General features: G+C 41.9%; 2 protein-coding genes across 10 annotated transcripts; both read left to right on the top strand.

Moving 5' to 3' along the window:
• Positions 1 to 10,657: 10,657 nt before the first annotated feature.
• LOC116323479 (multivesicular body subunit 12B-like) lies at positions 10,658 to 44,079 on the top strand. 6 transcript variants are annotated; one of them, XM_031743824.2, is made up of 10 exons: positions 10,658 to 10,786; positions 12,219 to 12,320; positions 18,831 to 18,926; positions 20,731 to 20,821; positions 21,875 to 22,004; positions 22,138 to 22,248; positions 28,382 to 28,437; positions 39,167 to 39,225; positions 39,642 to 39,701; positions 43,276 to 44,079. In XM_031743824.2, exons 2-10 carry the CDS (start codon positions 12,228 to 12,230, stop codon positions 43,315 to 43,317), a joined length of 738 nt encoding a protein of 245 aa, XP_031599684.1. In that variant the 5' UTR covers positions 10,658 to 10,786; positions 12,219 to 12,227; the 3' UTR covers positions 43,318 to 44,079. The 6 variants fall into 6 exon arrangements, with proteins under 6 accessions (XP_031599684.1, XP_039476205.1, XP_031599699.1 ...); XM_031743832.2 differs by having other exon boundaries at positions 10,665 to 10,713; XM_039620270.1 differs by having other exon boundaries at positions 10,666 to 10,767.
• A 6,887-nt stretch (positions 44,080 to 50,966) lies between these two features.
• lmx1bb (LIM homeobox transcription factor 1, beta b) lies at positions 50,967 to 102,212 on the top strand. Of its 4 annotated transcripts, none has more exons than XM_039620286.1 (11): positions 50,967 to 51,118; positions 54,094 to 54,237; positions 54,996 to 55,791; positions 55,980 to 56,222; positions 56,716 to 56,902; positions 95,239 to 95,471; positions 97,825 to 98,000; positions 98,514 to 98,591; positions 98,970 to 99,036; positions 99,742 to 99,903; positions 101,053 to 102,212. In XM_039620286.1, the coding sequence occupies exons 4-11, from the start codon at positions 56,084 to 56,086 to the stop codon at positions 101,208 to 101,210; spliced, it is 1,200 nt and encodes a 399-aa protein (XP_039476220.1). In that variant the 5' UTR covers positions 50,967 to 51,118; positions 54,094 to 54,237; positions 54,996 to 55,791; positions 55,980 to 56,083; the 3' UTR covers positions 101,211 to 102,212. The 4 variants fall into 4 exon arrangements, with proteins under 4 accessions (XP_039476220.1, XP_039476221.1, XP_039476219.1 ...); XM_039620287.1 differs by having other exon boundaries at positions 54,174 to 54,237; XM_039620285.1 differs by lacking the exon at positions 50,967 to 51,118 and adding an exon at positions 53,351 to 53,933.
• The last annotated feature ends 3,647 nt before the right edge of the window (positions 102,213 to 105,859 follow it).

A 105,859-nucleotide genomic window follows, 5' to 3' on the forward strand; every position in this document is an offset into this window, starting at 1 on the left:
TCTATCATATCTGGTGATCAGTAGTCCCAACATACGTAAGTCTCCAACAACAATGTGAAAGTCACATATACCCCCTTGCCATCATCGCAGGTGCTCGTGGCATTTTTTTCTACCTTTTTTGCCTCGCTTGGGTAAGATGATAATCCAAGCCTAGTCCACTGACAGACTGCAACATGATTCACTTGGACAGTGACTGACTGCACATCCAATTTGTTTCAACTCCAGAGCAGCAGCTTATTATCTGAAATGCATGAGATGTCTGTGCATGAGAGGCGTGATCAGCTGGGGCATGCGCCGGGGCTGCTGGGAAAGTAATCAATAAGGGATTGTCTCTTGTAGTTTAGGCCGACACATTATGACAGAGCTGAAAATTAAACAGGCAGATATTAATAATAATGGAAATCAGAAGCTCATGGGTGAGAATGGGGGGAGGGGTGAAACTCAAAATACTGTATGGATCGTGTTTGGTAGAGGGTGCTTGGGCTTAGAGCTCTGAGTTGCTGTTTTTTTTCTGAAAATATGTGAAATGTAAGAGAGAAGGCAACAGTAGTGGCATGGTGCATGCATCTCGAAAGTCATCTTACATAAGCAGTGCTACTGACACTTTCAATCTTAACGCTTCTTTTTTAACCTATTAGAAACATTTCAATTACCACAGTTATCTTAACAGTTTATATCTGTGCTTATTTTATGGTGTTTCAAGTGGACCTGAGGGAAATGTTTAAAGCTTATGTAAGTTTGGCATATACAGTACTGTGCAAAAGTCTTGAGCCACTTTTTACTTTACTCAGAAAATGGGAAACAGGTGCAATATGTACAAACATACATTTAAATACAGAATACAAGGCAAAAAATGTTTTTTTGAACAATTCTAATGAACTTTAACATCAATATTTGATATGCCCATCTTTGTTTTTCATCACAGCCCGAAGTCTCTGAAGCAAGCTTTCTTGTAAATTCTTTTCGTAGTCTTCAGGATTGTGTTCCATTGTGCTTTTTTCTATCCAGGTATGGTTTGTGTGTGCGTGTTTAAGATCATTGTCATACTAAAAACAGAAGCCATTGCCAGTCAGATCTGACCTGGTCAGCTGACCTGGTATAAGCTAGTACTAGAGGCTGAGAGTACTATCTTCATTCATAATTCCATGAATTTTAATAAGAGCCACAACACCATTGCTTAAAGTGAGCCGCCCCTACTGTTTAACAGGTGGCAGTGTTTAACACTCACTGTTAAACATCTTTCCTGAACTCCATGCGTATGATGATTTAGCAAAAGTTTACAATTTGACCCATTTTGCCACTGATTTTGAGTCCAGTTCATGTGTAATTTGGGATACCAAAGCCTCCCCCTGTCACTCTTCCTTCAGAATGGCTTCTTGACAGCTACACATCAATCAACAGCATTTGAATAAACAGTAGATGACTCGGCTAAAGGGCCTTTGCTGGATTTTTCTCAGGGACATGATCTTCCCATATTGTTCATCTGCAGTAGATATATTTTTTCCCACCACTTCTTCTTTCGTCATCCACTTGTCCAGATTCCTCCAACTTTTTAAGGACACACTGTACACCATTCTGAGACATGCCAAGTTTTCAACTAATAGATCTTTGGGAATCACCTTGTTGGTGCAAAAACACCATTTTACGCCTGTCAAACTGTGTTATCTTTGGCATTTTTCATAGATCCACTTAACGAAATGGGAGCAAATTATGTGTTTTGTGACAGGCTGCTACTAACAAAGTGCTTAAAGATACAATTTAAACATTTCTTCTTTGTTAAGTTGTATATTATCTGTAGACATAACACCGGCTCGTCTTGAGTTGGATTTTTAAAAGTGTTTTATGGCCAAACAAACAAAACAAAAACATTTCTCTGAAAATTGCACAATACTATAATTGATCCATAGAACTAAGTTGAGATTGATGCTCACAGCAAGCAACAGCTAACATTACTCAAGAGAATACATTGAATGACAGAGTCTGAATCCCCTTCATGCACAAGGTCTTATTTCATATAAATCTTGTCTACTCCATGTACAGTTTTACTGAAGAAAAAATGGATATGACACAGATAATGAGCATGCAGATGTGATTAAAACCTTTGATTATTGAAACGACAAAACAAAAAAGTACCTCACTGCATGATGTAAAAGGGGTCATGAGCAATAAACACACAAATAAACCGAGGCATATAAAGAGAGATTCCCCTGCCTTGTCAATTAGGCATGGCAATCTATTTCTATTGTTTAAGCAACAAACGTGCCATCCTGGATGGGGGAGGGGTTGGGGGGGCGGGGGGGTTAACAAACAGCATTACAGGCCATTACAGATGCAGTGTCATTGATTATTTATACCCTTATAAAATGCCTGGCTCCCTAGTGGACCAGACTTGCTTGGCTAGCTTTGATAAAATGTTCCCTCTAAATCACCAGACCAGGGCAAACAACGCATTCAAATACATAAGAGAGTTGAGCGACAAAGTCCTGCGTGTGTAATAGATATGAAGATCACTGTATAGAGAACAGGAAATATTGTGAGAGCTAAAGCCTACTACATCTTATTAAACTAATAACTCTTTGTGGGTTTTGTTCTCCAGCTCTTGTCTGTTATATGTGTGATTTGTTTAATTTTAGATCGCATAACCTCTCTCTTGTTGAAAAAAATACACAAAGGACAGTAGATCACATTCCTTCTGGAGATTTGGTGACACTGGATGTTTTGCATTAGTTAGCAGTGGAACAGATGGCTGCTGCTAGCTGAGCTCACGAGGAAGTCAGCACTTTTTTGAACTTTCATGTTGTAGGTGTCTGCATTGGAGCAGGACCTTCTTCAACCAGTCACCTCACCATGGGAATAGTCCCTCTAAGATATTAATGGTCGCCCTTGCAGAGACGACCACCTCAGCACAAAGCCCACCGGGATGCAGCATCGCAAATGGCACACCTTGCAAAGCCACGCTCCTTAATGACACCAGTCTGACATTGTGGAGCCTTCAGAAACTAACTGGATAACATATATCAACCTCTTACTCAACTAAATCACCTGTGTAGCAATTTGACACAATGTCCTCTAAGTAGTTGCTGTTAGTGGCCGTATTCAGACACTCATGAATATCCTTTAATCGCAAAAGTTAAAGGTCAAAATGCCAGATGTCCTACAGCACGGCGCATAGGAAAACATGCAAGAAATACACAACAGGCTCATAGTGACAAACATGTGCCAAATGAATTGCAAACAGGTAAAGTAAGTCCATATTGGACACACTTCCCAGAGCATGGAAAGTATGAAAGAGAGGACAACATCTTGTATCATCTATCTTCCTTAAATGCTGAAGCCGTGACAAAGTGGATAGAGAAATTATGATAAATGATAAGACACATTTAGTCAATATCTGTAATTCTCTTTCTTCACTCTGCTTTGTTTTTATCCTCACATAGTGTCGTTAGAAAGACACCTCTTCATTCAAATTGCACTTTGAAGGCCAGATTGTGATCAAATTGAAATGGACACACGTGTTAATATCAATATCGCCATCTAGGAGATAGATTGTTGAGGGCTCTTTTTGTGAATTTATATCTTATTTACACTGCGAGGGAGATGCAAACTGTAATGTAGGGCTTTGTCGTCAAGAGCAAAGCAGAAAATCTCTCCCTCGCCGTTCAATTCAAGTACAGGAAACTACGTCGCACCCATTAGCCATTTCTGAAACAATCACTGGAGCTCTAATCAACCATGGAAAATCTTGGTCAAATAAAATCATACCTGCTCTTCAACCAGTCATTAACTAAATCTACCATATAATGTGTGGTGCACTGTACATGAGTGCAGCATATTCATGGAAACCTAAATGGACATAGACATTTAGACATATGACAAAAGGTTTGATGCGTATTACATGATTTTATGTGGTTATGTGATGTGAGGAAATGGTAACGACAGAGCTGACCTGCATCAACCTGTTTATATTTATATGATTTCTAGAAGTAGAACTACTTTATATCACATATAACACTTGGACTGATATAATGGCCAGTGAACCTCTGAGCATCCAAGTTGGTCTCAGTGTAGCTGCTACTACCAGCAAAAGCTGGAGACACTGAAGCTATAAAAAAATAGTTTTGCAGTATATATGGATTCTCCTTTTGCGTTGCGAGATGTGCATCAGCAGTTTGTGTGGTGTGTGGTGGCTGTGCTGTGTTTGTACTGGGTCAGTGCAGCGTCATGTGTGATGCTAGGCTCCACTTTGGCTTGCATGATGCAGATTGCACATAACGTACATATACGGTCATAACTTGACACAGGTTGTAAGGCACTGGCCTTTTGGCTTGCACGTTTCTGCTGCACATCCTCAACCCTCCTCTTTTCAAATATCTAGTTTCTTTTGTGACAACAGAGGTTTTTGTCACCAACTAGGTCAGTTTTGAGTTGGTGTGTGTCAGGCGGCGGTTTCTATCTTGCATAATTTTATCAGGGGTGGGCATCCAGAACACTTTGTAACACAACTGAGCTGGCCTAAGAACAACGTCTTTGGTATCTGGGTGTCATCTGTTCTAATCACATGTCCATCTCAGCAAAACTGGGCTTTCATAGTCATCCCCTCAGCGCCGGTGATCCCACATCTTGCAAGCACTTCAGTGTTTGGAATCTTATCCTGCCATTTGATCTTACACAATGATCTCAGGGAGCATAGATGAAAGGCTTCTGGCTGTTTTATGTGTCTTTGATAAAGGGTCCAAGTCTCACAGACATAAAGGAGAGATGGCAGAACTACTGCTTCATATATATTGCAATATGCCAATTCTGATGTATTGACAATCAAAGCCAAAGTGTTGAATCCAAAAACGATTGGAGCCTCCAGTGCATATAGTAAAAAATCAGTCATTGTGCAGTTATTTACAGAGGCCTACAGATTCTTAAACAGTCATGTTGCCAAGATCAACATTTTTTTTTATGGTTATAAACAAAAAGGTTAGATGTACTGATAAGTCCCTAGAAGAGTTTTCAGCTCTCTCGTGGAGGGGACTGGTAGCCAGAGAAGTTTATGAAGGATGGGAGTATTATCGTGATGGTGCCACACTGTCATTAGGATAATGACAGTGTGGCACTGCTCTGAATACACCGGAATTTCTAAACTCTTGGCAGGAGTCGCAAAACCAAGTATTGCAGCAGTAAAGCCATGCCCATTTACCTCAGAAAAAACTTCAACCGTTATATTTGCATTTTTTAAACAGAATTTTGTACTGGAGACACAGATACAGCGAAAGCTTTAACATGTCATACTAGAAAAAAACACAGATCTATCAATAACAACACTAGTAATTTTTTAATGAAATGTTACATTGCACATATTAGCTTGCCAGTAAAAACGGTTTTCAGTACCTGTAATTTCACAGCTTGGTGACCACTCTGCTGGTTGTCCTGTGTAGCCTATGGCCAAGAGTGCTTAATGCTGGCAATAAACTGAGTGGGATATGCATCAGTATGAACAGCCGAGGGAACTGAGAGCATGACAGGAAGATGAGTGAAAAGTACCATGCAACACAACGTGACATTCCCTCTGAGGTGAAAGACGTGACAGTAGCTCATAATGTATGATGTCTTGTTAAGCTACACACAAGCTACGCACACATCCACCTAACGCAACTATTCAAAAATTCATAAATAATTTCAATTTCTACAGAAGATACCTGAGGAACATCTAATTATGTAGCTGAGAAATGAATGAAGGATGTAGTAATGGGGTGGACTGCGATGCACTGAAACACCTTGTTACAAACTGGATGGTTTCCTGCATTATATCAGTCAAACTGCTGCAGGGATGCACGACAGCACCGGGTACCTGACTGTCCAAGGTGCCTAGCCTCTCTGCGTGCTTTCACAAAGTGAGAGAATCAGAAGGAAAAGGACAACGGCGGGGCTGAGAGCAAAGGACGAGGGGATCGTACTGCCCAAAAAATATTTGCAGACTGGATACTGAACACCGTTGTTGAGGTTACTATTTATCTCATGCCAGCCAAGTTGGCACGCACATCTGGCGCTGGGTACTTAGTGCAATTATTTATGATTTCCTCCAAGATTTAAAAGCTCTTCGCCCGGCCTTGTAATGCAGTAACTGATTGCACTGCTAATGTAATTAAGGGGAGATTATGATGTCCACGTGGCACACCAGATGGTGGCATTCACAGCGATGGGGGAAGGCACAACTGGCACACCACTGCACAAGGGCAGTGAGGCGCAGTCAGTCGGAGCAGTCCAGACTCCCCACCAGACGGAGGAAAGTGTATGTGTGTGCGTGCGTGTGTGTGTGCGTTTGTGTGTATGTATGCGTGCATGCATTAGTGGTCTGCATGCACAGATGCATGTGCGTGTATGGGTGCATTTAATGATAAGTTGAGCAATAAAGTGTAAGCTGATAGAGATAAGCAAATGTAATATACTACAGAAGCAATTACTTACAGTAGGACGGTCACATAAGATACATGCACAGGTATAAATACACAAATGAAACGTAGAGGCCATATATGAAACAACCACTGGTTGATTTTGGAAGTTGTGTACAACCCCATCTCCAAAAAAGTTGGAAAATGTGTAAGATGTAAATTACAGAATCTAACGATGTGTGAATTATTTAAACTCTGAAGCACGTGTAATTGAAAAAAAAGTGTTTCCGTCTTGAAATATATATACTGCACGCTCATTTAGAACCTGATCCCAGCAGCACGATTTAAAAAAGGAGACGTGGTATGTTAAGCTATTCTACCTTTCTATGATCATAGTTTGCCAAATGCTGCAGGTTGGCCCGTTTGACTCTTTTATCGATGTATTTGGTTGTAACACCTGCAGAATATAGTTTGGTATTATCTTTGCTGAAAAACATTCCTGAAGAAGACGTTATCTAACTCATAACATATGTATATATTGTTCAGCATTAATGATGCCTACACAGCTGTGTGCACTAATGCACAGCTATGCTGTCATAAATGCTGGCTTTTTAACGGTATAACAATCATTTCCTGAAATAATTTCAGCCAGACAGGACAGCGCGCTACTGTATTTTGTCTAATTCCATCTTAAATGAGCTCATGATGCAGACTTAACTTGCATTTATGGGTTAAGTGTTAAACTCTGCTTGCTCTGGTCTGTCGAGCTGGTGCACTGATTTCCACAACAGAACTGTATCAGGTGGAGCTGGAGGTGGCAGAGTTGAAGATGTTGAAATTTTCATTGGACGTAACCAGGAGGGACAGGATTAGAAATTATTACAGTGAGACAGTTCAGGTTGAGCAGCTTGGAGACAAAGTTAGAGGGGCAAAGCTGAGATGGTTTGGACATTTAAGACAAGCAGTGCAACTCTTAGACAAAGGACATTAGAGATGGAGCTCCCAGGCAGGAGGAAAAGAGAAGGTCTATGGATTTAGTGAGAGAAGACATGCAGAAGGTGTGTCTGACATGAGGAGGATACAAGAAGATAGGGTGAGATGAAGACAGCAGATCCCTAAAGAGGAAGATGAAGGAGACTGAATAAGAGCCTGAGGATCATTGCAATTTAACATTGGTTTTTAGCTTTGCCCCTGAAGTACAAGGATATCTCTGGATTCTCTGATTCTTATAATGATACTAGATTCTTAATATCATTAACATTATGATAATGTTAGATTTAATCTTTTTCAATTTTCCTTGGACTAACGCTATTCCTAAATTGTTGGAATACTTGAAACAGTGGTTAAAAGAGTGGCGAACCCCTCCCTGTCTTTACTTGTGGAAGACTCAGCCTCTCTGTTTATACCCAGTCACGTTACAGTTAATTAACCTAATTTGCAGTGAAAGGTTCACCAGATGTTTGTTCTAGGATTAGATAACTTTTATGTGCTGTTAAAAAACAAAACATGTGGCAGATATTGATTTCAAACTAAAACAGTTTCGATATTAAACTTATTAAATATGCTTTCTTTGTATTATTTGAGTTAAGATTTGAAAGGATTTCCAAATGAATGCCTTCTGTTTTTACTGAGATACAGCAAACTTTGTCGGAAATAGCGCCGCGTTATCAAGCAGTATTTTAAGAAGTCTCCTCTTTTTATGGATGATTTGTTTTAAACTGCAAACATGAAGAATTAGTGAGTGAATCTGACAGTTCATACATTTTCAACTTGTGCAATTCAGTGCTTTGGCCAAGAAAACAGATGGCATAAATGGAAAATTAAATCACATTTGGAGAAGCCATCATGTTTCGGGAGGTTTTTTTCCAGCCAGGGCAGCAATGAGACTCGACCAAACTGACCTTTAATTAGAGAGAAGCATGATATCATGGAGCCATGCGAGGCTGTATTCTATGGGGACGCTCAGGGTAGGCTTCCTAAAGCTTGTTATTATAAGCTATTCAGGATGTGTAGAAAATCAAGAAGGAGGGGGTTGTTATGAGACCTGCAGATTTCTACATAGCCCATAATGGGCTCATGCGGGTGACGGGGACGTTGGGGTGCAGTAGATTTCCCAAGTTGAGATAGGATATTATTACTCTCGGGGTGGCAACACAGAAATCTCCATCTCTGGTCCCTAGTCTAGTGTCAGCAAATTACTGAACACAGTGAATGACCTTTACACGTGGAAAAGAAAACCTTTGCTGTTTTTTTTTTCCTTTAATCATTCAGGTGCAAAGTTATTCACCAAGGTATAATTTTAGTTCAGGGGCTCTTCTTTCATCCACTGATTACCACTCACGACTACAAGATTGTTACTAGAATGTGTGTGTGTGTGTGTGTGTGTGCGTGTGTGTGATATTTTGCTCATGATAAGATGATCCAGTATTTATGGGGTCAACTTTAAAGTGAGATGTGTCATAAAGTATACATGAAACAAAGCGTGAACAGAGAAATCACAGTTTTAATGAACCTTTTCAAAATGCCAGCTGTAATGCTATGCGTCCTACACTGGCTGCTCCCCCACAGAAATCTGCCACAGCCATCATTCATCTTACCCCACTACCCTCAGCATGCAATGTGCCACACATTAAAACACTGTAAAAGCTGATGGTTTTCACAGTTAGCATGTGTTGCTGCTATCTCCAGACTCTCAATGAGTGTTTCATCACCTATTCCATAATTAGACCATTACTTTAGCAGGTGCACCTCTTCGCAGCTGGAGCATGTGTTGTTGTTTTGGTTTTTTTTCCCCCTCTCGTCTACTCTTTTCTCCCCACCAACACCTGAGATTTTATTTTATCAACTTCAGCATCACCGCAAATCTCTGCCCAAAATGAGCGCGTTTCAGTAGGTTGTCAACACCTTGATGTGATAGCATGTGCTGGTGCGTGTGAGGTGGGTGGTGGTGATGATACGGGGTGTTACAGGGGCTTACAAAGTAGGAAAATCTTCTTCCACTGTGTAAATTTCCTCACCGGAATTAATTGCAGCTCCAATTGACATACAATGAGCCACAGTTATCAGTGCTGTGCTGTATGACGTGAAGAACATTGTTTGCAGCATGTCAGGATCTTTACACTTATTTTATTCTGTCAGCCACAGGCTATGCAAGACAAACTATTCTCTCCCATCATTACAAACTCAAATGATGACTTAAAGGAGTAAAATCAGATAATCAGATATATTTGGAGGATCATGAAAGATGTTTTGCGAATTATTACAGTTGTCATCGCACTGAAACAAAATGTAAAAGGCAGACATTTTATTTTCTGTAGGTCTTTTATGTTCATTAAATGTTAATATACTGGATAGTGAGACAATCGACATCAGAAAAGATTTTAAAAAAGGGCTATAAAGGCAAGCGGTAATATTCTTATCTTAAACCCAGGCATGGTTTCTGCATCCTTGGTTAAAATCAACCACAAGAATGGAGGTGTTAAAATGTTTTTTTGTTACATGGGGTGTCACTTTCCTCTGAAAGTCACCCCCTCTTCATAAGAAGGAAAACCGATCGCCAATAAATACATCTCACTGCGTGTGACATTCGGCCAGCATATGGCACCATGTCACAGAGCAGGGCAACAAGTCTTTGATTTGAATACAGTACATTAGGATAATAGTCGCAGAATGAAATAATTTATTTGATTGGTATGGTGGGGGCAGAAATAATAAACTCGATGATGGGAAAGCGTCTGTCGCCTGCTGGTGTTTTGGACAGTCTACAAAGAGGCTTTCAAGTTTTGCACTCAGAGACATGCACATCCTAATGCTACAGCTAAGTCAATACACTGGGCTTGGTCTTACTTTCATCTGATTACAGAAACGACATGTGACGATTAGAGAGACAACCAACTGCCGGGAGGCGTGACCTGTAGATATATCCATGTAATGATAGCCATGTAGTGAAGCACAACCTTAATTTAGTTACAACAGCTAAATTGGATCACGTAGGTTATTGCTAAAAAATACACCCTGGCATTGCAGGCCTTGAAATTCTTTGCATACTTTGTTCTTAATGTAAGTTTTTTTTTTTAAACAACTGATATCTAAGCCGTTTGTTGAATAAAATGTCGCATTTTGTTATTTTTTTTATCGTTTAATTTATTTATCTATAAATAAAACAATAAATCACAGAAAAAAAAAAAATCTTGGAAGACATCACCCAAATATTGGACTGCAGTTAATAATTTCTTCCCTTGAATACCAGGAAGTATTTCCTTCCTACATGTTGGTGTGTAAAGTCCAAAGTTCACAAAGTGGTAGTGATAACCGGGGGGAGACGTTTTAGCAGGTAAAAAAAGGACTCTGGGTTTAGCTTCTGTGTCAGCTCACCGTTGAGTTTGTGGTGGGTTTCAAGTCTCCAGGTAATTTGTAAGACTGCTATATTGCAGGCGTTAGCGTTTTATAACACAAGATGCATGTTGGACGTTAACTAGAGCTGTGTTTGCGTCACACCACTCTCGGTAAAGCAGTTGTAACTGGGCACTTGTAAATAAGCACTTTCGAGATGGATACAGGATAAAGCTAAAACTCTTTAAACCCTAGAAAAACCAATAAGTATGCTAGCTAAACCTGCGAACATTTTGCATATTGCTAACCTGTCAGGTCACAGGTGACAATCTTCAATAATTCTTATGTTAAGAACCATATTTAGAAACATTATGCTCATAAAATTATGACTGTCAGATACAGCATAAACCGCATTAGCGTCTTAATTTTACGAGCACAATGTTTCTAAATATGGTTCTTAACATAAGAATTATTGAAGATTGTCACCTGTGACCTGACAGGTTAGCAATATGCAAAATGTTCGAAGGTACACGTTTAAATAATTTGTAAGATTACAATAAAAATAATAATAATAGTACAATTTTATCACCTTGTCTACATTCGGGTGTGTCTCTTGAATAATAATAATTCTCCATATAACTTAAAACGACAAAGTGGCTCTTCAGTACTATTTAAGACTATATACTATCTTGGATTTCATGGTGATTTTTGTCTTTGGAAATGAAATAGCTTGCAATGGTTTCTCTTTTTTTAAATTAATCTGCCTGGATAAGTTCTCCAGGCCTTGTTTTTGTGCCGGAAAAACAAAGCTCATTTTAAACAAATGAATGTTACAAAGAGATTCTTCAATCTATTAGCTAATTTGCTATCCTGTTTCATTTGAATAAGTACAGCTATCTAGCATTTGTTAAAGAGACAGCTGTTTTCTGGAGTAAAACCCCTAATTTGATCAGCTTAATTGCAATAGATTTTCTAAATATCAAGATTGAATGCAGCAACTTTGTCAGTTAGTACAAGAATGTTTTAAACCTAATCTAATAAAATTGCGCAAGGGAACCTTTTGTAAAGCCACTTACCCTGTAAGAGGCTTGCATACCCATTAGGAAAAAATTCCCTTAGACAGGAATAGATAGCAATTGATTGGGACTTCCTTGAAAATATGTGATCACTCCCCCTAATTTGTGATTTGGTGAAGTCATTGGGTAGTCTCCAAATGCTGTTTTGTCACTGGTCTCACTTGTCATTTGATCCTGGATTAGGCGGACACTTTTTCTTCTAGATCCTAATAAGCCTCATCAAGAAGTCAATATTGTGGCCATTTTAGCCAAGAAATTCTGTGTGCATCCTCTGTGTAATGACTGCCAGAGGTGAAACACACACACACACACACACACACACACACACACACGCATATATATATGTGTGTGTTTGTGTTTCACCTCTGCAGAAAGAACTGTTGATACCAATTGTACCAATTGTAATGATACTTTTCTGCTTTTCTAACAGAGTTTCGACATGTCTGAAGTCAGCAGCCAGCTTCCCATAGATCCCATCACTGCAGTTGGAGTAGTGTCTTCACCCAGCAAGGCCCCTGATGGCTACTATGTTGTGAGTACAAACATCCTGAGCATAGGTTTTATATATAAAAGACTGGCGTACACCATGAAATCACCATTTGCATTCTGGAGGTTCAGTGTTAGCATTTTGCCTGCCACCATGATGTAAACAATACATGGATGAGAGGGTGGCTTGTTATCAGCTTATGCCGGCAAGCCTGGTTATTAAGCTGTATCCATAGTTTTCAGGTGTCCAGATATTCACTAATTAGTTCTAAGTAAAGAAGTCATTCACCAAAAACGGGCTACTTTTATGGCTGTTCATATAATGTGGGTGGGTGGCCGGGTGGCGTGGACACCTAAATTTGTGAACATAATAACTCGAGAGCAAGGTGACTCATATTTCACATTTCATTACATCGACCTCAAGGTCAAAATATCCCATTTGTAATTTTTTTGAACTATAGGCACCTGCATGTGCGTTTGCTAAAACAGGCTGTGAGGAAGTCTGCACTTTATTTTATTTCTTTTAAAAATCACAGGTTCAGTAAAAAAGCACTTTTTTGCCCTGATGATGCGTTTAACATTTTAAAGTGTTTTTGTGATAGGACCAGAATCCAAATTGTTAATCAGTGATTGTTGTCATAATTGGAGATCTAATAAGATTTATTTTGCTTTCTGTACTGGGTTGTACATGTAACAGTTGAAAATGATTGTGTAGCATAATGCACACCCAGGCTGTTGGCACCCTTTCAAGGTGTTTTTGTAAGATCTGCTAGATGACTTATTCATAAAGTTTACTTTGATGATTAGACGGATTGCCATCGTTGGTTGCCACCAGTGTTGTAGACACACCAGAGGCAAAGGCTTAATGATGTTTGGTTGATCCCCATATAATTTAACTTTGTCCTCATGTTTTCTTTATATTCAAGTCTCACAGCGTCTTCACCATTAACAGAAATGTGAAGTAGTGCAGGGTGGGCTGCTTAATTAGATTTTTTTTGGTGTAACTTAGTTTAAAGGGTAAAAAAAGAGAAGATAGTGCACAAGTTTATCAAAGCACAAAACAAGCTCAAGGGCAGATCTCTCTTCCTCTTCCCTTCTTCCTATTCAAGGTTCTTTTGTTTTCATTAGGCCCCCAAAGCCTCCTTCTTCCCCCAGTTTTTATCTCTTCCTGCTCCACCCAACACACTCAGCTTGTTCCTATTGAGCAGATGACGGTGGGTTGGCATCAGAAAGGAGCCATCGGCACGGAAACTACGTACACACCACACAGTAACAAACACAGGGAAATCAGATTTCATTCTCTACCCGTCCACTGCACCATTACGCTGTGTGTGCAAACACTGTGTATGTTCCAGAGGGTGGAAGACGAGAAGTGCAAAATTAAAAACTAATATTTTTAAAATAAATATAAATCTGATTTCACTCTGTTTTTGCAGAAAATACTGTTACTGCATGAAAACATGCTAGTAGAACTAACTGGCCAAAGTTAGTTGGTTGCCACTTTAGTTTTAAATGGTAATGTTAGCATCTGAGCTACTTTGGGCTGCTCTCTTGTGACAAAGGGTCACAATAGTGGGTAATTCTGCATGTTGGATTTGGCGGGCTTTTATACCAGATGCCTTTCCTGTCTTTAATGACCTTTTGCTTACCAAGCAAATGTGTAAATTGCTACACTTGGAGCCATAGCTTAATGCTATTGATCTGTTGCAAGGGTATCATAAAACCTAATCACGATGTGTATGCTCCAATCAGCCTCAGCTGCTCTGTGTGTTGAAATGGTCAGCTACCAGAATGAACTAAGGTGGTGTTTAGCAACATGGCAATTGCTAAATATGAGACATTTGATATTGTTAACATTAAATGCACTGTTGTAAGCTTTTGGCATGCTGTTATTAGCATGTAGTTTATGTAAAGTATTGCTGTGCCTATGTACAGCTTCCCGAATGTGCCATAGGTTGGTTGTCGATTCCTAGGACCAGATTGAGTTGTGTCAACTTATCAGTGCTTAGCTGCACAGATGTTGCTAGTAGATTCTTCTAACCTACCTCATAGCTGCGCTTTGTGACTTACGTTAGTCACTAAACTGGCTGTGGTTGGTTTTATGCGTTAGTGTGTTGTTAGTGGATCACCCACAAACTTTGGCTGCCTAATAAATCTGATGACTTTCTCTATTTGAGATGGTAGCTTCTGATAGAGTAAGATACTTGTTTGTAGAAAAGAAGGACTGCAGTAAAACCTTTAAGAGGGTTTTATTGCAGACATTTAATTCCGTCTGCATTAGTTCTTCTTTATAAAGTCAAATTTAAAAAGTTATGATTCAAGGTTAGAGCATAAAGAATAAAAAGTTAAGTGCAAGTCATCCTCCAAGATAAGATTCAAGGTCTTTCAGACTCATAAGATCTATTTCAAATGCGTTTGTCCCATCTTCAAGAATATCTTTTCGAACATCACTATGTGGTCTTTCATCTGCAGACTTGAAATACAAACAAAAATATCTGCAGTTGGTATCAGTGTACTAATGCACCACGGAGGAGGGAAAGTCTCAGGATATTAGCTGTATTGATTTTTTTTCCTTTCATATAAGAAATCTTTTCAAATACCTCCTTAATACGGACTGTTCACCATACTTTCCATATACTTTATAAAGCAGATCAAAGAGCTGATTAACTCTTTTGCTCTCTGATACCGTACGCTCACATCTCTGAACTTGAGCAGGTTGTTCCAACACGAGAGAGCGCAGGCCCAGATCAAACACTGTTCCACTGGGATCAGGAGCTTTGCTAAAGCACCAGCAGCCACCTAACATCAAACGCACTGAGTAGACTCTTGCTCACTCATGCTCTGTTCATGGGTTGCAAAGGGGCTATGGCAGCTAGCTTCTTCCGCCCTGCTTTCAGCTAAACTAATTGCTCGCACGCTTTAGCACCCACTTTAACACACACTCTGAATCTCAACAAGAAATTCAAGTAGATTTCAAAGTAACTGTGACTTTAGTTCTGTCATAAACTATTTTTGTGCTTGTCAAACGCCTGCAAAGTTCAAAGGTCATCTAGAAAAGTTATTCTCTGTCCAAAATGTCTTGTTAGGAAAACAGGGTTTCTTGCATAGCTTTTCTACATCCCTGCACATTTGCATAATGGCCACCTAGTGGCTAGTTGAACACAGCCTCAAGCAAACAATATGCAGCTGCCCCACATCATTATGATGTACTTGTTAATGCTCCTCCTCTATCTGTAAATTATTTCAGCCATGAACAAAACGTTTAGGCATTGTAAAAAAGAGTGAATACGTCTTATCCATCCTCTTATCCTTATCAAGGTGATGGGCGGCTGGAGCCCATCTCAGCTGTCATAGGGCGAATCTATTGCAGGGCTAACACTTAGAGACAACCATTCATACTCACATTCACACCTATGGGCAATTTTAGAATAATCAATTAACCTAACCCCACTAACTGCATGTCTTTGGATTGTGGGAGGAAGCCGGCGTACCCAGAGAGTACTCCACACTCCACACTGAAAGGCCATGGCCAGATAGTGGAGTCACACTCAGGACCTTGTTGCTGTGAGGCACCAGTGTTAACTGTTTTCCTATTATTCTGTGAATAATAGGAAAGTCCTTTGCATTAGCAAATTACTGGGTGTATGACATAGACAGTAATGATGGACATCGCTTCCAACTGAAATATTGGACTGTGTATTGGAACATGTCTATACAAAATATGTCTGTTTTGTAAATCTTGGTCAAACTGTTTCAGAGAGGATTATCTGGGGTTCACCCATTGAACCATGATTGGCTAACAACTTGTTACTGACAAGTCATTAGCCAATGGGTGGCTTCATAGTCAGACCCGCCCCCTCTCATACTTCCTGCTTGTTGCATTGCACCTGAAAGTTGTATCTCAAGGCTTCATAATGGGACTTAAGAAACCGATGGATGATGCCACTGTAGTTTTACTTTACTTTATGCTTTTGTGTCCCCAAAGAGGAAATTTGTTGTTGTCTCCAAGCTCAAGCTGCCAGCAGAACTGGAATACTGAAGGACAATAAGTATAAGTGTAAAATTGGAAATGCAAACCAATAAACAAGGACTGGGTGTGGGTCATTATGTTTTCATGTCACTCAGCTGGATTTTCATTAGCCTACCCTGATATATATTTAACACACACACACACACACACACACACACACACACACACACACACACACACACACACACACACACACACACACAAGGGGATTTAAGGGGCAGAAACTCTACCAAGGCAAATACTGTATTCAGCTGTTTTGAAGAAAGTGATTTTTCTTTAAAATGGCCTAAATTTAAAGGGCACCCATGTGTACCCATGTGCTCCACTTCTCAACTAAGTTTCATTCAGGTTTTCTTGGTAGTTTTTTTCCATGGTCCTAATGACAAACAGAACAGCAAACATAGCTTATAAAAGCCTTTATCAGAGAAATACATTGTAATGATGGAAATAATTTCGGTGTTGTATGAGAGTACTGTGCATACTCACACACATATTTTAAGTACTTGATCTACTCCTCATTTAGTCTGTCCAGCTGTCACGGGTCTCTTAATAAGGTGGGCCTCAAAGCAACAGGAAGTTAATCTTTATTTTTAATCATTAAAATGTGTGCGCTTTTACGCTATTTTACAGACCCCCCCAAATAAAGTTAAAAACCTGTAAATAGCCACAGTGTGTGTGTTTTTTTTTAATATATTGTCAGAAGCTGATTTATTTTTAAAATAAGATTTGAAATACTTCTCAGCTTCTGTGTTTTTCTTTGTTTCCCTGTGCCTCGCATATTTTCTCTTCACCTGGTTTTACTCTCCAGAGAGTTTTGATTTTATGCCTTTATATCTGTATTCACAGCTGTGTCTCTCAGTGCTTCATAGCATCTTGCTGCTTATGTCTGTCTCCAGAGATGCTTCATAGGAATATTCAATACCCCCTAAAGACTTGTTTCATCGGTGGGCTTTCAGATCACTGCAAGCATAAGCTTTTAAGAAGCAGTAGTTGAATCTGACATTGCATTTTAAATCAAATGACACGACCATATTTCAATATCAGAGGTGTGATATCTCTTATCAGACAGGTGACATTCTTCTCATTGAAGTCTGTGTAATGACGGAGCCATACAGTGGCACTCGTGTATGTATTAGACAAGATCCACTACAAGTTTACACATGCTTTTGCTGCCGTGGCTCAGCGGTTGGCGTTTCAAATTCAAGCTGCGTCGCGTTCTTGCTGCCGGCGGCTGTGGCAGGATGATGCCTGAGGTGCCTCCTCAGAGGACCGTGCCCTCGTTACTCCTCAACTTGACTTTGGGTTTCACAAAGCGAGCCCTTTGTTTACGCTGACAGGATGCGCTGGCTACTGACCTGGAAAAAGGTGGCCAAGACGGGTTGTCTTGTAAGGAAGTGAGGGAGGCTGGTGATGTATTGGCTCCTTCTGGGACCTTTCATGGAACTGCTGTGGAGAAGCCCTGCAATCCCTCTCTCTGCTCATCTTCTCCTCTTTCTCTCTCCTCATCCTACTATCTGTCTCTGTTCCCCACTCTAGCCTCTGCTCTCATCCCATCTAGTCAGTGGTGGTTTTGCATGAATCTCCCCATACCATGTCCCCCCCCCCCCCTCAACCAGTCACTGGGGTCATTCATCATTATTGTCAAGGGGGTAATGTGTGTGGGTGGGTGCAGAGATCTATGACTTCTTCATTTGAATGAACCTCATTAGATTGACTCTTCTTTGTAAAGGATCCCTTTAGAAAATAACTCTGGCAGTTATTTAGGTTATTCTCACATGATAGCCAATGGAACATGACGCTTCAGCCAAGCATGTTTGCTCGAACGATGGAAGAGTCTCCGTGATGCAGTCTGCAGGTTATATTTTGCTTTATCACTCTGCCCTGCATACCTAAATTTACATAGCAATGCAGTATAGGACCTTGAGCTTGACTTGTGGTACCCACATGCTGTCAATTTGATGCAATCTCTCTTTTTTTTACTGACTCTACTGCTCGTTTACAACTATGAATGAGCCTGTTGTACAAGGGCAAGCGGTTCGGGTCTTTGAAATCAGACTTTAAATTCTTTGTAATTTATTTTTAGAAAAAGCTGTCTCCTTAAATAAAGTAAAACTACTCGTGGTGTGTGCGCAGTGTCTCAGTCTCAGTTTACCCGCGTCTTCACTCTGGATACAGAAGGTTTATTTTTAAAAAAAAAGATATATTCCACATTTACCATAAATATATTCCCTGCTTTCCCACGTTGAAGTTTGCCTCCCTTATTAGAGCAGATCCTTGTCAGGGCATCTTTAATCAGCCCAGTCCCAAGAGATGATATTTTTAGCCACCTTTTTGGAGGCTAAGACTCCTTTACCCACGCAGAGCACTAATGAGATGGAGCAGTAGTGTAGGCAAACGTTAATTAAGGCTAGTATGCAAAGGAAGAGGCATAAAGCAGCACGCTCATGGCATACATACATTAACTTTATCCCACCTCCTGCATGTTTTCTCTCTCCTTGTTTTTTTTTCCCTATTTTTTCCACGTAGGTTGCACAAACAACAGATGGCTCTGACGCCGACCTGAGGAAGGTCGGCTTATTCAAATCCAAGGTCACTCGCTACCTCTGTTTCACCAGGAAAACTGTAAGCGTGAATGTAAACTTCTCCCTTTTCCTATGCGCTCTGCACTAGCTCCTCATCTGCTGCACCTTCCTTTTTGATTGTTGTATGCCAATGGTTATTAGCTCACTTTTTGCTGCCAGAATATCTTAATAGGCCTTGCGTTTGTATGATTCAAAGTCCCGCTTTAAAAAAGCCAGGACTGGTAGTGCAGTTTTAAAGTTTTAGATAAAATGGATATGCATGCATATTCTGGATGGATAATACCTGGAAGAGGTATTTTTCATGTTGGTGGCCCTCGAAGATATTATTTATGTTTATTCATGAAATACCAATGAGCTGTATTTTAACTATTCCAATTTATCTGATCAGCAGCAGCCATGGTTACCAAACCTTATGTATATATAACATTTGAATCAGAAAATGCCTCCTATTTATGCAAGAGCTATAGGATATATATATATTCACAGAGAGAGAGCTCCTGATTTGAGTAGCCAAGACTCCTCTGTGGCTGAAATGATCTTTGCATTGTATTTCTCATAATGCTGTCGGGTCATTTTTTTGACTCCTCTCCTGCCTGCAGCCTACAGCTGATGTGTTTCTGCTTGGCTGTCAGCTGCTCTGTGGCCATAAATACACCTGCTTACATTGCCAGGATAATCAACCTGTCTAACCTCAGCACATACAGCTTACTATTGGCCGTCTATTAATTAAGTTTCCGTGGGCTGCAGGTGGACGGTGCAGGCAGTAAACAAAACCTGCATTTTTGTTATTACTTTGCATCAGCTCAATTTTAGGACTTAATCGAGTCCGATTCTTTTTCAGCATCCCCCTTAAAGTCGGGCAACCTGGCAGCGGCTGCCTCGTGCCTGAGCTCAATCTGGCCCTCGGTTTAGTATATAGCATACAAATGGCCTTCCCCTAGTTCCTGTATATTATCTTAAAATGCGTGTCCACATTGTTTTGAAGACTTTGACGCAAATAAAACATGACAGAGCCATCAACAAAGGCTATTTTGTCTGCCAGTCAATGGAGCTCCCACTGTAATTGTCTATGACAAAAACAGATTCTGTAGAATTAGCCCCTGTATTATGTGGGGAGAAGTAAATAGTTTGTGATTTATCATACTCTAGGTTGAAGGTAGATAGCCCCCTTTGTCAGGTTGCGAAGGAAAAATTCTCCCCGGAAAAAAAAGGGGGGGAAACACTAAAAAAAAAGGTTTCATGCATAGTAATAACATTCATCCATATTCCTCCTTACGTCAGTGTAAAAACTATGAATAAAAAATGTCTCTAATGGTAATGACTGTCGGGCAACAGTGGCAGTGGAATCCAGGCTTTTCGGACGCATCAAGTCACGCCTGGCTCGCCCCACTCTCTACTGCCGCTGTGTATTATTGCAATTTATTATGGCAAAAAATGAAAATGTAATGGGAGACAGGGAAGAGTCATGCTTGAAAATGTCAGCTACACAGTCCGTGATTATTTTTAACTAGTCCCATTCTGTTGATCAGACTGCCTGCTCTGTCTCCCATCACCCCATAGCTTCTCGCCAAAAGGTTGAGAATGATTACAAGTTCACACATGCATTCTCTCACTCCAGAAAAAGCTATTAGAGAGTAATTACGTGAGCTATTTTGTCAACCATTCTCTTTAGAGACTTCTTGAGCTTTTAGTAAATCATTGAGTCTATTATCTCTACATTTTCCTCCCTGAGCGCCCAAAAAAATGACTAACCTTTTTCTCATTCTTGCTCTCTGTCCTTTCCAAAGTTGCATTTGCATATATTATTTTTAAAAGTTGCTGCCTCCGCGCTGTCGTTCGTGCAGGGGCCCGATGTTGTCGTGGACATGAAGCTGACTGATATTAAAGACGCCCTGCCAGCGTCGTTCACACCTGTGCAAGAAACAATGGACAGAAGTAGGTAAACAGTCAATACCGACCACAGGCTCGCTCCCTTCCTCTTGCTTGTGTTTTTTTCCCCCACCACTCTCAGACCAGCTTATGCCGAGGTCCTCAGGGGCAGCTTTGCTTGAGATAGTGAATGTTTTATGGGTGCAGGTTAGCTTAATTTATGGCAGGCTGTGGGAATAAAATAAACATTTTGCCCTGGAGGTACAAGAGAAGAGAATCATGAGTCATTGTTTATCTCAGCTGGAGCTGTGCTTTTCTTTATGAGGGCCTTATTTATGTATTTATTTGGGGAGAGGACGAGTGGATGGGGGTTATCTAATATTAATGAAATGCATTCCCCAATGCTTTAGTGCTTTTTGAGTGCTACGTATTTCCCCCTCACTATCCACGCCGTGGAAATGTAATAATATTTTGGTGTGGGGAGTGAGGACAGCTTGTTTATTATTTTTATTATCATTGCATTTACACTGCACTTTCTAGTGTTGCTGGGGAAATAAATGAGCAAGGCACAGATGCAATATAGGGAAAGCATGGCAATGTGTTTTTTTTTTCTTTTTTCTTTTTGCCAGAATGAAGAAAAGAGATTATGTTTTGTTTGGCTATGTTGTAATTTAATGTTTTATTACTTTATGTGAATCCATGTTTAATGTATACATGTGACATTATGTATGAGTTTCTATCTAGAATATTGAGTTTAAATCCCCGTTGTGCTCTAAAGCTGATGGAGGATTCACTTAGTTCTGTCATTTTACCTACTAAAGCGATAAAAATGATAATAACACATGTGAATTTTGTGGCTTTCCAGTGTCCACTCATTTCCCCTTTGAGCACAGCAAGTCACCCACAAACTGATATTAGCTCATCTTTTATTCGGAGGATGGTAATGACTAAATAGCAAAGCATAAATGGGATTTGTGAATATATATTTTTTCCTAGAGGCTCAAACTGTCGACAGATTTTTTTTTCCCTTTTCTTTAGCCCCAAACTCGGGAGAAAACAGAACTGAAAATACAACTAACAATTCCTTTCTGACATCCTCATATGTACTTGACTCATCAGAGGAAGCTGCCATGAGGAAGAGGAGGCTCTGTGTGAAAATGAGCCCTCGTGAGGATGCGAAGACAGCTGTATGTGACATCCAGATCACGGCAAAGTCCAAGACCCATCTTGTTAACTACACCTGTGTAGGGTGAGCTATTTGACAGCGGGAATGAATGAAATCGTGAAGTTTTGTAACTTTTCTTTTCGTCGCAATCATTTTGTCATTTGCAGGTAAAACTGCTAACCAAGCTGTTGTGTGGCTTTTTTTCATTCGTACACAGCGAATTAAACAACATGGGAATATGGTATCGGTTGGGAGATGTTCGCCAGCATCAGTCATCGAGAGTCACGTCCGGCAGGGTCGAAAGCGACGCCCGACCCAGCACAGTGAGGTAACGCCCTGCCACGATATTCAGCTGTGCGTCTCGGGTTTTAACTTTTCCTCCTTGCCTTACTTTTCATTTCCTGTGCTTGTGAGCTTTTGTTACGCTCCTGTGCCTCTTGTACGCCAACAAAGACACGAGCAATTGATCACTCCTGGGCAATCTGCTGTAAAGGTTGCTGCTGGACAACAAGGTAGCGAGGGTGAACTGGATAGACGGGGCTAACTAGACAGGAACCCCTGAACAAGAACAGAAGTTCAATGAGGGCTAAACTCCTGCTATTTGTGTAGTGTCCCAGGAGGCAGAGCGAGGTCGCTCCTCCGACTGCGGTGACAGGAGGGTTGTAGTTTACAGACAAAAAAAGGACGAGATGTAGCCCGGAGAGGGAGCGACAGCTGCAGAGGAAGGGAGAGCACCAAGATCTCCTCCACCCTGGAATTCGTGTGTCCCCGCCTCTGCTCATGCTGCTCCGGCTTCCTCTGCCTCGGGCCTCCGAGTGAACGGAGCAAACCTTTGTACTGTGTCCAGAGCAAACAGCTCAATTATTTATCGCAATGAAGAGCTGGGGATTTCCACAGCAAATTGTAAATAAACAATCGAGACTCCTTTAGTGTGGCGGTGCTGTGGAGGGTGACGCTTGGCACGGCGATCTGACGTCTTTGCCAGCTTGAGGTGCTACGTTCTGCCATCCTGTGCCGGGCTGAGTAAAAGCCACTTAAAAGCTCCAGCAGGCCATAGCGGTGGAAGCCACCAGCAGGAGTATTCAAAACAGAGCTTCTGTTCGCCGTGGCCGTGCAGTGGGGTGAGAACAATTAAAACTGGACAGCTGTGGATTCAAAACCCCAGGTTCAGACCGCGTGGAGTTTTGTGAATCGTCCATATTTTGGAAGCCGATGGTCAATAATCTTTGATGTGATGAAGTTAGATGGAGTGCTCAGGCCCACGTGCACCTTCACAGCCCTCTTGCCGGTAATCCTCAGTTCTTTTGAAGCCCACTTTCAAGTTGGTGAGGCACAGAGGTTGGAATAAATTGCACCTCGAAGCGACTCACACACCCACTGCCCCCCCTTACTCTTGATGCCTGCTGAGATCACAGGCCGCTGTTTTTGTGTTAACATTAAAATTCATTCCACAGTCAGACTCTTCTTTTGAGAGTATTTCCATCCGTAATGCACCGACGCATAAGGATGAAACTGTGGGCAATTTATACAGTGGCAGTTCTTACATGTACTTCAGACAGCCATACATAGAGCCATAAATAGTTCTGTAATTTTTTTTTTTAAGTCACAGATAAGATAGTTTGACACAGTGATTTATAAACAGCTTCTCAACAAGCACCGATTCCCTGAAGAAGTACAGTAACACAGTGTAACTGTCTGTGCAGTGTTACCCCACTATACTTTATTCATATTCAGCAAGAGAAAATTCTCTCCTTCACGCCTCCTTCGGGCTATCTATTACAACTTTATGGCCGTTGGAGAATAGCACCTCTTAAATTTAAGTGCTCTTTACAGTCAGTGGAAAAGATGTTTTAAATACAGTCAATAATGTGTAAATTTTTAATGACCCTTATAATTTTGAAAGCTGCAGTGATCCCTCTCAAATGTTACGTTGCCTCGGGCGGCGAGAGCTCGTTAGGGTTGTATACAAACGTAAACCGCAAATCAGGTTTTTTCGGCAGCAACAGAGCTGCAGTAACTGCAGAGCGTTGCATCATTACGGGACACGCGCAGTTACTGCGTCGAGGCCAAGGTGTTATATTTAAATTGCTTTTGTATCGTTTTTGTCAGCTGTAAAACGCAGGGGCTGAGAAGTTTCGGTTTCGCTTTAAGAGTCCGAAATTGAATTTGCAAAAATCTTAAAACACTTTGGCTTTTCTTTCGTGGGCACTAATGCTCGTTATAAGTGGTTTCTGTGTGAAATAATGAGCCTGGTGAGGGCTTTTTTTTGGCGTGACTCAGAGGTTCAGTCAGCGCCATCAGACCTATTTTAACCACTCACAGTATAGGCAAATTTATATTAGAATTATGGCTTCAAGTAATTATTTACCTTATTGATTATTGTAATGAGTCTCTTTAATAATTAATAATTATTAAAGGAAACAGCCATGAAAACCTGCCTCACCCTGTGTGACTGGGACTGAAATTATGCTTTGGATTTCTGGCTTGTTTGCTGTGTCCAGGTGGCATTAAATTCATACATTGTGATAAAAATTGTTATTGACTACTGTGAAGTGCTACAGATAACAAAAAAAGAAATGCTTTTCCATCATATTTCAGGTTTTATGTTAATCAGACAGGTGTTAAAATGTGATCTACTTTCTATTCAGCGTGAAGGAAAGTCCTAAACAAATCTTATATTAATTAATTGATTTTTTAAAATTCAAATTTCATTTAAGCATTAGGAACCTTGAGATTAAAATCTCTGTTTCTAGTGAGATCTGTCATAGAGAGGACACCATAAAATGACAACATAAACACACAAAGGAACTCAACATGTAATGTAACACAAAACATGAAGTCAGGCTTACGAACAGCAGTTGGACATTTTTTATAAGAGCTCTGAATTCTCCCAGGGAGACAAAAGTATTCTGTTTTAGTGAGTTTGAAGTTTATTCTGTGACCCAGGTGCAAAATCAGAGGACGCTGCTCTACCAAGTTCAGAAAAAGTCCTTGGTGCCTTAAAGAAGCTCTTCTTCCAGAGGAATGCAAGACAGGTGCTTGTAAAACTGAAAAAAGGAATGTTGGGGATTTGTAATGCAATAATTTATTTTCCTCATGCAGTTTAATAGTTAAGATTATGGATAAACAGTAAAGATGAAATGGTTGTTTCTCACTGGCTCAGGCTGTTGTGCCATATTGAGCAACTAAAAGTTATAGGGAGGAGGCCCGCCGAGCCGTCTGCTGCGCAAATACGTTTAAACACTGTGTGCTTAACGTCTCTTTATCAGGTTTGTCTGAAGCGTCTCAACCCGAGACGATGTTCTGATTTCATTCATGGCAGCAGGTTGATGTCAACCACTTCAGCTTGTTCTCTGTCAAGACTGACCGTATCAGCAAGTCCCTGACTTTATAATGTTCGGGAAAAAACCCCGGCACCATCCGGTCAGCCTTTTAATGTGGCCAGTAAAGTATCTCCCTGCTTCCTCCTCCTGACCAACGCTGCCATTTGTTCTCCTGATAAAACTGTCATTGTTGAAGCTGGTATCTGACCTCTGCAGTGACTGCTAGCATAAATTAGCCTTATTCTAACATTGCAATTTCTTTTGCCTCACTCAGAATCAAGGTTTTTGACATTTCTCTTAAAATAATGGGCCACTGTACACACGGACACTTTTTAAATCAATCTGTGCCGTGATAAAAATGTCAAGGCAAAGTCTCTTTTTCTTCCATTTCAGAGGTTTTTTCCCTTTAACACCTGAAGGCTCGATAGTCATCAGTGTCAGAAATGGCACGCGTATCAATACATTTAGGATTGCACAGTCTTCTACCTGTGACACTCCACGCGTTGCTGCTGCTCCGCACGATTATTGTATCAGCTTTCATTGCACGCTGGTTAACCAAGACTTCCCACTGCACACAACTCTTGAGAGAAAGAGACACGGTGACTGTCAGCGTGTCGCATGACAGATCCCCTGTCTGAAGTGTTGAAGAACAATCCTTCCCGTCTCAATCTCACTCATTACTTTGCTACGTTTCGGAAAAAGTTGCAAAAACTAGCGGAGATCAAGTGAATGGATGCAGAGCGGTGCCAGAAATGATCGAATGATCAGCTACGATCTGATGGGCAGAGACTACTCGGTGATTTGCCACCAAAGTCTAAGAGATTCTCTTTTCAACACCTGACACTGAACTTAAAGGAGGATAATGATGGGTGAGAAAGCAGCTCCCACAAAGCAGCACTGTTGGCACATAGAGGAAGGTGTGGAGATGTTGTCACGGGAAAGGCTGGATGTGTGTCAAAACAAGAGCTTCCAGCTCTCTGTATCGCAGCTCTGGCTCTTCAGTCAGTGATATTACTCTCATTCTCATCTTACCTACCTGCCTGTCTGTCGCCACTGTCTCTTCCACTTTCTCTTCCCCTCCTTTTTTTTTTTTTTTAAGTAGACAACTCTTTTCCGCATTTGCTATTTGTAACAACAGAAAACGAACACCACCGAATCGTAATTCATGTTGTCGAATAATCCTTTGTGCTTTGGTTTGCTTTCTTATTTTAACTGATTTTAACTCGGGCAGATTTCATGGGGAACATAATACTCTTGATCCACGTTGTAATTGTGTAAATCTATCAGGCCGCGTTCCCAGTTTTACTCTAATTTGATGAGGAACTACACTATAATTGAATATTCAAATTAGGAATATGTGTCAATATGGCTCTCCTTGCCTGAAATGAGGATTAATTGTTGTCAAAACTCCTGTGGCCAACATAACACTGCTGTTGATTAGCAAATGCACTTGCCATGTTTTTTTTTTTTCCTGTTTTGTTTTAAGAATTAGTTGTCTAATTGATTTGCCATATGTTACCCTCTCCAATCCACCTAAAATTGTATTTAGAAATCACCAATTTGGACTGAGACAGTTTTGAGCTTTTCAAACAGATGGGAAAAGAAACCCTGGAGGTTGCCTGTGGAACAGTATTCCACGAGCCTAGTGGGGATTTCCACAAGTACCACATTCGCTTTTTAGGTTCACAGATAAATAGCCAGACTTAATGCCCAGCTCCCTGCTCTCTGCGTCTCCTCCGAGCGCTAATATAACACCACAAACTGCGATCCCTTAAAAGACATTTAAACCGTTTGCCTCCACTTTATCAGTCCGAGGGACGTCTCTGTGCTTTGAGAGACGCGCACCTTTCTTCCTCAGCTCCTCAGCTGTGGAATCAACCTTTGCAGGGTAAAAGAAGTCTGCCTTGAATATGGCAATCGTTCCCACAAGATTGATGCCAACCTTTTAAAAATTCACCATTGGCCTGGATTTAACATGGCCAAATGCTGATGTAAATGAGGAGGAGAAAAAGTCGACCCTTTCATTGCAAATAAATCTGAGTTGCAGGCTTCAGCTCATAAATACCACAGCCTGTCACGAGTCTTGTTTTATTGCTCTTGATGGAAATTATTGCATTTATTTATGTCGTCCGTAGATATGAGTCTTTGTAAGTCACAGCTCGCGCACGTACTAATAGAATGTGCAGATCCGGCTTTAGTCTTAAATTTTTTTTAAGTTTTACACTCTCCGTCAGTGAAAAATTGATTATGTTTTTTCCATAAACACACCAAAAACAGTACATAATATGCAGAACGCACTTTGTTATTTGCAACTTCACACCTGCTCACTCCCAGAATCTGTCCTGTCTGCGTTATAATTCAGATTCCTCATATAACCGACTTGTCTTGTTCGTGGTCTCTAACAACAAACTCGCGTGTGCTCTAATGAAAGCAATTCCCCCCTTTTTTATTGATATCGCCAACTGCTTTGCATTATCGTTATAAGAGCATTTGTTTTATAATGCCATCGTTGCTCCCTTTACCTACAAAGCATGTCATGTTATGCAGCTCTCTTGAAGCTGTGAATTCCCCCCACCAGCACCACCACCACTGCTTGCTGTGGATTTATCGATCCGTAGGGGTGAGTCACAGGGTGTAATTCATGATAGCTTGATTGATGAGGATTTCAATCTTATATGGTTTGTTAACTTCAACTCCCCACAAAGTGCATTCTGTGCTGTTTTCTGTAATACAAGGCCATGAAAGAGGGAGAGAAGAGGGAAAAAAACAGACTTGCCTTGAATAATGGAATCTCTCAGTTCCTCCAGAATTAACAAGATCCTGCTCCAAACCCCTGCTAAAGGTCTGCTCGAGCCCCTGGGCAGCTGAGGCACAGTTTAACTTCTACCATTTCTCCTCTTCAAGTTCACCCTGTTATTTCAGTGCTCTGTTTTGCCTTTGGACATTTTAGAAAGCCCTTTGTATTTTGGAGGAGTTCTAATGCTTTTAATCCGTAAATAAATTTCCTGCTTTATTATATTTGAATTCCCCAGGGATGTCTTTCGGAGCACAGGTGTTCCAAAAGACAAAGTTAACAAGCATTTTTCTTGTGTGTAACGTGACTGAATATTGTTGCTTTTTTTCTCTTTCCATCTCGAGGAACTTCAGCAAGATTTACTCTGAGCGTCACGGCACTGGACTCTACACCATGACAGGTAAAAGGTGTCTCCCTCACACACACACACATATATGCTCGTCAGTGCTATTTATGATGCTGTCACTATAGACAATTACATGAAGTGAATATTCGAATATTTCCCAGAATGCTCTATGCTGTTAAACTGCTGTCAAAGTTGATAAAATGTTTAATGCTTTCGGTGTCGTTTTTGCCGTTTGTAAAAACAACACAAATTTCTGTCTGCACTTGGAAAAGCAGCTCCGATGGCACTTGATCTACAAATGCTCCGTCTCAGATGTTCTCACTGCTGGATGCTGGACAGAGCTTTGCTCGTCTCAGAGAACGTGGCTTCCCGGAGGAGCTCGGCATTATACTCAAGAGAACATTTAACAGCTGTCAAAGACGATCCGTCACATGCCATACTTACATGTGTACCTTTGCATGCACTGGAGGTATTCCTTTGGCTTTGTCAAGGAGAAACTCAACAACAGTTACAATGCTCCGTGACTAAAACGCACACACACACACAAAAAAGGCTAATTCATTAGGAAACAGAGCTTAGACTATGACAGCCTAAGCACCACCGAGTCAGAGCCGGCTGAGACGTTCAAGTCTAAAAGAGTGTGTGAGCCACACGAGGTGACTGAGGCAGGTTTTTATCCAGCTGGAGAGAGACACCATGTGGTGAGGAATCCTCCTGCTGCTCCAGCAGAGGCACACCCAGTCTATGGCCGTGCTACACCCATCTTATTAAATATATAAAAACATGATGTGACATGTGGATATGTGCAGTTCAGGATACTGATTTTATTTTATTTTTTTTTGAAAATTTATCTTTTAAGAACCCTGAATCTAAATCCAGTGATGTCCAAACAAGCAAAAAAAGGAAAAGAAATACAGAAGAGACAAAGAGCGTATCATTGACAAAATTACTGATTAATACATCATTGTGCGTGTATGACAGTCATTTTCTTAGTGGGTCAGGACAAGTAAGGCCCTGAAGGAGCAGACGTTACCACACAGCTGAACAGTTTGTGGCATTTGGTGTGGGATTCCTCCGCTGGGACGGGGTTTTGAGTGACAGCGAAGGAACCTGCACATACTGTACACGGCGCTGGCAGCAGTCACCATTTATCTCCAGAAAACTGTCCTTTGCAGGTGCACGCTCCCCTTCCTTCTCCTCTTTATGAGCTGGCGAGATTTTTAAGAAAAATTGATAATGGAGTTAGCCTGACACGCTTCTCGCTTTATTACTTGAGACTGCGTACCCGTCAGCCTCGGAGCGTCACACTGCGAGTGTGAGAGGACGCGCCTTCCCTTCATTAACAATATGATGGCCCGCGGACCAAGTGTGAGGTCGTAGCCGACAGCCTATTTGTGTTAATTGTTAGCATGGCGGTAGCGCCGGTGTGTGTTTGTGCGCTGGTGCATGCGCGCCTGCGTGTGTGTGGGCTGACAGCTGGCCAGGTTCGAGTTGGTCTAAAACCATGTGCGCTCTGTCAGGGTTGTACAGGCGCCTTCTTTAGGATTGATGAATTGCCTGCTTTCTTGATTAAACCCTCCGTCACTTCCCAACAAAACAAAAACCCCAACACACACACACACGCGCACACACACAAAAAAAGGCGAGTTGAGGGGAGGAGAGGTAACATGTCTGGGAAATCTGTCATCTGCAGTCACATCATGTACAGATGTGATGTGCAGAAGCTTTGACATTTATTACCAGAATATTAAAAACTAATTCACATTTATTTTGCAGCCCTCTTTCGCTTGACAGTTGGAGCTCATTTGAAAAGTTATCAAGTTTTCATTGCAGCTCGAACCGTTTGCTTTTCTTCCACCGCCGTTGCTTTGATCCATGCCAAGTCCCTTTGCCAATTAGGTCTTTTATTCATACCTTGGCAGAAAATCAGGATATTTTTAAAAGTAATTATACATGCATTCGAGGTATCTGTCTAAAAAGCATATGTCTGATCAAATAAATAAATAAATAAATACATGTAAAAAACAAAACAAAAAAAGCAGCCCCAAACTCTAACATAAAACCACGCTGCATCGCAGTCTGTCTTTATTACCTGCTGGACAATATATAGCATTCAGCAGGCATCCATCTGATAAAAAGGTAAATGTAATAAAAAGTAATACATTTACATATCTATAGCATTAATCAAAAATAAATACTGACATTGGCCCTGATCTAACATAATATGGAGAGCAATTATTTCCCTATCCATTAGGGGAACTTCAATTAACATACACGAGAAGGTTCATCCTTCAGAGGAGGAGGAGGATGAGGGGGAGAAAAAAAATAGGGAGCTGAAAATTAACTTGGGTTTGCAAAATATCTTGGCAGGATGACAGTGATTTTTGATTTTCAGGAAACAATATTAGAATTCTTATTAAACTATGTGCATCTGCTTTTAATTTGCTGCAAATAATTGGAAAATGCAATGGAGCTTTCCAATTAAAGCTCCACTTTATGCTGTTTAATAATACCCTCATAATATTATAGCTTATGAAATGACAGGTGAGTTGGTGTATGAATAAAACATAAAGCCCTGTAATAAGAGACAGAAAAAAAAGAAGAAGAAAAAAAAAACGAGACAGTTGTTGGGGGGCTTTTAAATGCTCGACATAATTTGCATATATTAATCTCCTCTTTTCAGCCTTATCAAGTATTCCACTGTATTTGAAGTTAAAATAGTCGTGACAGGCAGGGGTACGCTTCGTTTTTCCATGGATTTATTACTTGTATAATTCTGGATCTTTAATAAGCCAATATGACTGATCCTCTGAGTTCTGTGGAATTTGGTTAATTGTTCCAGATGGTGCTCACTGATTATGCAAAATTACTTTCTTTCTCCTTTTCCCCCCCTACCAACTACACTATTTCTTGATTGACTAACATGGAGAAAAAAGATTATTTTTGGCGCAGCACTTTCATTAAGAGGGTTCTCATCAGGTTTCAAACAAAAGTTCCATCTTATCTCCCTGTGTAGTTCTGGGCGAGGCTGTGCAGAGGGAGGAGATCAGCCGGCTCTTATCTCAAACCATGATGGATCTCAACTGCTTCTGCACCGCTGGGGTTATATTTTAGAATAACACAATTCTTTAGGCTGAGGGATTAAAAAACACGACCTCTGGATAGTGACACAAAAGTTATTATTAGTGTACAGCGTTCGCTTCTTTCTCCTTTCTCTCCTCTTTCTCTCTCCAAAGATTGATGAAATTGCTAAGCAGCTGGGTTTGTCCTCCACTTGCAGCTCGGGCTCCATCCACAACTCACTAACATTCTGTTTTGCATCAGCTAAACTGAGCTGAATGAATCATTTATGGAAGTGTTATGGGGGAGGTATGGGCAGATTTACTGCCGAGCTTTTACTTTAGATGGAATGGGATTTCTATGAAACCGATCTTGATGTCTGAAGTAATGCCAAAGCTTGCATCAAGACATGAAAGGAACGCTCTTAAAACCCACGTTTTGCTTCTTAATTCCCCTGGTCAGCAAAAGGCGAAACATATACAGAGAGAGAGGGAAAGTTCACAGGGAGAACTGTAGTATTTACATCTAATGCCTGTACAGACATTCTCAAACTACTGCTAGCAAGTCTTGATACAAAGAAGCACCTGATTACCTCATAATAAATGAATGGCATATAGTTTAGTGTTTCTGTGCTCATCTTAACCTATATGTACGTTTTCCATATTGACATGGCAGCATGTCTTGGGTGGATACTGCACGAGTGAAGCAAAGCACTGGCACAAAATGCTATGGTGCAAATGCTGTGCTGAAATATAATAGCAATAAATAATGTGTTTTGTGTTAAAAAGAAAATTTAATCCAAATCTCTTGAAATGCAAAAAAGGTTGCTTTCTCTTCACATCTCAAGCTTTGCTTCCTATTTAGAATATAGTTTGTTATGTAGATCTTGTTGTTTTCACATTTTTCGCATTATTCCAGAATGTGTCAGTTTCTATTGTTTAAAAAACGATAGGCACAACAAGTATTTCCAGTTGTAGATATAGTCAGCCGTTGTGGAGTACGACTCAGTGTCAGAAAGCACATCTGGATTAAAGGCTTTCACGCCATTCAGTCACTTTTATTCAATTAGACGATCCAGGTTTAGTAGCCAAACATGATTGATCCTCGTGCGACGGTGCCATTAAGTATTTGAGGATCAATCCTGTATAAATCCTAATGGAATTTTTGACTCCAGCCTTGAGGCCCTCGGGCATTTTTTGGACCTTTATTACAGTCAAATAAGAGACTTTAAATGGCTTTGCATTTGCAGGCCAGACTGGACTCTAGAGTCTCATCCCTCATTGCTTTCTATCCATCCCTGAGATAGAAGCAGTGCTCCATTAGTTTCAGTGTCCAGACGTGGACAGGCTCAATGGATGGGCCTGTCACGGCTCCCTCATTTGCCCCATGTACAGCAGGGTTTGTTATCACACATCTAATTAGAACTTGATAAAAAATATTTCACAAAAATCCAGTCATTAAATATAGTTTAAGGAGATTTATGGTCAAATATGCCTTAAAGATCTTTTAATGGCGCTGCTGACTTGTTAAGTTTGTAATTAATGATCTTCTAATACATACTGTGGTGTGATTTAGAAAGCACAATGAGATTCTGGGAATGAAGTCGTTTTGGAAAAGGGCATCTGGGGTTCCCAGAAGCTATATTAAATGACTCTGCTCACACTGGTTTGCTTAAAACCATGAAAGTCTGCTGTGAAAAAGTTCAAACACATCCGTGTGCTTGCATAGATGGGGCCATTTTTTTCGTTGAGGCGCAGGGAATATTGCATTATTATGAAACGGCTGGCTTGTCGTTTTGCAATAGTCCATTAGCGTGTACAGAGAAGTTCCAGGCTCAAACGTAACAGCACTTTTATTTAGGTGCTGCAAAATATCTCCTTTCAAAGTCCACTCATCCCCACACTGTAAAAGTAATAAGCAAGTGAATATGTATCAGACTGTAAATGCATTATACTAATAACAGTCTCCTGTTTCATCAGGAGAGTAATGGTGTCCTTATTAGCATAATTAATGACAAATGGCAGTGCAGCATTGGTGGATTGGTTCTAGGGGATGATAAATTGGTGGATGCCCAGGTTAGTGGCTGCCAAGGAGGCCTCTTTGGCTGTCATCCCTCCTGCTTCCGCTCTGGCACAGTTCATTACTCACTGTGTGAGATGCCACTTTACATTGCTTGGTACTGTGAGCATGGAGAACTTAATAATGCCACCCACAACCACATAGGGCCTGCTGCTTTACCCACAGTCCAGAGGGCAAGTAGCTCAGCAAGGGCTAGGGGGTTGTGGAGGAGCAGGGCTACATGGGAATCATCTCCTGCAGCTGCACTGATCAAAACAGATCACGCGTCAGTCGATACTTCAGGGGAGCTGGGGCCATATGACCAAGTCTCCAGTGCTGGTGAGTGTTTCTTGTTAGGATTTCTGGGGCTCACCACATCCCTCGCATCATTACGGGTTAGTTTGCCCACAGAACCGCTAATTAAGAGGGGATTTGTGTAATTGTGCCTTCTGCTGTGTCCCATCCGGCACATGCAATTTACTGTCAGCCCTCTGCCAGCTTTTACACTTGTCCAGAGAGGCGTACCCCATTTATACACACATTCTGCTGCACATTTACCAGCAGCCACAGCTAGGGATCAATGCCAATGCCATGGCAGTGTCTTAAAACACACTGTGCTGCTGATTAAAATCTGATTGTCCATTTAATTTCATGAGAGTTCAGCCCAGCCAGCAAGGAGGGTTCTCTCTGTACTTCTCTAGCATTAAGTGCTTTAGAGGAATGACTAAAACAGATTTTAAACCAAGTGACCGAACAGCCTCGGTGCTTCACGCTAAATAGCCTGTGCTACATATACAGGCTGGGTCTCGAGAAGTTATCACACATGTACGCACCCCCTCAGAGCGTTCTGCGTTATGCAGCGGTGTTTGTGGCCAAAGCACCGTAAGTGTTGCTGGCTCTGCCCACTTTCTGGAAGACTGATGGACCAGCGCCCGACTGAGGCTGTCGGCTGGCTCCCTACCCACAACCAGATTTCAAGGACTGCTTGTCACAGATGGAAAAATAAGTGGGTCATTCTACATAAGCATGTCGTTTTGCACCCCTCTGGTAACAAAGAGCAAAATTTTAACACTGGTGAATTCAACAATAAAGCAGTTTGTTCAGACTCCATTTGAGTCTGTTGCTAGTTTTGGCAGTCTGTCTCGTTACTTTTTGGTACTTGTCACGAAAATCTCAGCTGCAGCTCTGCTTACAGTTTGACTATAAAACCAATTTCATATCTCATTCTATTTATACACTGCATATGTTAGGAAAGTAAATGTTTTACTTAATTTAAGGGATTAAAGATCAAAATAAGCAGTCGAGTGGACAAAGAGTGAGTTTTTATAAAATGGTGCAGTTTCTCTCCACTCCCTCGACGCTTTCCTTCCACGATTCCTGAACTCTGTAGCAGCCCCAGCCTGTAGCATGCAACTATAAATGCATTCATCCACTGGATCTTATGCGGCGCACTCTTAGCGCTTCAGAAACCTTTTAAGCTTGTTTACGTTTTTAAGCGTTAGGACGAAATGAAATTAATATTTTAGTATAAACTAACTGACTGACTGTCGGGAGAATTGCGAGAGAAGCTCGCACACACTGCTGCCGTGAGACCGCTGCGGAAACAAACTGCACACAGCCGGCAGAAAGAAAATAAAAATAGATTATCAGAAACCCTCAACATCACTTCAGCGCGGGATCTATTTTAATATCAGCGTTTTACGCTCTTTTTTAGAATGTTAATCGACTCCCCGGTAAACATTTTAATAATTTAAAAAGTTACATTTCCGCTATTGCAAAGTTTTTTTTCACTCATCTGTCTAGAGGGTTTGAAAAAGTAGGAGGAAAAAAAAAAAGATAAAAGAAAAAGAATGGGTTTCATAGAGCCATAGTCATTAAAAGAATCTGAAAATAGCAACTCGCTATCATCTGTTCTCATAGCACGGGTCAGGAGCTCTGACACCTCCAAAATTCCTCCTGTCAGGGTAGGGGGCCATTTGTATTCTCTCTCATTAGGCAATTTGACTAATGACCTGCCGTGGCTGCAGAGCTACTGAGGGACCCAGAGCCTCGCGCCCTCTCTCTTGCAGCAGCCTGAACACACACCCTCTATTGGAATGGCACAGATGGCATGCCCGGGCGACAAAATAAACTACAATATGTCTCCGAGATGCTGTCAGGCCTGGGCACTATTTCTCATGTCAGACTCAGGCTAAGGGCTGTGAGTGGGCATAGGGGGTCCTCCTCCAGCTCTCTGTTCATCTACTCACCATTATCTGCAGAGGTGACAGAGAGCAGGGTCTGCAGCAGCTGGAATAGCATTTCCATGGTCTGCATAAAGAATCCAACTCAAATTGAGAGTCGCACCGACAGGGGAGGCAGTGCCATGTCTAGCTCTGGCTACACAGGGAAAAAAGCAGCATCCAATTGTTTGGCATATGAAATGCAGCAGCCTCCAGATGAAGCTTTAACCTTTTTTTTTAAATTATTATTTCTATGTTCAGATTATTTTGTGACACAAAACAATAGATGGCAGCTCAATCACGAGTAAAAACTTGTAAAAGACGTTCATTTGCACTTTTCGCATAATCGCCCTGATTCCGACTCCCCACCCCCACCCCCTCTCCAATTCAGCTGCGAGACAGATTCACCCAAGTAATCATACTAGACAGAGATCAATGCAATTCTGCTGAATTAGTGAAGTGTAAAATAAAAGTTCATCAACATTCCTAAAGTGCGACTCTCGAGTTGTGGTTCAGGTAATATGGGGTATGCTCGATCACCCACGCATATTTTTCCATCAGTCAGTGTCGGAGCACAACTCGGTGTGGTTTATGTGTTCGTGTGTGTGTGTGTCTGTGGGTATGCCGCCGCTTGCGTTGCACGCGGCCATGTTTGTTAGAGCCCTGGAAATGCAATGTATGGCGCTGCTGAAATCCTGGGTGACAGTGCATCCAACAATGGAAGAGTGAGGGATTAGTGCTCAGCCCAGCGTACGAGGGAGCCCTTCCCGCCCTGAAACAGCCATTCATCTGTGCCCAGGGGCTGGAGATGACAATGCAGCCATTGCTCATCGCACCTGACGGAGCCATTAATAAGGCGATGATCCACACGGGGCCTGTGCTGACTTCGTTCTTTACACTACAATCACTCAATCCGCAGGGTCCTCCTTACTTAACACCACCTCTGTGTTCACTGCCACCATCATCATCATCATCATCATCACCATCATCATCTTAGACGCTATGCCAAAATTCCTTCCAGATGTTTTTGTGCTGAATATACTCACAGGCTCCAAATGCCAAATAACTGCCCAGTTCCCCGCACTGCAATGCACTCATGAGTTAATGGAGTGTAGCGGGGCCATTTAAGCAGCTAGAACATGCTTCATACTGGGATTCCTGCTCAGAAGATTGGATTTACATTATTTTTGCCCTTTGCACCTTCAGATTTCTCCTCAGTACAGCATCCATTCCTTACCACCAAGTCACCACCCGTGCTTTTCCATTTGTCTGGATGTAAGATAGCCTTTCTGGTATAGATGGGGGAGGAATACAAAGTGGGATCTGGTTTTAAATGTAATCCTTGAGCAATAAAGAAACTCTCTGGCCTTCAGCACTGTCCATTCATCTGTCTGTGCCACGCAGATCCATCAGCAGCTACAATCTCCGCTTCCCATTGCTGGCTATTGATTCAGATGTATTCTCCCTGCCTACTTGTGCCTGGCGTTGGTACTCCCAGCAACAGAGTGCATGTTTATTCACTTGTAGTCCCGAGCTTGAACAAGCCATCATGCCTACCCAGTTGCCCTCTCTGCTTCAAATAGCAACGCATTCAAAACCGCTGCAGGGAGATGAGATCGGGCTCAATGTGTCTTTGCTCCTAGCACCTATAAAACCTACTTGTGACATCGCTTGCTTGATAGTAATGTCTCTTGATTTTGAACCAGTCTGAACTATTCTAAATATTGGATTTGTTACCAGAAAATTGAATGGTGGTGCACAGAGGAGGAATAACTTTGGTGATCCACCGACTTTCCTGAAATGCAATCATTCTGATAATGCATGAACTCTTCATCTAGTGTCAATCAGCTCAAATTTATATCATATATGGACTCAAATGACATTTTTCAACAAAGGCTTGTGACGCCTTAAGACTGTGTTTGTGTCTCCTTCAGGAATCATGTGTTAACTGTACCACAGAAGTGCTAGCTTTGTTAAATGCTAATTAGTGTAACAATTCCAAATTAGTCTGTTATTTCTGCAATTATGTACACAGAACTCTTTTACCTTTATTTACCCGAGAGAGAGTTGGAATCAGCAGGAGCGCCCTGGGCTGGGATAGGCAGGGGAAACAGGGGCTCATGGAGAACAGCAGCACAGGGAAAAACGCCGCTGTGTTTAAGTACAAAACGGCTATCACGGTCGCAGAGTCTTGCTACTGCTGCACTTTTTACTACGGGAGATGATTGGAATCCGAGGAAGTGAGCGAGCTTTCCTGCGGTCACGCAGGGTGAGGGTCACGCTTTGATTACAAAGATCACATTGTGCTGCACTTGTGCGGAAAGTGCCAAACCGTGGATCTGTGTAATAACCGAGAAAAAGAAAAAGAAAGGGAAAGCAACTCGCATAAGTGTCAAAGTGAGGGATATTTTAGAATTTCATAATTTTCAGATATTGCTGTGTGAACAGGAAAAGGCCAAAAGGAGTTTCAGCCCCCCCAACCCTTCCACCCCCAAAACGATGACTCATGAACAGCTCTGGCTTACGTTTATGAGTTCCGTTTCCTGTGCCAGCGCCTGATGGACTGCGGGTGAAAGAACACCAGTTGGAAGCTCGGCCTCCTGATATTTGGGGCTCGCGTTGAAGTCGACTGCAGCAAGTTTTGTGCCTCCAGATTTGGGAGTTTTCTAATGAAGCCGAGCAGCTGCAGTTTTCCCTTCAGTCTGGAAACGAGAGGCTTTGTGTCTCTTGTCACCCTGTGTTAATTTGGGCCCTAATGTATTTTATAAACAAAGGGCTGCTCTCTAGCCTGACAGTCGTGACACCTTGATTCCAGTGCAGGATGCATGCAGGACGGGGTTACACCATTAATAATCAACTGGCAGCCATCACACCATTTTAACCACGATCATTATGATAAAGGGCATACACTTAATTACAGGCCTGCTTAATTATAGCTCTGTTGAAGCTCGTTTGTTTGGTCAAATGCTAATTATACCACCACGCTCTTGGCAAGTCCTCATTTCAATCCACTTTTTTTGCCAGCTGAACAGTGCGGCTTATTTTCATGCAAATTTGATATCTGGTGAATGTTTTGTCTCTCTTCTTTCTGCTTTTCTGTGCCTAGTGTGAGTGTGTCTTTGTTTCGGAGGTGAACATCTCTCAGACAAGACGGAATCGGGAATAATCAAGAGTAATTAAACTGGAAGAGGGCTGGGAAAGGGCTGGGTTGGAGGAGAGAGAGTGGAGGTGCTCAAATACAGCGAAGAATTAAAAAAAAAGCCTTTCATCTTCTCTCCGTAGACGGAAGGAAGGGAGGTGTCAGGGTGGCTGGGGATGTTGATAGCTTTGCTGTTTTTATAATCCCACGTTTAGTCTCGTGGAGATACTTGGGATCAAGAATAAGGAGTAATATGTTTATGTGTAAAAGTCAGACTTCAACTTTGTTTTTTGTTTTTTTCCAGCTTTGGATGATGTGCCCTTTGTGGTCTCTGAGAAGTTTTCGCAAAAAATCCCCAAAGAGGTAAAAAAACCAAATAAATAAATCAAAAGGTTTCGTGGCTCTAGTGACAAACTGCAAAATGATTTCTTATGAATGTGCCGATGATTTTTCCTACAAACTCTCTTCAGGTGAACACTAGTTCTGTCCTTTTCTTCCTTTCTTTGCCTTTTTTTCTCCCTATTCTTTCCTTTTCCTTTCCTCCAGACTGAGTGATGAATGCGTGCAGTCAGGCAGAGCTGGCTCAATGCAGTCCATTTGGCTGGCTGGCGGTGGTTGTCACTATAGCCCCGTTTGTATTGACACAGAGAGGGAGAGGATTAAAGATTTTAAGCATGCTTACTTAGCCATGAGCCTAACCGCCATGTTTCTTGTGTGTGTTTTTTTTTTTCTTCCCCCTTCTCCTTCTCCCTCCTCCTCTCCCCTGCTTTTGATTTCAGATGCAGCAAGTCAATTTAATGGGCATTACGATCAAATCCCTGGCAGACATCGAGGAGGAAGTGAGTAGAGGCTGCAATGCTCGGCTGCCGCTGACGCCGCTGGCCCAGAATGCAAAGCAAACGGTCTTGGGGTTGTAATTAAGTGTCTGAGACAGCGAGGCCCTGTTGGCTCCACTAAGCCCCAATTGAATAAAAGCACGGCCAAGCTAGGCAGCCATTCTTTCTTAAAAGCTTCGTATCCTGTTCCAAAACACTTGACTTATATTCCCCCAATTCTGCTCCCCCCCCCCCACCTCTCACACAGCTCAATCTAGAATCTCGCAAGCAGCGCCGTACATCTCAAGGAGCCTTTTTCCGGTCACATCCCGCGTGTTAAACTTTTTAAGTTTCCAATCAGCTTTGTAGTTAAAAAAAAAAAAAAAGTTAAGAGATCACGCCGAGTGAATAGAAAGCGCCACAAAGCCCTCCGCATTTCTGATGAAACACTGTAGCCTACAGGCATTCGTATGAAGCAGATCAGCTGTGTGCAGCAGCTCCTTCTTTGGAGCTCATGTGTTTGTGATGGCAAAGAGAAAGAGAGCCGCTATGTCTTTGTGTGAGCGAGCGTGCGCGTGCGAATGTGTGTAGGTGTGTGTGCGTGTGCTTTAAAGAGAGTGACAACCCCCCTTCTCTCTCATTAGCACGGTATCTCGGTATCAGAACTGCCAGGAAGTGACAGACCACTGTAAAAGAACAGGTGCTGTTGGGTTTGAGATGTGTTACAGAGCAAACACTCCCTCATCAAACCGGGTGTCTGTTCTGCACTCTGCCTCTGTCTTCTGTCATATACTATCCAAATCACACAGAGTCGCCATCTTGTCATATGGTCATCTGAATGAAGCTCATTGTCAGCACAGGTATTAATGGCATGTACATATATGTGTATGTGAGTGTGTGTGTGTGTGTGTGTGTGTGTGTCCGGGTTGGAGACAGCCTGACTGCTCATCCTATATGTTCTTTTTTTTTCCCCCCCTTCTTCCTCTCTCCTCTTCTCATCCTTCCTCCTCTCCTCCTCCTCCTTCCTTTCTTCTCCAAGAGTGTGATTAGCAGGAGGACACATGGTGAGCTGAGCTGGGGAAGAGAAGGGAAGGGCATGAGAAATCATTAATTACAGCCGCGCTGGAGCTGATGAAGTAAATGTGAGATAGTGTAACACACAAGATTTAGTGAAGTGGACGACAGCACAAGATTAATGGTGGGGCCAGGCTGATGAGGATGAAGTCACAGCTTAGCTTGATAATTAGTTTCCAAGTGGAAACATCCCTCACCATTGTGTTATTTTTACTTCTCTCCTCTTATTATTACCCCACAATGATATCTGCGGGACAAAGGAGGGGGTGGGGGGTGGAAACGTAGTCTGTGATATTCTCGCAAACACGCTGGAAAACATCCTGTCTGTAAATTTTCTCCTTTTTTTTTCTGGGTCTGTGCTACATTATTAATTTAATATCCACCGTGTTTTCTTTTCTTTTCTTGTCTTTCTTTTCTCCAGGCTGCTAAAGAAGCAGAACTTTATTCGTGGTTGTATAAAACAAAATAAGACAAAAAAAAAAGGCAGCTGTTTTGGATCTAAATGTCCCTCAGCTGGAAGTAGATTTCTTCTTCTCTTGTCCAGAAGAGGTCACTGTCCGTGCCTCACTGTAGGGCTCCTTCTCTTTTTTTTTCCTCCCTTATTCAGAAACTGGAGGCGCTTTCTGCACAGAACCTAATTGCCTCCTTTTTAAATCCCTTTAAAATTATAGATTCATGGAAGAGATGCGCTTTCCAGAATTCTACATATGCACATGTAATTGAGGAAAACTGTTGTAATCACAGCCACAGTTGTAGATAAGACCATTTCCTAACAGGCATCACTTAAGCCATGTCTCAGATGATGTTGGTTCCAGCAATTAGGCATTCTTTTCATTTCCCAAATGACTCGCAAAACTTGCGGATATTATAATTGCTTTTAGCCACGCATATCTAATTTGTGTCTTTTTAAGTGTTAATTAGTAAGCGATTTAAAGTGACGTCTTTATGTAGTTTGCTCTGCTGAAAAATGTTGTTGGCGGCTGGCTAATGATTTTCAGAGGGAGTACGTTAGGGTGGAAAAGAAGTGTGTATCCACACATGACAAGATTTTCATTAGCACCTATGTATGATTAGTTTTCAGTGCTTGTGGGGAGTTGGGTGTGTGTGTGTGTGTGTGTGCTTCTCTTCCTGCTTATGTTTGCGTGACTGTGCGTTTCCATGTGAATGTATGGCAGGACAGTAGTGTACAGGGGGTATGTGAGAGGGAGAGCTCCAAATAGAGGTGGAATTAATGAAGACAACATGTCACATATTTTTGGCAGTGGAGCAGGGACAGGAAATGAAGCCCGGCTCGTCTGGGTGACTGCCGCCCATGTTCTAGTGTGTCACTGTCCTGTCAGCCTGTGTGTAAAACTGGCAGACATTGATACATGCTCTCCCTGATAACACCCCATTCCCCCATCCATCATCCACACTCACACACGTACACGCAGGAATATTTATTTACTGTGCCAGATGTTAGAGACTGGATTTTTGTGTGGTGTTGGTGGCGGTGAAGTTGGGGGGGGGGGCAGAATTTCTTTTCGCAAATAACGGGCTTGTGATATGTGACAGCTTTTGGGTAAGTTGCAGATTCCCCCCTCAAGTAGATGAAAATGAGGAAAGGTGGTGCTTTGAATCCGGAGAAGCCGATTTCAGCCATTGTGGCTCAGTGGAGTCAGTTGGAGAAACTTATTTGAGTGATCATACAGCATCACCTAGTGCTGCGTTGCAGTAATAACAGCTGTCTAACTTGGTGGAGTGGGCACTGCTGTTGGTGCAAAAGTTTCCAGAAAGCGCTCACAAAAAAAATCATGAAAACTTCCAGTATTTCAGAGATGTCGTTTAATAATTTAGGGCCAACAGTGTTGTTGTTTTTGACTTTTTTTAGATCACACACCACAGCCACTGCAAATTTAACATGTGCACATCACTTCCAGGAGCTCTGCAGTCATTTTTTTATGATGGTTAATCGAAGCCAGAGATTGAGTGGCTCCGAATACTGACTGAATGAAAACGTTTAAATTTATAAACCACACCTTCACAGAGGTATTCATTAATGTCAGTCTGTAGCGTTTCCATATCAAGGCCAAAAACAGTCTTTGACATTCAGTGCTATTTTTTTAAATATGACATCACAGGTTTGTTGCGCTAAAATTTTAATTCTACTCAGCTGGATATTGATCTTTTTGGAATACACTAATTTAAATAATAAACATGCATAAAATCTTTGAAACAAAACAAAAAAATGAAGCATTTCCCAGAAGTCAACAGTGTTTCAGGCTCTCACTTTATTTCTAGCCTTGTCCATGCCAAGCCACAAGGGGGCAGTGGTTCTGTTTAGTTTCTCAGTCTTTATTTTGAGAAAGTAGCAAATTATTCTTTAATGTTAAATCAGTTTGTTTTTTAGTTTATAGTTATGAAAATGTTTGACTGTAACATTTGATTTTTTGGTGGATTTGCTGCTTGATGTAATTGCTGGTGATGTTTTTATTCTGTTTATGAACAGTGTGTGTACCTCTTTGTCTTCTTCTTCTCTTTGCAGTTTCAGTACAACTTCAGCACAGAGCGAAGCATTGTTCTGTAACTTGTCATCGAGCCTCGTCTCAGCGACCGAGAGAGTACAGACGGACAAAGGGGATTATTCAGAACAATCATGAACTACCAAATTACGCCACAATTTTGCATTGCGTAATTTAAAAAAGGAAAAAAAATAGCCCTTATGGAGATACTGGGATGATGGATTGTATTTAAATAATTCAATACTTTGAATATTTTAAATAGTTGCTACAACTGTGCACAATTAAATTTGACAAAATAATTTATTTTTCATGAAGGTTACTTTCTAAATTTGCATTTTGTCTTATTTCACCCATCACGTTCAAAGTTAATCTTTTCTAATTGGTATTCCTGAATAGATTCATTCATAAAAGTATGTTAGCTGTGACTCACATATTGCTCATCAGGGTAACGGGTACATGCTGACAGTAAGTAGCAGTCGGAGTGGAACAGAGAGGCAGCTTCATCACACACGAAAAGGCCAGTCTAACGTTCATTTCCCAGCAGAAGCATCTTTCCGTCAAGAGGTTTATCATGAGCAGCATGCTGCAAGAATGAGCAGAGCCTTGGGACACGGGAGCGCTTACCCCAGGCGCCCACCCACGTCAGCAGTGACTCCTCCACTGAGTCACCGAGAACAGTTACAGATGCCATATATATTCACCCGGCTACAGTTTGCTACAGGAAATTGGTTAGGAAAATCAATATGAGGGTTTTATAAAGCTGATTTTCAAATATTGTAATATTTATTTGCACAATTTTTTCTTAATATTCAAAGCATTAAAAACAAACCTGCATGAACTTATTTGTTTCTCTTTTTTTTTATAAACTAAACAACACCCTGCTGCCACATAGAGGTCAAATTTAGAAGCAGAATTTACACTTGAATACTGAGACATAACTTGTCTCCTCTTTCTTCATGTGTAATTAGCAGCTAATTAAATTGCAAAAGAATCCATTCTCACATGTGTGCAGGGGTAATTAGTATCAGAAAGTCGTGAATAGATACATGTCGCTGTTGGTAATTAGAGTCTTATAGTGCTAATCATACTGCATTGTGAACTTTTGCATTCAGAATTACTGAAGACTTTTGATATTTGGAGGTGTCCCGCATAGCACACGACAGATGATGTCCCCGTGTGAGCGTTCGCTTTGACCGCTCTGCTCAGAGGATTCCTCTGCACAGAGGACCGCTTTCTTCATGAAGAGGTGACACTTATGTAAGCGCAGTGACAGCCCCGTCCCCTGCTGTGTGTAAAGTGCATATATACAGTATACCGTACGTTTTCAGATTCACACTTACACTGTACAAGCAAAGGTGATAATTAATGTATGTGAACAATGAAGTATTTGATTAATTTGATATTAATAGTGCTTATAATAATTAATCCCCTGCCAAGTTTAGAAAAAATATTATTAATATAAAGTAAATTTGGTGATAATATTATTTTTTAACTAATTTTTAACTATTAATTTAAAAAAATGACACATAGCATTATTATACAAGACTTATTATGGTAAGCAAACTGATTGATTAGAATGACCGTGGGTACTGTAGTTTAAGAGTCAGTCTCATTTATACCCTTCTGCTATTCGACCAGGACATCTGTAGAGCTATTTTAACGGGTTTATAACTACCGGTCATTAAAACTGGAACCAGTTTCAGATATGTGCAAGTCTGAAAACTTTAATCTAGAAAACATCATGCTGATGGCTAATTTAGAAATGCTGTCATCACATAGTTTGTCCAGCAGAGCGCCTCAGACTGCATTGTTTACAATAGGATTTTCATTAGAAGTGCTGGGAATTACAGAACTTTTGAATACTGCCAGCTTTGAAACATGCAGCTCCTAATTTGCAGAAACTGCACTTTCTCTGTTTTTCTCAGTGTTACAAGGTTTTGTTTCTGGAGATGGACAGCAGGCAGAGTGAGATGTTACTCGTGGAGGCCAGATGTGCATGTTTAGATGAAGCCTATCACTAGTTTTGCTTTCACGGTAAAAGAAGTCTTGTAGCTGAAAGCTCCAGATGGGCAAAGGCAGAGCAAAGACCAGCCTCGAGAGTGCTGTCCATCAAAAAACAGCCTCACATGGTTTCACTCTTCCTTTTGCTCGGCTTCATGATATGAGAAATGATGAAACAACCTGCCTTTGGACCGCACTGGTTTTTAGATGAAGGTGCAGTAGTTAGGAGCTGCTGTCTCTAAGCTTTTCACACGTGACAAATCTGTTTCAAGGCACCTGAACTCCTTAGTTATCTCTGACCTACCAGACCTACTTAAGGCTTCTCAGTCAATAGCTTTGCACTGCCTGGAGGATTTGGCTCAGCTAAAGTTTAACTGAGCTGCAGAGCAGCACATCAAAGCCCCACCCTCTGTGAGTCGACCAGATGTCCCATGGTCATTTTTAAACTCACACCCCGGTGCATGACATGGAGCAGTGTGCAAGCATGTAGACAGAGCTGGATGGGCCGCTTGGAAATTGGAAAAGGAAGCCTGTATTTATGAGGTGGTTTGAGGTGCTGTGTTAAGACAGGCTTAGACTGCCACTCTGCCTCTGACAGCTCTGTTTCCCCCTGAGCTGTGGTGACCAGAGCCTGAGTGAGGTGAAGCAGTAAAGGCAGGAGGCCTGTCAAAGCACACTCAGAACCAAGATGGACCCAAAGTGGACTATCTTAAGCAGGTGACGCAGCGAATCACATTTCCAGAAGATGCAGAGTTCCACATTATGTTTGCTGACCTCATACTTTTATGATTAAAAACAAACAGTGAGCACAGATATTATTCAAAAACCAAAACCTCTGCTTTTTCTTCATGGGCAGCAAAAGCATGTAGGGAAATTAATGAGTAAGTGTAATCTAAGAAATAAAGACGCTCGGGTTGTACTTTTTTACTGCTTACCTCTGTCAGCCTCTTGTTTCTTTGTTCCATGGTGACATCATCAGGTTTTAGAGTGCCCCACTGAGACTGAAAGCAAGAGGTTAGACGTGTGGTCTTCTCTGTGCCGCCACCTTAACAAGCCCCCGAGCTGCACTCAGAGGGAAGCCGCACATCAAATCTGTCTTTCCGTACCTCAGCTAGAGGCAAGGTGAGTGATCTCCCAGAGCAGCTCTCCTCGCCGCTCCCTCTGCCGTGGTCGGCCAGCCCATGTGAGTCAAATTATTGTAATTGAGCAGGGGTGTAGTCGGGTGTGAGGTGATCTCTCTCTTCACCCCCTCCCTGCCTCTTTTCTCTCTCTTTTTTTTCTCTCAGTTATTTCGGCACATGTTGTGAAATGACCAGAAAGCATCCTTTTTTTCTCTCCCCCCTCCCTTTCCTCTAACGCTGCCTGTAACACAGAAATCAATTAGCTCTTTTCAAGTCAGATCAAAGGCTCAATACACCGTCCAGAGCTTTCCAAAACCTCCCCGGGACAATTAAGTCTCCCTTTGGACAAGGACCAGACTGGACAGATGAAGGGAGGCTGCTGCCACTGTTCGTGTCAAGTAGACACAAACGGGCGGTTCTCTGGCCCTATTTCAATGAGCTTCCCTCTAATTGACCAGTTCGTTGTGCATTATTGTGGCAGTATGATGGTTTTAATTCATCGTGACAGAAGAAACACTTCATTTTAACATACTTGTGCTGTTTTTTGCCACGTGGCCAACACGGTACAGCCTCTTCATCCTGCATAGAGGCGAGGCACCCTGACTGGCTTTGACTGGGTCTCATTTGTAGTCGTTTTGAGACTGAAGACATTGCAAGGGATTCTGATCATTATCCATCTTTTTGCGTCTGTTTTCCACTTGGTTTTGTATCTGTTTGCTGCAATTTTTGGTCACTCTTTGCAGCACTTTTGAGTCGTCTTGCAGTTGCTTGCATCTCTTTGTGGTCGTCTGTTTGCCTTTCCGACAAGGAATGTTAAACCTCTGGGCCTGTGTCCCCCCCACCCCTCTACCCTCCGGGCCCAGTACTCTCACTCAGTAAACCACCGGTGCTGTGATGGCACAACATGCGACATCTAACTGATTGGACAAGGCAAAGTGGATGGAGTTTTCATCCACAGACAGGTGCACTGACCCTGTCCACCCTCGAAGGTGCCACTTGCATTTTATTGGACATTTATGGCCAGCCAGCATTTTTTAACAGCCACCTGGATGCAATAAAAGGCCAGCTCCTGAGCTCTGTGGCTGCCCAGAGGATTTCCCAGCAGCTCCCGCGGGACCTCTGGCTAGTTAAGATGTTTATTAAGCTGAAAGTGGTCCAGTGGGAAAACACAGCACTTCTGAGAGATTCGGGCCAGCAGTTTTCTTGTTAGTCGGAGCGCTCCCTGGAGGATTGGGTTTCTTTTCCTTTCAAACCTCGCAGGGAGGACAGGGTCAGTTCACAGGGCACGAGGTTGACCAACTGGTAACTAGGCACATGAACCCAGGAATGGAAATATCTAGAGAGCATCAAGGTCAGCTTGGAGTGATTCCCACAGTTCCAAACACCAAGTATGTCAGCTAAAAGCATCCGTGTTGTGGAAATTTAATAACCTGTATTTCTAGAAAGTTCAGCGAAAATACAAAGGGCTGCGTCTATCTGTAACAGGTCTTAGCCTTATTGGCTGGATGAAGTTAAACTGCAAATTGCAAAGTGTACTGTAGTTTAAAATGAAAAAACTTATATATGGCTTTTACAATGCACAACTGGAGTTATTGGACACAATCCTCTTTCCAGAAGAGCACGGTGAAGTTAGTTGTGCTTGCTGTTTGACAGATCTTGACCTCACTAAGCTCCGCTGGATCTCTAGTTCAAAGCCCTGGTCTTTAGCCTCAGGCACTCTGCCCTAATAACTTCATTTTGCCTCTGTTTTGCTTTTTGAAAGTTTTTCAGCCACACTCTGCATTTAGTTGAGGAGTTTATAATAACCCATACAGGAAAAGTAGTAGTTAAAATTTCTCCTTTACCACTCGCCTTGATAAATATATGTTTGGCCCTCATCTAATTTGAACTTTCTCTTCAGAGTCTCGGGTGAACACGTTGTGAACTGAGCCGCACATGCAGGCAGTGATGGGTTTTTAGTGCTCTCTGCCTAATGTTCAAGACAGATTAGAAATGTTCGCCCGTGACAGATGCTGTCTAGATCTTCACTACCAGATCCACCCAGCTGCAAAACATCTGGCGGATTTCTACCTTTTTCTCTGAAGTGCAGCCTATTAATGACACACCCGCAATCATACATGTGCACGTGCACACACACACACACACACACAAGCGCGCACACTGAACACATCCACCATGTTTGATTGAGACAGGGAAATAATCACACATATACAGATGTGTGATTGTAGGGAGTTTTTTATGGCTGCTGGCCTCGCCTGGAAGATTTTCTGCATATTTTGTTGCTATTGCTCTTTTTCACATTTTAGGTATCATTTCTTTGTATCTATTGTTGCTCATGCAGTAAAACATGGATGGAGTTCTCTAACTGTTGCCATTAAAAAAAGAGCCATTCATATGTAGGTCTCTATCACGAGAGAGTGTCTTAGCCTAGTTTAGCCACAAAGTCTGCTAGCACATGCAGTTTATTTAACAGACACAGACTTTTTTTAATATTCCACATGAAGGGCTATGGTTGCTGTTAATGGCACACATTCTAAAATCATGCCCAAACATTTTTACGGAGACAATTCCACTGAATAACACGATGAAAGGAGCTGCAGTTCTTGCTCGGGCTGAGACGCTTCTGCAATAAAGATGAAAACAACCACGTGACAACAAATACCATGCATCCTGCTCCACCACGACAATATAACATCTGTTGCTTATGTTTTAAAGCCAAACTTTTAAAGTGTTTTTTTAAAGTGTTCTCATTGTTTTGTTCTGGTACTGCACACACTCTGCACCTCTGCATGGGAAATTTAATGGCCCTCGTTGGACGAAGGCTTAAGATTCTTTAGGCACTCATCAACAGAGAAAGTCACAAATACATGTGTGTGTGTCAGATGGAGACATTTGGAGACCATGGTTTAATTTAGTTTGAAATTGCCATGCAGTAAGTTGTTCCTCATGTGTCTCAACAGCTTAGGCTCACATGAAGACTTTTTGGCCATCGCCTGTGTGTGAAGTTAAACAGAAAGGGAAGAGGGAGATCCCCACATCACAGAATAGAAAGATGTTGTTATTGCTGGGCTTCATAATGTTCATCTGTTGCCATCTGTGGTCCAACTTTGACCAGCCTTTTAAAATGTTTTGGAGGTAATCCGTTTGAAAATGAAAAGTAATCATTAGGCTTTCATGAAACATTTTGATATTTGTTTTTTATTATTTTGCACAACCCAGTGCAGAAGAGGCCTTATTCAATTTACATTTTTGTAAAAGAAAAGAAGAAAAACTATGAATCTATGATGTGCAAGTGATAGTAATTATATTGATGTTGAAAGGAAACGTTTATTTTCTTCTTTACTTTGGCATCAATACAGCCAAATTACAATAAGTTAAAAAAAAATAGTAATTAGATTTTAAAAAGGAAAAAAATGATCACAGAAATTTTAGAGGAAATAATTCAATAACTTCATGTAAATTAATGAATTAATTACATATAGTTATATGCTCCTATTATACTCTTAACCTACTAATAATTTATTTCTGCTTTATTTTTCAGTAAATTATTCTCTAAAGATTGCCATTTATACTTTGGTAATTAAATGTTTGGGGCAACATTAACTCGCAAGTGAGAGGTCCTTGACTTCTGTAAAAGTACACAGAAGGTGTGCGTGCTTTTTGTTGTGTCTTGTGAATTGTGATTGAATAATACAAACAAAAGCTCTATCAAAACAATGTATAAGATGAGGCAAAATTTGAAAAGTAATGCATAAAACACAAATAATACAATATTATGTAATAATACAATGAGAAACATGCTTTCAGTACTTATTTATAATATATAAGTAGTAAAATAGTTAAAGAATTTCTATTTATTGTTAAAACAAAAAAAAACCCAGCTGGCTTTCTTTGCTGTTATAGTTATATAGTAATGTGTTATAAGTTATAAGTTATATGTTTTTATTCAGGCTGAACTGAATAATATATTTTAGATTTTTTTTAAAAAAATTGATGATATTATATAATATATATACGTATATATATAAATTGATAGAAATAAAAGAAATGCAGAAATAATAATATCAGACATTGTAATTATATTATTAGAAGTAGAGACATTGAACTGTTTACATTTAAATTTCTTTGTAAGAATTAAAGCAAGGACTTTTTAAACATTTTGGACGCACATAATAAATAAGTAAATAAATAAATAATAAATAAATAAATAAATAAAGTATACAGGTATTTATGGTGGGAGTACTTGTAGGACAAAGATAAAGTTTAAAAAAACAAACAAAAACAAAACTATATGTATTACTGACATATACTTCACTGAAAGCCAGACACGGTGATAACAAAATTAGCAACACTGTAACAAGTAAAATTAAAACACTGTGCTCACTTGGTTTTACAGAAAACATTACATCACATTATCTTTTATTACTGTAGTGTATTTACAGTACATAAATAAATAATGTGTATTAACCTGTTTTTTTGCGTTCTCGTGTTAATGTACCTTTAAGAGACGATAAAACGTTGCCGTGGATGAGCAGCCACTGTTGTACTTGCTAGTTTTGCCCAGCAGGGGGTGCTGTTGTCATTGGGATAGTGTGTATTGTGGCTCTCTCTCCAACGTCGCCTTATAGCTGTGAATTAATATGTGTCCGGACTGCGTCAGGAGACCAGGTGCATAAATCTGACTTGATCGTGGATCACTGTCATCAGATGAGCCGGTCCGTCACGAAAACCGACAGCGCTGCGTGTAAGTGCGCCTTAAAAATGACGGCGACTTATTAAAACGTTCTTAAACGATGCTTTTTGGCTAGCAGCGTACTTTTCACAAGATTTGCTTCCTATTTTAGGAAATGTAGACAAATACAGATAGTAATAACCTCAACTTTGAATTACTGTTCATAAAAATACATCCAGTATATCATTAGAAGTGCTACAGGTATAAGCGTGTGACTAGAAAGTGGGACTATATTTTTTACATATTAGCTTAATTCGATTACAGCTTTAATTTGCTCGCTGCGTCATAGCAAATGTAGCCTAAAAGCAGGTAAACAGATTTCTACCGTAGATTTAAAAAAAAAAAAGAAGAAAAAAAAGGGAAAAAAAAGTTGTATGTCAGCTTGCTGCCACACGGGCCTGTCAGGCCATTTGTCAGGAACTCAATAAATTTGTCAGTGGAGGAGGAAGAGAAGAAAAAGCAGAATTCAATAAATCATAACATAAACAAATCTAGCCATGAGTTGACAGTGCTGTATTATACTTTGGCTTAATCCTCGGGGAGCTGGGATTATCCTGCAGTGGGCTATCATTTTTTTGGGGTGGTGGTGATGGCGGGGGCTGCCTCAATAAAATAAGAAAGGCCGTGTGGTTCAATGTGGAGTGAAAAGCGGGAATATGTGACACAGAGTGGGTAGAAAGACAGTTCAAATGACTCCTTTGTTATCCTGCATGGTAACATTTATGTAACTACACCAAAGATTTTAAGATAGTATTTAAAAAACGGCATGTAAAATAAAAATAAATAAATAAATAAATAAATATTTAAAAGCGAGGTAAATTTAGTAGTCCGATATCCCGGGTCTCACAGGCCGATGGGGCCCTGGGCTGTCTCACTGTTTGTTGTTACAGTGGTTCACTGACTGTTCACTGTCTGAAATCACATTATAGCTGCATGATTTTTCTTTAGCCCATGAAACCAACGAAGAAGTGCAGAAAACATTCAGTATCCCAAATTAATTTACTGCTGATTGATCGGAAATTGACGCTCAAACCTTTATAATAATCCTCCCTGTTGATCCACGAGGGTCAGCCTGTTCGTTGACTTGATGGGGAGAAAAAAACAAATACATTTGTTTTAAAAAGTGATCTCCCTCTGAAACTCTGTCGCAGCCACAGTAATGGTCCACGGAAGACAAAAGAAGAATATGACACATTTCTTCCCCCAGTTCTCTGAATCTCTCTAGGCTCAGAAACCGCGCGCTGCTGCACAATGTGAAGGTTTTGTAGGTGTTCAAGTGCAGATCGGCAGCAACAACAAAAAAATAAAGGAAGTGTGTGTGTGAGCGGGTTTTTTTTCATTCGAGCTTAAAAAAGGGGGCATCGTGGAGAGCTTAGACTCATTAAAAGATCAAAGTGAGTTAACTATCAAAGTCTTCAAGCCCTGCAATTTAGGGAGCCATTATGTCTTTGGTTTGCTACCTCTGAGGATGTGAAATGCTCGTCCCATTTTCGCTGAGGTATTTTATTTTTTTTCTAGAGAAAAAAAAGCTTATCGGCGAGCTTTGTTTTAGGAATAATTAGTAATATGAGCGTTTTAGTACAAATGAGCCTATAATGGTAAAGAAAAGGGGGCATTAGATGAGGTGCAGCGCAGTATTACCGGCCCACACATGCGGGGTGATATGGATTATAGTTTTACGTTTTAAAGGTGATTTTCTGAGACTTTGCGTCGCTGCATTGATTGTAGCCTCCGGGTTTAAGCAGAGCAGGCCGGACACTGCTGGAGTTATCCTCTGAGCTGGAAACTGAATGAATTGTGAGTGCCTCCCAAAAACACACCGCAGTGTAAATGTAATTAAAGCAGAACGATTGTCCGTATTTTTTGTGCCCATGTTTCAGTTTTATTAAATTTAAAACGATGTTTTAATTTGATGAAATTATCGTAATTATTTCATTCCCCTTTCTGCAGTAGGCTTCCTCTTCTGTTTTTTGAATCGGCCTACACTGATTAATTATGATACATTAATTTTACTCCAGCGAGTGGGCTGTATTTATTTCCTTGCTTCCTTATGCACTTCCCTTACATTTGTTTTTTTTTTAATTCTGCCTTAATGAAATAGAAAAGTTTGACTTTATAGAAGGCAAAAGTTTGCGCAAAAACCGCAGTTTTGTTTTGCTTCAAAGAAGAAGAAAAAAACTTTCCTTCCGCGATAATTCCATTGTGGAATCACGTTTTTGCTACTTCCCTAATTGAAATGAAAATTATTATTAAAATTATTATTTTTATTTTTTTTATGTTTTTACTTTCAGAATTATTAAGTGAAGCCTGAAACCAGAATTACAGCGAACTCCTGCAGGAACGTTAGCCTCTCTGAGGGCGCATTATAATGATCTCTTACCTTTCCGATGGACGCAACAGTTCTGCTTAGCTTAAAGTAAATTGCCTAACTTTAGAGACCATTGCTTTCTGTTCTGCACACCTGCTGCAACGTTTTTTTTTCCGCCCTGGAAGGCGAGGGAGGGCTTGTCATGTAGTGCCTCATTAAAACACCGCAGGCTGAAAGTCGGCGGATTGATTTATTGAATGAATGTTTGATGTCCTCATTCACGCGAGTGACCTGGCCGATAACTGCTAAATGAATGGAGGGAGGAGAGGTACCACATGCTTTTCTTCCTTTCCTTTTCTTTAAATGTATTGATTATATTGTATTGGTAGTCCTCAGCTCCTAATGCTGCTTAGTGGTAAGATAATCCAATATAGTGGGCGGAGGTAATTGACCCCATGCTGATAGAAGCGCTGGAAGGAAACCAAGCAAACCGGGGGTGGATGACTTCATGAGTGGCAGGTATGTCCTCATTTTAGCAAGAACACGAGTCCTCCGATGGGAAATGCAACGAATTTAAATATTTATATTAGATTTCGGTGTGCTGTAAACATTTCTGCTATGGTTAAATTCATCTAAAACTGCCACTGTGGGTGAAATCTCCTCTCTGTGCCTGTTTTAGTGATCGCCAGCTGTTCTCCTGTTGAACAGCAGAGGGCAACGGCAACAATCTCTTCTCTGTTTCCCCAAACTGGGCTACAGGTCATCGCCTTGATGCTTCACAAAGGCTGTAAGAAACAACACACAGCAGGCCTTTGGACTGAAGGTAAACACTGGCTGTGGAGATGTGATATACTGACATATGATTGTTTTTTTTTTAAGGGTCCATTTTTTTTCCTGAGAGAAAATATTACATTAAATTATGTAAAAATACCTGTTTATTTGCACAGTTTACTTAAAAATCTATTCTTATTATTATTATTACGTGGAACCGTTATGACACTTTAAATAAAGTCCACAAAAAGCTATAGCTCACCCCAGTATAATATAAATATAATATTTACTATAATATAATATTTACTGTCCCCCGGCCTTCTCCATGTGTCCACTCTTATTTTTGCCTACCCCGGGTGTGCAGCTATAGAAGTATATTACACTGTGCCACGCAGCGTGTCACGGGACACAGTGGACGATCTCATTAGCAGCCCTGTAATTTCAGGCCGGTCTCAGTGCATTAGGGTACCCCTTCGCAGATTTTTAAACATCTTGATCGAACCTTGACGAATGACTTTTTTTCTGATAATGTCTGATTTTTTTTTTCTATTTGTAAAATCTGAATTCGTCGGTTTTTATTAATGTACCTTAAAAAGCACGTGGATTTTTTTAACTGATAATTTCAAGTATTTATAATATGGGGGTTCGTTTTATTTTGCTGTGGGATCCTCACATTAAATAATAATATTAATAATAATAAAATTAAAATAAAGATCAGTTCTTAAACAAGAAGGTTGTATTTGTTGTCAGGAAGATCGTGTCAATTATTATTTATTTATTTATTATTTTTCCTCTCTGACCTTCCTTAAGATGAATATACTGTGGTTGGCAGAGGCCACCTCCGCGCTGGACAGCCCGCTGTTATCGCCACTGATCGCCAGGTGCATCAGCTGAAAGGCAACAGCAGCTTCCACTGGAGACAATACACAAAAGAGCGTGGAAACACAAACACACACATACACACACTGCCTAAATTTATATGCATGTTTTTCACAGTATATAACAAATGTCCACTGAGTCCACGGAGGGCATTTTATGGCATCAAAAAGCCGCATTATTTAATCCACCACACAATGTAATAATACTTCAATTGTGTTATTATCTGTATTATTATTGTTGTTGTTGTTATTATTATTGCTATGATGGCAGGTCAGGCCTCAGTAAAATATCACTTTGGGCTGTCTGCTTTAGGTTGCCTGTCTGTGTGTTGTTATTGGACTGCGTGGAGCTCACTGTACTCTGCTCCAATAGCATCCCAATAGCAGTGAATGGAGGACTGAAAAAAAAGTGTAGCCATGCATGCAGGAGTGGGAGGATCTACTCGCTTCAATCTCGATCTCAGACTTTTGCAGCGACAGGGGCACAACCAACCAACCGTCTCTGTTACTTCCAAAGAGTTACTGCCGGGACATCCTACACACACACACTCATACACACACGCACACACACACACACACACACTACTATCTTTGGATTTGTTCTCAACTTTTACTTCTGCGCTTTTTTCCTTGGCGAGACTGTAATCCCGTGAAGACATTTTTCCAGACTTCTCCCGTCGGCTTAGGGACGAGAAGATAAAGCTTCCTCGGTCCTCTTATCATAACAGGTGACTGTTCAGAGAGTTTCCACAGTTTCTTATTAGCTTTGTCTTCCTGCACGCTTCTCTGACACATCAGGGATTTACATAGCCAGCTTTTAACTGCCTTTACCTTTTAGCCATTGCGAGCACAAAGTCGAGTTTTTCCTCCTCACAGTTTAGTTTATTTTCCCCTTTCCTCCTCCTCCGAGCTGCAGGCTGTATCCCACACGGATCTCAGACGGCTTCCTACACAGCATTTCCCCCTCTCCGATCAGCTCTGTGTGCCCGGGATTTTCTTGTCACGTCTGACCGTATTCTTATGGATATTGCAACAGGTCTGGTGTCACTGGAGCGCCTCTCCGCGGGTGAACAGTCCGAGACGTGCATCATGCTAGACGGCATTAAAATAGAAGATCATCCCCTGCGATCGGGACAAGCCACGCTCGGAGTTATGCTCGGTGAGTCTTCTTTTTCTTTTTCTGTTGTGTAAATTACTCTGATCTGCGTGATCAAACGCTCGCTTGTTGTGTTTGGATGTCATTATTATTTTCTTTTCTATGCATGCGCCCACACTGCTGTTTATTTCCTGATATCAGTTCAAAAGTATGCAAAACCGACGAAAGGTCGCACTTATGCGTGCAAATTGATATAATAACAGATCCAGATAAAGAGAAATAGCACCTTTTAAAAAAATATCTCTCTCTATATATATATTACTATTATTGTTGCAGTCTGGATGGTGGCGTAATTCGGGCCTTATATGAAGAGTAAATAAAATCAATTGCAACCCTGTTTCCTTTATAATAATATCTTAAACCTCAGCGGATTGCTTCAAACAGACTGGCAAAATCTGAAATGATTTGGGGGCTTTTATCAGTTATCACTTATTGCAGTCCTCGATTCAGGCCTATTTCTTTCTTTCTGACGGGAAACTCTTGTGCCTTTTCCCAGGGACTGAATGTCATCACAGATCCGTGTGTGAAGGATGCCAGCGTCCCATCTCCGACCGCTTCTTGATGAGAGTCAACGATTCCTCGTGGCACGAAGAGTGTTTGCAGTGCACCGTGTGTCAACAGCCCCTCACCAACAGCTGTTACTTCAGAGAAAGGAAACTTTACTGCAAACACGATTACCAACAGTAAGCACAGTTTCCGGGAAGGACTTTTCGCTTTCCCTCCCTCTCTGTCTCACTTTCTCTCTCTTTTTTTATGTGTGCATTTCATCGCATTGTTTTGGTGATTCAGTGGTTTTTTTAAATCATTTTTTTTTTCAAAAATGGGTACATTGGATGGTTTCTGTTGACCTGACCCGGAGGCCTCCTGTGCGCAAAAGTTCACCTGAAACGTCATTCAGCTGTAGTATAAAATGCTATTTGAATTTTTAAAAAAAGATGTAACCGTGAAAATAAGGAGACTTAAATGAACCTGTTGCCATCGCTCCTTCCTCCGTTGGTTTATATTTACTTCATGTAAAATGCATATTTAAAAAAAGAGAAAGCGGAATTAAACCAAATGTCTTTTCGTTGTTAAGAAAAGATATATATATATTTAATATTATAAGAGTGCTCAGACTCGCACTCGGGCTGCTCGCATTAGCGGTCATATATTATTGTCGTGTACTTGGCTTTATTATTGTCACACTGGCCCACGATATTTCCACGTTTGTCTCTTCGCAGCGGATGCATTTATAGGAAAAAGATGCGATTCCACTCAGGCCCGAGAATATGCAGGCGTGGTGCAGTCTTGATTTTTATTTTTTCCGCTTATTGTCATACATTTTCACTTTACCAGCAGCCGCTTCAGAGTTTTTCAAATATGGAAAACGTAGTCTGAGACTACGGCGCTCTTACGATTTATTTTCCGATCAACTCATATTCCTTCATTCTTAATATCACGTTTTTTTTTTTCATTGATGTAATCAGATTTTACTAGTTATTTTCTATATGATTATTACCGTTTTAAGTTATTCCGACTCTTCTTATTCTTATTTGGTTTATTAGAAATGCGTGGCAGGCGTCACCATATATGGCAACAATTTAACCGTTTATTGAAAAGCAATATGCGCAAAATTTTGCACAGAATTACACCAACCTGCAAAGCTGAGGTAATAATTAAAAGTTCGGCCATGTGCACAAGCGCGATTCGACGTGCAAAGATAAAATTATATATACATGCATGTATAAATCTGGTGTAATCATTCAATTTTCAGCTTTTCCAAATATCTAAATAATAATAATAATGATGATGATGATTACAATAAAAAAAATGGCTGTAAGTTAAATTGCTATACTGCTGCATTACATCAGCAGACTGAGTGCAGATTGTTCATCTGGACATTTGCTTTACTCAATACACAACAACACATTAAGCTAAGCGTGAGAAAATAAAACACCATAATTATTATTACAGCTAATGCTAATATTTTTTTTTTAAATAAAGGAGAATTGTATTTATTTTTTGTGCAATTAGACTAGTACAGTCTTAAAACTACAAGGAATTGTCCCATTGTATTTCTTTTTTCTTTTTTTTAATTAAAAGCTACAATAGCTTTATGTTTTAATTCAGGCATACAACAGAAATCATTTTAAAAAATGTAAGTTAAATTGCAGGTGTTAAATTTTTCCCATGCAAACACTTAAAGCAGGACGAGCATTCACTGTGAAGCAGAATAAATTAGTGAATGGAATCAGTAAATTATAACAAACCAGCAGAGATGGCAGATATAGGGAAGCAAATAGTGAGCTTAAATAACACAAGTATTACAATAGTGAGGGTTGCTGTTTGGCCTATGAGGACCCTGGGGTGGCCTGTGTTTCTCATCGCATGAGCGCTTTTCATGCTTGTCACTAAATTTTCAGCTTTTTGTGTCCGGCCTTTTTAACAATTCTACTTCGATTACCGGGACATTATGGCTCTCTGCTAGATACCTTGCAAGCAACAAAGAGTTACATCTATTGCCATGCGTGCCATTCATCCAGCTCTGTGACAGGAGTGTAGTCGGCTGATAACAATGGAAAATTCATAGCGGTAACTAGGGGATACCAGAGTCACGGCGTCACAGCTCAGAGGTGCCTGGAAGTTTAGACAGTCCGGCAGGGAGAGAGAGGGAGAGAGAGAGGGAGAAGGGATCTCTTTCTCATGCCTGCTTCAGCGTTGTCCATTTGGAGAATTTTTGAAATGAATTCGGTGTGTGTAAAAAGAAGAGATAAAGACAGACGTGCCAAGACTGGCAGGCTGTGTCTGCCTGCCTGATAATATCTACTGGCTGGCGTTTAGTTTCTGATATGCTCTTGAGGAACCATATTTGGAATATAGCTGACCATTTCCCTCTTTTTCCCTCTCTGCCTGGTGAGCTTGTGTGGCAAAGCTGACCACTGCAGCCAAACGCAACAACCTGCTGGGCGCCGTCCTGCTCTCACACGCTATTATTCATCACGTCTTTTATTCTTCTCCCACCTTCTTTTTTGTTTGTTTGTTTGTTTGTTTTTTTAAACTCCTCCCAGGTTTGGTTTTGGTATATCCCCTGTCTTTTTTTTTCCTTTTTTTTTTTAACGTTGTTTATTCCATTTGCATTGATGGGATACTTAAAGATGTAATTGGCACCTTTTTGACTTTTATGACATCCATTTAAGATGCATTTGTCAGCCCACAAACTGCTTTGGGCTGTGAAGAGAGCTCCTAGCCGTACAGAGGTCTACGTGCCTAATAACATTCCAACATCAACTGATTCATGCCCCGTAATCAGCTCTCACTAGCTATAATAAATCAAGGAATTGGCAAGCAGTCTTTTTTCACACCTTTGGAACAGGTTTAAGTGCAGACGGGGGAAAACAATTGTGTACTGTATTATTAAAACTCCCACCAACCCAGTTCAACACAACCTGCTCCATATAGTGCAATTATATAGTAACAAGATTGGATTTTATTAGTCTTTTTCCCATATGTTTGGCTTTGAGAGTGTATGCACGTGTGTGTGTGTAACTGACCTGTGCTTGCCATTATCTGTTTTGTTATTTCTTTTGAATGAGAAGTATTTTTGATGGTTTTTAAGAGCAGCCGTCGACGTGTTAGGTAAAAAGAAAAATCAAATGTAATGTATTTACACTAAGAATATTTTCAGGGCTAAGAGCTGTCAGTTGGACGAGAGGTGTAGTCGTGGAGGAGCAACAAGCTCAAACGAGACACACGGTATGTGAAAGGTAGTGTGGAATCAGGCCAATCCGACCGAGTTTGTTGTGCCCTGGTGTTCGGAGGTCAATTATACATCATTAGAAAGAGAGAGATCTTTTCCCCAAGGGGGGGCCTTTTCTTCTAGCCGAGCAGATGCTTTGAAAGCAGCCGTGTAATAAGGCTTATCATTTGAACCCAAGTGTTGGACAACACCCCTGTAATGGACTGTCTTGTTAGAAACTGCCATAGGCTCCATCTACAAAACATAACATTAACTAACTATATTATACACCACGCCGCCTACTTTTGGGTCCCACTGATGCATAAAAAACCTTTCATTTCATAGTGGAGTTTTTTTTCCTCATGCTCTATAAACTTTTATTGTCTAGCAACATGTTATTTTAAAATGTTCCATTTGTAAGCCATCCAAATACATCAGCATGCATATTTTTTTTTCTAAATCTTTTACCTCACGTGCCGGAGGCTAAATTTAATTCAGGTCACGGTAGTATGAGCAGTAGAAAAACACAGCGGTGATGAAGCCATAAAAGAAGAGCTCCCAGAACCAGTCTCACCTCCCGTGTATTCCAGGACGATCCCCCGGTGTGCTGAGAGGTGCGTTTTAGAACAGTTTGGAGCGCCCTCCTGTGAAATTGTTGTTTTTTAATTAGCCGTGCTTGGGACGCAGCAGCAGCAGCAGTGTGTGTGTGTGTGTGCCGGATAGATGCTGACGGCTGGGTTTCTGTGTTAGCTCACCCATTTTGTGTGCGTGTGTGTGTTTTACACTCACAAGGACACTCCCGTGTGGCCTAGCACTTGTGAACACTCACTATATGGATAGCAAACATTTAAAAAATAAAGATATAAAAATAATTTTTTTTAAAAGCCACCGGGATGTGTTTTGTGCTGCCAGCCCAGCTGGGTAGTTTTGCAGTTAAAGACTGTCCTCGTGTATTTTAAAGTGCTTCACAGGCAGCTCTGCAGGCAGATGCGAGTGTGTATTACTGTTTTTTTGTGTGTGGAAGGCTTCCTTAACTTTCTATTCCTTAATTCTGCCTAAAAAGGATAAAAATGTGTCTTTAGCTGCTGCTCTTGGGTAAATAAGAGAGGACCTCTACAGAGAGACAAATCTAATGTTAGAAACACAAAACTGGATAATATTGCTTCAGCTTGCTGGGATTTTTTAGTGCTCGGCAAGGAGCTAGCTGAAGCTGGCCCCGTTCCTCTGTAAGGAAGTATTGGGTTTTATGTCAACATGGCTCGGCCTGTCCCAGCAGCATACTAGGATGCATCATCTGTCATCTCATGGTTTGCTAACTGTGCACCCCACCCCGCCCCCCAAACACATTTAGACCATTAAAAAGACCTGTTAAAGTGTGTTTATTTGCATCACTACCAGCATCTGTGGGTTTTTTCTTCTTCTTTTGTTGTCCTTTCTAGTTCCCATAAAGTGTGATATTTAATTTTTCCGTGAGCTCTACATGTAAAAAAAAAAAAAGGTTTTGCACGTTTTTAAGTTACATCCGTAAAGAGCTCACTGGTTTTGTCTGGCAGTCAGTGGCTTTCTGACGTTATCAGTAAATATCAAGCCCAAGTATTGTGTTATCAAATCGAGTGATGTGATTGATCTTCCTGTTTCTAAAGGCATTTCCCCCCTGTGTTTTAGTCCTCCCTGGGTGCAGGGGATGAGTAGTGTGTGCGTGTGTGTGTGTAGCAACAGTTGGAGCACAAAGCACTTTGCAGGACGCTATGGGAAGCCACAGAGGCTCAGCCACGGTAATGCCCATCACCACTTTAGAGGCCAGACTGGTGGCAAGGGATGTGGAAAGAGGTCTCTGTGGCTTTGTGTGGGGGAGCTGTTGTGCAGGGGAGGAGAAGGATCTGCAGAGGGATCTGCCTGGTGTGCTCACATTACACTGGATGATAGCAGAGGGGTGCAGAGGAACTCAAGCGTGCAATTTGTTGGTAGCCACAATTTAACCTCATCTCCTAAAGCCAGCAGTTAGGCAGCCAGTGGGACATGTCAGTCAGTCGGGAATGCTAATCAGCGACGGTCGAGAGAAAGCCCTCGACTCGGCGATGCAGGGATTTTCATTACCGGTTCCAAGTCCTCGGGCCTTCAGGTTTATTTTCACAGCGTGACAACTCTTCATAACAAAAAGTACGACAACCACAAACCATTAAATGCAATTTACAAATTAGATTTTGGCTAAATCAGTGAAATACTGTAATGGCCTCCTTAAAGTAGCCAGCCGAAAAAATACACACGCTCAGCAAATGTTTTCAATTTTGATTTCCCAGATTACATGTTTAAATCAGGACAGCAAGCATTTTCAGTAGCCGGATTTTTGCAGCTACAGTAATGACTTATTCTTAAAGGACGCATCGTTTTCCACGTGCCACTGAGAGGGTAACAGTTCCTAATTATTAGCAACACTTCTGATTACATTTCAAATCTTTTCATCTTTTGTCTGGTTTATAGCTTGGAAATAGCCCACACTTGTTCCTTCAGGCTGGCAGGTCGAACGGGCATGAGAAATTGAGACATGGCCTCTGCTGCTGGCTCGCGATATTGCCGCTGGCCCCAACTGTGTATATGTGATCCCACTCTGGAATGTTTTTCCAACACGTAGGCTTTTCACAGATACACTAGAGAGGACTGGCATCATAGTGGCAAGTGCTGCATTCAGACTGTTGTGTGCCCAAGGCTTACTCTCACACTCACGTCACACATTCTAGCTCTACATGGGAATGGGCAGAGCAGTGTGTTTGTCTACATACATCCCAGTTTTTTTGTTTTTTTTTGTGAGGGTGTGGGCGCATGTGCATGTGTACTTGCTTCCTCTCTCTCAGCCCCTTTCTGTCTTTTGTCTTTAATCTAAGCTCGATCCACTGCCTCTCATTCACACTGCGTTATAAAAGACACATTTCAGCACCTCGTCATGTCATGTTGGTCCTTTGAATTACAGCAGTGTAGATTTATTTATTTATTTTTACTTATTTTTTTGCACAGATGCATCATAACACATTTCCTTGTCTTCTTTTTAACCCTTTTAATCTTCATCAAATGAGATTAGCCCCCAAATACCGGTATTCCTGCCCAAAGTGACTGACAGAGATTTGCACTTTTATCATTAAGTGTGACACTAAGCTGGTCGGAGCTTTGTTTTGAATGGAGGGCCTGACGGAAACGGGGGCTCCTAATCCTTTTATTTGTGTCAGGCCTAGAAAGAGGGAAGAATAGGGCCGGGGTGGGATTGGGCTACAGAATGCCGTGGCCCTTAGTCCCCTCAAGACCCGAGCTACACAGCCAAGTGAGCATGAGAGTCATCTTATGTGGTCTGTGCACTCGAGTTGACACACACTCACACACAGGGGCACGCATTTTTGCATCTGCAGGACAGCATGTTTCAAAGTTTGCACCAGCATCTGCGCAAAGTACAAAGTACACGCGGGATTTTCTCCTGCCTATGCACACAATCAGAGATAGATACACACAGACACGTACCTGCGTGTGTACCTACCTATCTCTGTGAATCTGAGCAGATACACACACGGAGCGTGTACCTGCTCAGATTCACAGCAAGCATGAGTCCTGCCTATAAGTGCATAAATTCCAGTAGCAGGAGGTTCAGTCTAGGATGAGATTAATAAAGTTTGCCAGTTCCCTGGTCGAGGTCCAGTGCAAGGCTTTTGTCTGCAGCTCACATCGGGTTGTGGGGCTTCGGCTCCTTTTGTGTGTGCACCCTTGTGGTAATCCATCTCCAGCGGGAGTCCCCTGGGGCACTTTATTTACTCATTCAACTGTTTGGAAGTCTGTTAGACTGCAGATCAGATGCAGTGAGACCAATGTGATTACTTTAACCAGCACTTGCAGATTCCTGCCCAGCATCTCCTCTCACCCTGAACTGGTTTTGCTCTGCAGGTGGGAGGGAAGGTCCACACTGGCTCATCCTCCCCTGTCTGTCCTGTTTACCGGCATGGTTTTAGGGCCTGTCCAATATCCTCTGTTATGAAAATCCTGCATTAGATATTGAACCTCCTGTGCCCACACACCGTACGGCTGATAAATCCTTTATTATCTTTGTGTATCTGAGTTTTCTTTTTCTTTTTTTCTCTCCCTTGCATCTCAAAAATACAACCTTTAAAAACCGATGGCTTCCTGAATTTTTTTTGCTCTCTCAGTATGTCGTAATTCAGCACCCATAGCAAGTGTGGTGTCACAGTGTAAAAACTAACATCTATGTTTTATTGCAAACAGTGAAATGGATTTGGTTATCCATCCATCAACATAAACCCAGAGCTATGTATTTGGGGCTAACCCCCATGTTAAACCACTGCAGGCTGTCAGGGCTCTCTGAATTTACTCCTCGTGTCTTCCCCTTGGCGTGGCTGGGGAATATGGTTGCGATCAGCTGCCAGCACCGGCATCTAGAGCGAGAGCTCCCTAAACTCGCTGTTTAGAACCGGCTGCTGATTGGTGATGGCTGTCTTGGCAAGAAAAATAACTCCGTATGAAAACAGTGCAGATTGGATTTCTATGCGTCTGACTCACTCCCGTCCTCTCTGACTGGCCCCCCCACGGCAAGCCAGCATGATTTGTGCATGAGGTCCCGTGACCTATAGAAGCTTCAAAAAGCAGCGAGGGGAAATATTTGGATGATCCTGATGGGGGAGTGGAGACACGGGAGGGAGGCAGAGATGATGGGGGGGCTTGGTAAGAGCAGGGTTAAGCGGTGTAAGGCAAGGCAGATGTGGAGAATCTGCAGTGCAGCCGTTATGAAAAGGGAGTGTGTGTGTGTAGGAGATGATTCTGGGCTCTTAGCACCCATCAAAATCTCCACTGTCCTTTAGGAGAGAGCCAGTATGTTCTGCCTAAAAAAGGTGTCAAACAGTGAGGTAAAAGTGCACAGTAGGTTGGAAAGGGCTGAATAGACGAGGCGTTTTATGATCAGGTACCGTGCCGTGATACTGATCGTCTGTACCCCACCCCCCCGCTGTACACCCCCGATCCCTTCTCTTCTCCCTTTACCTTTCCTCTGCTGGTTAGATATTAATATTTCCCAGAAAGTTGCTACAATACATCTTCCTGGGAATTTCCACGTCTCCAAAATGCTGCAAAATGATCCGGTGTCTATGAAAGGGATGGATAAGGGGATACAACATTAAAAAAAAAAAAAGATCGTTGTCTGTGATTTTTTGCATGTGTGATTTTCTAGTTGTGTCTGAATGGAAATTTCTATATTGCCGCCTCGATAAGAAAAATGCGTTGCTGCAGGTGAAGGCCGAGTTGTTTGCTCGATTCATCTAAATTTTCCTCCTCTGGCGCGTGGTATTGTTTGATTCCACCTCTTGGCCTCATAGCACATTATTTATGCGCAGAATTTGCCTCTGGGGGCAGCTCGCTGGAAACCCCGTTGAACAGAAATAGCTGTAGTAGGCTGAGGCTCAAACCCAACCTCAGCAGTTAAAAAAGCAAATCTGTGCTCCGAGGCCGCCCCGATCAGTCTTTGGCCTCTGTGCTTGTCGCTGCCTCCTCCTGAGAGTGGGTGGGTTGGCTGACCCCCCCCCAGGGTTTCTGTCTGCCTTAACGCTGGCCCTGCAGGCCCAGCATCACAGGGGGAGCGCTGTCCCAGCCCCCAGGCCAGATTTGTGATCTGAAACCAGAGCTCCATCGTTGTGTTGTGATCTCAGCTGGAGAGACAGCGCCGGGTCTGAGCGGGAGCCCTCTCGCAGTGTGCAGCCGGGGTCACTGGTGGCCTCTCGGCCTTCAGCGCTCATCAATCCACCGCGCTTCTGCAAAGCACCGAGCAAGACGGAAATATTTATTGACCCCTCGTCTTTCAGTTATTCTAAGTTTCTGTCTCACAACAAATACTGCAGAAAATAATTATTGATGAGGTCATGTAACTAATTGCATCTAGCTTGAGACGGACTGTGAATATTTGTAGATGAATGCTGCAAACGACTTGTAGCATCACACTGTTAAAATTCCTTCCTTTATGTCCATGTAACCGTAGCTGCTTTCACTCAAAGTCTTTATTATGGGAAGAAACCAGAAAAATCACAACTTAAGAAAAATGCCACTTTGAGTGTTTGTGGTGTGAAATGTTTATCTCATTGTTTCTGATAGGTTCCAGCTCTACGGTGCGTTTAGTGATGTTTTTTTGCATTCCTGTTTGAAAGTGCTTGCATGTGTGTAGCTGTACGTGCGCATCCTATGCCTGAGTCTGTGTGTCAGCCAATCGCCGGACATGCTGTTGGCAGGCGATCCACTCTTTGGATTCTCCTTTTTGGTCGTGCAGCTCTGGAAGTGCAAAAAGTGGTGCATGCCACCCAAACCACCAACTACTTACGCACCCCCCCAATTCTCTATCATCAGCCGAGCAGCCCTCTCTCTGCTCTCCATGCTCTCCTTTTTCTGGGCCCCAGAATCTGGGCTGTGGCCTGTGGATGAGTGCTACATCCTGGCTGTCAGCACAGGGGTTAGCTGGGGATTGGCCTGTGGTGGAAGTGCAGTATCAGGCCCTGTCTGTCAGCTCCTCGTTCGACTTCCTCCCGCCCCTCGGCGCAGGCCGCCGTCAGTGGTACAAACATACGTTGAGCTGTGACTGACTCGCATCTCAGGCTTGAAAATGAAAGCATCACCCTCAGAATAGGCATATTCATAGCCCTGCCAATGAAAAAGGGGCTGTTTAAGTGCTCAGGTGTTGTGTTTTTAAACAGACCACGAAAAGCTTTGACAGATGGTTTACCATTTCACCCAGGATTTTATTTCAGGTACTTTCAACCGTTTCTCTCCGACTTCCGAAGAATGACCGCTCACCCACGGCATGCATGCGAATACAGATGCAACTCCAATGCAACCATTTTCTTCCCAGAAAGGTCCGTTCCCTTTTGTTAGACTGATTTAAGAAAAAAATAAGTTCTCACTGGATTTTTGTGTAAGTCCTGCAGGTTCGATTTTGTGCGTGGACTCTTAACTTCACTCTGTCTTTGCATCCCATTATCTCATACGCACACAGGTACGCGCATGCTTCCGCACACATGGACACACATCTGTAGCACACATGGTCGCAGACGAGCCTACACATGTCAGAGGATTTGCGACTATAATCAGATTAATTGGTCCATCTCTCCTTGGAAACATCACATATACACTTGGAGGCCTCTGGTAGCTTTCAGCTGGATGCTGCTTACACTAACCAGAAGCCAGGCAGCAGGCACAAGGTTAGAGAGGTCACAGCACACTCTCTGGCATCAACATCGCTTTATGGCTTACATGTTAGAAAAATTATTATGGCACTTACAGCCTTGTTCTGTCTGACAGAGAAGGAATTTCTATCTAATACTCTTGAGGGTTCCAGACTTTCTTTACTCTCTTTTAGTTAAATTTGACTCGGAGAAACCTTTTTTTTTTTTTTAACAACATAAACATGAAGGTTTGTGTTGCTTGGCAGAACCTTCAACCTCCACAAAGACAGTGGCAAAACATGTTTGGCCATTGCAACGAATACTATAAGTGCATTAACCATAATCCTTATTAACATTCGCCAAGCTGCATGCAGTTTCACTGCCTCAGTACACTGTGTATGTTTTTCTTGTTTCCCACAAGTATGTCTATGTGAGGGTCTATCTACACACAGCCATTCATGATTTTATTATAGGTTTTAGCCTCACCACAATTTATACATTGGAATAAGTAGTTCTCACTGTGTCTCTTTCTCCATTTCAAATTTTGCCATCTCCTCGGAACTACATAGACTTCTGCTCACGTGTATTTTAGTCGTCATTATTGTGTCTGTGGGCAACTTGGGTCATCTTTCCTGGCAAAAAAATACTGTCATGTCATTGTGCTGTAGGGTGGAGATTTCCAGCCAGTGGCTCATGATTAAGAAGATCCACATGCTGAATCATCAGTGCTTAATAGAGGTTTGATGTTAACACAAACACAAAAAACAATATATCTTTAAGTACGGTGGCCTGAATGTGCAAAACTGTCCACAGGATACCATTTTAGAATAAGAATTTGTTTTCCTAGCAAAAGATATTCACAAAACTACATAATGTTTGCATTGCAAAGCTATTTCACACAACAAAAACAAAAAAACACAACAAAATTTCGGCATACCAAAAGGCTTCAAGTTCATCTTTTTTATTTTCTTCTTCCTTGTGTTTCCCGAAATGTCAACATTTCTAGATTAACATGTGAGAAAGCTGATTTCATTTCATTTCTGTCGTTTTTTAGCTTAAAAATGTCAAAATATGTCATTTGTTTGAATCATTGTAGTTTGATGATAATGCAAATGGATGCAAATTCACTTGTAGCACTTTTGTAACTGATTAACTTTCACCTGCATCATTGGAAGAGGGCGGAGCAAATTTCCCTGCCTGGATTGGCTGGTTTGAACCACCCCCAGGCATGTATCCTTGTTAGACAGGGATGTGGGGCACAGTATATGCATCAGAAACTGTTTGTTAAACTACATATTATCAGGTATATAATTTTGTCAGATATTCCAGACAGCAAAGTTAAGACAACAAACACTGGGAATACTGGAAAGTCCAGCTGTTCTTGATTGCGTCATTGCTCAGCTGTTTTTGTGCTCAGCTGGGATTCTCAGTCTGTCTTTGGCAGATTTTTCCTGTGCCGAGTCACATATTTTTAAATAAAACATTGATTTTTAGTTTGATGATATTTATTTTTCTTTTTATTTATTTATTTTTATCTTGTGTTTTTGTTGTGTTTTGCATCTAAGGGCTGCTGTAGGACAAATGACTAGAATCAGTGATGATGACTGGCACAAAGGTATGAATAAATCATTTTAAAGTTAGCTAAAGGTAACCATAAAATTGGTTGGAAAGCTAATGCTAATGGATGCAAAGTCATAATAGGGAGCTAAAATGGAAAAACGGTTAAAATACTTGGTAAAAGCAGTAATTAAATTGCTGAAATGACCACATATCCAGTTTAAAGGTAATTCAAACGAACATATTTAGAATGGGGCAGGTTCATCTTGAAGTTCATCTAACAGGCTGTGTGAGTAGAACAGAAAACCAGTCATAACTGCTGCTTTTGTAGTAGAAACAGTGTTTATGCACATGCACGCTGACTTCCAGCCAAAAGTCAGAATCGTGCATGAATTTTCTTTCGTGTTATTTATATTATCCACCCTTAAATATCAGCGGGACGAGGTTAACCAAATCACAAACACAAAGAGTGTTAGGTAAGCCGTCAGTCACGAACAGAGCAAATTAACCTTCACATACTACCCCGCAATTGTCCAAATTCTGCCCGTCTGCTCTGCTTTATGTGGTAAACCTAGCTCTGCTGGCACTTAAAATGAGCGAAGCAACCCATAAAAAAAGTATTTTGCAAATAGTGTTTCGCCCGGCTCTGTTTTTTTCACACATTCTGGCATTAATAAGCTCTGACACACCCTAAACAATCACCCTCTCAAAGAGTACATCTAGCAGGGAGCGGTGGTTTGGTGTCCAGGGGAAGCCTGTGGTTCTGGAGCCAGAGAAGGAGTCATGCCCTGCCGTCCCACAGAGATGACAGGAAGATAAGAAAGAGAGGTGGCCTCTCCACACAAAAACATCCCACCAGGAACTAACCTAACCTGGGGCAGAGATGGAGGGCTTCAGGACTCGTGTCAAAATCTATCCATACTGCAAGAAAATTCACAGGAAAAAAAAACAAACAAAAACATTCACTTCTTTGGCAAAATCAGGATTCCTTGAAGAATGTTGACTCAGACTGTTAGTCATCCAGAAGAATCTGAATCTCCTCTAAGAGCTTCTTGCGGTATCAAAATATCTATTCTACAACAGCATGCCTCTGTATGTCACAACTTTGGCTTTGCGGTATGACTTCCCTTAACCAACAGCCGCAGAACTAAAGAGGGGAGAAAAAACTAAGCACAAGCGACAGACTCTTGGCAGACACGGCCCCTGCAGTTATAACTTAGAAAACTGCTTATAGTTTGCAATATTTGAGAAGGTGAAGTGAAGAGGTAGCCGTTTCTCCTAGACGATGCGTAATGAGGGAACCGTAGGGAAGGAGAAGCAGTGAGCGGTTTCTGGAAGCGGCACTAACACAGGGATCAGGAGCATTAAAAGAGATTTACACTCTCAGCTCTTAAACAGTTTTCTTTTGCTCAATGGTTTCTCTTTCACAGATATTTCAAGGAAGTAATAAACTGCACTGACAAGCATTCGAGTGCCTTTGAAACATCCCTCATGGGCAACAGAGCTCTATCACTTCCATCACAGTGACTTGGCTCTGTGTTGTTATTTCTGTAGCAGTCAGCTTGTTTCTGTCTGTTAACAGCATTTGGCCTCTCTCGGATATTATGATCAGCTTGTTGTTGTTTATATCGAAGAAATGTTGCGACAACCAAGTATGATACGTCAAGCGCCGTGCTTTCCCCCCCCTGAGGGTAACCCGGTTCAACATTTATCTCGTTGTGAGTGGTGCTTTTTTGCTGTGTGGTTTCAGCCTACAGACTGTTTGTCTTGACAGTTAAATTCTTTTGAAGCTGACTGCATGGTCCAGAATGAGGCCCTGCACAGTGTAAGATGTCATACTCCCACTGTGCTGACCAACATGCTCTGTGGGCCTTGATGTGCCCATAACATTTAATGGTACTTTGGCAAATGCTAATGGAAACTCTTACGTTGCCGAGTAATCACATTTCCCTTCTCTCTGGTTGTGCTTTTTTTTTTTTTTTACTATAATTATTTGTTTGCATCTTCGATATAGTATGAGAGAGAAAAGCGGGGAAAAATATGAATTATCTGCTAATTATTAAGAATAAAGGTGGGGATGAATAAACGCGTAGCAGGTACGTAGAGCTGCTGTCTTAATGTCGCTCTGGCTTTGATGCTGGGTTCCAGCGAGGCACTGTAAAGGAGGAAGAGCGGGGAAGGTCATGCCGTGGCACGTACATGTCTCCGTGTGGGATGAGGAAACATCTCGACCTCGCACAGGTTCAAGAAGAAAGAGCCTGCTTTTGATTAGTTACTCTGATCTACAGCGATAAACAATTCCTGTGGTCTCCTGCGCACAGAGACATCACTGGCAACAATTGCGTATTCACGGCTGGTTTGTGTTTTTGCATGTATGCTCAGACATGCAGGGTTCAAATGTGCGGCTGTGTGCTTTTGTGTTTACAATGACCCCCCACCCCCACCCCTGCTTCAACAACAAAAAAATCTGTATCTTACCAAAAATAGCATATAATTTGGTTTTCCTAGTCAGATATGGACATGGAGTAATGGGATGTTCTGATGGTCTAGAACAGGGATGTCAAAGTCATTGTACAACCCACTGTGATCTTAAGTGGGCAGGGCGAGTGAAATTCCCTTCACTATCAGTGTAAAGTTTGACTGCACATTTAATTCCCGGGCTAACACAACATAACACAAAAAGAAGAAGTGCAATTTCAACTTCAATTTCTTTAATTTTTTTAAATACATGATTAAGAAATGCTGCTTTGGGTTTAAAATGTAACAAAAAAGTAAGAAATGTGTAAAATTACAGAAAAGTTTTGTTAGCTTAGCGTGCAAACTGTCCCGCAATTATAAAATGGAATTTTTTTGTCAGTATTTTTTTTACTGTGAACCCACAGTAAAAGTCATAAAGTTCTGTAGTATATAGTAAAAAAAACTAGAAGCCTTCTGTTATTTAATTATCTATTACTCATTGATATTGCTGTAGTATGAATGGGAGCTCTTTAACAGTAGGAAAAGCTGTAAAATGTATAAAAACACAGTTAAAATTTAAGTCTTCAGATATTCCAAAGCCGTCCAGTGGGCCAGATTGAAGTATTTGATGGGCAAATTTTGGTCCCCGGGCCATATGTTTGACACCCCTGATCTAGAAGGGCATGGGAGTTGTGATTTGCAATCCAAACAAGAGGTTTTGTGGTTATTTTGCTAAGTGTATAGATAGTCACATGTTTACGTAGTGGGGTAGATTAAAAAAACAAAACAAAACAAAAACATGCAAGATGTCTTTTAACGCCAGATCTACAGCCCACAAGAATCCAAAGCTATCAGCAGAAACCAGAAGGTTTCAAACATTTCACTAAGAGAGTTTGTTGTCCTCTTTGCCCTTGCTGGTAACTGTCAAGTTTATCTGTTGCTGTACTTCCGCGCAGAGGCCTGGCATCGAGCCTCAGCGTGATAAAAACGTCTTCAGGAGGTAAGTGTTTATGGTGAGGATCCATAAGGTTAGCAGGATCAAAGCTTTGCTAAGAACATTAAGCGAAGAAACAAGAATAATAAACAAAACAGTCGGTTAGTCATCCAATCAGATTTATGATATGTAGAAACCACGTCAGTGAGAGGCAGATTTCTATTAGTCTCTTCTTTATTGCTGTGAGAAAAAAACACACAACAAAAACAAGCCGATCGAGTAAATTGTAGAACAATTGTACCGTGGAGGAGAGGAAAGCATTCGAGATTTCACACCACAAATATACATAAGATCCTTTTTTGGCCATTTATATTGCTCTTGGGTTATTTTCTTTCTCTTTGCCCGGGATTGAAATGAGACACTGATTGGATGAAAACTGTGTTTGACTTTTTCAATCTCTGTGAATTTCTGAGTATGCTGGGAGGGAAATGCTCACCAGCCCTCTGCCTGTCTACGAGGAAGAGTATTTTAGCGTCAGACAAGAACCTTGTGTGTGACTCAGCGCAGGCCCCGGCTCTTTCTTTCATCGACGGGGAATGGCTGATTGGGTTGACTGTTTTAGCTGGATTTCTTCCCCTTGAATCCCCCACCTCAGTGCACGCTTTAGTGCCAGATTATACTTAGGGTAAAGTAAAAGTAAATAAATATCACTTTTTTTTAGATCTATAGGGAGTTAAATGACAGGGTGTTTTTCTTTTTATGTTTCTTTTTTTTTACACGCTCACATTCAAACTGGGTTTTGGAGTTTAGCTGTGTTGCGAGGACTTGCTGCAGTAGCCACGGACACGTCTTTATTTGTGTTCCCTTTGGTAGCTTCTGCCTCACTGAAACCTGTCAGACTCTTGAAGGAATGGGAGTGGTGTACCACCCGGGCCTGCCATTCCCGTCCTGCCGAGTCATTTGCTCGCGGCTAAAGCTTTAAGTGGGAATTATTACGGGGAAGATAAGTATGGAGATAAGCCGGTCCTTGCCTGCAAGATGTATGAGGTGTCTGGACATGGCGAGAGGTGCACCTGACCTGGAAATGAATGGTGCGAAGGTGCAAGTGCAGCACATGAACCTCTTTTTTCACTCAGTCCCTGTTTTGTATGCACATACCCCCAGATCATGACACAGGCACTAGGAGGTGCAGGCAGTTATATTTTGAGGGGATTATAAGACTTTATGTGGTGTTTAGGTTAAAATAATAAAGCTATAGGGACTGTAGGGAATGTATAATTATTATTAATGTGGAAAAGAAGGAGAAGGGGGTTTAAGCTTCAGAGTCATCATTTTTTTTATTGTTAATATTTTATTAGGATCCTCCCTTTGACTGAGAGTAAAACTGCAGTCCTCTCCCTGCAATATCTCCTGTTAATATCAGTACAACTTGATTAATATTAACTTCAGGAAACAAAGCATAGTAAGTTTGATATGATAGCATTTACCTGGTAACTATAAATAGACTAATGTTTTGGTCAGTACTGAGTTTAATTTAGGGGACACTGGAATAAGATGTGCAGCAAGTAAAAAAATAAATAAATAAATTTCCAGTCCTGAAATTCAATTTCAGGAACCAAAAATGCAGGTGGAATTCAGTCTCACGTCTAAAAATGTATTTTCGCTAAACTCTGAACAAATCACACTCTCACAATTGTAGGTTTCACTCCTCTGCTTGCTCTCTTTTTTCAGAAAAAAAGTGATTAGGTTGCAGCTTCGCAGAGGTGTGTGTGTGTGTGTGTGTGTGTGTGTGTGTGTGTGTGTGTGTGTGTGTGTGTGTGTGTGTGTGTGTGGGAGAAACATTCCTCCTGCTTGGTATGATAATTCACAGCTCCGGGGTCTCTACCAGCCTTTGTGTTTTCTTTTTTTTTTCCCCCCCAAGTTTCTATCTAGCCTTCGCTCCGTCAGGTGAACCCGCAGCCTCTCACGATTTTTATTTATTAGACGATCCCTCACATGTAAAAAATGACAACGCTGACATGTTACAGTCGGCCGGCGCTTTCACGCATCGAGGAGAGGGCTTTGTTAAACACCCCAGCAAATTTGAGCTTTAAATTCGATGACACTTTACATGCCAGAGGAGCTCGCTCACTGGACAGCTGCCAAGGCACTAAAGAGAATCCAGGCCAGATGATTATGATCTTAGAGGCACTGTCAGTGAAGCAAAGTACTCAGAGGATGATTTTATATTTACCTATCTCTATCACTTTTTTTTCTTTACAAATCCCTTCAATCCGTGGTGAAACTTGTTGTGTGCAGCACTTCACTACTTGGATCATTTTCTCTTACTCATCTGCCAATATTGCCTTTTTTCTTCTTCTTCTTCTTCTCTAAATCTCTTTGCTAAGAATCATTGTCAGGTAGCCCACTGATGTCCAAAAATGATCACCTGCTGTTATGATTGAAGCGAGTAGTAATGGTTGGACTCGCCACACAAAGAGTTATAGGTGGTCGGTCAGCTTGTCAGTCAGGCTGGGTGGTTTTTTAATCATTTCATCTTTGCCGGGGGGCTCTCCCGAGACCCCTGCAACGTTTAGCACACTGCGGCTCAGGACCCGAGGGCTTGTCTAAGCCCTGCCTGTATCCGAGCTGCCATTATTAGCTCTGCTCTCCAGAGCACAGCGCTCATCTCTCCCCTGAGAGGGCGGCTGAGAAATGAAGCGCGCTGGCTAGGCGCGGCAGCGGAGGGCCAATAGCCCGACATGGAACAGTAATTACTCCATTGATATTCCGCACACAATAACACTGTCATCTCTCATTTGCATAACCCCGCTCAGCTCGCCACAGCAGATGAATGCATATGATCTTGTCAGGAGGCTGCAAGAGTTTAGACGCTGTGCGATTGGAGGGGTTTCTTCACATCCTTTTAGGTGCCAGTTTTGTTTCAAACACACGGGATAAACTGTTTGATTATGATTAAGTTTGCAGATTGAAAGAGGAAACCACCTTTCTATCGCTCTGTGTAAACAGAGCTTTGTGGCTCAGCTGTCTTTGTGTTACCAGAACATAAACAACAAAACGGGGAGAAGAGGCAGCGGCGTATCACGTTTGTAACAGTGTGTGCGCGGATGCGAGTCTGCCGGGGGAGAATGAGAGCGTGTCGAGGGGGTGGGGTGTCAGTGGATGTCATAGGGCCCTGTCTCAGTTCTTGGTTAATGGCCATTGGTCATAGGCTGTCTCCCCTTTATTTCTTTTGCTCTCCTGCTCTATCCTCCCAGGTCTCCCACTGGAGCAGCGCCCTCAGGCACCGCATCATTTATTGCTGTCAGGAGTCACAGTGGAGAGGAGGTGGGGGAGAGAAGCGGGGCGAGAGGAAGGGGGGTGGCGGTGGGTTGCAGGAGGAGAGGGAGACAGGGAGAAGATGTGCTGCAGAGAGAAGCCAGTGGAGGCAACGGGTAGAGGCAGGCACGCTAGACTGTCAAATCTCAGCCTTTGAATATTTAATGGAGCCTGGAGTGTTTATTTAGTTAGCCTGTCGATTTTTACCGCTCTGTCAATAGCGGCTCCCGTGTAGCCTGCTGATGATCTTTAGTGTCTCTTCCCCCAGGAGAGGCCAGGCACTAAATGCAATTATGGATTTTCCTGCACCGCAATGTGTTTGATATTTTTACTGATCTAATTTGCAATCTGGTAGTTTATTGTTTGGCATTTTAGTGGCGCTCAAGTGGCGAGGCAAATTTGATTTCCCCTCATAATTCTTTATAACTTCATTAATGCTGTTAGCACATTGGCACAGATCTTAAATAAAGCTAGAGAATCATCCCATGGATGAATGCATTCCTCATTTTATTGTCTCCGTGCCCCATTCTTTTTACAGATTCGGGTCCTAATTAAAAATCATCCTAGTGGTGTACTGTCTGTGTGAAATATGAAATCATAATCGGATTTGAATGGCTCCCTTCACAGAGCCCTGCGCGTTCAACCGTGTGCCTAGATCTGTTGTGGGCAGAAGGAAACAGAATCAAAACAACTTACTTTTGGTGGCGTTCAGCATCTTCAGAGACAAATGAGGGTATTAGCCACAGAGCAACAAAACTAACCGAGGCAAAATAATGTGGGTGATTGTCTCCGAGAGACAGTGCGGCTCCGCGGCTTTTCTGTAGAGCCGTAGGATTTCTAGGCCTATGACGGATGTGTTAGTTAGAGGGGGCAGCATTAGCTGTAATGCTGTTAGCATGTAGCCGTGTGAGTGATGTGCTAGTTAGATGCCCAGCAGTAGAGCTAATGGTGTTACCGTGTTGAGCCTTCAGAGGGATGCAATCGGTTAGGCTGTGATGGATGAGTGTCGTGCTGCAGAGGCCTGCAAGCCTCCTCATTCGCCAGCCTGTCAGCTTCTTAAGTGGACGTGCACAATTAGCGCTGAAATCAGAGACTACTTAATCTGATAGCAGGCTTAACGTTCAGTAGGAGAAATTGCTCATCTAGCTCGTGAGTGAATGGTGAGTGAATGATGGGCTCTAAAGGAAAAAAAAAAAGAAGAAGACTCAAAGCAGTGTAAGAGAGAAGGGGGTCGATATGCATCTCTCTCATTCAGATTTCCTGCAAATGTACAGTAAGCTGTGCATTGCACTGAAACCCGGTCTCACCAGGGAAAACATTGATACGGGAGAGCTTTGAAGCGCTTCAATTCCTTTGCTTTTCGCATTTAAAAACGGCCCAGAAAAGAATTTAGCAATCTATCATCGCTGCTCTTCGTCCCTGTTGATTGACTGACAAACAGACGCCGTTAGGTGTCGTCGAAAGCACAAGACACATTCCACTTCAGAGGTAATGAACAGGGCACATATTGTAGTCAAATACACTTAAGCGTGGGACACGGTCACACATCAGTGAGTTTCCAAAACAAACATGGGGAATTATCAAAGGTAGCTCTCCCTCTATCAGTCATTTTATATCAACAGAACTTGTTCTCACTTGGCCCCGTGCTGTGCACAGACACATATAGCTGTCATTACCAGTCAGATTATTAGCTAGACTCAGCTGTTCCTGTGATTAAAGCAACCGCATATTAGATTATTATATATTTGTTATACAGTATTCGATCTCATTTCAAACAATGACGTCTCAAAAAGAAACGTGTTTGAAAATTTCTTTATTGGATTAGAAAACTGTTGTTTTTGGCCAAGCGCGACTCTTACCCTCTCGTCAATCTGCCCGATTTTTTTTCTCAGTTATTTACAAATGTCACATTTATATATATTTAAGTGATTTTTTTTTCCAGATAACATGAATGTACTCTCCCTGCTAGCTATAAATTGCTGCCAGCGTTTCCTATGACTGATAAAATCATTTGGGTGAAACTCTTAACATGTGTAACCTTTATACACCGACTTAAACACAGTGCTTTTATTTGTGGAATCGCTCCAATTGCACAGACTTTTATTTTGAAAAAGAATTTACCAACAGCCCCTCTCGGTCTCTAACTGAGAATTGTCATCAAATCTATTGTGACTTTTGCACTTTCCCGCTTGCATCACCTGTAGTTTCAGAGGAACACAGACCCCCTCGGCCAGATCTTAATGACACAAGCACACATGAGAGATGTTTGTACTCCAGCCGTGTATAGAATTCATTGTCCTTATCAGCTCAGATGAGACAGGGAGCGAGACTAAGGAGGATTTCTCTCAGAGCAGAAAATGTCATTTCTCTGTAATAGTTTATGATTCATCCTCCACCTTTGACTAAATAATGAGGGATGACAATTAGAGCAGGCCACGGGAGTAGAAATCAAAGGGCTTAGATTCCCCTTGGCAGAGTCAGGCCTGTCTGAGTGTGCTCCGAGCAAACAGGATCCAGATGTCGGCGTCTGTGCTGCCATAGGCTGCCGCTGCTGCTGCCATAGCCACACAACGGGGTCTTTCTGCCAGCTAGCTAGTCGGCCAATCTCTCAACCTCCATGCTTGCAAACATGACAGGAGACTCTCCCGGTGAGAGCCTGGGACAGAGGCCCCCACTCCAAATAAAAGAATTCCAGCTCGCAGAGCCAAGGGCTGCAAAGTATCATTTCTTCACGCTGTGATTTATCTAACCTTCAGTTTGTGTCTCTATCCCCTCTTTGTCTTCCCTTGTTCTTCAGTTTGTGTCTCTCCCTGCCTACTGTGCATCAGGGTGGAGGCAAAATTAAAAAAAAAGGTCATGGACGTAAACAGGCGCACTTTAGTAGGTGCACTTTAGCTGTTGTGAATCTGCTGAAAGAGTGCCGATTTTGTGCTTTAATCCTCAGACTTTTATTTTCCCCCGTTCCCTTAAAAAATAATAAAATAAAAACAAAACAAAACAAACAGCCAAGAGATAGTAAGGTGATTTAATGTGTCTGTTTGTGGACAGGAGGGAGTGAAATCAAGGGGCAGGGTGTTGTCACTCAGCGCGGACGCTGAATCAATGGTTCGATGCGGCAGAGAAAAGGCCGGCGGAGCGCTATTGATATGTTTAACAAATTAGCCCTGATGACGGCAGGTGTGATTGTGAGCGCGGTCCTGGGGTCAGCTCGTCATATGGTGGCTAACAGACACGATATTGCCGCGTGTCCTGATCTCTCCATTCCCTCACAATGGCATTAGGGGCACCCCAGGGAAATAAAGAGTCCCACTCCCCTATCCCCAGTGCTCTTCAAATTAACTCCCCAGAAGGTTAAGCTCCCTGATTCATAATTATTCAAGCCCACCACCGCCACCAACAGCCCTCTCCACAGCCACTTCACAACCCTTCTCTTTATTTCTCTCTCTCTTTCTCTCCCTGACACTTCTCCTGAGTGGCACTTGGGTTTTTTTTCTTTCTTTTTTTTGTGGGAAAGCCCAGGAATTAGATTAACTAAGCCTGACCTGTGAAACGCACAGCCAGATGACGGGAGCAGGATTGGACTTGATCTCTGCCTGTCTAGCTGTCTCTCTATTCAATCTAGCTGTCTGTCTCTCATATAGTGTGTTATTGCTTGTGAGCGTCCCTATGGATGAGACATTTTCAGCCGCAGCTTTTCTGCAATTGCATATATGGCTCTCGGAGGAGCGGCCAGTGTCAAGAGTACATCTCACTTGCATGGGCTTGATTTGAATGATGTGAAGTGCGATTGGCTTTCAGCTCTCCCTTTGTGGGCTTGTGACAGTCTCGGCTCTGGTCTGCTCATTAAATAAGTGCCAGCGTAGAGAACAAAACACAGCACAGAAAGGAGGGTGTTTCCACCAACTGGAAATAGAATGGCGAAACCGCCCACTCTATTATTGCAGTTGAAGGTTCTCTGCTCTGAGAGTATTATTTTATTAATATCGGCGATCATGAGAGGAATGTTGGCGGTCAAAAGCGATACACTTCCCCACACACACACTGATATATATCAATATACACGCAATGAAATTGCTCCATGGTTTTTGATGTATTTGCTTCTTCTGAGTTCACTTAGGCTCAAAAATCCTCACTGTTGAATAGCTAGCAAATTTTGTTCCAATGATTCACCTCATCTCTGCGATTTGATTGGCTCGACACAGCTTCTGAGGCCATGCAGATATCAACTGTTGATAGTTGCCACAGTTCTCAATCAGTGTAGATCCTCTGTGGAGGAGCTGCCTGCCTCTAAAGTCAATTGGGTTCCTCTGGAGGACGAGGTAACGTAATGAGGGACCTCTCTGATTGAGGGCTGGCCTTCTTTTTTCTACAATCACGTAATTAATCTCCTGATTCTACGACTCATCATGTCACGACAGATAGGTTTGTGGCCGGTGTATAATGGTGAAGTGCTTCCTGCGTGCCTTTTGTTTTGGACAGCGGTTATAAAAACCCATTCTTTTACAGCCTGCAGAGGGTTATGTGCAAAACAACACTCCCTTTGGGCTCTATTAGGAGACAAAAAGGAAACACACACACTTCTTCTCAAGCAGGTACCCTAATAATATGTTGGCAATTTAGATAATGACTGGGAGTGAGATAAACTGAAGTGTGTGTTACAGGTAATTGGATCTGTGGTGGTGGCTACCTAAATATCTATGGTGTTCTATACTGTGAGCTCGTTCTTCAGCCTACAAGTGAGCACTAGGTGATAGATTGCCAGTGATAAGTACTATAAGGTTTTCCAGTATACTGTAGGCGCTAATAATGGCTGATTTAGGATATTTTAGCTGCTCACACCTATCGTCATCACGAGAGCCTCAAGAAAATCAGAGCTGACTCTGGAAATCCGGCTCTGGGTGAGGCAGGCTCTACATCATTTCTCCTCAGATCCCCGGCTCTTGCGAGCACTTCCAGTTAGTCGGAGGATGACAAATACAACAACCGGGGCTGTCAGAATGATCAAGTTGAGAGAGTTTGTTTCTCCGAGGTGAAGCCTAGAAAAGTTGGAGCCATAATGAGAGTTGTCAAGCTTGTGAGGTGAAGCGTGAGAGTATAGAAGGCGGTGGGAGCGTCACAAGGGTGCCTTTGGGGGAATGGTGGGCTGGATCTCCTTGGCCTTTAAAGAGATTACCTTGGCAGTGTAAGGAGCAAGTCTACCCAAAGGGTTTAGGGAGCGATAGGCCAACCAGCCCATTACCAATACTGCAGAGGACCCTCACAAGCTTCATTAATAATCTGATGATGAATCACTACTTTAATTGGGCATTTATAGCTGTTGCCTGATCCCCAATCCTATCTTCTCATCTCAGTTCTTAATGGGCTGGTAGTTTGTTTTTATTTCATGCGATATTTTTTTTTTCAATTCATTCATTAAGTTTTCTTATTTCATGCAAAGCGGGATGGATAAATAGGAGTCATGACTAATGTGATGCCTCTTTATAGAATCATTCTTTTAGCTCAGAATTGTTCAATTGCACCCTTTGTTTGGATACGTCCATATGGTTCAAAGTAGTGTCTGTTTTTAAGACTACACGCAGGGTCAGATTTCTCCCACTCTTAATTAGATGAGGGGATGGTGTAATTAAATCAAATTCATTATCCTCAGCTCTAGAAATCAAGAGGCTCTATTGGAAATAAGGTTAGGCTCCCCCTCATCCATCATGCCCTAACTAACCAATTTACAGGCCAGCCTTTTGCATGAGGCATTATTACCTTGTCATAAACACTTACCTTTAAAATCCTCGAATCAAGCCGTGATATGCTAAGCTTTTATCGCATTAGTTTGTGCTACTGTGTCAGCCTCTTTCTGCCTAAGATAAAGTAGGCTCCCAATAATTGTATTAGCCACATAAGGCGAAGACAGTGCAAACGACTGCTATTTAAAGCTGGCTGATAATTCCGTATAATTAAGACATAGTACAGTTCCTCACTCAGAAGAGGGACTGAGGGCTTTTCTGTGGTGAAACAATGAAAAACAGAACAGGGCTCTTTGCAAGGTGTGTTTTTTTTAGGTTAAAGCAAAAGAGGCTCCACCACCAGAAAAAAAATCACCCCACTCACATTTATCTGTGAAGAATTTTACCTTTAGTCGAGTCTGCTGCTTGGGCTGCATGCGGAGTCTAATATTGTTAACTTGGCCACAGCGCCTCATTCCTGCAGCTGCGAGTCGCTCCGCATCCATTGTCTAGGAAACACAAAAAGCCACCATCGCGATTATTCCGATGAGCCATACATCATACGGGCCGTCTTTCATAACGCCGATGTGGAAAAATGATTAAAACGCTCTCTTTTAATAAACTGTCGCGGCGCTGTTTCCCGGCTGATGTCTTTGCATATTCACACCAGATTAGCTCAGGTTTAGCATGTGAATGGTATCTTAAGGATGTGAGAATGCTGTTACTTAAAATTTATAACAGTCCACCATAGGGCCACAAGTCCTTTTAAATGCCACTCAGTGGTGGAGCCATATTCTGAAACACATGAGGCCTGTCCTCTGATCTGTGTTGGAAAGTGAATTAGTAAGCTCCATTCTAAAGCCGGTGATAGCAACGGGCTGAGAGCAGTGATTTGTTGGCAGCGTATATTACAGCCCACGGTCAGGGAGGGAGGGATCAGAAAAAGTGTGTGTGTGTGTGTGTGAAGGATAGGACAGGGGGCCTTATCACTCAGTGTTTACTCACAGTAAATTGAGTTGAAATAATAGTCTTTCTCTGAGGCCAAACAATGGTGCAGGCTGCAGGCCGAGGACCCAGGCTGGTGCAGAGCTGGCCCGCGCCACTTCAAAATGAAAGGCTGAGCCTGGGGCCATGGGGAGAAGAAGGGGTAGGGTGGGTGGTGGGGGGAAGCAGGGGTGGATCTCCTTTATGTGGACAGCTACACCAGTCGCAGAGCAGGCACCCTCTGACAGGCACCTGGGTAGGACAACAGGGAGACTGAGAGAAGCGTGGAGCTGGGAGGAGATGTGGAGGGAGGGATGCAGGAGGAAGGGGAGGGTGAAGGTGGAGTGATGAGGCCTCGGGGCTCTGTCATTAGGTCGGTGGCGGAAAGGAAGATGACTGCCCCGAGGACAGAGGAGCGACAGGTCCCGGTGGGACAGCGACCGCGACCTCCCGCTCCCCTGGGTCTGCACGGGGACTGGTGGGACGTGTCAGCTCTGTTAGCCCACCCCCCCAGCCTCCCCCCTTGCTTCAACACGCTCTCATAACCTCTGGCTATGGCTGAGCTCGAGGAGTCTAACCTACACAGAGAGAGAGAGAGTGAATGCGTGTGTGTGGGTAAGCAAGAGTGAAGTTGAGGCTGAAAGAGAAAGGCGCACAGAGCATATCCATGTAGCACACGGGTCTTCCTCCGCCATTGTTTCTGCATGCTTCAGCTGCACCTCAGCTCTGCCTCGTCCCCTTCATTTATCATTCTGCAACATAAAGTGCTGCCACAGCGTTATAGAAACAGCTGCTTTTTTCAGACAGCCACGGAGAATGGGCTGCTCCCCAGCACACAAAGACACTCCTGGACCCAAAGAGAGTGTAAAATTGGTTGGTGAATGCAAACCTTTTTCCATGCTGAGAGGGCTGACCACGGGTGTCACTGTCGCGGGAGACATTGTCATCGCTTCTGAAGACAAATAAGGATCCATATCAGCCGAATTGGGTGTACAATGAGTGGCTGGGGCACCGGTGAGATTGGCCTTGTTCGCAGCCAAATATGCATAACTACAGCTGCTGCGCATCATACTCTCTTGAGAATTCATATCAAGCTGTTTAAGCGGGCCTTATATGTATGAATCATCCGAGTCGAGGCATCTGTAGCTCTGTGCGCTACGGCACAATGCAATGTCAATTTACTGAGTCCAGAGCCAAAGCAAAGGGAAAATAAACCATGTCAGTGCTCTATTAGGGGTCATAATGCAGTCACTAAGAGGCTGTGGTAAGGCCACCGAGTTGACTCGAGGTAAGCGCCGCGGGGCCATGCAGATACACTGCCGGTCGGTTCGGGGAGAGGACCAGATGTGCCGTGCCATGCTTTGCCATTCCGTTCGATGCCTTAGAGGCTCCACGTGAAGAAAAGGGAATTTTGTAGAACCGGTTCTCTTCCAGCTGGAGAGATGAGATTTTACACTCCACCAACCACATGACAGAGAAATGTTTGTTGTGTGTGTGTGGGTGGGTGGGTGGGTGTGTGAGAAAAAAACCAGTGGAAAGTAGAGAGAAAGAAGCAGCGAGGGCATCAGACAACTCCTTTGCCAGACCTCCCGGGGCAAAATGCATGCTTGAGTACTTTAAGTCATGAACAAAATAGTTTCACAGTAACATTAGCTGCTACAATGGAGAGAGAATTTCCCTTTCAAGATTAAATACACAAACACCCACGTACACAACGCATGTTGCAGCCTGTACAGACAATTCCTATATTGTTCTTTTAGAGTTATTTGTATCTTGTGTGGAAGGTAGAGCTAAAAAAGAAAGAAAAGAAAATAGCACAGGGACTAATACTGTAGGATTGCACACAGGTATACATATAAAAGTCAGGTTTTTTTTAAGGACTGAATCTCAAAGTAGCTGCTTCAACATGTTTGCTGTAAACTGGCTAATTTTATGGCTGGTGGTGGTGGAGGAACTTGGACCCTTAGAATGAGTAAAATTAATAAAATCTCTCATATCAGCATGGACAGTTACCTATGATAGTACACTGAAAACGTTCTGAGACTGCGGTTACATATTCTACTCGTTTGTTATTGTTATTTTACTGTAGTCGCTAAAATAAAGGCTTTGTGATGTACGGTGTCCTGATATGTTTTTGTATTCATAAAACATGTCTTTAAAGTTTTATTCTTAACATTAGCTCAAATGAATTTAGTTACATTTTGTCCTTTGACACTTTTCTGGATACATTATTTTAGTTATACGTGCACATTTCGCATGTAATGTCAAAAAACATCACACATTTGCATCTTGCATACAGTGAGGAATATGGTTTCATTTATCTATTTTTTTTTTACATATTTTAACACATATCTCACCTACTTGACTGATGAACATGAGGGGAAATATGTCACGTGGGTTATGTGGATATGTGTAGCCTTACGCAGAGCAAATAAAGTCCTTTCGCGGGAGTCGTTCATTGGGCGTTTCAGTCTACTTTCAGCCTATACAAATGTAAAACATCTTTTTCATGTGAGAATAACATCAAGTCCACAGAGATTTAGAAAATATTATTAACTGCATTGCTCCTGATAGTGTAGCTCTTGAAATATAACATAAACTGTGGTAACATTGCACTGCTTTATATACTGTGATATAAAGTGACACGTGTTAGGGAAAAAGGCTAGCATATTTTGTTTTAATTCATCTTTCTGTGGAAACCAGACAAGCATGAATTCATCATTTTTTATATCTGACTCCCTTGGCTGGACCAGGCATCCTTAAATCAAACCAATTGGAAAAGAATAGATATATATATATATTTTTTTAAATATATATATGATGATGCAAAATGACCTTTCTTTCCCTCTTGACCTGAATCTCCTGGGAATTTGTAGGTGGTCTCAATAATGTAGCCGATGGTCTTTAGTGAAACAGCAGGTTTTTGGTTTGCTCTGCGGTGTGTGTGCGCCCCTCTGTCTGTTTGACACATTCCAACACTGCAGCCTTCTCCAGGGCTCCTAACTACCAGTCAGTCGCCATGGTTACAACCATATCCATGCCAGCTCTTCACACTCAAAGACATATTTGTTTGGCTAGTGTAGCTACGTTCCCGACCCAAAAAAAAAGGAAAAAAAAAACACAGCTTTTTAGCATAACACCTGCTAATCTTGGGATTTAGCTCTTTGAAGAGGATTGCTGATCAGAAATTCAAACATATTATTTGAATGCTAATCTGAATGCTAATCCGCAGCCCCCGGGTCTTAGAGCATCCTGTCTTTCAATAACAATGTTTATTTTTCATTTCCTTTTTTATTTCTTTTCTTTTTTATCTCCTCTCACCCCTGCGCCACCTCAATCCCACCGCACGTTTAGCTCTGCAGTCCATTCCCTCAAGGAATACCGCGCTCATCTTTTAAAGTATGTGACAATTTGAGAGTATCAATGATTCGGACTCCCCTGGAGAGGAGGATTATTATCATTCGTTCTGATGAGAATTTGAGTTGACCGGTAAAGTGCTTGCTATCGATCCTGCTCTACTGATCTATCCTGCTGTGGTTGTTCAGCCGCCACTGTCTTCTGATATCAGTGAACAATGTTATACAGTAATTAAAATCCCCAACTAGCTCTTTAAAAACAGTCTTATGAAATTATGTGAGCCATATTTTCATCCATCTTCCTTTCATTGTGTGTTTTTTGTCCCCCCCCCACCCCCCTTGCATTTCTTTGCTTTTTTCCTAGATCTTATCTGCATGTCTGTGTATCTGTGTGGCCTCATGATAGCACGTAAAGCAGATGAGTGGGTGTTCTTTAAATTATCTTTAAGTTCAGATAAATAAATGCAAAGGAGGAGGAAAAAAACAGAAAAGATAATGAAAGGTAGACGAGCCTAAACTGTATACATCCTTATAAAAACTCTCACTGCTTATTGACCCTTCTAAGTAGTTAACATCTTTGCTATCACTGTATACGCTTGTGCAGTCAGCAGACTCATTCATGTTTGGTGTTCTTTAGACATCTGTTTCTATGGTGCTGACTTTTGTCTCGGTTGAGACGCGGACACAGAGAATCAAGGGCAGCGGGATCACAAACACATGGATCCGGATCTTGTGAACGACGTCTAATTCCCAGTTGCCTCACATTCACTCGCTCCAAAGTAATTTTGGGCTTAGGCCGAATCTCTGATAAGTAAACAGAGACCCCCTTATGCAACCATCCTCAGTCACAATGATCTCCAGATCATCTCTGCCCATTAAAACCTGGGCAAACACTTTACTCCACACCAAGACTGGAGGAAGAAAAGGATGGCAAGCACACAAGGGCTTTTTTTTTCCAGACTTTCCCAGATTGTCTCTCTTTCTCCTTTTTCTACCTTTTAATCCAGTATCTTTGAGCCCTAGTAAACTCCTCAAGATGGACATTGCTTGGTTTAGGGTGGAAAGGGGTCAAGCTCCACTGGCCTCCGCACAGAGCTGTGGAATTTTTCATTAGTGCACAGCTGGGTCACAAGTGGCTCCAAAGCCGTCTTAATATTGTGTAGGCCCACAGATTAGGAGCCGGAGAAAAGAAGCCGAAGCGCGATGCTCTCCACCAGACCCTGTCTTTGCATATTTGCAGACTTGTGCTTTTGAACACCTCATATTACTGTTTGTTTTATTTCTTAGACCCAGAACCTCTGGGTCAATAGTAATTATAAAGCCCTCCAATCCAAATGTTGTTTTTTAACCATTCCAGCGCTGAATCTGAAAGCCGAGTCCGTTTATTTTCTTATAATGAAGAAAGTAAAGTTTCTTAGACCGTGTTTCAAACCTCTTGTACTTATGCACATCATGATTTAATCTAATCTGTGTTGTTTTACTGGACATGAGATCAAAATTGTTTTCGCTGCTGCAACTTTTTCAAATTGACTGTTGCTTATGAAGAAAAAAAGCTAAACTGTAGTCGTATAACATCTGATAGCCATTAAACTCACTAGCCATCGCTTTCGCCGTTCTGCCCGCTTCCTCAGAAGCAGCAGTCGATGGCAGTCCTTCATAAGCGCTATAGTCCCCTTCACCTCACGCAGATCAGCCTGGAAGGAGGACGGACGAACAGCGCTATTAAAACATATGCAAAAAGGGTGCGAGTGATTTTTACGGGTGTCTCAGCAGGAGGAGTCCAGACTTGCTTCTCGTGTCTGTGTCGTTAAGCTGTCAAGTCTACCAGTGATGGCTTCTTACAGGAGGCGGAACAAACCGCCGCATAAAAGCCTTTCAATTTACTGTCTTTTAAAAAAAAATTGTTTATAAAGAATAGGTAAAAGAATAAATCTCCAAATCTCCAGTGTCATAATTTCTTCACTGACGCTGTCACTCGGGGGCGTGTGACCATATTGTTTGTTCTCAGCTCTAAAAACCAAACTTAAATGCGATGTTGCACTCATTTTACATACTCAGGAAGACCAGCTGTCCAAACAGCATCGTGTGTGCTCGCCTGCTTACTCTTGTATTTAGATGTGTACTTAGCCTCCTCTGCTGCCCAATACACTGTCCTTTTCACTCCATGAGCTTTGTTCTACCTGTGTGGCAGCGGAGGATTATTTCCACGCTGTTTTCCTAGTGACTCATTAGCAGATCGGTGTAAAGGAGAGAGGCACTGGGTAAACTGATGCTGCAAGACAGAGCTTGAACACGGCATGGCACTGACTCTGTCATATGCCATATAGCTTGATACCACACAGCAGAAACGCTTGTTTTCAACGAGAGCATAGTCAAGGAAAACTGAGACGTGGTCTGCATGTTTAGAGGCAGTCTGTTACAACAACACGTTCTCTCTTAACTGTATTTCGGGATTTGCGTAATCTGTGAAGAGCACGGCGCATGGAATGAGATCATTTGAATAACGACTTAAGGGTTAGGATTTCTTTTGCAGCTGTGCAGTATAGCCTCACGCACAGATATGCCTGGGATGTCCGTCTAGCCTTGGTGGGGGACTCGTCTGAGGAGCTGCACATTCCAGCACATAGGAGCTCATGCTGCCATAGAAATAAAGTGGCCGTATTTATTTTCACAATAGTGGACATGTGGGATAGATGATCCTGGAAACATTTGACTCCACATTCACTGTAAGATCCGCCTTTTTTTTTTTTTACAGATTTAGTGTAGCTCTGTTCAGCAGCTATTATCGCACGCGCTCCCTCTGAGATGCAGGGCAGGTGCATATATGCATACTCGAACACATCGAACACCTCTCCCTGCTATTATCTTTGCTATGCCAAGTGCAATCAGCTTGTCTCATTCCTCCCCTGTGAGCTCGCAGGCTGCCGGTGCTGCGCTTCAGAGCAGGAAACAAGCAGAACCCTGTGGCCAGAGCTACGTGATGAAGAAGGCACCTTTGGGCCATTAGTGGTGTACACATTTCCCGTTAATGTGTTTTACTTTTACCTGCTGGGAGTTTAATTAAAAAACAAAGAGCCTCAATTTAAAGGCCATTATTATGCTAATGTAGTAAGCACGGGATGGTGATTAAGCAGCTTTTAGAGCTGACTGGAGCTGGCCTTTGGGAGCAGAAGGATGGCACTTTTTATTTGGCTTCATTACTCTCCATGAATCTATGCTCCAAAGAGAAATGCTGATACTATGAAACAAGGTCAGCCACAGAGGTTGTTTATGCAGACGGCATCATCGCTACTACTTTTTAACACTTTACTGCTCACGCAGGCCGAAAGTTTGTTTCAGGCTCCTTTTCACGGTGAAAGAATCAATGATACTTTATCTGCTTTACACACAAAAATATGGTGCGTTAAAGTACAGGCTCCCCCTTATTCGAATCTGCTTTTATCATTAGGCCCCTCTGCAAGCAATCAAACACTCGTATCAGCCGAATTCATATTAGTTTTAGGCTTGTGTGTCTGCCACGTGCAGAGGTCAGTGTAAATGTACATAGCAAAGTAATTTTCACGATGCTGAGACGAAGTTGAAAAGGTTTGCCGTCCTCCCCTTCACATGTAGCTAAACATCTGGGGATCAAATGTTTTCTTCTATGGCCAAAGCTCTTGATACAGTTGCTACAAAACCAATTATCCCTTATTAAGGCGTGTCTTGTGAAAAAAAGCTAAAATAGTGGCTGTTCAACAGTTTGGAAAGTCTCTGCTGTGATGGATCAGTTTGGTGCTTTTCAGACAGCAAACAGGACAGGATTTAATCTGAAAACGTGAAGGAGAAACAAGCTTTTCGTTAGATATGCTAGCTGTTTGCCAAGGTAATTCTTCGAGATCCGTGAGAAAATAAATATCAGATAAAAAACAGGGCTACAGCATGTTACTGTAGCTTTGCAATAGCACATCAAAACAGATAAGCTTTGTCCTTTTGACTCATGATTTCTAATGGTGGGTGGATTTTTAATTTGGTTGAGCCAGGCTAACCGTTTCCACAGGTAACTGACTTCCCCTGTATTTAAACAGAACACAAAGTCTGACCTACAAACCTTGGTCAGTGTAAAATGTTATTGCGAGTAGCTTTTCCCATGTCCATTTCACTCACTGTGATAGAAAAGTCAGGCTAGTGGAGCGGCAACTTGCAAACTTGCATTCTTTCTTATTGCCAGCAGGGGGCAACTCCACTGTTTTCAAAGAGAAATCTGATTCTGTGGAAGTAAGTGAGAAAAGGACTCTACTTGTCACTTGATTTATGACCTAGGGAAAGACTTCCTCAATGGTTTTATCATCTCAATCGCTAGTTGCAGCTGTGTTTGAATACATCATGATGTTTGTTTTTTATATTATGAGCCCCATTAGAGTAAAAGGCAACGAATATCATGTTTTGCTGGGAGAGGTCACAAAGGCTACTGCTATCTTTTATATATTCTCTGGTTTCATCCTGGTTTGTGCTGTAGTCTTTCTGCTAATGTAGTCTACCTGGACACTGGTTTTAGTCATATATTTCGCTTTAAAGTAAAAAAAAAAAAAAAAAGACTTATTAGCAAGAATGTGAACAAGCATAACCACCAAAAATTAAAGTGAGCTAGTCTGCTTTGAAAGTAAAAAGTCCTGGAAATATGCTCATCAGCTGTGTCAGGCAGTCGGTGAAATGACTGACTTGAGCTGTAGCCAGTAAGTCATTCTCTCCATCCTGTCCGGAGGGCCCTCTCCTGACCTGCCTCACAGGCCTCATCTCTCACCTCTGCATGATTGGCATGGCCACAGGTTTCCTGCCCAAACACGAGAGCCCATCTTCAAAGTAATAGCTTACAGCTGCTGCCGGGATAATCCTCATCCCCTCTGTCTTTGAAGGGCTGTGGTGACATAATAGCCCTGGCTGTTCTTCCCTAAATTCTTCTGCTGTCTCTCAGAGTGTTGTTCAATAGCAAAAGGGGAGTTAGGTGAGACTGTTGCACGTGTTGCTAAATGTAGCATGATTATCAAGCAGCATAAGCAGCTCCACACTCATCCCCTCTGCCCCCCTCCAACCTTCTCTCTTATTCTTCTGGTTTCCTTTTATCCCATCCAGTCCTCCTGATGCTTATCACTGCAGCAGAAGCATTAAATGTAATGTCTGTAGAAGGGCAATCACTGGCAACATGTGGTGAGAGCTTAAGATGTTGTCACACTTTAAGTTGCCCATAATCTGCTCAAAGGGAGCGTGGATAGTTCTCCAAAGCGCTTGCAAAAACAGAAAGGATAGAAGATGAACGACACAGAGGCCGACGTTTCTCAGCTGCACTTTACTCACTTTAAGTGTTCACTTGTTTCTGGCCTTTGTCCACTTTATAATTGTCCTTTGTGTGTGTGTGTGTGTGAAGGGGTTGGGTCCTATCTACTGTTGTTGATGCTGCATTTTGTGCATTTGCTTGCAAGCCTTACAAGCCTCAGCAGTGTGATAATCTGTCACAGAGAGAGAGAGTGACAACCTTAGAAAATGTAAAAAAAAAAAAAAAAAAAAAGAACAGACAAGGGATTACAGGTATGTGGACACAGGATTAAAAAGAGGGATGTAATGATTCCTCCGGGAGTGAGGTATGTGCTGAGATGGCCTCTTCTTTTCATTTATGAGCCCTGTCCCGGGGAGGCCTGGGTAAATATTGACAGTTCTCTCGGCTTGAGATGCAGTCATTGATCCACACGGGAGGGTCTCATCACTTGATCTGTGCGCTCAGGTGTGGGAGGAGGAAAGGCGAGAGCCGGGACGCGACTGTCGCGCTGGTGGTCCCCTTTGTGGTGTCTTTTTATACTGACGCTGGTTCACCTCTGCAACACTGGGAGTCGAGTTACCAAGAGCAGCTCAACGTCCAGAAAGTGGATTTTAGGTGGATACAAGGTTTAATGTGATTGGTCACTGGGATCAGCTAGAGCGACAAAGTGGTAATTGATCACTTAAATCAGTTCAGGTCTGATTTTCAGTCGCAGCTACATCTTCTATGATATCTTTAATATCCCTGTAGATCAGTGCAGGGAGCGGTGTCTCTTTCCTGGTGCAGTTTCCAGTTAAATACCGCCTGTTGATATGTTTTTCTCTCGCTATATAAAATAATCATTTACATCTCCCTCTCTGTCTCCTGTTGGCATGCCGGCCCAGCGGCCTGTTCCTCAAACCACTAATCAGGTAATGTTAGGGAGGTTGAATGGCGTGCCTCCCTCTGGTCAACCTTCACTGCTCACACAGTGGTGTTGTTTTAAAGAGCATTCTTTAGCAGCTGAACTTGGAAAGGTATTAAAGTGGGATTAGGCTCCTCCACAATCCACTGCTTGTGTCATTCAGGGAGTTTGTGTTCTCCGCTGCCACCTCCCCACTCCTCCTCTGTTTGATTGTGGCTAGCCGCAGGAGTGGGACTGACTGTGCCTTTCAAAGGAGAGGGGTAGGGTTAAATCCCTAGTCCACTGCTCCCTGCTAATTCTCCTTGTTCCTTAGAGAAGGATTTACTTCTGCTGCCAGCTTCTCAAAGGCCTTCTCTGCCCATCCGAAAAGTCGGCGTTGCCTTCCTGTGGAGGTGTGGTTGCCATAGAAGGGGCGTCATGCATGGCTTTTCCATCTGAACCCCACTGAGAATGGGGACCGGGGACTGAAAACAGGCAGAAAGTCCGGATTAGACCCGAGGACAAAGCAGGACAGGAAGATTCCAGAAGGGACGAATGGGAATTACAGCAGCAAAAATAATGCAAAGTGACAGAGAGGGGAAATAGAAAAATAATGGCTTACAAGATTAGACTCGGCAAAGGCGAAAGAAGAAAGGAAAGAGGGCTGAATGAGAATGTTTTCATCTAGATGAGAAGATTTTAGAGAGCGGCCGTAGGTGAATACGGAGTGTTGGACGTATCAAAACCGCGCTAATAAGTCATTTCCTCAACTTTAGCGCTCTCTCTGAGCCTAAGCCGGCAACCTTTAGCTAAACATAAGACCTGGGAACTTTGTCTTGACAAACTCATCGCCTCCTTAAGATGAGCACAGCCTATAACGATCCTTCTAAAACCTAGAAACTGGCCTCTTAATAAACCGTTTGCGGGAATAAGTCAGTGTTTTAAATGTTTTCTAATAGTTTGCATTCGCTCTTCTTTTTTTCTAATTTATTTTTTATAAGCCAAACTGGGTAGTTTGTTTAGAAAACCGATCCAGGTTGGCAGGTCAGTTAAACAAGATCCATGCTTGTTTGAGAAACATGCCGAAATTTCTTTTTCAGGGGATTATCCTAGAGGTTTTTCCATAGTTCAATAATAATCTTCTTAACTTATTGTAATAAACGAAAGATTAAAGGATTTTATGAACCCAGAGAGTGCCTGGGCTGACATCTTTGTTGTTTTATAAAGAAAAGAAGATGCTCTAACTGTCCTTAGCTTACGGATCCAGGTTGTAATGCTCATTATAATGAATGGATGGATGGATATCTTGAAACTAGTAAAATAGGCTATTAATTGTTGTGAAGTGATTACAATGATATAAAACGTAGCTCTCCCGATTGTGATCTGATGAGCAGCAGTGAAGCAATTATTTTAGAAAGCTGCAGAGGCAACAACAAAAACCATACTTGCTACCAGCGTGCACACAGCTGTTCATACAAATGCATTTACATGTGTGAACACACACACACACGCACACACCATATCACTACTCAATCAGTACCTATAACACCATTACCATAACAAAACCACCCTTTGGTTTCCCCTCTTCTCATATTTACACATTATATTCATCACTATCGCTCATCCCCGTCCCGAACCAGCAGATGATGTCAATTGCTCCTCTCACTACCTCCCTGCCTTGCACAATGAAATAGATGTTCACCACAAATAGATAGGCGGTTGCCAGCTGTCTTCCAGACCAGGGCAAACAAAGGGGCCACTAATAAATCCAGCTTTACGGCTGGACAAGATCAACCACACTCCCTGCCTCCTTGCTCCATTTAATGTGGCTTCTTCTAAACAACGGAGGGCAAATTAAATGCCACTCAGTCACCAATAAAACAATGCAAACATCTTCCTGAAAGCACATAAAAGAAGATGGAAGTGTTGTCTAGGAAATGGTGATAGAGGCAGTGTTGCGCCACAGAGGCACGATATTAGACGGTAAGATGAGATACAGACAGACCAGACCCACTAACCAGCAATGAATCATGATATGATATCTGATGCATATAGAGCATTGTGTGGATATGAAAGAAATGGCAACAAAGGCTTGATTAAGATTATCAGGGTTTACTAGTTGCTGCACTAGAGCATGATCTAGCCTGTTTTGGGGGTTTTTTGGTCAGGCTTGTGAGGGGGCTGGGGTCAGTCCCCATGACTGAGCTCACTTGGAATGATGCAAGGCTGGGCCCAGCCTAAAATTTTAACAGATGACTAGCTGCCAAAGGAGGCACCTCTTTCCCTCCACAGCAAACACTGTAACTCCAGACAATTAGCAGATAGGCAGAGATGTAAGTTGGTAAGACCCGTTGAACACTCGGGTCCCCGGGGAAGATTAGCTTCAACTCCCATCGTGCACGTAATTACTGTTGGGTGAGAGAGGTCCCTGCAATATTTTCAGTTTCCAAATTTAAATTATGTTTGCTGAGATAACTTGAAGTGGCATATAAATACTTTCAAATAAATCTTAAGATATAAGGAACAGTGGGGGGAGGACTTTGTAAGAAACCAACGCTTAGAAATTACATTCAAATTAAAGATGATTACAATGCAGAAGATCTAATTAACACTGAATGTTAGTTAAAGTAGAGAAGTTAAGAAGTAGAACTTTACAATTGGCAATTAAGGTAGGCAGATATATAAAGCAGTGTCTATTTCTTTTTTATGTTGGTGTTGCCGAGGATGGATTACATTTTGTGTTTCATTGTCCTTTTGCAGAGTGATTAGACAAACTATTTGTTTGATAAGATCCAATTGAAGAAGCCTGATTTGTTATGCTTGGTTTCGAGCCTTTGTTTTGGTGAGATTTGTAGAAGTTCCCTGGCAGTTGAAATAACTACATCCAAAACACCAAAACAGGCTAGATGTGGCTATGTTTGTGGAAGTGTGCATTATAATTTGTCATAAAGCCTTCCAGGCTATTGTTAAATATTTTGTAAGGCCAAATGAGCTGAACACCACACAGGTCCAGGATACTGAAACAGTCATCAATCAAACCAGATATACAGTGGTGTGAAAAGTGTTTGCCCCCTTACTGATTTCCTAGTGTTTTGCATATTTGTCAAACTTAGATGTTTCTGATTATCCAACAAATTTTAATATTAGACAAAGGTAACCAAAACACACCAGCAAGTTCACCTCTGAACAGAAAAAACTTTCAGTGACCTAGTCAAAGTCCTAACCTGAATCCGATTGAGAAGCTGTGGCATGGCCTTAAAAAGCTGGTTAATGCTCAGAAACCCTTCAATGTGGCTGAATTACAACAATTCCGCAAAGAAGAGTGGGCCAAAATTCCTGCACAACGCTGTAAAAGATGCTTGACTGCTGTTGTTGCTGCTGGCCCAACCGGTTATTAGGCTTATGAGGCAATCGCTTTTTTACACAGGGCCGCGTAGGTTTGGATTTTTTTTCCCCTTAACCATAAATACCTCCATTTAGAAACTGCATGTTTTTTTTTTTACTTGTGTTGTTTTTATCCTTTTCAGAAGTGCTGCTTTGAACAGCAAAATTTGGTTTCGGTGTTCTGTTTAAATCACCACACTTCCTACCATATTCTCTTTTATTTCTTTATAGGTTGTTTGCAACCAAGTGCAGCGGCTGCATGGAGAAAATCGCCCCCACAGAGTTTGTGATGCGTGCTCTGGAGTGTGTCTACCACCTGAACTGCTTTTGCTGCTGCGTGTGCGACCGCCAGCTGAGGAAGGGCGACGAGTTTGTTCTGAAGGAGGGTCAGCTGCTTTGCAAGATTGACTACGAGAGGGAGAAAGACTTACTCAGCTCGGTCAGCCCGGATGACTCAGACTCAGGTGAGCCTTCTGCACCCTCTCACACAAGAGTGAGAACAACACAGTGGTGCGATCGTCAAATGGCACCAGGGTGTTGTATTCTGTATGCTCTGTCCCATCACAGCTGTGCCCACCTTAGACCTCCTCCACAAGGAACCTGGTTCTGAATCTTATTGGATTTAGTTTTAGTTTTGTTAATAGCAAAGGAATAAAGCAGTTCTAGATACTAGATGTATTGCCATTTGACATCTGAGGTCTTGCTTACAACCCAGGCCGTAAAAAGTCTAGCGTGGCTCCATCTGCAGCTTTTCAGTGGCTGATTTTGTAGCATTCATTCGAGCAGGGAGGGTAAGTTTATGATACAGTAGGAAGTGGAAACAGGACAAAGCCAAGCCACCCTGTATTAATGGTGCTCCATGAGTGGGCAGGATCTGGTGCTGGAAAGAATTAAATCACTGTATCACGGTGAGTGACAGAGGGATTTGGGGCCTTTCCGCAGAAAGCCTGCACCTCCACTCTTATCAGCTCTAGTGTTCTTCTCCTATAGCCTCCATACACATTGAGGCATCTCGCCAAGCCTCGCTGTTCACTACCATCTGGCTCGCATTTAAACATGCACAAAAGCAGGGAATTTGTCAAATACATCTGTGCCTGTGTCAACTTTTGTCAACTTGTGGGAATATTTGCTCCACGTCTTCCTCGTTTGCTTGTATCCCAGTGTATCGCACAGGCATGTCTTTTGTGCATGTCTCAGAATTTAAAGATGGAGAAAATGTTGACATGAATAGAGGTTAACCTCGGCATGTGGCAGATGAAATGTAGGTTTTCAGTGGTTACATATCAGAACCAGATGACAGGAGACAATAAGCCATCAAGCATGCGCCTGCGCCCCAAAGCTGCTAGACCCCAGAATCATTGGGGTTTGTTAACAGGAATTGTAGTTTTGATTTGTAAGCACTTGCTTTTAGCCTCATATGAAAAAACATATATTAAATGTAATAATTCAATAATAAGTCTATTGTCATTTGTTTTTTGTTTTTTTTCATCATCTACTAGCAATCAGCTAAAGGATGTGACCAGCCCAAACCAGTTTATGTATAAAGCATTATGTGGTGTTACATTATATAATATTGCATCGCATGCAGATATTTAGCCTATTACAACTTGCAATTCAGTAAATTAGCTTAGATTCTCAAACCACTGTCTTATTTGAGTGGGTCTGATACTCTGTTCAAACCATGCAAGCTGGCTTCACAGTTTAGCTTAGCTTGATGGAAATGCTATCTTTGCTCAGTGGGCCTGCCTCTATTTAAATAGTATTTAGTATAATTAACTCATAGGTTGTGTGAGCAGATTAGCAGGTCAGTTATTTTCAGTTATTAAACAAAATCAGGTCTCAGGAAAAGGAAAACTCTATGAAACATTAATTATTTATATTTTGCTCAATTTTAATGACTCCAAATCCAAATAGAGCTAACGGTGTAAATAAATTAGTGATGAAATTGTTGCTATTCTTTAAAGAATTCCAAAAATACAAATACAAGTTCTATGAAATATAGTCCTTCTTTTTGTTCCATTATGTTTACAGTTGTTCATGTTTCCTTTTATTTAACTCCATGTTATATAGTCTGTGACACCATGAGTGCAGTGGGTTGCTGCATCAGAAAGATAGGTGACTTCACTGGAACAAGTAAAAACTGTGAAGCAAAATGCACGTTATCTTGCTTAAGCAATATCAGTGGGTGCTTGTCATAATATTCCCTGATAACAGTGAAAAGTGAATATGGTGGGGCTTCCCAACAGACAGCTCTGTCCCAATTTAACGTCTGAACACATATATATATAAATGACAGCAATTTTACTGACCCAGATTTTAATATCCTGCCCTTGACAGTTAAAGTTTAGCAAAGTGTATAAATTCCGTCATTATTTTAAGGTTAAGTTTGAATCGAGACTATCTTACATATTGTGTTGCAGGAGATGCATTTCCCATATGTACTCATTGCCTGTTTCATGTTGCACTTGATGTAGTACTCTTATCAGAGATTGATTTTGTGTAAATCAGAGAAAGCTGAGAGTAATAATTTACTAGTGACATTGTGTCCAGTTCAGTGACAAATGTGCATATTTCACTGTGCTTTCCATAGATGTCTGTAGGTCTAATCATACATGAGGCCTTTTCCTTTTGTAATAAATTGATAATGTATCAAAAACACATGTGTCTCCTTTGATTAGGCACTTGTGGTGTGTGAATCTCTTGAAACAGGGAAGAATGAAAATATATTTATCAGCAGACTGTCATAGACAAAAAAACATAAGGGTGTAGCCAGTTCAAGCTTGTGCTCATGATACAGAGAACTGATTGTCTTTACAGAGAAAAGTGACGATGAGGAGTTGGACATCAAGCCAGAGAAAGGCATAGGAAGCCAGGGGAAGGGGGATGACGGCAAGGATCCAAGGAGGCCCAAAAGACCACGAACCATTCTGACCACTCAACAGAGACGGGCCTTTAAGGCTTCTTTTGAGGTCTCTTCAAAGCCCTGCAGAAAGGTAAGACAAAGCTTTAATAACCAGCTGCAACTGAGTAAAGAAAATCTGAGATTTATGTTTTTTTAATTCCCTGGTAAGGGTTTAGATAGAAGTTGAGATGCGGACCACGAGCCCTACAGTAGTTTGACAAATAAAATTCTCAAATTAAAAAAATCTCCCCCACCTCAAAGCTGAGCTTTGAAGTGGCAAGCAGCATTCTGTTCTGTGTTAACTGAGGCAGGCTGGTGTAACGCACTCCGTCTGCACCAAATGTCACACTGAGATAGGAGAACTCCCTCCATAGCCCGGGCCCTAAAACAGGCGCTGCACTCGGTCCAAACTTTGAAGCGGCAATAACCAGTAGGTCCAAAAAGACCACTGCATTCAGTCAGCGTTGACTTAAAAGCAAATCAAAGAGGCAGTGCGGCTGTTAGGATCTGTGGCAGTTATGTTAAGGCGGAACGGGATTTCAGAGGGCTGTGAAGCATTTCGGTTTTTTGTGTGATGCTCACAGTATTTTGTTTGGATCTTCAGGTGAGGGAGACTCTGGCTGCAGAGACAGGACTCAGTGTTCGGGTGGTCCAGGTGTGGTTTCAGAACCAGAGAGCTAAGGTGAGAGCAAATACCACAAAACAAATTGCATTTTCTGTCCTTACCCTACCCATTCCCAAAAAAAGCAGCTTCGGTCCATTTTAGAGTTCAGCTAGTAAATCACCACAACTATGTGTGTTAAACTTATCACTGCATTCCTTTTGCAAATGCAAAAGAGCAAGGAGCTGCAAATCTAGCTCACTCTTGCATTAAATGTCTACGCCCTCCTCTTTTCTGATGATTATCTTGTGAAAACCTTTGATATTTGACAATGAAGTGCGCTCAGATACAGATTTTATGCAGTTCATTCAAGGGTGAAGAGCGAGGAGCATCCTTTTTAAATTAAAGAGAGCATGTTAGTTTTGGGAGTTCCTCACAACTTTGACTCCTTCGTTTCAGATGAAGAAGTTGGCAAGAAGACAGCAGCAACAACAAGAACAACAGAATTCTCAAAGACTTGGCCAAGGTACGATGCTCCACATACCCTACAAACACAATGGAGGCCCATTGTCTCCGGCAGCCCCAAGCTTAAAGTGATATTTGTACATATCTCCAAGTACGTCAAGAGTGTTTGCATCGCGGCAATAGTTTGTTGTTGATGTTGACATCGGAATAGGGAGAAGGTGTACCAACTGCTTAATCTCAAAACAGGAACTTTTCTTCTCTCGCTTACGCTGCGCTTTAATCAAAGCTGTATTTGCTAGTGATGCTGAATTACAAATTACAAATATGTCACTGTGTAAACAAGGGCACTTCACATGAAGGGTAAAATGGAAATTCAGTTTGGAAGCCAAATGAAATGAATCATCATCATTTCACCTAACCACTATAAAGGAAAGCGAATGGGGATGGGCTCCAGTGATGAAGCCACAAGAACTTTGTGTCCCACATTCAGTTAGCCAAGAGCATTGTTTGTAGAGGGAATTGGGAGAGAAGCCACAGCGAGGACTACCGTATGTTTCCATAAAAACAACAAGGGCGAGCAATCCACATATTTGGGGTACAAATAGGAATCTATCAGGAAGTACCTACTCTGTGGTTTTCTCTTGGTCAGCGTCACCGGCTCTCTGTGGACCCGGTTTGCGTGGTGGCATTTAATATTTTGCAGACTCATCTGAAGCCTTCTTGTTGGCTGTATTAACTTTCCCCCTTTGCTTTCGTTGCCTTGCAGAGGTGATGTCTAATCGAATGGAAGGGATGATGAACTCCTTCACACCGCTGGCTCCGCCGCAGCAGCAGCTGGTCGCCATGGATCAGAATGGTTACAGCACAGACCCGTTCCAACAGGGGCTCACCCCCCCACAGATGCCCGGGGACCATATGAACCCATATGGTGAGCATCTACCCCACCCCCCACCTCTCCCTTACACACACACACACACACACACTACTACACCCCCCAAAACCCCACTGCTGCTTACAAAGCGCACACATGCCTGTCCCTTGATCAACCTCAAAGCTCCCCAGTGTGGGACATGTGCTCAGGCCACAGCCCCCTGATTTAAGTTGCTCACAGAGAAGAACGAGCAGCTTCTCCTCCCACATGAGATAACACAAGTGTTCTCATAAGCCGTTGGGTTTTGAAGTGTAATTTCAAATCTGTTTAATATGGTTTTAACTCCTTGCCCCCAGCCCCGTTACTGATGATGTTTCCGAATGTTGGTAAAAACATGTGGTCTATGTGGGCAGCTTAAGATAAAATGCACTGTAAATAATGATTGAAGACCGTGTGAGCTAATGAATCAGAATTGGAAAACAACAAGTCTCTGATTTCTGTTTGATAAAGGAAGGAATTAGAGCGCAAACAAAGGCGGGAGGGGGGAAAGGAAAAAAGAAAAAATCAGTCAATCAAGTGTTAGTCCACAGGATGTAACTGGAATAACACATTTTCGAGCGATGTCCTCAACATGTCCCAGAGGGACCATTTCCTGAAGTTCATAACTTCCTTATAATTTGCCTCCATTTAGTTCTCTTCGGTAGTAAGAACCAAATCCCCAGTCTCATCACTCTCCTTTGGTTTGGGGAAAAGAACAATATTGGCAAGGCATTAAAAGATATGTCTCAAAACACTGTCCCCATTTTGTGCAACACTATCATTAAGATCCAGAGTGTAATAAAGTTAACTATTCCCTCCAGAGAAATAACATGTTGAGGTTTTATGAAAGGCGTAAACAGTTGCTATTAACCAGATCTTTTAGGAGGATGCCCCTTGTTTACATGCTCCCTCACAGACCACAATTGTCCCAGTGAGCGCAGCAAAAAGTGAGCTTTGATGATATCTAACAAAACAGTTCTCACATTTGTGATGACACACAACAGCAGTTTCTCAAAGGGACTATTAGTAATTATAATTTCCCAACGCTACTATAAATCTCAAATACAAGATTGCACCGATTTCGCAGCCGGAGTAGGATGTTGTGCTCTTTGAATGACGCCTCTGCCTCTGAATCCTGACGGCTTTTTCCGTATCCGCTCTCTGCAGGTAATGATTCTGCATTCCATGACATAGACAGTGACACGTCTTTAACCAGCCTCAGTGACTGCTTCATGGCATCGTCAGAAGTCAACTCCTTGCAGGCCCGCGTGGGGAACCCCATCGACCGCCTCTACTCCATGCAGAACTCTTATTTTGCGTCATGAAAACAGAAGAGGAAACTAACATTAGCGCAGAATAAACTGCCCATCTCAACCTGAAGCGCGATCGATGGCCAGGACCTACGCTAACATGGACATGACAGAAGAAACACCTCCTTGCAGTAGCTCCTGGTTATGTGTGGAAGCTTACTGAAAAGATAGTAAAACCACTTATTGTAGGACAGTGACGATTCCTGGGGGAAAGACTTAAATATTGTTAGAGATTATTTGGTAGGATTGCTTATTTGTCACAGGAGATATTACTCTTTTCTTTGTTCACTTAAAGGAAATAAGTAGATATTGAAGCCACTGATTACACACTCTCAAACCAAATAACACAAAGAATTTATACAGTGCATGATCAATTGTAAACAAAAAGTTTTTGTAAGCTCCCCCCTCCCTCCCTTCCTCCCCCAGTTAAGATGTGGTGTTTGGACTGTTTCTTCTTTCACACTACATGGGATTCCATGTTCACCGTTAGCATTTTGATCACTTTCCATAGGTTTAGATATTGTGTTAATAGTAAATAGGTGCAGCATGTCTGCAAGAGTGACTGTACATTTGTGTATGTATGAGAGAAAGAACTGTTTAGCTGAGACAAAAGTGGAGAATTTGGTGGACAAGTAGGATCAGTGAAGTGTAAATACTTTCCCCAGGCAAATTGGATGTGCATGTTAAAAATGGAAAGCATTCTATTTATTTAACTATAACAGGCTCTTGAAGGTACATATTAAAACTGAAAAGCTTTATTTAAAAAGGAGAGCATTTTTGTTGAGGAATTAGTGAGTTCATGAGTATCACAGCTCATCTGTATACCTTTTTAATATGAAGATTAACCCTCTTGTTTTTGTTTTATTCAGCCAAGCTGTAAATGGGCAAAGTTGCTATTTATTTCATACAGACCATAAACCTTTTGTTGTCATTGTCCTATGTGCATTATCAAAATGTTAAAGTTGCTAATTGACCAAAGTCGACTGGTTTGATGAATAAACAATGTCTTTCTCCTGATAACGTTAAATAAATACCATCAGTGACAAGTCATCAAGTATTACCAACTTTTGGGGCTCAAAAATTAAGCCAATATGGGAGTGCCAAAAACTGCAGTTGCTCAAATAACAACTTCAGGCTGATTCTAAAGCAAGTCAGTCCTTTTGATGTTTTTCAGACATGTGATTAACCCTCTGATGTTAACTTGTCCATCATTTTGGACTTGTGACAGTCATGGTATGAATAAGGCCCCAATCACACCGGCCTAGAGAACTGTCCATGACCATCTAGTAATCTTTAGTCATGAGGAGAAAATTAGTATTGCCTGACTGGTTATGGATAGTTGCTGGAGGTTGATGGCAGTCGCTGGCAAAATTATTGTTAAAGCCCCAGTCACTCAGGCCAACAGACCTGTCAGTGACCCCTTTTCAAACAATGGTCGCTAGGGAAAAATGTGTATTCCCCAACTGGTTGGCAAGCATACTAGCATACTGCTGTAATCGTGGTTTGAATGGAAGTGGCAGAATTGTCTACACACACTGGCCAGCTAGTCCCTGATCTGCAGTTAAACTGTGAAAAGTTTTTCATGTTTGTCTACAAACACTTGTAAACTACTAGCTGAGCTGTAGTAAAACCTGAAAAAGTGCAACACAAACCAGAAATGGAGACCATCTGTCTTCAAAGTAAAAATTACATGACTGAAACATGTTGGCTGCAGCACTGAGGCAGAACTTTTACTTTGAAGACGAACCTTCTTTCATTTCTGGTTTGTGTTACAGTTTTTCAAGTTTTTATATTGCTCAGCTAGCTAGTAGTTAACAAGTGTTTGTAGACACACAAAAAACTATAGGCAACTGTGGAAATAACAACCAAAGCTATCCCCAGGACCCTCTTTGGAACTTATCTCTCTCAATGTGTGTAGGATGTCACTCGAGAAATTTTAATAGACTGTGAATCATGGTCTTAACTTGGTTAGGCATCAAACACGTAACAGCTAGAGACAAGTAAGTGAACCTCTAGAAATCTCCAATCACTGGGGAAAAATTTAATATATTGCCCAATTCGTTGGCTGCTGCTAGTTAAAATTGGTCCCAACAAAGGTGCCGCACCAAAACCCTTTTTGTGATTGTTTTGGTCACTAGCATGTCACCTGTAGTTTCCATGGAGGACGTCAGCTTGTCTACAAATATCCACCATTTATTCTCCAACCTGTTCAGAAAATGGAAGAAGTGCAATGCAAACTGGAAACAGAGACTGTTCACCTTCAGAGTAAAGGTTGGGCCTCAGTGCTGCAACCAAGACATTTCAAAGGCCCAATTTTGACTTTGAAGATCAACAGACTCCATTTATGGTTTCCATCATACTTTATCCAGTTATACTAGAATTTGGTGAATACTTTGTAGGTGTTTGCAGACAAGTTGCTGTCTTCCTTGCAAAGTGCTAGTGACCAAAGCAAGAAGGTTTTCAGTGCAGCTCTGTATACCTCTCAAAAATTGCACAGACTTTTCCCTAGCCATTAGTGGGGGTTACTGACTAGTCCATAGTCCTGCATGAATAAGGCCTTAGCAAGGTGAATCCATGACTGTATGGGTGCATCATGCAGACACAGATATCTCCAAGTTGGTGCAAAGATAACATAGATATAACCCCCCAAAAATAATAATAATACCACAGTGGAGCAAGTATGGAGAGGTAGTGCAGTATCTGTATATTATATGTTTGTTACTTTCATTAATTTGCAGGTATCTGTGTCTGCCTAGGAATACATCTAGCTAACTAAGCTAGCTAGCCTTAGCTTATAACTCTGTGTTACATATCCTTAGTTTTTCAGTTCTGTGAGAACAGTACTCTATATTCACACCATTCTCGCCATGTGCGAGCTACTTCAGTTAATGGCCTTTATGCACAATTCATTGAATTCATCTTTAATTTTTAGCAGCATTATCAATGGGTCTTGAAAAATAATAGACATTATTGGTCCCAAAAAGATCAATCCTAATAAAACTGGTGGTCACTTGACTTTTCTTCTAGCACCAATACTTAATTTAAATGCTTCTGTATTTAGCAAACATTATAATGTACTAAAATTGTGAAAACAGTAAAGATAACTACTTTACATTAGCGTGTTAGAGTTTTTTTGTGAACATTTTATAACACTGGCATTAGTTAGAACTTATGTAAGTCCTTTACAACTCATTTACTACATTCACAACTCAACTGTAACCTACCTAGTTTGTCCAACATCAGTAGCAGACCTGAGTAATACAGCATGAAAACATTCCAGTTTATGACTTGTCTGTAAGAGAATGTGGACGTTAAGGCATAAACACGTACGTGGGCTGAGGGTGAGGTCGGAGAAAAGTTCAGGTGACATACCAGTACAGCTGCACGACTAGAGCACAAACCCCACCTATAACCTCAGGGCTGTCGGGCGGTTGCTTGGAAGTACCATCTGGGTGCTCCTTCATCTCACCGACAGTTCTCAGTGCTGCCAGGCAGTCTTCCACCCACAGTCTGTTTAGTCATGTGACCAAACAGATTAATCAACACACGCATGATCTTGTGTCTTATTGTGTCTCGGTATGCTTCGCAAAATGCGACTAGCTACAGCTTAACAGAAGATGACTGCACTATCTTCTCTCCATCTGCCTATATATAACATTTACTGTCTATGGCTATCTTGTCTTCAATCTGACAGCCAGGTGTTGGACTTGTTACACTGCCATTTATCTTCACTTGTCATTCTGCAAGGAGGAAACGCCCTACAGTGACATCATCTTAGTCTTAGACTGGGTACTCATTGGACGAGTGAGATTTTGGTTTTAAAAGACACGGTCAGCTTAAGTTGCCATGCGGCAGATAAACTAATGCATAGCAAACATGATAAACTGTCAGGCTGAACAGTGTGTGCGTCTGTTTGCGACTGTCTGCTTGACTTAGTGTGTGTCTGTTTTCAGGTTTAATGAGAACAACGAACAAGTCAGCATCAGGTTTCTAATATATATGTGGATTCGAGTGTGAAAGATGTGAAAGACTGAGTAAACAGACGTGACAAAGACTTCCACTTACAGTAAACATGAATGAGGCTGTTACGCACACACTGTGTTTGCACGGGAGCCACGGTACAGTTGGTTCAAGCGCTCTCCTTTCAGGCCAGGCCAGGTGAGCTTACAGAAAGGTGTTTAGGTGTGGAGGAGGACAGAAGGTCCTGCTGCTGACATTGTAGTGGAAAAGATGAGAGTAAACCTCAAAAACCATAAATCCTACGACATAATTTGGACATTGGCTGCTTTTTCACTCATTTTCAGACCTATGAAACATTCAAAAGGGACTTAACTTAAGGGATGAACCAGTGTTGTGTCTAATTCTCCTTTTTGGAAAAAAAACCCAATATCAACCATTCAACATGTTTATCCTTAATGTCCTGAATTTTTGTTTAGAACTAGCTTGGTCTTGTTGAATAACTTCTGAAAATAATCATTTAGCTAAATTGTGGTGATGTGCTTTCATCACGGCACTCTCTCCTGTCAAGATTTAGAAGGCAATATGCCTGAATGGTAAACATGTAGCTGTCGCCACTACCCTGTTAGCTTATCTTGACTGAATTTAAATTCTAATCTAGCTCAAACAAAGGAAAGGGATAGCTTCCATTTTTTTATTATTTCCTA

This window comes from Oreochromis aureus, linkage group 12 (genome assembly GCF_013358895.1).
Source record: "Oreochromis aureus strain Israel breed Guangdong linkage group 12, ZZ_aureus, whole genome shotgun sequence".
Taxonomy (NCBI): domain Eukaryota; kingdom Metazoa; phylum Chordata; class Actinopteri; order Cichliformes; family Cichlidae; genus Oreochromis; species Oreochromis aureus.

Excerpts from the sequence above, each read along its gene's own strand:
- lmx1bb (XM_039620286.1), top strand. The coding sequence starts at position 56,084 with ATGGATATTGCAACAGGTCTGGTGTCACTGGAGCGCCTCTCCGCGGGT. Across the intron at positions 56,223-56,715 it reads CACGCTCGGAGTTATGCTCG|GGACTGAATGTCATCACAGA; the intron begins GTGAGTCTTCTT and ends GCCTTTTCCCAG. Across the intron at positions 99,037-99,741 it reads TTCTCAAAGACTTGGCCAAG|AGGTGATGTCTAATCGAATG; the intron begins GTACGATGCTCC and ends GTTGCCTTGCAG.
- LOC116323479 (XM_031743824.2), top strand. The coding sequence starts at position 12,228 with ATGTCTGAAGTCAGCAGCCAGCTTCCCATAGATCCCATCACTGCAGTT. Across the intron at positions 22,249-28,381 it reads GCCCGACCCAGCACAGTGAG|GAACTTCAGCAAGATTTACT; the intron begins GTAACGCCCTGC and ends TTCCATCTCGAG. Across the intron at positions 28,438-39,166 it reads TGGACTCTACACCATGACAG|CTTTGGATGATGTGCCCTTT; the intron begins GTAAAAGGTGTC and ends GTTTTTTTCCAG.